The 144179-nt window shown below is 40.6% G+C and overlaps 4 protein-coding genes and 2 long non-coding RNA genes across 20 annotated transcripts; 3 read left to right on the top strand and 3 right to left on the bottom strand.

The window, feature by feature from the left end:
- Nucleotides 1–23000: 23000 nt before the first annotated feature.
- On the top strand, nt 23001–24062 carry LOC144993896 (uncharacterized). The gene is made up of 4 exons (XR_013657180.1): nt 23001–23140; nt 23273–23343; nt 23416–23905; nt 23973–24062. It is a non-coding gene; the product is annotated as an uncharacterized LOC144993896 (long non-coding RNA).
- Nucleotides 24063–29038: 4976 nt separating this feature from the next.
- Nucleotides 29039–32152, bottom strand: LOC101158110 (peptidase M20 domain-containing protein 2). 2 transcript variants are annotated; one of them, XM_078949798.1, is made up of 7 exons: nt 31705–32152; nt 31459–31607; nt 31217–31359; nt 30992–31146; nt 29588–29723; nt 29405–29512; nt 29039–29342 (listed from the first exon to the last, which is right to left on the bottom strand). In XM_078949798.1, exons 1-7 carry the CDS (start codon nt 32095–32097, stop codon nt 29185–29187), a joined length of 1242 nt encoding a protein of 413 aa, XP_078805924.1. In that variant the 5' UTR covers nt 32098–32152; the 3' UTR covers nt 29039–29184. The 2 variants fall into 2 exon arrangements, with proteins under 2 accessions (XP_078805924.1, XP_004071101.1); XM_004071053.5 differs by having other exon boundaries at nt 29039–29327; nt 31705–32148.
- A 1508-nt stretch (nt 32153–33660) lies between these two features.
- cfap206 (cilia and flagella associated protein 206) lies at nt 33661–44361 on the bottom strand. Its single transcript, XM_004071061.5, has 12 exons — nt 44161–44361; nt 44000–44083; nt 43835–43925; nt 42834–43022; nt 41185–41352; nt 39175–39389; nt 38609–38728; nt 36420–36618; nt 36188–36328; nt 34262–34455; nt 34027–34167; nt 33661–33928 (listed from the first exon to the last, which is right to left on the bottom strand). The coding sequence occupies exons 1-12, from the start codon at nt 44266–44268 to the stop codon at nt 33704–33706; spliced, it is 1875 nt and encodes a 624-aa protein (XP_004071109.1). The 5' UTR covers nt 44269–44361; the 3' UTR covers nt 33661–33703.
- A 6026-nt stretch (nt 44362–50387) lies between these two features.
- Nucleotides 50388–65976, top strand: tcea2 (transcription elongation factor A (SII), 2). Of its 5 annotated transcripts, XM_078950134.1 has the most exons (11): nt 50405–50609; nt 55414–55547; nt 55616–55678; nt 57357–57462; nt 57666–57765; nt 60698–60849; nt 61023–61080; nt 61781–61934; nt 64366–64512; nt 64597–64668; nt 65632–65976. In XM_078950134.1, exons 2-11 carry the CDS (start codon nt 55485–55487, stop codon nt 65638–65640), a joined length of 924 nt encoding a protein of 307 aa, XP_078806260.1. In that variant the 5' UTR covers nt 50405–50609; nt 55414–55484; the 3' UTR covers nt 65641–65976. The 5 variants fall into 5 exon arrangements, with proteins under 5 accessions (XP_078806259.1, XP_078806261.1, XP_078806263.1 ...); XM_078950133.1 differs by lacking the exon at nt 55414–55547 and having other exon boundaries at nt 50388–50609; XM_078950137.1 differs by lacking the exon at nt 55414–55547 and having other exon boundaries at nt 50399–50609; nt 57099–57462.
- A 13955-nt stretch (nt 65977–79931) lies between these two features.
- rgs19 (regulator of G protein signaling 19) lies at nt 79932–135236 on the bottom strand. 10 transcript variants are annotated; one of them, XM_078950140.1, is made up of 7 exons: nt 135105–135201; nt 121409–121516; nt 112075–112178; nt 95435–95604; nt 92682–92780; nt 91990–92224; nt 79932–83302 (listed from the first exon to the last, which is right to left on the bottom strand). In XM_078950140.1, exons 2-7 carry the CDS (start codon nt 121488–121490, stop codon nt 83114–83116), a joined length of 879 nt encoding a protein of 292 aa, XP_078806266.1. In that variant the 5' UTR covers nt 121491–121516; nt 135105–135201; the 3' UTR covers nt 79932–83113. The 10 variants fall into 10 exon arrangements, with proteins under 10 accessions (XP_078806266.1, XP_078806265.1, XP_078806264.1 ...); XM_078950139.1 differs by having other exon boundaries at nt 121409–121519; nt 134934–135161; XM_078950138.1 differs by having other exon boundaries at nt 134934–135160.
- Nucleotides 135237–135240: 4 nt separating this feature from the next.
- LOC105354467 (uncharacterized) lies at nt 135241–141425 on the top strand. The gene is made up of 3 exons (XR_909081.3): nt 135241–136582; nt 136843–140583; nt 141178–141425. It is a non-coding gene; the product is annotated as an uncharacterized LOC105354467 (long non-coding RNA).
- Nucleotides 141426–144179: the final 2754 nt, after the last annotated feature.

Below are 144179 nucleotides of genomic sequence, written 5' to 3'. Positions count from 1 at the left end.
AAGCAGCCTCTCGATTCCTTTCTTCTTGCTCACTCTTTTAATTGAAAAGATGCAGGCACATCGATCTGTCTTTATCCTTTGGATGCTCCTTTTAGGGATCGCCACAGCGAATCATCTGCCTCAGTGTGACTGTCTTCTGCGTCCTCCTCACTTAAAGCTACCACCTTCATGCCCTCCATACACATCCATATGCCTCCTCTTTGGTCATCCTCTTTCCTGGAAGCTCCAACATCAGCATCCATTTACCAGCATCATCTCTGTCCCTCCTGTCAATGTGTCCAAACCACCTCAATCAGCTCCCCAGCATCGTGTCCAACCATATCATCAAAGTAAATATGTTCAGCTTTATTCCTGTAGTGTCCACAACTCTATATGTGTCCCTTCTTCTTACAAATGGACACTAATTCACTTTTCCATTCTTCAGGCATTCTGTCATTCTTCAAGATCTTACTGCCACTTCTCCTAAATGGTTCCATACCCACACAGGTATGTTGTCAGGACCAGCTTTCCACTCTTCAGCCTCTTCAATGTCTTCCTCACTTCATCCTTACTGATCTTCCTGATCCCCAACAGACACCTCTTTTCTACTATTTTCCTCATTCATTCGCTGATCAAAGTTGTCCTTCCATCATTCCATTCCGCTAGTTGAATCACGAGTTTAACGTCCCCGTCCTTGATCACCATGACTTGGTACACGTTGGGCAGCTGTGGTGCAGCGGTGGAGTGAATGTATCTATTCATCGTTCATCCTTTCTGTGAAAAGAAAAGGTTTTGGCTGTCAGCAGGTAGGAAGTAGATTGAATTCTAGAGCAAAGGCAATACAAATACTCATAATGAAAAAGGAAAGCAAACTAGTACCAAGTAAATTTTCATCCTTGTTGGGACTTTTTCTATGGATGTTATCATAAAAAGTCAACAGCAAAATTTCAGGAGCCGGTTTTTACTTTAACCATGTCAAAATTCTAACAAACACCTATAAAGATCAAGGTGAACGCTCAATGAATCCGGTGATCCTCACTGGTAAAAATAAAATGGATTTGTGTTTAGCGTTTGTCTGAGTTTTATGTGTCAGACGTGAATCACTGAACTCATTTCCTAGTGTTTACTTCAACAGTTGTCAAGTAACAGCAGGGATGCAGAATCTAAAGCTGCAGAGCTGCAAAGTGCTCAGACTGAAACACAACCCCAGGACCACAGCAAAGCCACCAATTTAAAGCTTGATTACTATCCAGTCAACCACCATCCACTCAGCAAGCCCAAGCTTTGGGCTGCATTTGTTTAAGTGCCGTTGAGGAAAGAGAAAATTATTTAGTTGTAAAGTGACAATCACAACGTTAGTCATACTCATTTGTGGTTCACCGTTGTCATTTATTAAGGCGCAGCTGAGAATCTGATGATGAAATAAATAGAACGCTGCTCCATTGGGATTCCTTCATCTTCTTAAGATTAAAACAGCGCCATCTCTGTCACATGTAATTTAAATTCCAGTGTCAGTCACTGCCTGTTTTAAAGGCAGCTTAGGACAGCCTCTTCTCCCCAGATCTTCCCTGCATTTGCTTTGTTTGTATGAAGCAACCTTCTATTTTTTCTCTCCCTCAGCTTCACCAATGGTTTTGTAGATGTGATTTGACTGTCAGCTTCTGTAACTTTACCCACAAGTAACAGCATCAAAAATAAACAATGGAAATATTAGGTTTTAGCTTAGAATTGTGAGTTGGACCTGCCAGTGGTATGACGGAGTAGTAGGAGTAAAACAATAAATCTAAGAAACCTAAACTACATAATTACTGAACCTGTGGATAAAAAAAAACCCAAGTTAAGAGATCCAGCCCACCACTGGTTTCTTAGGTGTCACAAAAACACCCCAAGCCAGCATTTCAAGAGACTCAAAAAACCTGCAACTGAGTCTCAAACAGAGCTAAGGAGAAAGCTGTAGTTGTGGATCTCTAATCAAATCTTTTCTATCTTTAATTAGTATTTCTGTTGAAGAACATTCAAAAATTGGCCATCATTCTTGAATCCACTTTAAAATCCTCACCTAAGTGACATAAAAAAAGCTAAAAAGGGATTCATTTTGATTTACTGAATTAAATTATCCGCAAGACCAAATCAGGTTTGGGAGTTACATGTGTGCATCCTCTGGAACAGAAAAATAAATACAATTCCAGTTGTCATTCTGAATGCTTTGGCCAGAAATGACTCATGAATATCGTCTCTCGCTACACAACAGAGTCACAACTGTCCTTACGGGCTGTCTACGGGTGAAAAATGAAAACACAACTGTACGGGGCACAAAGGTGGCCCATGCAAAGTTTTGGTGAGCCTGTGGAGCAAAAAAGTTTGAAAGCATTTCTTTCTAGAGGCATGCGACAGGTCATTTAAGGGTTAGGGTGAAGTAGGTGAGACACATCATAAGTGCATGTAACTTGCATCATTCTCACGTATACTGCACGATGCACTTACCTCTAGCGTGACAATTGTATGTTTCAATTTTATGACGTCCCTTAACCCTTGTGCTATCTTAGATGACCCCACCCTTACTTTGACGTGTTCTCTCTACCATGACAAAGGTGGATAAAGGTGGAAAGATTTCATGTAATCCATGGACACCAGTGAAGATCACAAATCATTGAAGAAAAAAGGTTCAGAGTACTGTCTAGTGGGTCTAGATGACCCAACTCCCAACATTACAGTGACAAGGACAGCTAAAGGGTTACAGAAAGAACTTATTTTGTCTTGGTGGCAGTAAATTTTACTTTGTTTTGACGAGCAACTGATTGTGGGACAACCCTATACCAGTAGGTTACTGTCAATGTCTGTTCATTGGCAGATCAACTTGGTTGAGGGTTTTGTAGTTCAGTTGTCTTAGTACTTCATCGATTACTTTGAAGGTCCAGGGAGAAGTGGTGTCCTTTTCAGTTACTGAGGTCATGGACTCAGTATAAAAAAAAGGTCTAAAACTTTCTGTTAGAAAGAATGAAACTGCTGCAAGAAATCTAAAAAAGCTATTGTCCTGTGTGGAACAGAAAGTAACGCAAGAACAACTGAACAACAGATATACTAAATATAAGAAGAGCCATTGCAGGGCTGCCATGACTGTTCAGATTCCTGTAGATGAACTTGAGGAGGAAATTAGGGCATTGGTAGTTTTTCTCCAATTTATACCCATTATTTTGACGCAAAGTGATGGATTGTCAGTTCCATTTTGTTTTTGTTTAAATTTCCAAACTAGAACAAAAGATTATGTAACCAAAAATATCACCCAAAACTGAACTTGTATGTTCAGCCAATAAATGAATAAAAAAAAATAAAATAAAATTAAAAAAAAGGTCAGCAAACAACGAGGGGTAACGGATGTGACAGATTCTTTCAACTAAAAATGTCAGAAACGTTTTTCAGCACTGACTCCAAACGTTCTGGATGCTCACTCCGGCAATTCGTTGAAGCAACACAATTTGGTTCCTTCAGCAAAGCTGCTAATTTAAAACCTAAGTGCTGCTTTACCACTTTCCAGAGGCTGCAGCTGTTTTGAGTGCGGTTGAGGAGGAAAAAAAATATGATTTAAAGGTGAGATAGGATAATGATGATGTACATTCTAGTAATTTCTGCAGCAAAAAAACATCCTAATTTAAATCAGGCCAGACAATCTGTGATTAAAGCATGGCACAGGAGGCCAACAAGCTAAAAGCAATTGTAATTACAGACACTTGCTGGCAGCGTTTTGACACTGGTATCTGCTTTTCTGCTGTTTGCTGAGAACATCCAGCTCAACCCATTGTCAGTTGTGCCTTTGTTGTATCTCCATGATTGCCTCTACACACATTTTCACAAGGACAACAACTAAATATGTTTCAGGGAAAGTATGCACAAGACTCAGGATCTTAAATCAGATCTGCTGAGATTTAACCCTTGTGCTATCTTAGATGACCCCACCCTTACTTTGATGTGTTCTCCCTACCATGACAAAGGTGGAAAGAGGTGGAAAGATTTCATGTAATCCATGGACATCAGTGAAGATGACAAATCATTGAAGAAAAAAGGTTCAGCGCACTGTCTAGTGGGTCTAGATGACCCAACTCCCAATGGTAAAGTCAGAATCAGAATTGCTTTGTTGATCCCACACATGGGAAATGTGTTCATTACCATAGCAACTGACAGCAGAAAAAAACAATAAAAATAATATTTAAAATAAAACAAGAACAAAAAAATGTAGCATAAATGCAAACAACAAGGTGTTACAATTTAAAAAGCTATTTACAGAAAAGTGCAGGTAAAAAGATGTACAACAAAAATGTGCAACAAAAGAAAAATATGTGCAAAGGTTAGCAAGCCTAGTGCCTAGGATAGCACAAGGGTCAGTCTGAAGCAGGGCCAGGCAGTCATTTATTTATCACATCAACCTTTTGCTTTCTTTTCTCGCTCCTGAAGCGACTCAGCTCAACAGGTTCTTTTAATCTTGGACAAATAGTTGTGGTTGGTTAGATATTAGGGGTCCGAGGATTCATTTGAACAACTATTTGGTTCATATCATAATTACTGGTTGCCGATCCGATTCCTAGTCGATTTTGGTTCATTTTGAACAAACCGATTCACTGGACAAAAATGGATTCAGGACGACTTTAGCCAAAACTTCAACCAGTGGGACTCAGAGAGCAAAACATGGTGCTGAACAGAGCAGGTGAAGTTTTCCAGATTCCTTGGATTTCTTGAAGATAATAAAGTGTAAATGAAATATGTGTCCAAACAAACAAGTAAACAAAAATAAACGTCAAATCCATTAACATTTTAGTTTCATCCTCAGCAACCCCACTGGGTGAATAGTCGCCTTTTACCAAGGCCAGGACGTGTCAACACATAAAGACAGAGCGCATTTTAACAGTCATGTTTACAGCAAGTTAGATTATTTGCAAATTGCACTTTAGGTAAATGATGAGAGTAACACCAGTTTGAATTTAAAATTGAATCTAAACGTTGAAAGTTGTACTAAGATTGGAAAATGTAATGAGTGGATGCAGATTAAAGGCAAAGCAGAAAATCCTGAACAAGAGTGGGAGATACCTTTTCAGGGAAACTCCTGATGCACCTCTACTCACATTTGCAAAGGTAAAAAAAAAAAAAAATGACTCTATTAATGGACACAAACATGTGCAATCCTTCACTGATGGTTATTCACCTGAAAGATTTGTTTATTTTCTGAAGATGAAAAGTGATCCACTGCAGGAACCACAGACATTTCCAACAGTTGGTCCTCTTTTTGGAAAAGTGTTTATGAAGTGATTTTCAAGTTTATTTTAAAAAAAAATGACAGATCAGCATTAAAACGATACTGCAGAGACTGGTTAGTGTGTACTATTTGATATCAGTATGACTATTGATACCAACATACCTGTGGCAATTCGCTGTCAGTCGTCATGGTGCAGAACAGATGCTGACAGGAAAAAAAAAAAGGTCAGACTCATCAAAAAAAAAGCAGAATTTTGGACCTTTACTTATGCACTTAAACATGACAGGAGAAACATTGATTCCAAATTTTGCTGGTTATGATACATTTGTTGGTTATTGTCTATTTTTTCTTTTCAATCTGATGCAGAAGAGGTTCAGAAATAAAATAATAAAAATTAGGCAGATGTGGAAACACAAATAGATGAGGAAAAACTAGAGAATAGAGAAAAGAGAGAGCTGACAGAGTCTCACAGTAAAATGGCAAGAGAAGAAGAGAGCAAAGAGGCTATAGTAAAAGCTGTGAACTGTTTTGTTTCTAGAAGCAAAAGAATTAGCTGCAAAACGGTCCTCTAGTGAAATTTTAAAGGACTGAGTGAAAGAGCTGCAGGACTGAGTCCTCAGCGGTGCGGTTTGAAAAGGCAGAGTCTTCCATCTGTGCTGGGACGCAGCAGGCAGACAGCAGGAATGCAAACGATCCCATTTTACTTGGCAGATATGCTTTGCTTTGTGTTTAATTGCGGAGCAGTGTGTCGTGGATTAAATCAGCTACGTTGGTGTATCCCACAGTTTTCCAATGTGTGGTGGGTCGCCATAAAAAATTAGGTTTTACCCCATTTGCTACTAATTATGTGTTCTTTGATTCCCCAAAGGTCATTTTACAAAGAAAACACTCCGAGGTTACTTTGATTTCTTGGTTCCTGGCACTCCTTGGTTTCTTTTCATTTCAATAAAATTAGTTTTCTGAGACTTGAAATGAATATGTCATGTCAGGACTGTATTAGCAATTTTCTTGTCTGACTGATTTAAAGCCTTTTTGTTGCTGCTTAGTAATTCAAATAATTTTATCCTCTAAACCGCCTGTAAATACAAGATTATTTGACAGCTGACTTGTTATTTAAGCTTTATTTTTTTTCTCAAAAATCTATTAAGTTAGCAGCTGTCATGTGTAACGTTCTTTGGTTTTGCTGAGTTGAAGATTGTGTGTTTAGATTTGAATCTTGCCATGCCACCAGGTTTTGTTTTTATGGGCACTTTGACTTTACGCTTGAAAACTCTTTAAAAATAGAATGAAAAAAAAAAGAATTCTTAGAGAGGTTTTGTTTTTGGGTTTATTTTCGTTATTTTACATTTTATGTTTAATTACAGTTTGTATTCCATACTTTCATCAATTCTAGTAGCTTTAGCCTTCTGTTGCCATTGACTGTTCAGAATTGCTGGTACCTCTATACGTCCAAACCCGTTTGGACCTAGCATCACTTTCACAGTGAGTTTGAAATTTCCATTGAACAGTGGATTAAGAACAGAGACAGGTTCCGAATTAGCCATCATAAGAAAATTGTGGCAAAATCCCGGATATGTCGAAGTCATCTGTGACCTGCTTTGTAAATGTGCTGGGCACATGTGAAAGTATCTAATCACTGTTGGAGCTGGCCCGGCTCGTGTGCGCCCGTGAGAACCCGCTCATTTTCGCGGATTGGGAGGGGCTGGTGCTCCGAGATCAGAGAGGAATACTCAGAAATTCCTGAACAGATCCACATACCACTTTAGGGTTGTTTTTCATGAGGAATTAACATTATAATACACTAAAAACCTTTTTTTTTAAAAAGAAGAGGATTTGCATGATATGGGCCCTATTAAACATAGATGCAACTGATTTTCCTTGCACAGCATTTAATGTTTAATGTTGCACAGAGGAGATTTATTGACAATGCTCCACAGCCAATCACAACGCAGAACAGGATTTTAAAAAAAATGAGAAAGCATGCAAAACATGCACTAACAAAAAAATCACTAAGACTGCAAAAGGTTATCGTGATATAGAGAGAAACCGCTATATTGCCAAAAATTACTGTTCCAACAAGGAAATATTCTACCAAATAAAAATGTCTTTACTCTTTGTGCAATGTTTTGTTATTATTGACAAAATAAACAAAATAAAAGGTATGTTCGCTTAGCAACTTTTACAAAAACTAAAGAATAATCAACTGAAAAGGGAAAATACAGAGATTTGTAAGAGATGTAAAGACAGCATGTCAGCTAAGGGTTAAATGTAAAAAAAAAGGCTAAATGTAAAAAAAAAGGCATGTGTGTGAAAAGAGTGCAGGTATATTTATGCACACCAACATATAGTTTGAGTTTGACAGTTAGAAAGACAGTAAAGAGGTTGAGTAAGGGAGAGTAGAAAGGGAAACAAAGAATACAAGGTCAAACTCAGCAAATCCTCTTCAGTCAGCCGCAGAAGTTGGGAAAGAATTCTGTGGTCGCCACAACTATTCCGAAAATGTTTGATGGAGAGAGGGAATCTGTATGAGTGTGTGTGAGAGATAAGAGACAGAACAGCAGGAAGAAACCCTCTTGTTGGGGCCTTCATGTTTTATTAACACAGTTCCAAAGCAGACATCAAAAATAAAAGAAGCAATTTTGCTTAGTATTAAATTAGATTCCATGTTACGAGGAGCAACAAGTCAGCCTGTAATGTCTGTTACTTAAGAGTTTTAGCCTCAAGTTACATGTCAGCATATGGAAAGTGCTAATGACCTCAAAAGGATTCACCGTCTCAATGGAGCCCTGCAGGTGTGTTTACTTATTTTCCAAATGAGGGGACATCACAGGACTTCAGATGCCACAAATCCCACCTAACATGGAGGGCATTTGATCCAAACATGCAGTATCACAACCTGACAGATAAACTGATCTATAGTGACTCGAATCAAAAAGGTACCACAAGTAAAACTGGGAGAAGATGATAATCTGTGAACGTGTTGGAAAAACTAAAGTCATGATTCTGATATTAAAAAGTGAGACACCTACAAAACTCACTGATAAATACTTTCACTAAGAAAAGGATCATGAACACATCTAAAAAACAGACAGGTCAAAGGTCAATTTTCTGGTAAAAATCCAGACCAAAGTCAAGACTGGATATTTAAATACATTCTACATAAGTTTGTATATTGGATGTCAGTTTGTAGTCATGATGTGTTGCATAACAGCACAACGCTGCTTGTCTTCAGGTCAGAAAATATAGAAAAATTGAATTGAAAAAATCTATTGATTTATGTTGACTGGACAAACTCTTCACTGCTGTAAAGTGTTACTAATTGCATAAACGGTTGAGGAGTTACGGTAGTTGAAAGAGTGTAAACATTGGAGCTAAAGACTCGGTGTTAAAGGGTTCAAATCTGAACTGTTTATTATTAGTCATACTGTGAACTATATTTTAAGCAGCTTTTAAAAGTCTCATGACTAGAATTTATAGAAGTTGTCAGAAAAATGTGTGAAAAAAAGTCACAAAAAATAGAATTTTCCTAGACATACTTTGATTTTTCTCCTTTTAAATAAAGTTCAATAGGAGCTAAAAATTGAATAAATGTACTTTTTTTTAACCTATTTCTCCAGTTTGAGCTCAGTTGGAGCCATATGTACAGGGAAAGCTGTTGGCTCTTTGTTCATGATATCGACGGGTGTTGCCACCTCTAGATGCTGATCGTCTCATCAGAATCAGAATCAGCTTTATGGGCCAAGTACAGTCAGTGTACACAGCAGGAATTTGGCTTCGGTGTCTTGTGCGCTCATGCAAACCAGCAAGGTATAAAAACGTGTAAAGGGGTATGACCAAAAAAAGATAAAAAATGAAAAAAAGTAATATAAGAAAGCTATAGGTATAAGTAAATATAACTAAATAAAAAAGCAACAGCAGTTCCAAACAGTTCTCCTGTTTGTGTTCCCTGCTCTGTGAGTGGTCAGGGGCCTGTTGCACAAACGTAGGATAAGGGATTAAGCCAGGATATCTTGGTGATCCTGGCTCAATTGATCCCCAATCCGGTTGCACTAAAGCTGGATAGGGGGCAGGATGATATGTTATGGTATAAATTGCCATGGAGATTTATTCTGTGGAGATAGCCTGCTCCAGACCAGGCTAAATTCCAGGATCTATTTAATCTCATCCCTAATGTCAGTCAGCAGTCGCCACAAATGGAAACCAATAGTTATTTCACTGCTCACTATACATTGTTATCACATATAACTAGACCCACTGTCATTATTTAAACGTTTGTGATCATAAATTTCAATCGTTTTGGATAAATAATGAGTTTTAGATGATGTTGCTATCATTAGATAATTTACAGTTTCCCATAGACTATAAGGCTTTATATAAAATGATAGAATATTAGGGCCACAGAGGGGAAAAAAAGACAAGTTATAATATTTTAACCAGTTGTTTTAAAGGAGGACAGTTGTTAAAATGACAGATGTGGGGCATTTCGTGAAATTGTACCTCAGTATGGTTTCATAAACGAAGACATGCTGATGTGCCAGAATATGAAGTATCACATTTTCATAACTATCAAAACTGTAAAAAGAATATGTTGCTTTTCTGCAGAAAGAACCAGTCTCATAAATATATAACTTTATCCTTTTTCCTCAGTGGGGCCCTAGTACTCTGTCATACAAAATAATACACATTCCATTAAAATATGAAAACACAATGTGTAACATTATGTTCCTTTATTGAATAAGGATAAAACAATGCAGGTAAACTACACTCAAAAAACGTTCACTTTGAATGAACATAAAAAAATTATGGAAATGATTTCCACATGATTAGATAGCGTTACTTGAACAAAAATGAATCATATTGGTCCTACTTAATGTACTTAGGTTCAAACTAATACATTTAAGTTGATTCAATCTAAATACTGCAGTTGGACCCAACTTTAAAATAATATTGTTGCTCACTCTCAAAAGATAAAAGTTGATTGAACTTAATTGAATCACTTCAATTGGTCACACCTCATTAAATTAAGTTTATTCAACTTAAATTTGTATGACTACCTAACACAATTTATGTTGATATAACTTAATTTTTTGCTTTAATTTTATTTATACATCTGACATTGATATAGTTTTCCAAAGTTTCAACCAATGGGTCTTTTAATTTTCACATCAAAGACATGAAATGCGCAGTAATGTTCCACATCACAAGACAGGAGCTTAAATAATGCAAATTCTGTTTTAAGTTATGAACAGTTTACCACACAAGGGGTTTGGTCATCATCCTCTCCCACACTCTAACTCATGGTGCAGAAAAGAAATAAAACATATCAGTTTAAATCACTAGTTAAAACAGAGTAAAACAGCTAGACAATAAAACCCATGGACAAAAACTCACACTTAGACCCCAATCTGCCCAGATAGACAAAGAAAATGGAATCCCACAATTCCTTGCGATTACTAATGTATCCAATTCAACGGTATCATGTTGGATCAACATGATTGAAATTAGTAACTTTTAAATGGATTATTTTTATGTACGATCGACATGATTCATTCACGTAAGATTTACAAACATAACATTTTCTGGTTGAAATGACAAGTAACATTTTCATAAAATTAATTGGCTGGTAATTTAATTTAAAAAAATCTTGAGTGTGCTTTATCACTGTGGCGGTGTTGCCTTTCTTCTTAATTATATCTTTTACCTCCTCGTATGCCTCCATGAGGATTTGTGCGTCCGACGGGGAAAGGTACGCGGCTCTAGTTGCCATGGTAAATCAGTTTATCTGTGATCTGTGGAGGGGTCTGTTTGAGTGAGCCGTGAGCGCACACCTATCCAGGATTGGTTACACCTGGCTTGATGAATCCGTGTCTGCTCATCCTGGCTTGGTCTTTGTGCAACCAATTAAGCCTGGACGCACATGTTTTGGATTCATTGAGCTCAGCTCAGTCATTTATCCCGGATGTCTTAATTCTACTTTTGTGCAACAGGCCCCAGGAGTTCATCAGAGTGACGGCTTGGGGGAAGAAGCTGACTTTGTGACGCACATTGTCCTAAAACGCCGCCCTGCTGGGAGGAGGCTGAAAAGGTACCGTAGTGTCCAGGATGAGAGGGGTCTTTAATGATTCTGCCAGCAGGCTTCCTTACCCTGAACCGGTACAGAGTCCGAACAGAGGGAAGGCTGGAACCAATAATCCTCTCAGCAGATCTGATGATCCGCTGTCCCTGTCGTGTCTAGTTGTCGATCCAAACCAAATCGTGACTGGTCTCTTTTGATTTTCAGGGTGACCGTGGTGCAGCGGTAGGGCGGTCGACCCATGATCGTAAGGTTGCAGGTTTGGTTCCCACCTTGCACGACCATGTGTCGAAGTGTCCTTGGGCAAAACACTGAACCCCACCTTGCCTCTGGTGGGAGGTTGGCGCCAGTGTTTGGCAGCAGAGCCACCGCCAGTGTGTGAATGGGTGTGTACATGGGTGAATGGGACTGTGACTGTAAAGTGATTTGGGCCTTCAAAAGATGTTTATCGTGCCTCTCTATTTTGTATCTGTTTTATGTGGGTTAAAGGGGTGAGAATTTGTTTTGCAGTTCTTTTTTAAAATGTGAAGGATTCTGTCATTTATTTTGCTGTATTTTAAGCTTGGAACAATAGTTTAAGTTTAATTGAATGCCAGTTCCATCCATCCATCCATTTTCTGAACCCACTGAGTCCATTTCGGGCGTCACGTGGCGCCAGCCTCTTTAAAGGTGGAGTACACTCTGAACAGATCGCCAGTCTGTTGCAGGGCCTCCCGATCACACACACACTCACATCCACACACAGGGGCAATTTGGAGACACTAATCAACCATTCATTTTCAAATATGACAGAAACAGTGCAATATTAATGCCACACATTGTGTCTGCAGGAAAAAAAACATACACATGGACAGATTACCTCTGGGAGGCTCCGTAGGCTTCTTTACACCACAAAGGAAATTGCATGTCAGACACAATGACTGAAACGTATTCTGCCTATTTCAACAGGGTTTAGAAAACTTGGTGACCTTGGAAGACAAGTTAGTCAAAACGTTTGAAAAACATTGACTTTTTACCATGGCACCGAATTAGCAAACGCTCCCTTTTGCAACCAGCCTCTACTGGTCATTTGAGGAATTGCAAAACATTGTACTTCCGGGTTTGCTTCAAATTCCGAAATTGAAAGCGGGTACTTGTGTGGGGGCTACACTCCCCTGTTAGTGTTGGATTGACAGAGTGAGTCTGTGTGTGGCCACAAACAACAAATACACACCAAGCCATGCCACATTCACTGCATCCCACCATTGTCCCGCTGCACTTAACTGATAAAAAAGGTAAACACATGTGGACACACGTGTAGAACGTGCTGGACTCATTTAAACATACAGCTGATAGGAATCTGTGTGTGAGTGTGAGTGTGTGCGTGTGTGAGTGGGACGGGGGGCAGTTTCTGGGAATTGTGCTGCTTCCACAGTGGGGAGATGCTAAAAGCAGTGGGAGGGTGGAGTGTGTGTGTGTGTCGTTTTGTGTGTGTGCTCATTGTTTTCCCTTACTAAATGGATAAAGATTAGAGGGCCTTTTCAACACTCAATAGAGCACACACACAGACACACACACACACAGATTTTTATCAGTCCGACCCATTTCTAATGTCTCAATAAAGCACAGTCAGCAATGAAACCAAACATAGAGACAATATTGTTGGAAACTAAAAAGATCTTGTTCCCTCCATTAAATCTGTTTTGATCTTCAAAAAGTCATTTTGCATTATTACTTTTTTTACTGCAACACACAGCTATGTACACGTTGTGCATGAACGCGTGTTTTTGAACTAGCCCATGATGTTTGTCGCTATCTGCAAAGGCTACCCGATCAGTCCCTGCAGGAGCAGATTTTAGGTCACCTCCTCTGAAGCATTTCATGCTTTAGAGTGTGTCTGCAGATGTTAATAACAATAATAACCTCTTAAAATGTTTATATTATGACAATGTTTAATTATGGATTGGATTTATATGGGCTTTTCCAGACACTCAAAGCGCGTCCAATGTGTTCATTTTTCATTCACTCTTCATTCATACTTGGTGATGGTAGAGGCGTGGCTGACAGTCCGCACCCACGGTTCTTCTGACCGTCACCGGGATCCTTCATGCACATTCATGCCAGTAGTGGGAATCGAACCAGTGTTTAGTTTGCAGTATGTAAACATTTAATTTAATGTTGACAAAAAAACAAAAGAAATCACACACAATCCTGCAAAGGACAGGGGGACTACCAATGTTTTTTTTCTTATTCTTCTTTCATCTAATCCCCCCACTTTAGCTCGTGCTGGTTTGCGGCGCCTTCCGTCCGTGAAACCAGGGTTTGAATCCGGACTGCTCCCTGTTCCCTTCTCTACCTCCGTGCCGGTCCCAAGCCCGGTTGCTTTGAGAGGGTTGCGTCAGGAAGGGTATCCAGCGTAAAACATTGCCAAGTTTACCATGCGACTAGTTCGCTGTGGCGACCCCTGATAGGAAAAGCCGAAAGAGAAACAACAACAACAACATATATATACATATGTATATATATATATTGAGAGGGTTGTGTCAGGAAGGCCATCTGGCATAAAACATTGCCAAGTTAACCATGCGACTCATCCTCAAAAGAGAGGTTGTTTCACTGTGGCGAACCCTGATGGGAAAAGCTGAAAGAGAAAGAAGATTTCGTTTACTCCCCAGTTTACGAAGATATATTGACACTTTATTAACTCTGTTAACGCAAACACATTCTGAAAAGCAGCTGCAGCAGCCTGGACACTCACTCACCTCTCTTTTCCTGTTACCAACATATTGAAAATAAAAACGATCAGAGAGAATGACTCCAAGCCGTGTGGCTGTCCTTCTAAATTACAAGGTTTGCAACCTTGGAACAACAAACGGACAAAAAAATATATGAACTATGGGAGCAAATTTAAATCAAACTGCTTAACTGTTGCAATGTTGATAATGCACAAGAAGGAAGTGATGTAATATTTGTGCATCTGTGGATGGATTAGGTAGCCATGACAGATCAGGTAGTGACAGACAAACAGGGAGGGGCTTCTTCTACTTTTTCTACTGTTCACTAGCACATGTCCTCCACCTACAGTTGGAAGAGGCTTGATAATAATAAGAAGAACAATAAAGGATACGATTTATCTGCCCTTTTTTCCAGTCGCTCAAAGTTCTTACAATGTGTCCTTGGTTGTGGTAACTACTGATGTAGCCACAGCTGCCTTGGGGTGAACTGACAAAGGCATGGCTGCCGATGTGTGCCAATGGCCCCTCTGACCATCACCGGGACATTCATACACCAGTGGCGCCACGCTGGAAGCAGGGAGGTTGAAGTGCACAACAAGGACACAGCAACGGTTGACTGGGGGGAGCGGGGATCGAACCCCCGACCCTTTGATCACTGGCTTTTTCTTTCACATTTTTGCCAGGCACAAACCACAATTCAGTGATCAATTTTGAAACGGTTGGCTCTTGTGTGAATTGAAAGGATCGCCATCCAAACGTCAGTCCCAAATCAGAGTCCCTAATTAGTCAAAATTAGATGTGGTTAAACTGGCTACAAGCATTCAATGGCCGCGTGTTTTGTACATAGAACCTGAAAACGGTTGCAGAAACGTCTGTAGTGACGCATTAACACAAGAGCTTTGAACACACAACCTCAAAAAAGTGCATGTATGTAGGTTTCCATAGACCTTTTATTGGATGTGGACGCTTGAGTGGAGTGAATGTGGCTTAATGAAAACATCACAATGACAGAAAGATCATGAATTCATGTTAACACACTGACATGTTAACACATTTTACAGCAAAGACTTACTTTAAGAAGATTTAAGTGTCAACTTCAGTACAAAGCCTTGCATACAGCCTCCTTTTCTATGATCAATGTAAAACCAAAAATCAATCAGTCACAGTAAGATAGAAGTTTACCAAATATTCTTGTTTCCCGATCAGAAAAGAGGTTGAATTAGATCTATCGTCAAATCCTTTTATAAAGAGGTTGAGGTTGAAACTCCTGATAAACGTTGTTCTGGTGTCCAAACTGTCTGGATTCAAGAGGTCAGCAGAGAAACAACAAAGTGATCATGTAATAGAAACTTGCATGATTACTTATTGAAGCTTAACTGTAAGACACATCTTGAGAACCTTTTGGATTCTAACTTGTTTCAGTGAGAAGCACAAAACTATAAATGCAAGTCAAAGAAACTCAACAAGAGTTAAATTGCAAAGTTGTAAATCCATTGTCAGGTATTATTCTAGATTTCTGCAGTATAACTGACTCATTCTATAAAGTTATCACCATGTCATCATGTTCAACATCCCTTCAACCATGTTTGTTGGGCATTTTTGTGCCTCTTAATGCCAAAACTCAAACGTACCAACACCTGTCAAGTTTCCAAACAAAGTTGAATTTTTTGACGGCTGTAACACCCGGATATGCTTTTTTGGAGTTAAATAAATCCAGATCTGTGAACCTCTGCTATTATTGACATTTGAGTTGTGGTTTGTATCACCTTTTTAACCATAACACCAAAGAGTTGGCATTGAAGCATGCCAGAACTGATTTTTACAACTATCTCAAATGGATTCCTGTCATCTGAAAAATAGCACATGGCAACCATTTAGTGGTTTAAGCCCCAACCCAACCCCTTAATGCTGAGGGTCAAGCAGGGAGGAATTGGGTCCCATTTATAGTCTTTGGTGTGACCAGGCCTGGATTTGCACTCATGACCTTCCACTCTCAGGGCGAATGCTTGACCACAATGCCACTGAGCTGGTCATACTTGTGTTAAAAGGTTTAATTTTCCATCTTGTTTACGACATCCACAGTTTAAAAAGTGTATGAAAATCTTTGGACGAAATATTTAATAGAAGTTTTATTTAACTTTATATATTATTAAATTTGGTGATGTCAAAAAGCAGCAGACAGCATGCATGGTCATAGCCGCATAAAGTCGCTCTAACATCTTGTACTGAGTATGACGGGTCTCATTTACTCCGTGTGACTTGTGTTTCGCTACTTTACTGCATTTCATATTAGTGCCATCTCATCATTTACAGCTTTGTTTCCATTTGTGTTATTTTAATGTATATATATTTAAATAACTTTTTCTTTAATGTTCCACCTTTTTAAAACATGTGCATTGTCCACAACACAAATGCAGAAGTTAAAATTTGGAAATGAAAATAAATCAAAAAACAAAATCAATGTTATTGAAACAAAGTCACACACAAAAAAAAGAAAGAGAGCGTGGAAGACGGACAGATGCTCTGAAGTCCCCTCGGGTCTTTTTGAGAGGAAGTTGGGTGGATGTGGAGGGACAGGAGGACAGGAAGTAGGAGCAGGGAGCGACGCCTTTCTCGGTTTCACACCACTGAAATACGGCTGCTATTCTTCTGTCCCTAATCCCAGAGGAGCAACTTTAACACAAACACACATGCGCACACAAACACAAGCACACTCTGAAAAAGAAAAAAAATGTTCAAAAAAGAAGAAGAAGGGGTGCAACAAGTAAAAAAAACTCATTTTTTCAAAGGAACAATAAACTTACAGGGTGAATATACATTTAATTTATAGAATATATATATTTTTATTTTAATATAAAACTGTTTTTCTTTAATTCAACAGTTTTATTGAAACAAAAAGTCAAACATGACTCAAAACACAAAACCTGTGCCAGACAGGAAGGGGAATGACGTTGATTCGAAGGACATGAAGTATTGTTTATTTCTTGTCCCTGTAGTTTAAACCTCAGCCTGGAGGCAGAAAGAACACCGAGATTATCTTTAGATTAGATGAACTCGCTGACATCTTTAGGGAAGACGACAATAATCCAGAAGATTTAAAGACAAGAATGTCTTTTTCAGGATTGAATTTAAGAACACGACGTGGCGTGTGATGTGAAGGTACGGGAGTGGAATTGAAAATGCTTTCCCACCCCCACATCATAGCTCAAAACCACAGAACTGACACACACCTTCTGAGCAGACTCCAGTCCTGCTGCGACACACATGTCCGTGCAAACACAACAAAGGATATTCAGAAGATTTGAAGTCGCAGTTTGTTCTCACACAACAGAGTTTGCAAAATCTGCTCTTCCCTTTGGCTCATTCTCTGAGGGACGCGCAGTCACAGCTGTGTTCAGGAGCATATTTGCTTTTTAACTTTCTGTTCAGTCCCCATGTCAAGCAGGAAAGCACTGGGTCCAATTCTGAAGCTCAAATGGGTTCAAACCTACAACCTCCTGGTGTCTGAGCAGACGCTCAACCATTCAGCCACAGAGACCAGACTGGTTATAATGAACGAACTTCAGACCTAACTGAACTAAACTACCACACGAAAATGAGAAAGGATGCACCTTAAAGACCAAATCCGATGATAATTGTGTTTTGTTGTTTTTAACAAGTTCTTGTGGCATTTTTCTGGAGATGGAGGACATAAATGAACGACCTTGGGAGAATTTCAGGCAGGCAGTTCAGCAGTACGTTTACCCGTTTACTCCTCCATGGGGCGGTTCGCCCAATTACCTCACCTGTTCCGCGTCCTACTTAAGAACCAGGTGTGCGGCCCCTGCGAGCGCTGCGTTTGTCGCCCCACCCTCCTCCCCGGCTTCCACCTGTGAGCTCTGTTATCTGAACGGAGACTTATGCCAAACTAAAAGAAAAATATGGAAATAAATCTTTCTCTACTACATGAGTTGTCTGACTGAAAGACAATTATGGCCCGCAGCAGCAGTCACTGACTGCAATGACCATATTGTTTTCACAGTTGGAAAGATTTCTGCGCCTTTGAGCAACAATTTGACCCCCGCCACATACTTGAAAAATCACCAAAATGTGCACACACCTAGGATAAATTGCAGTTTGGGGGGGTGGGGGAGACATATTTCCTCTTCCAAAGGGGGAAACAAGAGAAAAAGTGTGAGAACCACTGTCGTAAGCAATGTGTTTCACTTAGTGAGTTGATGATGCTGATCGCTATGCTAGCACTTTTAGCCACATTAGCATGACTAGCATAGTTATCATAATTAGCATCTTCAGCAATGTGCTTTTCTGAGTCAGTTGATGGTGCTGAATGCAATACTAGCACTTTTAGCAACATTGGCACAACTAGCATAGTTACCATGATTAGCATATGTAGCTTTGACTAGCCTGATCAAAGATGTGCGGTGAGGGCGGCAGTGCTCAACAAAAGTGTGCAGCAATGGAGGAGGTGGTGCGAACAGGCGGACAGCGGGCAGCGCCTCCGAACCATACAACTTGCGGCTTTAATTAAGCTTAAAATTGCATTTTTCTTTTTTGCTTTATTTAAACTGTTAAGAAACAGGAGCTGATCAATACTGCTCAAAATATGTTTGGAGTGGGTCTTTAATGAAATAAATAGGGCATATTGTAGGAAACGTAGAGGAAATACATTTTCAACCAATCAATCAACTGCAGTTACATCTGTTGGTTCATAGAAGTTATACTTCAGTATTACTTCAGTAATAGTGACAGATCCTGAGTACTTGGCACTCTTGATAGGTTCAATGGGAGTGTTCTGAACTATTGTCAGAACTGAAGAATGATTTAGCTGTTGATAGGACTGCTGTATACCAGGATTAGGTGGATCCATGTGTAGCCAAAAAAGTATTTAATGAAAGACTGGATATTTTGATCAATTCTGTGTCCAAATCATGTGTTTCCCATAGTATTGTAAAGCCCTATTTCCTCAGAAGAAACATGAGAATAATAAAAATGTGTAATTATTTTTTTGTATTAAAGACACGTCAGTAGTAGGTCATGTAACTGAGTTACCTGTGACTGATTTAATAAAGGGGACCAAAGTAAGGGGGGCTGTCAAGACGGGGAAACTTCAGGGAATCTACCAGGGACCTGAAGAGAGAGAAAAAAATTGATTAATTTTTGTTTGGACTGGCCTGGACAATCAACTTATGGGTGAGAGGATTCTTTTCTTACGTTTGGATTTCGTTTCGTTGTGGATGCCTACTTGTCGGGAGTGGGAGTGGCTGTGAGCTCGGAAAGAAAGACGCAACATCACGAACATTAACCGGACATCTAAAGAAAACGAATCGCTTTTGAGAGACTGAGGATTAATAACAATAAATAACAATTTGGTTTTTTTCTGTTGCCTTGGTTTTCTTGTGTTACATAAAAAGAAAATGAATTACAAAAAGTCGAATCTGTTGTGTGAATACCAATTTAAAGAATCTAAGTACCCTAAAAAAACGTAATGAGTACTAAAATAAATAGATGATCTTTACAAGTGGCTTGCTGTTTGTGTGAAGAAGACATTTAGAGATGCCTTCACCAAGGCGAAGACGCTCTTGACTAGAGAGGTCATAGAAATTCACATGACCCACGAAGCTAAGTTGGACCTGTTAAAAAAAGACGTGTATGGATTTATTTGTTTACAAGTGAAGGATTTAGAACTAGTTGCTGTGTCAATTAACTGAGATTTCTTAAACTGTGGGGTTTTTTTCTGCTCCTGATCAATCCCGATTTAAATTAAAAAAAATACTCAGATACACAGTTTTATTCATAAAGTCCTCAATCACGAGAAAAAGGCTACAAGAACATGTTAAAAACCCCAAATAACACGATTTTCATTGAAATGGGTCTTTAGCATGACAGTTCACGATTGTCCAAACTATCATGTTTCATGATGTTGATTTGTGTTTCCCTTTTTTCTTTAAATGGTCACTTCAAATGGTTAAGTGGCCAACTAAATAAAACAATGAAAATGTTCTGTGATGCTTCCAACAAGCACAAAAAAGATAATTAAGTTTAAAACATGCCATTAATTTATCCATATGTTCAAGGAAAAAACTCAAAGCTACACCTGTTAGGTCAAAGCTTGCTTGGACTTCTCACAGCGTTCAGCATCACGCTTGAAGTTTCGCAGGTTGGAGCTCATATACTCCAGCCAGGTGTCACCCTGGCCTTGTAAAGTCAGATAAGTGTTTCCTCTTCCTTTTTCAGTCTCTTTCATCTTTTAAACACCCGGCTGTTGGTGCTGCACTTCCCTGAAACAATGACACGATTGTGTTTATCTGCACCAACCATTTTGAATGAATTCATTTATCAGAGGGACATATTGTTAATTGTAAACACATTTCCCTCCCTACTCAAGCCAGTGATGAATTTGCTTTGCTCATGCAACATTTCAACTTTCCAGGGGAAAAACACAGATCTACTTTGTCTACATCTGCTTTTATTTTATTAGAAAGATTCATTTAAATGCACACGGTTTAGTTGTGAAATTACAACCACATACTACAACAGTGTGAAGCAATCTCCATTTCCAAATTAGGACTAATATTAAACTTTGTGTGCTGACATATAGCTTTGAATCCCATCAGAAAACACTTGGAGCGCTGACATGCAAGCGTTCTTGTTGTTTTTGTTTGGGTCCAAACCTTTTCTGCCCATGAGATTCAGCTGGTTTTCTGGCAGTTTCTGCAGACTTACTACAGATGCCCTGCATTACTTTGCCATATTTTGCACTCCATGAAAAGTCTTTGACCTTGGCATCAAAACTAGATGACACATTTACATTTTCTTGTTGTCGAAGAACATGTATAAGAGAATTTTTGATTGAATTTTCATTCATCTTCTGCCATTTTATCCCTTTTGGGGTCACGGGGCTGCTGGAGCCTATCCCGGCCACTTGTGGGGGAAGGCAGGGGGCACCCTGGACAGTTTGCCAGTCTGTCGCAGGGCTGCAATCACACACCTATTTACACTCACACCTAGGGACAATTTAGTGTCACCAATTAACCTATGAAGCATGTTTTTGGACAGTGGGAGGAAGCCGGAGACCCCGGAGAAAACCCACGAATGTACCGGGAGAACATGCAAACTCCACACAGAAAGGTCCCCCATTGTTGTTCTTATTCAGGTCCCCCAAGCGGGACTTGAACCAGGGGCCTTCTTCCTGTGAGGCAAGAGCGCTAACCACTGCGGCACCGTGCAGCCTTGATTGAATAATAATTCATGAAATGTACGGATCACTTTTACTTTAAAGAATTCCTTGTGTTTCAATTAAAAAAAATAAAAAATTCAAAATGATTTACAATGTTTGAGTGCTAACATAAATTTCTTCAGATCTAATTCACCTTTAAAGTCCCTCTCCAAACCTCTTTCGATCTGTTGTAAACACTTTCCCAGTTGTCTTTTAATTATTATTATTACAGCGTTTTTGGCCTGAATCAAAAAAATGGTTTTCTAGGACATAGTTACTGCAAAGTATTAGTAGTTTGATAGAAATTCATCTCTGAGTTGAAGGCAGGATTGTTGGCGTGACGTAAGCCCACCCCCACTTCCTGTCACCCATCTGTTTACACACTCTCCCGCTAGCTAACAGCCCCTCACAAACCCAAGCTAACATTACCAGTGCAACAGAAATAGTGAGTAATATCGAAGCCATCCAGCCTACATCTTTGAGCCAGATCCCAGCTCTAACAAGGAAAATGCTTGTTCATCTATTTCTCTATAAGTGTACAGTATCAAGAATCAGGAGCAGGGAGCTTGTGGCCTGCCGGTTGTAGTTTGTATGTAACAACTACATTTTTTTTCAAACTGCATTTTCTTAATCTGATCCTGATCCGAAATGATTTGAATACAAAAGTACAGAAAAATACAACTTTCAGCTTAAATTTTCTTTAAATATGTCCTGATTGATCTCTAATTATATCACTACACTTGGCCCAAAAAGTGACTCATGATTTTTCTACAGAAAAATATATTTGTGACTTTCAATAGTTGATCTCATTTACTATGATGATTATGGAAATAGTGTTGTGTCTAATCATATTCATGATTTTTTCTAAGGAACAACAAAATCTGCACATATTTTTGTTTCACATCAGTATATGCTATGAAGATTTCTGAAAGAGTGTTATGTCTATTTTTCTAATAGAGTGTTATTTTTAATCACAGTCATGATTTTTCTACTAAAAAATTAATCTGCACATTTTTTTGATTATTAATCTGCACGTGCTGTTTTTCTACAATACAGTTTTGTCACATAATTTCTCATAATTATTCAGTATTTCATCTTTGTTCGCTTCCTTTCACTCCCTTACGCAATCTTTGATTTAATATCAAATTATCCTAAGCTTGGTTCGTCTTTGTATGAATGTAAAACTGACGATTGTATTGTTTTGTGCATTATTCTTGCTTTGATTACTTGAAATAAACCTTTTCAAATCAAATGATCTCAAATCTAATCAAAATCCTCCATCTTAAATAAATGTTAAAAGAACATGTTAAAAACACCAATAGCGTTAATTTTCATCAGAGTGGGCAGTTAACAATTTCTTTACTTTATTTTTTAGTTTAACAAAATTTGGTGAGAACAAACTGTTATTTCTTCCATTAGCAGATTCTGCTGATAGATGAGTTGTAAAGGGATTTATCTTTAATATAATTTGCTTGGTGTGTAATGAAACATAAAAGAGTTTTAAATTACATTTTTCTTTTTTTTGCGTCAAAGACGTTTGTTGTAGTATCATCAGTTTTTGGTCACACAGAAAGCTGAGGACAGAGTGAATGGCTCCTGTGATTCATCCCAGTTGTTATATTAGTGGTAGTTTAGAGGTTTGAGAAAAACTGGGTCAAAAAGCAACACATGCTAACCATGAGAACTCCCTGTTGGACTATTGTCACCAGTGATCCTGATGTCAGCTGTTGCCACTGCACAATCAGTCCCAATCAGTTCCCTCAGCAAAGAAGCATAAAAGCAGCTCTAGCAGCATGGTGGGGCTGTTTGAAGGAATGTGCGTTTGTGCAAACCTTAAAAAAAAAACAACAAAAAAAAAAACAACAGGTTACAAAAAATAAAATAAGAAAAATACAAACATTAATCAAAATGAAGTAAGTGACATTGTTTTTCCTGAAGTCCTGCAGAAAGATCTTGCATAACATCTACAGTGTTTGGAAAGGTTTATTTGTGTGATGCAGGTGATTTGTGTCGACTTCTAATGTACTAATGTTTGTGTTCTGAAGTATTTGTAGAAGGTTATGGATTTCTTTTCTACTCTTTGGAAGCGTCAACTGCTTTCCGCTCCTTCAAGGAGGTAAGGTGACCAACATTACCAAATCTGAAACAAAACTGAACTAATCTGTTATTTTCTTCTTATTCTTCTCAGGACTTGCAAGCTTTGGAGATGACTCCATGTTACCATATTTGGCATTATCTTCCCAACAAGATGCACATAAACAGTCAACAGGACAATCCCTTCAAACTGGCCCTTACGGCAGTGATCCTGCACAATACTACAGTGGTGCATCAAACACTGATGGGGAGGAAGGCTACTCCAACTACGGGGTACATCAGACCGGTGCTCAGGACAGTCCGTATGGTAATCCAGGTGATGGTGATTCTTACCAGTTTGAGAGCTGGAGCTCTTCATCTGGTACCGGTGATGAAGAAGAGCCTGACTTCCCATCAGTAACGGATGAGGATCAAATCTATGCCTTCAAGTCTCGCTCACGCTACAACCAAAAGCGGCTGCTCTTCAGCCAGTTCAGTTACACCCCAACAGAGCTGCTTCAGCCCCAGGATCCGGTGTTCCCATACACGGAAAGGTCTCATCAAAAGAAGCGCCCGGTCCAACGGGGACTCTGAGGAATTTACCGGTGAGCTTCTTTTTACTCTGTGTTCACTCCTCTGCTGAAAATTTAACTTCTCACTTTTATCTTGCAGGTCTAAATTCATCAACTGAATCATAAATTAGTTGAATTTTCAATCTATAATCCAAGCAATGGTGAATAAAACTTAGCTTGGACAACTTTATCTTTATACCCTTCTTTTAACCAATAATTTTCTCAGGGCTGAGCCATGCAGGAGCTCAAATGGTCTAAAAACCAAACAGACATTGAATGTAGAAAATATAAACAAGGTAGACATTAAAACTGGCTCATTTGAAAAATTGGACTTCTTTGAGTAATAAAAATCCTTTTGTAATTTTGCATGTTGAGGTTTACCCACAGATTTGTTTATCAGCTGAAACATGCATCATTTTGACATGCAATGCAGTTTTTGTGTGGAACATGGGATCTATCAATTGTTTCACAGGTTCAAATTGGATAAATCTTCTGTAAAACATGGACGTGACTCAACAGATGTAACTTCAGGAAAATGGTCACTGAAAGGAAACGGACCATTACCACTCAAACCCAAAGCCCACCTGGTGAAAATCCCAAGCTCTGCTGGGTGAAAGCTTTTATTTTGTTGATTTGAAGGAGGCCTTTGAACGTTTTGGCTATACCTATTGTGGATAAGCATACGGGAAGTTTTTGTACTGGATTGAACAAATGAAGCCCTGAATCCAGGAAGTATCCTCTCTTCTTGATGTATAGACTCATTCGAAGTCACCTCTGACGCCAGGAAATGCCCACTTTCCTCCATCTGAAGCCTTCATTCTGACCTTTGCTTGGCACTGGGAAGTGTCCTTCTTATTCATACCAGATCTATGAAGTTCCTGCTAGTAATGACCCCCAAGTCGGGAAGTGTCCCCTTTACTGGATAGATGGTGCTATTCTTGTTTCCTTATGAAGGGGAGCCAAGTATTGTGTGGGTTTTGCTCATTCTTCTGTGCTGTTCCACAAAAGCTTGGTCATTACCCAACTTATGCGATAACTGGAACTGGAAAAGCTCAAGAAAAAACTGATGCTGGAACCAGCAATTAAGGAACTGTCAGTTAATCTTTTTTCTAACAAAATTTTGTGTTTTGATTTAAAATCTTGTAGAATAAACTACACAGAAAAAAAAATTGTAATCCCTAAAATTATTTACTAGGGCTGTGGCTGTACCGGTGTTTTACAATGTATAACCATGTATATAGACTATAATTATTTCAGAGCTAAACACATGAATGAAAACGTCTCAAAGATATAATTTTAAAGTTGGTAATCTGGGGGGGCACAAATGACTACTGATAAAGAAATTGTTAAAATCTTGGTTTCAAATTGAATTTTCCTCATTTTATTTTTTTAAAAACAATGAGGAATGATGAAACAAATGTGTACCAAAACCTGTTAAATTTACACATGAAAAAGAACTCTAAGCCCATAAAAAATGCTTTGAACTACATTATGATTTGGGCTGAATTTCACCAGCAAGCAGCACTGGCTGTGGCTTGGAACTGATTTGATGCTAGCACATGCAGATGCTTCATTGCACAGCAAAAAAATGAAATGCAGTAGACTATTCAGTTTTTGAAATGCGTGCAGCCATTGCAAACTTTTTTTCTTTGCCACATGGACCCAGAGGGAGGATTAAGTTTAGGATAACCGGTTACACGCACAACGCGATTCGTGCAGCAGAAGTAGCCATTTTAATCCATTAGTCAATGGTAGACGCCAATTTTGGGGCACGATTTAAGCGACAGGTGTGGCATGAAGGTCTGACAGCGGTGGGATTTGAGCAGTATGGCGCGATCTGGGTGGCATGCAGCTGCAGGCCAGAGTTAAAAAATCAGAACAATCAGGGACTCAACTTTCGGCATGTGACGTTTTGATGAGTGACAGCTGTTAGAATCCGCTTCTACTATGATGGATGGATCCAATAAATCTCCTGAACTTCCATTCTCCAAATCTGCTGTTTCCCCTTTGAGGCGTTGGGGTTTCTGGAGCCTGTCCTTCTGTTTGACATTCTGCCGCAGGGTTCATGGAGCTGAAGCGATGGCGATCTCTTTGTCGGCTCCCGGGAGGCGAGCTGGCAGCCAGACAGACTCGCTGTGGGATGGGAAGCCAGCCCGCTCGAGCCTCCTGAACTTTAATAACTTTAATAATAATTTTCTTATTTTCATCGAGGCAATCATAAAACAAGGTCCCCTGATTTTATTCTTGTTTTTACTTTTAACCTTTCTGGTTAATGCGAGACAGCAAGACTTCAAACTCGGTCAGAAAGAGGACACAAATGTAGACAACACATTTCACGCGTGACAGCTAATGGGATTTCAACTATAATTCAATTTTAAATATTTGCGGCCAACAACAAAATCCAGCCTTGGACGCAGTTAAAATGTGTGGCCAATGCAGCAATGTGCCATCTTCTCTTCTCCCGCACCTGAGTTTGAAGGAAAAATACTCAGAAATGCAAAAAGGAAATGATTTCTTATTACATTCGTTCTCTCTACAAGAAAAATGCCATACAGACATGTTAAAAACTCAAAAAACTTGATTTTCATTGGATAGGGTCTTTAAATAACTTATTTGTATATTGGTGCAGTAACAAAGAAGTCAATTAGGAAATGTCGCCTTAATAGTTTGTGCAGAGAGAATTAGACCAACAAGCAAAAGAATTAGGCAACAATGAGGAGCTGTATTGTTACAAATTGATCTACATGAAGGTGAATTACCATGAAAAATAAATATATATATTTGAAAAGAAAAGAAAAACTTGGCACTTTAACAAAGACATAAGCAATGAAGAAAATTAATCCAGTATGAATCTAGTAATATATGCTAGATATAGATTAAAGCAGTGAGAAATATTGTTTTAAAAAGACTAGTCTTTTCACTGCTATGTCATTGCTGGATAATTGAATTACAGTTGAAGTTTAAGCAACACTGACATCTACAGGAAAGACTAGCTAAAAAAATTACGTTAGGAATGAATACATGCCTATAATTTAACATTTTTGAGTTGGGTCATCTAGACCCACTAGACAGTGCTCTGAACCTTTTATCTTCAATGATTTGTGATCTTCACTGGTGTCCATGGATTACATGAAATCCTCTTCACCTTTATCCACCTTTGTCATGGTAGGGAGAACACGTCAATGTAAGGATGGGGTCATCTAAGATAGCACAAGGGTTACGATCTGAGAGCAAAGTGTTTTTGGAAAAGTAAAGAACTATGAGCTCCTAGAGGGTTTTTTTTTTTTTTTTTTTTCGTTTAAAGCTAAGAACAACTCTATAGTTGCAGAGGTCTGGAGACCAAATTAATGCCAGCCATTGTACTTATTTTGTCACTGAATGAATCCATAAAACAACAATCTCAATTTTATCTGCATTCAGTAAAGAAAAATTAGAAGTCAATCAAGTCTTTAATTCTTTAATACATGCTTGAAGTCTGATAAGTAAAGAGACATTTTTGGTATAGCTGAGTATCATCTGCATAACCAGAAAAATGCAGGCCGTATATTAGTGCCTCTTGGGACTATCCAAAGATTGGACTGAGCACAGAGCCCTGTAGGACACCACGGCTGACTGCTGGGTGGGAAAGACTCATAATGGATCTTAACTTCCGGTTCCAGGTTACAGCACGGACGGGTGTGGCTCCCGGCAGCTATACAACTATCTTCAAGTGACTTTCAAGTTGAGCAACGAGATAACCGCTTTGTCATTCTGGAGAAAAGACTGGACGATGTGGAACAACAAGCAAGGATGAATAATGTCATTCTCACTGGAGTACCGATCAAACCTCGGCTAAAGCTAAATGCAGCTGGAGTTGGCATTGCTAATGCTATTAGCGCTAGCATTGCTAGCAGTTCTTCTGAAACAGGGAGCGATGGAGAGTCTTTGGAACACCAAGTGGAATCATTTTTCACATCTAAAGGGATTTCCCTGGATCTAAATACCATCGAGACCTGCCACCCGCTCCCCAGGAGAAAGGAGACGGATAAACCAGCGATCCTCATCAGGTTTGTGAACCAACAACATTAGCTAGCTCTGATGAATCAAAGGAGGAATCTGAAGGGATCTGCTGTTTATCTGAACGACCATCTGACCAGAAGGAATGCTGAAATCGCCAAACATGCCAGGCTTCTCAGGAAGCGTAAGCAGATTGAGAACACTTGGGTTAAAGGCTGCAGGATTTACATCAAACCACTCTGTCTAGCGGACGGTCCAAGGTTCTGGTTGTTAACACCATGAAGGACTTTGAGAAGTGTTTGATCCCGGATGTCTGAAGCAACAAATACAGTAATAAATCAAAGAGTCAAATATAATTTCAAGAAATAAGGAACCTGGGATCAGCACTTTCTCTAAAGGTCTGAAGTGACCCTGAGTTTCAGCAGAGTTCTGACCTGCAGACAACTTGACCTCAACTTTCAGCGCTGCTGATAACAGCTGCAGAAGGATGTGGATCTTTATCTAATGTCTGCAGACATGACAACAAAGAGAGCTATAAACTCTGTTTAAACCCAGAAGAACGGCTGTTAATCAGCAGAAGGAAAAACAACCTTGGTCATTGGATAACATCAACCACCAGACCTTCATAAGGAGATCCAGAACCAGCATTCATCGCCAGTTCATTGCCCCTGATGGTGCTTAACCTGGGCTCATGTCTAGTTCAGCCCAAGTGTTTATGTTCCAAGTCTAACCTTGTTATTGCCTCGCCTTCAGGAGATTCTAACCACTAAAATGCTTAACCCTTGTGCTATCCTTGGCACTTTAACATTGGAAGTGGGGTCATCTAGACCCACTAGACAGTGCGCTGAACCTTTTTTCTTCAATGAATTGTGATTTTCACTGCTGTCTATGGAATAAATGAAATCCTCTTCACCTTTATCCACCTTTGTCATGGTAGGGAGAACACGTCAATGTAAGGGTGGGGTCATCTGGATCCCATAAGATAGCACAAGGGATATATTTAATTTGAACAATTTTTTTACTGATATTTCAAGATTGTTTTTCTTATCAAAATAATAAGACAGTATAAATGAGCCACACACCTGAAGTGAGAATCAGAGCGAACAGCATTTCCAATTATTTCTCCATATTTTTTGAGCATTGTTATTACATAAAAGAAATGAACACTGGTAACCTTTTCACAGTGGTGGGTTTATTTAAGTTATTACTTTTTTTTCATTTTGTCATTATGAAAGCAGTTTCTTAACAATGATCCCATCTGGAGCTTTCCCACCTGTATCAGCAATTCCCCAATGGTTTCTCCCTTCCCCCCTCTTCTATCTCTGTTCCTCCCTTCTTCTAGTCTCCATGAACTCCTGCTTCACCTTCTGCAGCAACTCTGGATCTAGCAGCAAATCCAGAGCTGTCATGGCTAGAGCCTTCGCCACCCGCAGCGCAAAGAACTGAGCTCTCTCATCGCCTGCAACAGAACAGCCTTCAAATGAGTCAAATCTAATCCCAGGTTGTCAGATTCAACAGCTCAAGTGAACTTCATACCTGCAGCAGCTGTATACTCAGCTGTGTGGTTTAGGGCATCAGAGCCAATGTAGAAGTATGGATGGATGCCAGGAACAGCAAATGTCACATTCCCAAAGTCTGTGGAGCCTGAAAATTAAAGATGCAGTGTCAGACAGTGGACTTCAACGTCTACCGTGAGAATGTGCAGATGTTGCTGCAGACCAGATTCATTCTTGAGAACATCTTCATCAGTGGTGAAGGTCATCCCCAGAGCTGTGCCGTTCCTCTCATAGAGCTCCTCCAGAGCAGAGTTCCGTAGGATGTTGTCATATTGGTTTCTGGTAAATTCAATTTCGACCTTTAAGAAAAGTTTCCAACCAGTCATTGTTTTCCTTTATCTTATTGTCCTGCATTGACTCTTTTACACCGAAGCGCTTTAGCTCCAGTGTTTACTTGCTTTCCACTTTCAGAGCTCTTCAACTTTTTATGCAATTAACACGATTCCGAAGTGGAAAAAGTGGTTTTGTGCTGAGATGCGACACTTTACATTAGTGAAGTGCTCACACAATCAACGTAAATCAGGTGGCATTGCGGCATCATGCAGCTCTCTACATTAGGAACGTGTTCCATATCAGTGCAAAGCCGATATGAAAAGTCGCTTTGCTCCACATCGGAATCAGTTGTCGATCATGTAAGTGTGCAAAGAGTTACCGTGTGGCAAAGACCGTGTGGTAGTTAGGTGTTGCCAGAGACTCCTCCAGAGTTAAAGGGTTTAATCAGCTCAGTGGCCTAGTGGTTAAGACTTCCTTCTGGGGATCATGTGTTGACTCAGAGGCTCATTCATGACATTTCAGCATCAACTGTTGGATTAGGGGGTCGGCAGAAAGTAGCACCTGTGCACACGGTTCCCACTGGGCAGCGGGAATGAAGTTTGAAACAGTCCATGGGTGTGGTCTCACACACATGTGAGACCATTTAGAAACGACTCCATGTGCTGCTGCTGCTGCTGCTGCTGCTGCTGCTGCTGCTGCTGCTGCTGCTGCTGCTGCTGCTGCTGCAGCAAAGATGACATGGGGTCTACTCACCCACTCTGGAGGAACTGAATAACATCAATTGTCACAACTATAGCACACAGTACAACAGCAGACAGGGAGCTTTTTCAGGATTGAAAGAGGGAAAACGCTTAAGTCACATAAGAAATTACTGTTTGGTTGCGGGCTTTTTTGGTGAAATGGTAATCCAACACTGATTGGACAGCATTGAGCTCCTGCACCTTACCAACCATCCAGAGAGACTAGAATGATGTGTCTGGGCATTAAAACCCGTCATGTCAGACAAAAGTCTTGATCTAAATGTGCAAAAATTACACCCGCTGCATCATATTATCCACTAATATTCTTTCCTCTAAGTTTGTAAGAGATAGAAATGGCTTTTTACCAAAAATATAGGATTCCATGAAGATCCTCCTAATGTAAACAAAGATGGAAGAAACAGACAATCACAATCCAGGCAAATGTAGAAGATTGTTTTGGTTCACTTTGCATTTTCAAGGGTCTTAATGGAAATTTTTAATTCCCATGTTTTTCACCAGATTTTCTAAAGCTTTGGATTTGATTCTTCTCTCACCTCACAGCCCGTTGCCATGGCCGCTGAACGAAAACAGCTCTCGGCTTTGGCCTTCAGGATGGGAAGTTCAGTCCTTGACGGGGTTCTCAGATAATACTCCAGCTCAGTAAAGTCAGGGATAATGTTGGGCTTCACTCCTCCGTTCTTTATGATGCCTGAGGAGCGCAGCAGGAGAGAATCAGAGCTGCCACAGAGCAGAGAGCCACACGGGATGAAGCTCCTCACCGTGGACTCTCCAGTCGGGTTTCATCTGCTGTCGGAAAGCAGACAGGTTGTTGTAGCAAAGCACAGCCGCATCCAGAGCGTTGATGCCCCTCCAGGGGTAGGCTGAGGCATGAGCTGCCTTCCCGTGATACTTCACTGTAACACTAAAACATTAAAGATGTCCAATGCTTCATCACTGTACAACAATGCCCTATCAGTGAATGAGATTCACAAGCGACATCTTTACGCTGAAAAAAGCTTACTCCTGCTCGGACACACAGGGAAGGTATGTGGCATCCTCCTTTGATGGATGAGCCATGAACACCACATCCAAACCCTCAAACGCTCCTTCCCTCAACATGTCGACCTTCCCTCCACCATCCTCCTCCGCTGGAGTCCCCAGCACTGTCACCTGTGGTGAAGGAACCAGTCCTGTCAAAGTCTCTCACCGCAGTCGTCCTGTCCGTTCACTCCTCTGCCGCCAGAGTAGTACTTTCAGGTAACATTACCTTCACCTGGACGGGGAGTTTGTGTTCATCTTCCAGCGTGGCTTTGAGGCCGATAGCTGCAGCAGCTCCAACCTCGGCTATCAAGTTGTGTCCGCAAGCGTGGCCAATCCCAGGCAGGGCGTCATACTCACACAGGAAACCCAGGCTGACCTCGTGACCCTGAGCCACGCCCGCAGAGTGCCAACAGGCCCTGAACGCTGTGTCCAGTTTGAAGTGGCTGTCGACCCGCCAGCCTTCCTCCTGATGGAAAAAGGCCACCAGTCTGTCGTGAGACTTGACCTCCTGGTAGGCCAGCTCAGGACAGCTCCAGATGTCCTGACTGAGGCTGTGGAGCTTTGTTTTGTTGTCATCTATGCACGAGCTGACTTTGTGTTTCAGCTGCACCTTTGACATGTTCTGCAAACATTAATATTAATACTCTGACCAGGACTCTCCACACTGACACGGCAGCTGTCTCAGGTTACAGTTGCTCCACCCTCACAGTACGCAAGGGGAGTTTTAAAATAGCCGTCTGACCGCACTCTTCCACTCTGCGGTTTGGACAGTCTGTCACCAAACAAAAAAGGTTTATACCTGATGGTTAATTCTGTCTTTGCAGCTGTTCAAAGATTATTAGAAAAGTTATCATTTTCAATTTTATTAACTACGATAAATCTACAACAATCTATGAGTTCACATAGAAATGATTTAATTACAATTCTTAGGAAGTGTTTTAAATAAAACAGACATCACAGAAAAGCAGTAAAGTAAATGTATTAAAATTATTCATTAACCCAATTCTTGTTGATCAAGGATGTTGGGAGTTGATCTAAATTAGGGTTTTTAACCCTTGTGCTATCCTAGGCACTTTAACGTTGGGAGTTGGGTCATCTAGACCCACTAGGCAGTGCTCTGAACATTTTTTCTTCAATGATTTGTGATCTTCACTGGTGTCCATGGATTACATGAAATCTTTCCACCTTTATCCACCTTTGTCATGGTAGGGAGAACATGTCAATGTAAGGGTGGGGTCATCTAAGATAGCACAAGGGTTAAGGACAGATATAAAAGGTAAGACCAAAGTCACCATACGACTGAAAAAAAGAAAAAAAAACAATTCTGTAAAGTCTTTTGGCCACTAGTTTATTCAGTTTACAACTCATAAAGGTCAACTTTTTTTTCTGCTTTGAGGATTTTGTTCATGCACTTCATAGGGTTATATATTTTTAAAACTTTTAATTTTCATGTTAGAATCAAAGAAGATACTGTTTATATATTTATTTTACACAAAATTAGTCATTCTCTCTCTCGTCTGTGCTTAAAATGTCATTTGGAGAGGAACATATTTTCACTGTTTTTGGGAATGTAGGAACATTTCTAGGTCTGAACACTCAAATTCAGCGATTTTAACCTCAGAAACTGTGGAAAACATGTTGAGTTGACTGAAAATGTATATTTAACACAGATCAGTGGAAAATAATATTTACTAAATTTACCTTTTCCTATTTTGTCACGATTATGACAGGTGAGGCTGTGCCTCACTTGCCTCACCTGACCGCACGTCACTGTACTATTATTTTAAAGAGCTCTACAGAAACATCTGTAATAATCACGCCTCCGTGTCGGGGTTCATGTGATCATTCAGTCTCTTCCAGTTCGGTCACCATCTGCTGCAGGAGCTGCGTTTGAAAGACGGTTGCTTTCAGCGATCTTCCAGCTCTTTTTGTCATTCTCTTGATGGAAATAAAACAACTTTTGTCAAGTTCAGAAGGAGAACAATCAGATTCTCCCCCATGTTGGTTTTTGACTGTTAGTGGAAAAATAAGAAACCTATGAACATATTTATCTTTTTAAAAAAATGATATATAAGTTTTACCCCATCCCAAACTATGCAAAAAAAAAAATAAAAAAACGCAACTTATACTCCCGAAAATACATTTTATATATATTTTAAAAAAGCACTAGATAAAAAGCAACTTAGGTACAGTGAATTTTATTCAGGTAAATGCTGCTGCAGGTCTCACTCTTCATAAGGAGGTTTCGACAGGTTCACTTTGACCAGCTGAGCCTCTCTTTGTCCAGTCAGACCTGCCAGGTAGACGTGAGGCATGGCGGCGCTGCTGCCACTGTCTTTCTTGCTTTGGCACGCGGCGTCCTTCTGCAGCCAGGTCTGAGTGACGTTTTCCCGCCTCATGTGGCTCTTGTCCGTCTGACACGAGTGTGTCGCTTTTGTTCGCAGATTCACCTGCAGGTCCAGATCAGGAAAAGGTTTGTCCGCTTGAAAAACAGCTAGTCATAATAGGAAAGCAGCAAAATCCAGGCAGAATCTGTTTGTAAACTTACCAGTTTGAGAGCTTTTCGCCGAAGCTCCCATTCATTCCACTCGTACGACTTATCAATGTTGGTCTCTGTTGGGTGGGTGTCTGTCTGTGTCCCACTGTCACATTTAAAGGTCTTTGTCAACAGAACCTCCTCTCGTTTCACCTATAAAGCACAGATAAAAATCTGTTTTCCTCCAGGCTAACACATCAACAGTATTCTGTGTTGTTGTGGAACTGCTGTTGGAGCAGCTGCCAACCTCAGAGAATGGACTGATCCAGGAGAGCTGCTGATGGAGGTTGAGGAGGTGAACGAGCTCCGGAGAGCGTTTGGCTTTTTCCACCACCTCTGCAGCAAAAGCATCTGGACTGGAGGCAAAGTTCAGGGCGGCTTCTTTGGAGCTGAAAGCGTAGAGCTTTCCCTCATGCTTCAGGACTCCAATGTGTGGATTTCCTAAAAGAGAGAGCGCATCTCTAAATCCTGCAAACTATACAGACCACTAAACAGAAGCTACTCCTTATTGCATTTTTACACCATCTGCATAAGAAGTTGGTTTAGATTAAAAATCTTTACTTATCACAACACATTTGTGCTAAAAAACAAAGGAAAACTTGAAAAAAAAGAGACAATTACAGAAGTTTTCATTAATTTCAATCCCTTGAAGGCTAACAGCATATTGCTGATTGAAGATATAAACTCAAATGAAATCAGCGAGTTGCATTGTATGGTACGGGGGCGCTATCAACCCCGGCCCTCGTGGCCCCCTCCTGAGGCGCCCTCATTGGCTGAAAGCCCTGACTCTTCCCCTCTGCCCCTGCCACCCTGATCAGAGCTGCACATGACAAATGGCAGCTTTTCTGTTGGTTTTATCTCCATGGCGACCATTTTATTTTTTATTTTTTTGGTCACCTGGGGGTGACGAACACATCTAGGAACATTTTAGAAGAATCGGCAGAAGTACATTTTTGGATTTACTTTTGTTTTTTGTTGCTAACCAAGCCCACATATAGTCACTGTTTTGTTCAGCTTCATCCAGCATTCATGTATAAAATGTTCACAACTTTTTGTTAAAATATGCGAAGAACAGGTGAAGACCACATTTGCAAGCACACCACGCTAAGGCCGTTTAAAATCGACACATTTTAAAGCAGTGACTTTTACCAAGTAGCTTCCCAATGATGCTTGAGGAGTAAGGAGGGGATGGATCGGAATTCCTAGGAGGAGTTTAATGTTATAGCTGGTACGAAAGGTGGTTCTTCTTTTCTTCTTTTTTGAATTTTCAAGATGGCAGCCTGTTTCCGAGGTCAAAGGTCAACAAATGTTGGTTGTGGGTGTAGACTTAACCTGGCGGCGTGTTCGTGAAGTTTTGTGAAGATCGCTTGAACGAAAGTTTTCTTTTCCCATATTGTGGAAAAATTTAAATATCGATAACTTTGACCCTTTCCCACAAGATGGGCGCCAAGCCGTAAGTCCTGTGGCCATCCCATAATAATTTTAAACCTTTCTTTGGATATCCAAACATGCATTTTTTGGTCTATTTAGTGGATTTTGATTGTTTTTTCTTTTCAGCCCTATAAGATGTGTTGACATCATTTTGTTTTGAGGGGGTCATTCAAAATCCCCAAAATTCATTTTTACCGGGTACTAGGTTGAAATGTTGAGTAAGTTTTTGAGTATGTGGCACAGGCAAAATGTCTTCCTTGAGGGTACTGTAAGAGAAAAAAAAGGATTGCAAAAACAATGTGGTTGTTGCAGTGCAGGACTGCTGTGGGACATGATAACTAACAGTTTCTGGATCATCCCTCTGACATAATTCTCATACGGTTGTGTCATGAGTGCCTGCAGGCCACGTTTGGAGGAGGTTTCACACAAATGTTTAGAAAGTGGGTCATGTAGACTACTTACTGTTCACATAATTGTATTATAATGAGACACAATCCTATGGGAGACACATTTGGCTTTCCTGAAGGTACCAAAATGACCACTCCAATAACTGATCGGTAAAATCAGTGCAACCTGCAGCTTCATGAGATGCTTTCAGGTGATGAAGTTGTCTTTAGTTCTCTCCTTTATGCTGCCTGATAAAACTCAAAACTCCTGCATGAGTTCCGGTGTAAGGGTTCTTTTATTCACCTGCTGCACTTTGACGGAAGATAATAACAGAAAAGCTGTGTTTCATGGGTACCTGGAAGCAGAAGGCCATCACTGTTCACCAGTGTGTAACCACAGAAACCGTTATATTGAAGTGGCAGTTCACTGCAGTTGGAGGCGGCTTCAGGCATGAGCCATTCCTTTGACTCTGCTTGGGCTGGATCAATCTGCTCACCTGGAAGGCAAGAAAGAAGAACAGGATCATCTAAGAAACGTCAGGCTGTAGCTTGAGACTCTAAGCTGCATGTGAAGCATGTCAGACATACCGGAGGACTCTGCCAGCCTCTGCTCATCGCTCTTCACCTCTGCTGCCTCCTGCTGGCCGTCCAGTTCCGCTTCAGAGAAAACCTCCGCCTGTGAGGCCACGAATGGATGGAGGTTCACTGTGATCTTGTGAAGGAAGTTCAGGAGCTCTGCCTCATCCAGAAGGCGAGACCACGTTGATGACAGGGCCTTGAATGAAGACTGAAGAACGTGGAGCACGTGAAAGAAAGGCTTTTTATCAAAGACAAAAAGTTTCTCTAGGTGACAAAGATTTCGTCTTTGAGTCCTTCTGATCGTCCTGCCAGCACCACATTTATTTTATTTATTTAGCTAATTATTTGATGTGTTTTTTCGCACGCTGTTTTTTACTGTGTAAAAATGTTGTTACTGTCATGTCTTATATCTGTTCTTACTGGAGAGCTGTTTTAACCATTGGGGATAATTAAAGTTATCTATCTATCTGCATCAACATGATGTGTCTCGTTAAGAATCAAAGGGGCGGAGTCTAAGGATTCCAAAGTTTTACTTTTTGTTTTTCTTAAGCTACGTTTATAAGCTCGGCGACATGCGTTCAACCGGCCATTTCCAAAGAAAACTCTATTTGCCTCCATGTTCAAACTTCTCCATTCACTCATATTCAGGCTCTATGTAAAAAAAAAATAAAAAAAAATAAAAAAAATCGCTCAATTGGTCAAACTTTGACCAATCAGGGACTCGGATTTGGTTGTGACGTATGGATGACGTCCCCTTTAGTTCACAGTAATACCAATCATTTAAAGATTGATTATGGAGGAGAAATTAATTATTGTGGTTGTTGCTGTGAAAGATAAAGTGTGGGGGAAGAGTCACCAGATTTGCAACGCTTCAAAATTTCGCACCAAGCCTCTTCCAGTTGTTGGTGGCAGACATGCGCTAGTAAACATTAGCAAAAGAAAAAGTAAAAACCCCTCCCTGCTCACTCAATGTGAACACCATGGACTAAATGCATGTTCAAGAGGGTAGACCATGCTGCAAACAAAATGGCTCCTGACATCATCGGTAGGAGGCAGAAATTGTATACCTAACCCTGTCCCTAACCCTAATCCAAAAGTGTTCAGAATTGTTAAAAAACATTTATTAAAGGCTAAAATGTGAAAAACCGTAACTGTAAGTGCTGCGTAACGTTGTTTCTTTTTTTGCAATATGGCAGACACTTCTGGCTCTGGTCAAGGACTTTCAGTACTGGTGGCGGCCGTGGTGCAGCGGTAGGGCGGTCGACCCATGATCGTAAAATTGCAGGTTCGATTCCTGCCTTGCACGCCCATGAGTCGAAGTGTCCTTGGGCAAGACACTGAACCCCACCTTGCCTCTGGTGGTAGGCGGGCGCCTGTGTTTGGCAGCGGAGCCACCATCAATGCGTATATAAGTATATACGTATATAAGTATACGCCATTTACCATTTACATTAGTATCTGCAGCCAGGTCCTCTTGGTTCAAGAAAGCGCATCAAATGCCCGGTGTGTACATGACTTCCTAGTTTCATTTTCATCTACCGCTCCTCAAACAAAGCTTTCTGCATGTAGCTCTATTTCTAGACCAGCAAATATCCCACAACTGGCGGGTAAGGTGAGAGACTACCACGCAGGAAAGCATGGTTTGATTCATGAACAATGGTACTGTCACACATACTGGGGGAATTACCATCAATGTTGAGCTATTAACATCACCTTTGGACAAGACCCCTTAAAACCCTTGTTCTATCTTAGATGACCCCACCCTTACATTGACGTGTTTTCCCTACCAGGACAAAGGTGGATAAAGGTGGAAAGATTTCATGTAATCCATGGACACCAGTGAAGATCACAAATCATTGAAGAAAAAAGGTTCAGTGCACTGTCTAGTGGGTCTAGATGACCCAACTCCCAATGTTAAAATGCCTAGGATAGCACAAGGGTTACTCAACAGTAGCGTTAAGCATGAATGTGCATGAATGATCCCGGTGATGGTCACACACCTCCACCATCACCAAGTATGAATGAAGAGTGAATGAATAATGGACACACTGTAAGCGCGTTGAGCATCTGGAAAAGCGCAGAATCCAATCCAATCCATCATTATTTTAATGTTTTAAGAATATAGTTCGTCCCTATAAGGGGACGAACCAAAAGAAAAATTCTAATCAAATAGTAGAACAGAAAATGGAAACACTCACGATGACTCTGGCAGCTGGTGGAGCTCCTGAGGGCTTCAGAGTTTCCCCCAGGATCTTCAGCTGGGATGAGAGATCAGCCTGAAGAAGTTCAACCACTTTTTCACACGCGCACGCATCGGTCTGAAGGTGAAGCACATGTCACACAAATCATGGCTGGAAGATAAGCCAGCTTCATCACTTCAGAAGAGGTTGTCTTCCTCTTGAACAGCCTGTACTCCTTACTACTTTCTCTTCTTCAAAGTTCCTCTTTGGCAAGTTCTTTCCCAGAGAAGAAAATAACCTAAAGAAACTAAATTCAAATACGTGAATACGTTCACCTTTTTCTACTGTTTCCTTCCATTTAAAGCTGACGTGTACCCAAAGAAAGAGGGATAAAACACCAACTAATGCTATCTAGGTTTACACAGTTTATTCTTTTGGTCTTTAAGATTTGAGAGGCGACCTGGACTTGAACGTGACTCATGTGGACCTCAGCCAGTACAAAAATAAACACGATCTTTCAGTGCACTAAAAGTTGAATCACTGATCTATTGGCTAGTGTTTGTCATTTCTGTCGGATACTTTACCAGTAAGATTTTGAGAAAGCCTTCATGAGTCCTGACGTTGTAGAGAGCCTGTTTGAGCAGGATGACGGCATGATTGCTGAGTCTGCTCTGACTGTTGCACTGTGTTTGTTTCTCCAGGACAGCCGTGAATTTCCAAGCTAAAGTCTGGGTCTCGCTCAGCTCCTTCCTGATGGTTTCTCTGGCGGATGAGAGGGCGTCTTTCAGGACAGTGGGAACTAAGGAAAGAATGGCAGAATACTGTATTGATGATCATGACCTGAAGTACAGCCCTGTGTTTTCAAGAGGCAAGAGAGTAAAAGGAAAGTTTGGTTTAAAGTCCCACTCTGGTCATCTTTTGATCTATTTTTAAAGCGTTTCCAGTTGTCTACTAGTTATGCTATTACTAGTTATTATTAGACAAAATCCCGAAACCTGTGTTGTTTACTAGGACATAGTTTCTGCAGAGCAGCAGGAGTTCTTTAGAAATTCACCTGAGTTGTGGGTGGGACAGTTGGCAACCCCACCACCCCTTCACTTCTTGTCACCCATAAGTGAGAGCTCTCCATTTACACTTTCTCCCACTAGCTTAAAGCCCCTCACAACCCCAACCAAACATTAGGGGTACAACAAAAATGGTGAGCAATATTGGAGCTATCTAGACGTACAGTTTGAATCCAGTTTCCAGCTCAGACGAGGAAAACAAAGACGTTCATGGATCTACTTCTCTGCAAGTGATGCATGAGAATGGAGCAGAGCAGGGAGCCTGTGCCACGCCCATATCAACTGTATTTTGTACTAGTATTTTCTACGGTATATTCCGTATATACCGGTATAAACTGGTATATATATATATATGTTTTTCAAAGTGTTACAGCAGGAGATGAGGGGAAGCACCCAGGCGCAGAGAGGAGGAGGAGGAGGCAGAAGGTTTCAGGGAAACCGGGGCTTTAATAACAAAAGAGTCCAAAAACAAAACTAAGCCACTGCACCAGGCAGGCAGGCGGCAGGCAGAAAACTCGAAATATTAGACAAACTGGAGTCAGGGGAAGATTAACCTATGGATCAGCACAGGAGGAAGGGAAAGACAGGACTTATATACATACAGACAAACGAGACACAGGTGAAAACAATGAGGGCAGATGGGGACCAAAAGTAAAACTCGAAAATACGACACAACACAGGAAACCCTACAAAATAAAACAGGAAGTGAACAAACAAAAAGAAACAAAAGACATCTGGAAAACAAACATTAAGAAACTAAAACCATGACACAAAGGGTATTTTTGTATTTGCGCCTGATTCACCACGGTTTAAAAAAAGAAATACTCAGAAATGCAATTTTAATCTTAACTTTCTTTATATATGGCCTCCAACATCAGAAGAATTGTACAAAAACATGTTAAAAACACAAAAACTCAAGTTTCATTGAAGTGGCTCTTTAAAGATCATCAAACCTCCATTTGTTTACACTGTAAAAACACGAATAATTTTTAACTAGTTCCAGTTTTAATATCTTATCACACTTGGTAAAAGGGTTAATAATAAGGCTTCACAATATGTTTTGATCACAATAAATCTTATATATTATGTCGAGTCTTTTAATCTTGAAAACATATATTTTAAGTATAATATCTCCAGTGTTTTATTACTTTTTTTTACTTTTATTTGTGAGAGCCCTTGTTACAAGAAACAGACTTACTTAAATTGGGAAAACTAGAAATTTTGCTTTAACTCATAATTTACATATTATTGATTAGATAATTGAATCTTAAAATGTATATTTCTAGACATACTTTATGATGATTATGGTCAAGACGTAAGGACAGTTTTACTGTGATAAAAAAATATATTTTTTTGCTGCTTTTGAGACCCAAATGCGTTTGAATTTTTCAGAGGATAGTTCCGGTCTGAACGGGTGTTGTAGATATAAAAATGAACTGAAATCCAAACTTACAAATTTAAGGAGAAAAAGGTCAGTAGTGATCTAAGTAGACTTGATTCAAATAAGTAAGAGAATGAAAGACACTGTACTGAGTTCTCGGACGTCAAACTCCCCCTCTCTGTTCTGGTTGCCTTTGTTGAAGAGCCGAATCCCTGTGGAGATGGTGGCGAGTTTGCGGAGCTGCTCTTCCTTCTTTTTCTTCGGCAGCATCATGAAGGACCTCAGCTCAGACTGAGGAAAAATCCTCTGAAGGGCAGCTGGGACAAAAAAAGATTGGACAATTCATGAAGAAGAGAATACATGTCATCAAATGAACAATGCCTCTGCTCCAAAACTTTGTAAGCAAAGTGCAGATCTAATATTTTCTGATGTTAAGATGAAAGTTAAATAGACATCATCATGATTATTGCTTAGGTTTTTATTTTTATTTTTCTTTGAATGAAGAGTTAGGAAACTTTTTTTGCTTTAAGGCTATGTCTAAATTTACACCCTAACCCTTAACTATTAAAAAAATGATATAGTGCGGCACTATGTAGAACTCTGAATTTTAAAAGCAATCGTGCCCCCTGCTCACTACTTTGTTTTTTTCTTACGCCGGATATGACGTCATTGATTTAACAAAGTTAAAATCTAATTAATATGAGCGTTTTACAAGATAAAAACATTGATGGTTAATTTTAAAAATACATTAAAACACATTTTTTTGGCAAAAAATGTTCCGACGCAATGCATTATGGTCTATATTCGCCGATCTAGTGAGCATCGATGCTCACTGGTTTTTCCCAGAGACTTCTGGGAAGTTTCTAGGGCACTCGATTTTGGAAATGTAGATTCGGACAGCACTAGAAAATGGTAAACGCTCTATATAGTGCGTAGGGAGGGAATTCGGACACAACCTCGGACATCAAAATGTTACCATTTTTGGTCACAAATACTGCAGGAAGTTCTTTGTTGGCTGTTTTTCATCTTCAGCTATGTCCATACCAGACATTTGACGTCCGTTCTCAAAATGAGCTAAACGCGGGTTCTTGAACTTCTTGAACGTTCAAACTGGATGCGCAGAGAGGGGCTTCTTCTACTTTTCCTACTGTTTTCTAGCGCATGTCCGCCAGCAACAGTCTTTGTCTTTGTTGTGAACTAACAGGGACACCTTCCATATGTCACTTCCACATCTGAGTCTCTAATTGGGAAACATTTAACCTGGTTTAACTTTCAAAGTATGTTCATTGGTCACACATTTTGTATGCAGATACAAGAAAACGGGCGTAGAAACGTGCGCAAACATGAGTGCTCTGAGAGTGAAAAGCCAAATCGTGCATTCACAGACAATTCCATTGGAAGCGGCCACCCAAGGGCGATGTGAATGTAGCTTTACGGGGTTGTTACAGCAGATGTAAACTCAGATCTTTACTGCGATGCATTTCAGTGTTTCAAGTGTTTCATGCTGTGCTTAGCTTTCTGTCTCATGTTTGTGCTTTTCTTTGGCGTGATAGAGCGGAACAAAGTACATTTTAGACAATAAGTTCCAATTAATACATGAATTTCTGTTCTAAAAAAAGCAAAGAATCCAGAGTACATCAAAATTATTCAAATTCAGCGTCATGAAAAACAGTTTTTACCAAAGAGAGCAAGTTCAAGTAGTGTGTAAAGTTGGTCCAGAGGCCAAAGTGAAGGCATTCATGCAGTTCATGCAAAAGAAGTGCTGCAGTTCTGAGTGGATCGTAGGACAGAGTCAGACCTTCAGCTTCCTGTTTGCTGTCTGCGTCTGTGGGGGAACCCATGGAAGATTGCAGCAAGATGTACGTCAGAATTCTGCTGTACACAGCTTCAGACGCTCGGCCGGTTTCCAGCCTGCTGTCTGTGATCTGCCGACTCAGCAGGCTCAGCCGAGAATCCAGGCCGACATGGATTTCTTTGAGAAACTCACCTGCAAAGATCAAATCATTTAGTTACAAAGAGAAACTCTCTACAGGTCACTGCAGAGCTGAAAGACATGTGGGCTTTAGAATTCATGAAAAGTAGACGCTAACTTTTACAATTTGCTGCTTCATATTCATCAATGGCAGCTTATAAATGGTCAAAAGCTTGATAAAACCTGATGCAATCCTGTTACCAGTTTTTGCAGGTTGCAGGGTTAGAAACCTTTACTAATAGTAGCGTTCTCTCAGGAGTAGAAGCTATAGTTTTGCAGTAGAGGACAAAGTTAAGTAAATAAGGTTGTAAAACACTCTCCATGGATGATACATTTGATTTAAAGTATTTTGCATATCATAACAAACGTTTAAACAGTCACAATAGGCCCCAATGAAACAAATAATACAAAAAAGATTCTTATCAAAAATAATTGTAACTGTTTTGCTTGAGATTGAATCTAGACATTAGGAAGGGGTGGGACAAGGAAAAATGGCATTTTGGGGGGAACTCCAGACTTATTTGGTATTTTACGTCTTATTTTGTCATATAGTTTTTTTACAGATTTGGTCTAAAGAAAAGTACATTTGGCTATTTATATTTATATTTATGTTTTTATTTTGTATGTGGATCATTTGAATTATGATGGTGGGGCGTAAAATATCATCCAAATCTGGAATGACCATTTTAGAGGCTGAAAAAAAAGAAAATAAATAAATACTGAGTAATCATCAACCGCAAAATGAAACCTGCGGTATCAATAAGCACATTACTTTTTTAAATTTTAATTTGGAGAAACATAAAAGGAAACGTCGGAAGTATACTGACGCTGAGAGGTGTAATTCATGAGGAAATACAGCTGCATGTTGATGCTGTCACGTGACGGGCTGAACGGTGCCAGCAGTTTCTCCAGACACAGCTGCAACAAGAGAAAGGGCGCCTTACACTTTCAAGAAGCTCCACCCTCACAAACAAACAAACAAAAATAGGAACCTCTTTAAGTTTCTCCATCTCTGGTTCAGTGAGTTTTCTGTCAACATCAAAGCCGTTTGTTGGGTCCAGCATGACAGCTTTCACCTAAAGACATGAAAAACAAACAGGTAAAGATGTGATCCAGGAGACGGCAGTCTGCCGGGTTTTCCGGGTTTACTGACCATAAACGCCACCAAAGTCTCTGTCAGCACGTGCCGCCGCCTCGTGCACTCCTGCACGAGCTCACCGACTATATTCTGGATCACTCTCTCTGAGTCAAACTGAGACATTTTTTGTTTTTTGTTTCCTAACAATGAGTCCACAAGGAAAACGAGCTGCTGCTGTTGATAGTCCGTTGCCAAGGTAACGGTGTATAAATGCAGCACAAGGTCGCCCTCTAGCGATTACTCGTTCAATTACATGGAAGGTGATGCTGTTCTTCACAGAAAATAATGAAATTGTGTTGTGTAATTGCGTTTGTGAATTACTGATATTCCTGCTTTCTCTTCTCTCTCACTGTGTAACTCACTAATATTTTCTGCTTTATATCAGGTTTTAGGAATTCTGCTTTCTTCATGTTCTTTTACTGCTAACATTGATGTACACTTACCAATCTGAGGTTTTAAGTAGACTATGATTCATTTCAGATTTTCAATTGTTTTTTTTAAAAAAATTCTTTGTAGGACATATTTCCTAAACTCAAATAAAGGAGTATTATCATGAGGTATTTGACAATTGATATTGTCATTAATAAATGTGAAACAAGGTAAAGTTTTGTCATATTAACTTTATGTGCTAATATAAAAATGAAATTTAGAAAGCATTCAATTTTCACCAGAAAATTTGCCTAGAATTAAAAAAAAAACACTCATACATTTTTGTTTATTACAGAACATCTAAGTCCCAAGACATTTCCAAGTCAGGTTTGACTTTCTGCTTTCTGAAACGCTGAAAATGCAGACTAAAAAACAGAGATGATTTTCTTTGCTAAAGTCAAAACATCGGTGACGTCTAATGGGGGTAATAATTAATGACCAATAGAATGGAACATGTCTGAAGCTTTTTTTAGAGTCTGGATAAGATCCAGGGTTTTGTCAGGAAGGTAATCCGGGCTAAAAAAAAAACAAAAAAATTGCTGAATCGTCTGTGCGAATCAGTGACAGCTGATTCATTGTGGGGACCTGTGGTGGACCGAGCAGTAGAAGGCAAGGACAGCAAACAATTTAATCAAAAATATTTAAATTTATTCTTCAAAATTTGTAAATGGGCAGAAATGGGCCCTTAAAAGAGGTCAAAGCAACAAAGTTAACTCAAGTTTTTAAATGTAACAGAGGACAACTGAACAGACAAAGCAACATAATTAAACTGACCTCCCTCATTGCAAACACAAGGGAACATATATAGTGGCTGATCAAACCAACTAGACACACAAGGGGGAACTTAAAAAGACTAAGACAAAATACAGAGAACAAACTAAACTAATGTCCATCCTATAGTAAATTAACATACACAATGAATGAGACTAAGGACCATCAAAATGGAAACTAAAGTAAAGAAACAAAAAGAGTTCCTTGTCCACTGGGTGATGGTTCAGTCCAATTAGCTGCCTGCTGAATATAAGGCCTCTGCTGACTGGCATGCATTCTTGTGTCAGGCCTGACTTGATTGTTCCAGCAGCAGATGGCAGCAGCAGCAGCAATGGTTCCCTTTAGCACTGGTGACTCAAAGCATAACATCAAATTAATAAAGCAAATTATAATAAAGTAAACTGAAACATGTTGATAAACTTTATGATCAAATGTGTGTTATTTTTGAAAAAGAAATCTAAAAGTATATGCAAACAAATAAAGTGAACAGATATATGTAGGGTGTGGTGCAGGAGGTTACTGCCCTGATGGTGTGGCAGCGTAGGCAGCCACCACAGGACCTCTGAAGGGAAATGCAGAAAGGTGAACAAAACATCTCAAATAAAAAATAAAAAAAAGCTAAGAATGCTAAGAATTTATCTCAAATATCTCATCATGGTTGGAATCCAATGATGGTTGTCATAATTTATCAAAAGTATTTCGTAACTTTCTCAAGTTTGAAAGGAAATATGTATCAATCACACAATCCCAGATTATGTCCTGGCTTGACTTGTCAGAGCTCAGGATGTTGAGGAATGGTTTATCCAGTGGGAAACTGTTTGCATGTTGGTTTTGTACACATATGTAATCGTGGAAATCCTTTTCACTTTTGTACATTTTGTTGTTGTCCAGGGGTCTGCAACCTTTTACACTTAAAGAGCCATTTGGGTCGATTTCTTACTGACAACAATCCAGTAGGAGCCACATGGATTGACTTTAGCCTTTGTCTGTCCAACATGAGCCCTGAGGCATCAAAAAGAAAAGGATTGTTTGGTCCGGATAGCAGTTACATCAGATCTGCCATCGGCTTCACATCAGACCGGATCTGAGAAACCAGTTTTTAACTTTGAGAAAATGAGCCTCTGCTGTTGGAAAACAGCACATTTTAGACGTTTGTTTGGCAAAGACTGATTAATGAAACATCACAACTTTCCACACTTTGCAGCTCTTAAATTGTGACCTCATCAAATTGGATTGTACATTACCTGGGAGAGGATTAGAATGGAATAGAATAGAACAGAATAGAATAGAATAGAATAGAAAGCCTATTGTCATTGTACACAGTGTAATGACATTCAGAAACTGTTACCTTTCAAGTGGACAAGTAATGCAGACAAATGAATAGAATTAAAAAAAAGAAAAACATTTGAAAGAATCATGTGGCTCACATTGCAACATTAGAGTTCAACATCGTGACAGCTTTGGCAAAGAAACTGTCCCTGAGTCTGTCTGTTCTGGCTGCTATGGACCTGTAAAAATGCTCACATTAAGTCAAAATAATGAGCAGCTAGATCTTTTTTTTTTAACTTCCCCATTCTAAACAACCAAATCAAATGTAATTTCACTTTCTATTTGTTGGTTTGTACTTAGTAGTTTATTTTTGTCAGTATTACCAAGATAAGGGCTGCACAGTGGCACGGTGGTTAACAGTCTCACCTCACAGCGAGAAAGCCCTGGTATGAATCCCACACTTCCTCAGGAGTTGTCATGTTCTCCTTCCGTATGCGTGGGCTTTGTCCAGACACACCGACACAACATCCTCCCAACATCCAAAAAAGTGCTTCGGTGAGAAAAAGACCAAGGAGACCCTCTTGGATCCACAGGAGGTGAGAGCACACCGCCCTGTCAGCACTAATAACAATACCATAGAAACTGTCACATCATTTAAATACCTGGGTGTACATGTGGACAGTCTGCTGAACTGGAACGCTCACACTGACTCTCACTGTGCCCGTCTGGCCCAAAGGATGACCTTTCTACGACGTCTGAGGCTCTTAGGTATCAGTAGCAAAATAATGTGGACCTTTGACTCATCTGTGCTTAAAAGTATTGTAGGTCTGTGGGCCTGGTTTGGCTGACTGTCTGTTCAAAACAAAAACAGGATTGGTGACATGGTGAAAACAGCTATGAAGGTCACAGGTACAGGTGAAATTCCAGCTTTACAGCAAATTTATGAGTGTTCTGTGGCACTTCCAGCTCATAAAATCATCAGTGATCCATCTCATCTTCTGTTTTCTGACTTTGAATTATGACCATCCGGACGACGTGTCAGAGCAGCCAAATGTAAGACCAACAGATAGAAGAAGTCGTTTGTTTCATCAGCCGTAAGACTGCTGAACAAACGGTGACCGGTCTAGAGTAAGTGTCTCTGGTTTTTCTTTCTGTGGGTGTTGTCTTATTGTGTATGTTTATCCTGTTGTGTTCTTTATGTTGTAGCTGTGGGCTCCTCAGCCCAAGACAAATTTCCTTCACGGGACAATAAAGTATTTATTGAATGATTTTTAGGTCAATTGCCCTCAGGGGTGCATGTGAGTGTGTATATGTGGGTGTGTGGCCAAAGTTTGACCTTCAATCGGCAAAACAGTGGAAAACATTTATGGCAAGTGGGCGACAGTGGCTCAGGTGGCTGAGCGGGTCGTCCAAATAATCGAAGGGTTGGCAGTTCGATTCCCTGCTCCCACCAGCCAAATGTCGTTGTGTCCTTGGGCAAGACACTTCACCCTCCTTGCCTCCAGTGTGGCCCCACTGGTGTGTGAATGTGTATGAATGTCCTGGTGATGGTCAGAGGGGTCGCAGGCGCGAAATGGCAGCCACGCCTCTGTCAGTCTGCCCCAGGGCAGTTGTGGCTACAACAGTAGCTTACCGTCACCAAGTATGAATGAGGAGTGAATGAATAATGGACACAATGTAAGCGCTTTGAGCGTCTGGAAAAGCGCAGATAAATATAATCCATTATTAAACTACATCAGCAAAAACAGTATAAAGGGCATGACAGCCATCAAAAGAGGACATTACATTTGAAAAGACTCATGTCATGGAACACTAGATGCACATAGAAAACGCTTGGTGTTTCCTACCAAAAGGCCTGTGAAAAGCAGCGTGTTTGAATGGACTCCAACACCAAACTCCTGGATAACACACTTGCTTTTGGCCCCAACATTAACCACCTGTAATGTCCTACATTAACATGAATGCTTTGGGCTTCGTTCGTGTAAAACCATTTTTGACTACTCTCTTGTTGCACAATGGTGTGTCTCTTTTCACGCCTGTTCTAGTAGAGAGAAGAAGAAGAAAAAAGTCATTTTACACACATTTAGTACCAAGATGTTTGCCTGTTAAAACGTTCATGGGGAACTTTGTTTTTGATAACTACTACACTGTTTTTTATGTCATTTTTTTCAATGCTAACTTTGATCCCTTTTGCTTGTCATAAAAATGACTGAGGTGAAATAACCACAGTAAAATAAACCCAGAAGAATCAGTTTTGAGCATGAAAAAAACTCGCCTTTCCCAGTTCCAAGAGAGGTCATCCTTTTGAAGAACATTTCTTTAGACTTTTACCTTCCCTGTTTTCTACATGAATGCTACAGTTTATGTTCTGATGCCAGGGCTTAATAAATTCAGGTTAGATTCACCGGTGCTCCCAATGTGATCCTTCTGAGGACTGGTGTCAAGTTGATGCTACATCGCCTGTCTGTCCTGAGAGAGGATCCCTCCTTCATCCCAGAGGTTTCCTCTTTTGTTTTTTTCTCCTGGAGTCAGTTTTTTTAAGAGTTTATATTCCTTACACAGAAGGAAGGTTTAACGACAGGGATGCCCAGTTTAGCCTAGCCTGTTCAGTTTAGTTTAGCAATCAGCTACTGATTTTATGTTTTGTACAATTAGTGAAGTCCGTTGAGACAACTGTGTTGTAATATTGGGCTGTTTAAATAAAACTGAGTTGAATTGATGCATGCCTGCATGAGCCTCTCCCTAGAGGTCAATTGTAAAAAAACTGTAAAAAACAATCTGGACATTCCTCCTGTTTCAAATAGGAAGTACCCGCTGGCTCCAGGAGCCAAAATCCCTGACTTCTATATAGAAATAAATAGTTAATACTCATTCTATTGGACTGAATAACCAGTCTTGTTCTGATGCATTTGTCTTAACATCTTCTTGCTCATCCTAATTTCTTCTTTCCATTACCATTTTCTTTATCAAGTAAGTTATTCAAGTTATAAACTGACCAATCAGATGCCTCAGTAAAAGCATTTGGTGTCCCCACCTTGAACATTTGATTGACAGATTCTCCTGAGCCACTTTCAGTGGAAGGGGTGTGGACTTCGAACAAGCTCATTCCTGATTGGTGACAGTAGCTGCCATAGAAACGTTGACTCGGTCCAAATGTGGTCGACTGGCTCCAAATGGCAGCGACCGCATCGTGGAAAAATGGCGCGATGAAGTGGCTTCAATTCACTGGAGCCAGAGGTCTGGCATTTTCTATGGGTACGTCACACCCACCCAGTCCAGTTTTCTATATATGGTAGGTGACTCCAACGCAGCTCAGCCCATTACATGAAAAACAACACTTGATTGATATTGCCACTAGAGGGCGCACTTCTGACAAAAACACATTTCACTTTGTAAAAATCTGTAAACGTTTTTAAATTAACAATGAGGAATTCAATTGTTTGTTATTTAAACTGGATACAGAATAGTTAAATCGGATTGGGACTGTTGATTAAATCACCCAATTAAATTTCTATTAAAGGGCAATTTGGGAAAGAACAGGCCCAATAGGATAAACCTGACCTTGCATTTTATTGAACTAAAATGTAGTATGGTATATTTCTTTAAAAGAAAAAAATAGAACGGTTCATATTTTTACTATTTGCATTCGATGTGTAGCGCTTTTACACAAAGAGACAGTAGGTTCATTTTGTATTGTAACGAAAGGGAAACAGAGCGTTCAAATTTACAGCGGCTCCTTTAAAAACGAACTCCATCTCCCATCATGCCACAGGGTAACACCATGACAAGCGGGGGGGAGGCAGCGGCTCGGGGAGAAGAGGGAAGGCTGCGTAATGTGAAGGACAGAAAAACGGAGTGAGAGCCCGTTTGTGTTGCATAAATGGAGATATTTTCCGGCGCGGAGTCCCAGAACTGACCGGACCGCGATGGCAAAGAACCAGGAAGTGGAGCGCATCGCCAAAAAGCTGGACAAAATGGTCCAGAAGGAGAACACGGTGAGAGTACACGAGTGGCTGCATCCGTGGGAAAAGAAAGAACAGAGGCCAGCGTCAGGTGATGAGCTTCATTTTGGACGCTGAAATGGAGAACATTCTGGAAACAGACAGAGTGGTGTTTACAGGCCTGTCCGTCTGTGGGGGAAGAAAGAATTCTGGGCTTTTCTTCTGGTCGATTCGCTTGTTGGTTCCTCCTGACTGACTCACAGCAGCTGCGTTTCCAACACGCACACCTGGAATCTGTTATCCTAACTTTGTCTTTTAGAAACATGCTGTTGGAGGTGAACTCACGTTTTTTCCTTACCAATTCCAACAACCTTCCTTATTAAAATAGGTTTAACCAGTCATTTCATAATTTTACACGCCCCTAAGAAAAAGAAACCCCCGTCCTTTCAGTCAAACTGAAGGGAAAAGCTTTTTTCTGGATAATCTTCTCATTTTTTAACCTGTAACTAATTCTCATTTCTATGTGAAATTGAGACAGATGTTGAAGGGTTAGGTGATTTTTGAAGCCACTAAAATGTATTGGAAAAACAGAGATGAACCAATGTCTCTGAGGAAATATATTGAAGTAAAGCATGTTATTAAAGGTGTTTTCGTTTCATTTGGACATACCTCAATGTTAAAGTCAAAGGTAGTAAATGCAAAGGAGGTCTGTTTAGACTAAAGCTATGGGCACGACGGGCATTTGAAAACGCGCTGATGGTGTTCACACTGGGAGAGCAGGGAGGGGCTCTTCCTCCTTTACGTTTTCGACTGGGTGGTCGTCACCTACAGCTGGAAGAGGCAAACGCGAAATGTCCAAGCAAATTTTGTCAATCTTTCTTGTCTTGCTCTAGATCAGTTTATTCAGAAACGATTAGCTGTTCCGTGAATTAGAAGGTGCGTCATCCGTTCGTCACTACCATGTCTAAGTTTCTGATTGGTCAAAGTTCAACCTGGTTTAACTTTGAGCGCACGTACAATGACTGTGCATAGCTACACATGAATGCAAGCGTTTTGAACGCAGAACCCCGAAATGTGCTTATGCAGTCGTGGCCAGAGGTTTCGAGAATGACAAATATTGGAAACTGGAAAAGTTGCTGCTTAAGTTTTTTGTAATAACAATTTGCATACACTCCAGAATGTTATGAAGAGTTATCAAATGAATCCATAGTCCTTCTTTGCCATGAAAATTAACTTGATCCCCCCAAAAAAACTTTCCACTGCGTTTCATTGCTGTGATTAAAGGACCTGCTGAGAATATTTCAGTCATCGTCTTGTTAACTCGGGTAAGAATGTCGACGAGCACGAGACTGGAGATAATTCTGTCAGGCTGATTGGGTTAGAATGGCAGACTTGACATGTTAAAAAGGAGGGTGATGCTTGAAATCATTGTTCTTCCATTGGTAACCACGGTGACCTGCAAAGAAACGCGTGCACCCATCATTAAGTTGCATAAAAATAGCTTAACAGTCAAGGATAAGATAAAACCTAAATCAACAATTCATAGAATCATCAATAACGTCAAGGAAAGGGGCTTAATTCCAAGAAAGTCCAGCAAGCACAAATATATTGAAAAAAGGCTTTTTATCTGATTTAAATTGTGAATTTTATAATAAAAATTAGATCAATTTGGTATTTTAGAAACCCATCCATAGAGGTCTAGTTTTATGGGAAAGTCCCAACAGCTCCCATTGCCATTGAGTTAACAGAACAAGAGCAAACACTGGACAGTCTGTTGTAGCAGCTTACAAAGATTCTTTATTAAACTGACGGTAAAGTGTTTGGTTCTCCTTCAGTGTTGTGTTGGAGAACAAATGAAAGTTGATTATTGATGAGAACTATTCAACGGTGAGACATATTTGGAGAATAATTGAAGGTTGTGTACAAAGTCTGAAGGTAAGTATGTGAATTTACTGTGTGCCGGATTAAAATAAATCAACTGTTTTGGACCTTTTAGGTGAAATATGAGTTCAGTTAGAGCTATAGCCTCATGCATCCGTACTGAGGTTGACCTGTACGAGTGCTTCGAGTTTTGGGGTTGTCTGGGCCTATAAAGGGTTGTGGATAGGAGGAGCTGCATCTTAAAGGGAGCACAGGTGTGTCTTGCAGTTATTTCAAAGCTCATTGAAAATAGAAAATGTCATGCATGTGTTAAAGTCCCGCTCCAATTATCTTTTGATCAGGGGCCTTTTAATTATGATTATGCTGTTTTTAGGCAAAAACAAACCTGTGTCCTTTCCTGGACATAGTTTCTGCAGAGCAGCAGTTCATTAGAAATTAGCCTCTTTGTGTTGTGGGCACAGAGTAAGCCTTCATTTCCCATCAGCTCTTTCTCTTCCGCTAGCTAAAAACCCCTCACAACTCCAGGCTAACTATAGACGTGCAAAACAAATGGCAAGTGATATTGGAAGCATCCAATTGAACAGTTTAGAGCCAGATAACAGCCGAGATGAGGAAAACAAAGACATGCATGGATCTATTGCGGAATGGAGCAGAGCGGGGTGCTTGTGACCTGTCAACTGTAGCACCTGTGTCACTGCTACAAATTTTGTTCAAAAGCATTCTTTCCGTCTACTCCTGCCTTTTTGGGAAAAACACACTCCAACTGCCACTGAAGTCCATCAACCTAGGCTACAGACAGGAGAAGACGAGGCTTGTGTTTGAGCTGAGAGACTCAACCGACCCTGTTGTACGAAACACCAAGGCACCTGTCCGAACCGGACGCAAATGGAAGGCGGAAGAGGCTGTCGACCAGGCCATCAGCAAGCTTAAGCACAACAAAGTCGTGGGAAAGACGCGGTCAGGCAGAGCTGGATTAGGTTGGGGAACAGCCCCCAAGTTCTGGTCCAAAGCCACAAGAAGTGAGAGGAAAGAGCTGGTGATTGAAGAGGTGACCAGGAGCGAGGAAAACAGTACAAGATCAAAGCACTCAGCCAGCCACAAGGGCGTTAGACAACATGGGAAGGCGTGTATGGAAGATGCCTCTAGCAAGGCTGAGCTTCCTCATCAGGGCCACCTATGACACCCTACCCAGCCCCAGCAATCTGAGCCTATGTTTTGGCTCAGAGGAAAACTGCCATCTCTGTAAGACTTCAAACCCTACGTTACAACACATCCTGTCCGGTTGCAAAGCAGCTCTGGCCCAGGGTAGGTACAGATGGCGGCATGACCAGGTCTTGAGGAAACTGGCAGAGGTCCTGGAAGTACGGAGGATGGAGGCAGCTAAAGATCTTTGATTCACTTTGTTGGAGAAGGGGCTGGAGCACAAAACACCAACCAGAGAGGCACACCATCACTGCTAACACCAGGATGTGACTAGGACTTAAGGGTCGACCTCGACCTTCAGCTCAAGTTCCCACCAGAGATAACTACCACCTCTCTGCGACCAGACATCATCCTGTGGTCTTCTGCAGTCAAAGCAGTAATCCTGGAAGAGCTCACAATCCCTTGGGAGGGAGGAATGGATGCTGCATACGAAAGGAAGAAGGACAAATAATAAATGATTACCGAGATGCTGGGTGGTCAACCATCATCTGCCTGGTGGAGGTTGGCTGCAGGGGCTTTGTTGGAACATCCACCCAGCTCCTGCTTAGGAAGATAGGAGTGACTGGGTTGAAATTGAAGAAGGCAGCCAAGGACTTGGCGGAAGAGGCGGAAAAAGCCAGTTTCTGGCTATGGTTGAGGAGAAAGGACAGTTCCTGGGGAAAAGATGGGTCCTAAGGGCAGCTGCGGGGGGCGGCAGGGAGACGTCTCTGCCGTTGCTCCACCACCGTGAGATGTTCTGGGATTAATGGAGCGAAACATCAATGAAGGGTGGCTTCCGGCATATGACCCTGCAGCTGTCCTACTGGCATCGTCGGAGGTGCGTCAGGCGGAAACGCCATGCAGGTATCTTTTACCTGTGCTTACACCTATTCAAAATGATTTGAATAAAGAAATACTCAGAAAAGCAGTTTCAATCTTAGGGTGTAGTCAGACTAGAAAAATCATTTGGTCTTCACCAAGTCTGCTAAATTTGGTCCGGATCAAGTCCTGAACCTTACCTTTGACCTGTATTCAGATTGCTGTCAGGCAGACTTTCCTGTTTTGAACCAAAGTTTGAAAGCAAAACTGTCACTAAAGATCTCTTCAGTCATTGGCCAAAATTTACGAGGGCAAAGCAACTAGAGACAGAAATCATGGAAGTCCTACACTATGCAATCTTTGTTGGGATAGTTCACTTATTCAAACTTTGTATTTTGCTGACCGCTTTTAAAAGACTGTATCAACATCAAGTACAACACTTTTTATTGCTACTTTGGTCGGCTATGAAGGTTGGCTGCTAAATGTTTATGATGGATAGATTTTGGGAAAAACTGTGAGAGAAGTAATTTGGATTTCGTTAAGTTTTTTTAATTAGCCTGCATTCATCCAACCACATTTCAATGAGTTGCTGTGTCTCATCGTTGTGGTGTTGTAGTATTGTTTTTAATAGAATTGTTAAGTAACTACAAGGTAGCTTTTAGGATGACATCACAGCAGCGCGTGCCGCGAGAGCTCTCAGTAATAGGTGACAGGAAGGGGGGTGGGGTTGCTCCGTGACAACAGTCCCGCCCATGACTCTGAGACAAATTTTAAATGAACTCTTGTTGCTCTGCAGAAACTGTCCTTGAAAACGACACAGGTTTTTTGATTTTGTCTGAAAACGGCTAAATCATAGTTTAAGTACGACTAGGAACACTTACAATAGATCAAAAGATGATTGGAGGGGGACTTTAAAATCTTTGTCCTCTTACAGCCTTTAATAAAACATTTTGTTGAACATTTTGCATCTTTTTAGAAAAACACAACTTAAGGCTCCTTGTGCTGCAAAATCACAAAATATACGTTTAATATTTTGGAGGGACTGGAATGTGCAGAATGAAACTGCAGCGACCAGACTCTTCCACCAATGATGCAAACTGCCACACTGATGTGAGATCACACAAGTCACAAAGGTGTTGTGTTTGAGTCTACTGTTAAATGTATTGTTCTGTTTTTAGGAAGGTGCTCTTGATTTACTGAAGGAACTGCAGAACATCAAAATGTCCCTCGAGACACTGCAGGTGAGTGAGAAAGGTGCTGTCTTGCTGCTCCTACATGTCTGCAGTGAGAGTGGGACAGGCTCACATTATGTCCACACACATCTACATCCAATCAAGTTCTTTTGGTCAGTACTGATGTAACGTCTTGTTTCATGACCAACATTCATTCACCAGATCCTACTGTTCAATCATTGATGTTCCTTTCAGTTTTGTGCCAAAGTTCTGTTTCGTGACTTCCTGTCACAGTTAAGGTGTTCGGTGTTTGTCAGGATCTTGGGGCTTTTTGGCCTTCACGGCTTGCCATACCTGCTCACCCCCTAACACCACTGATTGATTATTTGGTGCAGCTGGCTCCTGGAGTATTTAAGATCCATTCCTTCACCTACACTCTGCCAGTCCGTTGTGTTCTCCACCGTCGAGCAAGCCGTATCAAGTTGACGTTTCTGCTCTGTTTTTGGATGTCGAGTCAAGTCTGCCCCTTGTTGGTGTGTTGCCTCAGTTTAGATTCTGGTTTGGATTTCACCAGCATGACCCTGGACTGGGGTTTTTACGGATTCTCTGGTGATCTGAATTCCCCACGTTGATGTCTCCAGTGTGCTTCTCTACACAAGAGGCTGTTTCCTGGAGACTCCTTTGTGCAGTATCATCGTTCCTCCTTGGGTTGTCCGATACCTCCCCCTATTGACAGTATTTGCATGTGCTGTTTCACTGTGCAAGTGAAGTGCAAGGCAGTTCTTTAGTTTCTATTCCCCATCTCTCCTCATATGAGACTAAAATATAACTGAGTTCTACTGTTTGTTTTTTAGTTTTTTTATTAAGACTAAGTTTTTTTTTTTGTTTGTTTTAACTTGTCCTGTCCAACAGCTGGGCAGACAGATGAGAGCTGAGGGCCTCTTGTGTTGGACATATTTTACTTTAACAATAGGGGTTATTAATCTTACAAACCAGAGGTATGTCTGAATAAACCCCTTTTGTAATTGAGGCCAAACTTTATTAATTTCAATCATGTTTGAAAATCTTTGGTGTTGGGCTGGACGGAAAAGGAAAGAGGGGAAGAAGAGAGAGGGATGTTAGAGACGGGGGGGGGGGGGTAGGAGGGTGATAATAGGAGGGGGGGATAAGACCATGAAGCAGCATAAAGCAACAAGTTTACTGGTTTATCATTACGTTAAGATTCAAATGTAGTTCAAAAAGGGCGGGGCCCGTCCACACACACACTCAAATGTTATCAACACACCTGCTAGCTGCAAAAATGTCCACCTGTCAACATGTACACAAAACAGATAGTGTTCACACACGCATACTTATGCCTTAACACCAACTAGTGTGAAATATTTCAGTCATTCAATCATGCAAACTATTAGTGCAAAGGTGAGCTAACACCTGTGCTCAGGTGAGTGTTTATGTTCTTCTAAAATGGATGGTGGAATGTATAAAGAAGGAAGGAGAGCGCCCAGCCATCCCCAGACCAGGACCCCCGCCGCAGCAGCAGCGGCAGCCGGAACCCCCCAACGCCACACGGCAGCAGGCAGGGGACAACCGCCCCCCGGGCGACCAAATCCGCCACCCAGGCCAGGACCAGCAGGACCGCAGTGAGGCCCCCAGAGCCAGAGAGCAGGGAGGCACGGGGGGAAAGAGAGCGCCGCCCCAGCCCTAAGACTAAGTTTTTGATTGTTTTTTTTTTGCTCCTGGCTTGTAGTCGACCAGAGTTGGGATGTCGGTGAACGCAGTGAGGAAGCAGAGCTCTGATGAAGAGGTGCAGACTCTGGCCAAATCTCTGATCAAATCCTGGAAAAGACTGCTGGGTAGGTGTGTGTGTTTATGTGCGTTCATCTGTCCTTTTTTAGATTAGACTGAATTTGTGAAGATCTGAGAAAAAAGCTCATGTTGAGGTTGCAGGGGACACTTCTTCAGGTCTAAAGGCAGATATGGACAGAAAAGCCATGAAAGAAACGCTGCATTGTCTGTTTGTCATGTCTGTGTGGGTGGTTTGTGTCGTATGTCATAGATGGTTCAGAAGGGAAATCGGAGAAGAAGGAGAAGAAGAAGGAGGGCTCTCCTTTAAGGTCATCGTCAACCTCGAGCGACTCTGGCAGCAGTGGGAAAAGGTCTGTGAAGATACAACACAATGTTAAAAAAAAGAAATATATTTTGACAAACACAAACCTCTGAGGGATATACCATATTTTCACGACTATAGGGCGCACCGGGTTACAGGGTGCGTTCTCAGTTATAGGTAATTTTTGGGTATTTGACACATGCAAAAGGCGCACCGGGTGTTTAGGCGTGGGCACGTTAACACAGCATACCGGTAAAACATGCACTCTAGTGTTGAACTATTCCCGCGATGACGTTTCTGACCGCGGGGGAGATCCTCTCAGGGTCTATAGCGGATCTTCCTTCGGGGGTTCACTTCCCCGTTTGGACCCTCAAAGCCTCCAGAGCGGGTTCATAATAGAACCAGTCTCTGTTTTTTTTTTTTTTTTTTTTTGAAGGAAGACCTTTTTTAGTTACTGTTCTGAGTAACACAAACTGAATGCGCGCTCACACCCTCACTTTGCTGAATGCCTGCCCCCCCCTTTTGCAAACACTGGAGCGCGGCACGCGGGAACTAAGCACACACACATTTCAGCAAGCAACCATATACACTCATTGTGGAAGAAAAGCAGCGGGAGAAAAACTGAGTTGGTTCTTATGCCGTCTTCTACTGCTCCTATGCCATAGTCCCACAACTACACATTAGGCGCACCGCCTCATAGGGCGCTCCTTACAGTTTGGAGAAAATTTAAGACTTTTAAGTGCGCCTTATAGCCATGAAAATATGGTGCTTAGTGTTCCGAGGACCTCAGAAGATCCATATATGGACTTTTTTACCTAAAACTTTGAATCCAAAAGAAAAATAACCCAAGAACACCTTAATATGCATTAAACATTCACTGAACGAGTCATCTATGATGTCCACTACAGGATTCTACATTGCATAAATAAAGAGTGAAGTGGGACAGGACGGCACCTCAGCAAAGTTCCAAACATTTAGGAAAAAAATGGGTGGGAGAAAACATTTTGCTACTCTATTGGGTCTTCCCGTTAATTAAACCACCGGCCAAAAAAAAAAATTGTATTTGCAACAAAATATCAACAAAGTGTCTCATCATGACGCTCTGATACACTGACTGCTTTTCTCTGCTTCAGAATTCATTGGACTTGAGTTAATTACATGAACAGTTGAAGAGCTTCGGGAGTCGAAAGACTGTAAATGCTGGAGCCACAGCTCCGATGTTTTAAAGGGTAAAATTGTGAGATTTTTTTTTTTCACATATCACAATTTTTTAAGCCGTATCTGAATTCATACCCTACCCCTACGGCGTCTCCCCACCCCTGCATTTAGCCCTCCAAACAGAGAAATATAGAAAAATAGTGTCCTCAAATTCTTCGTCACTCTCACTCTATGACATCGACAATAGTCACCGGCCATCCTTGTTGGCGAGTAGCAGCCAGCACTGGGAAAATGCATAACACCAGTTTTCACTTGAAAAAGCCATGCTTAAACAAAAAGTGATTACGGTACTTAAAGGTGAAGGTCTGTGTATAAGAGCACACCCACATGAATGAAATCCATTTCTCCTCTGCGGTACAGCGCGACGCGTTACACCCTCACAGCGGAGGGTGTAACGTTGTCTCTCCGCTGTCCTTAAAATATATCACCTTGGGTTTAAATGAATCAACATTTGTGTGTTAGTTTGTGGGTGGGATGTTTAACCCTTTAATTCTTCAACCACTTCCTTAATTAATATAAATCACTTAACTAACATAAAGTGTTGCATATTGGTGAAAAGTTGCTTTCAGAAATAGAATAAAGTTAATTGCGTGAACAGTTGAGTGATAAATCAGGAGCAGAAGGAAAAATACTATTAGCTAAAGAACTTGTTTGTGATGTAGAAAATGCACTGAGTGGGCCTCAAGCTCCCTGCTCAGCTCAATCCTGAGAAGCTTCTGATCTACTGGGATTTTCACCCACAACCATCTCTAGGGTTTACAGAGAATGCTCCGGAAAAGAAAAAATGCCCATTGAGCGGCAGTTTGGGGGCAGAAATACCTTGTTGATCCCAGAGGTCAGAGGAGAATGACTAGACTGGTTCCAACTGAGGTCTGCAGAAGGCAGATGGACTACAGCAGCTGAAGACTACACAAGGTGCCACTTCTGTCAGCTAAGAACAGGAAAACTGAGGCTACAATTCACACAGACTCACCAAAACTGGACAATAGAAGATGGAAAGACGCTGATGAGTCTCCATTTCTGCTGCAACATTCAGATGGTAGGGTCAGAATTTGGCGTCAACAACATGAAAACAGGAATCCATCCCGCCTTGTATCAACGGTTCAAGCTGGTTGTGGTTGTGTAATAGTGTGGTGGATATATTCTAGTCACACTTTGGGTCTCTTAGTACTACTAATTGGGCATGATTACAACGCCATAGCCTACCTGAGTATTGCTGCTGACCAGAAACTAACCACAGTGTACCATCTTCTGATGTCTACTTCTAGCAGGATAAGCCACTATGTCATAAAGCTGGAATCATCTCAGACTGGTTTCTTGAACATGATAATGAGTTCACTGGACTCAAATGACCTCCACAGTCACCAGATCTCAACCCAACAGAGAACCTTTGGGATGTGGTGGAACGAGAGATTGGCATCATGGATGTGCAGCCGACAAATCTGCTGCAACTGTGTGATGCTGTTATGTCAATATGGACCAAACACCAAGGATGAATATAGTTGTGAAGACAAAAGGAGATCCAAGCTGGTACCAGCAAGTTGTACTTAATAAAGTGGCCAATGTGTGTAGATCACATGTTGATCGGAGTGGGTCTTTAAATAAGTCTGAGCTGCTGGACTTTTCAAAAGAGCTTTACTGTGCACAACCACCAAGACTTGCCTTTTATGCACTAGTGTATCAGTTTGTTTTTACTTCCTTCAACTTGTGAAACTCCAGAGCTCTAGTTTCTCATTGCGAAAATGTTTGTTTTACCATTGTAGCGCGAAATCTGGAGACACTCCCACAACGCCGAACACTCCCTCTACCCCTACCCTGCCCCCGCTGATCACCTCCTTTCCCCCCGCTCCTGTCACCAGTGACAGTGTGAGGAACAAGTGTCGAGAGCTGCTGGTGGCTGCTTTGCAGACTGACGGTGAGAAGACTTCTTGGACAAGGTTGCTGTGTATTTGTATGGAGAACGTCTACCTGCACCCTCCACCTCCACCACAGCTGCACGTCTTCTGGTTCTGCTGTGATCAACATCTAGGCTTGTGAAGTTTCCGTTTTAAACCGCTCTTGCCATTTATTATTATTTTTTTTCTCCAGATGACTACAAGACCATCGGAGTGGACTGTGATCACCTCGCCGCACAGATTGAGCATCATATCCTTCCAGCTAGAGGAGCTGTGTGTTAGTTTCCATTTACATTACTTTCTAATTAACCACAAACCTTTTCAGTATAACAAAGTCTTTAATGTTTGTGCTGAACGTGTGTCTCTTCTCTGTGAGGTCTTTGGCCTGGTCTAGCCTGCGGTGCAGCTCCCTTGCGTTGCATGGGGAATCCATCCCATGACCACCAGTTAGTTCACATTGTCCTTGTTGTGTCTTGCGTAGTTCCTTCAAAACTCTTTTCTTGTCCATGGTGAAAATGGGTGCTGATATCATATGCGGTAATAATGTGGACATCACCTTAAATATGAAATAAAATGTTACAATTTTTTTTTTTGAAAGTACAACTGAGGTTTTCCTGTTTCTCTGGCTCTTTGGCGTTGGCTAGATGCGCCAAGGGACAGGAAATAGAACTCCTGCGTAAAGCTTGGGTTGCATTGCGGAGAGACAGACGTCAGACAGACGTGACAGAGGTGACGTAAACATTACAATTGATTATTGTATGAGCTATTTTTTTGTGCCAACGCGATGCAATGGAGACAGATCTAGACGGACCAGTGGAAATCGGTCTGTAAGCTGGAGAACACTCCCGAATCACGCATGGTCTGGTCTTGTTTGCTTGATGTGTGTTTAGCAGAGTCCATAACTTGTGTGTTCTCTGGCATGTTTTTGGTTCTTGACTGTTGGCGCTTACAGATCTTCCAGGAGTTCAAATCCACAGATATGAAATATAAAGCTCGTCTCCGAAGCCGCATCTCCAACCTGAAAGATCAGAAGAATCCGGACCTGCGGCGGAACGTCCTGTGTGGAAACATCTCAGCTCAGCGCATCGCCTGCATGACTGCTGAGGTCTGTTTGTCCGTTTTTTTGTTGAAGCTTTGTAAATGTTCCTATGTTTAACATAATTTAAGTAGTTAATTTTAATATTCAAGTATATTTCTCTACATTTATAGTTTAACTTTTTTGTTGATGCTAATCTTGTTTTCAAAAGTTGCAATCATTTTTCACCCTTAGCAAAAAGTAGTCTATTTAAGTGGACTAGAAGTAAACCTGGTCTAAGCTAATTCTACATTTACACCAGGCAGGTGATGCGTGGTCTAGAACACACGCTTAGTGTGTTCTAGACCACGCATTTAGTCCATAGTTCACACTGGACTGTTTCTACCCAATACTAGCCCATGTCCTCCACCTACAGTTGACAGAGGTTTGGTTAATAGGAAAAGGCGTGTACTGGTATAGAGCTTTACTACCTTTAAAGTCAGTGTTTAATGGCCGCACTTTTTGTACATAGAGCCCAAGTATTGGCTTTAAAAACTACGTGTCCGTGAGAATTTTGAACGCAGAAGCTCTAAATGTGCGTTTACATAGACTTTTCATTGAAAAAGTGATCATTCGAACGTTGCCAAAGGAACCTGGCTTAAAAGTGAGGCAGTATACTTAAAGGTTACTTTATATACTGTTGTAAACCTGAAATGTTTCAATGTAGCCTAAAGAAGTATTCAGTTGGTATACTTCCTACACTTCCTGTACTTCTACTGAAGTAGACTTAATAATTTACACTTCAAGTGGACTACTTCTTGCTAAGGGTAACCAGTGCGTTGAGATTGCTGTGAAATACTGATCCAGATGTTGTTGTGTTTCATGGAAAGTGATTCATAGGTAAAACAGGAAGGGATGCACCAAAGCAGACGCAAACTTTTGGTGCCTTGATTAACTGCAGAGACTCAGGCCTGCTTCATACATCAGATACCTTTGGGAAATATCAGGTTTATGCAGATGGACTGAAGGGAGGGATAAGGAAAACTGACAAACACAAGTTCCAGAAGAAGGGCAGGTACAAAACCAAAGCAGTTCAAACTTTGACACAAACTTGCATACAAAACATGAGAACAGAGCAGCCAAACGCTTCCATACTGCTGAGGCATCCAGCCAGAACGGAGGGAGGAGTTCCTCTGAGGAGCTCAACTAGAATCCAACACGTTTTGTGTGAAGCTCAAAAAATTCAACTAATAATGAGCAAGCATTTGAGATGGAAGCTTAAACAAGCTGAAGATGCTTTTAAAGAGGATTTGTTGGTTTAAAAGTTACTTCTTCTTGATAAAATGTAGATTTTGACTTCTACATTTCATTCCCTTATCTTTATGTTGCTCATTGAAGGATGACAGTTTGACAGCCTCAAACCAAAATGAAAACTGTTGGACCGAAGCTGAAGCTGAATCTGTTCTGTATTTCTTCTCCTGCTTTCTGTTGTAAATTTCAGGTCGGAGTTTATTCACTTAGAAGACTGAATATTTACATATTTTTCATCACAATGATCTAAGATCAGAGGCTTAGGGAGCCGGTTTAGCTCATGCTGGTTTGCGGCGCCTTCCGTCCGTGAAACCAGAGTTCGACTCCAGGCTGCTCCCTATTCCCTTCTCTACTTCTGTGCCGGTCCCAAGCCCGGTTGCTTTGAGAAGGTTGCGTCAGGAAGGGCATCCGGCATAAAACATTGCCAAGTTTACCATGCGACTTGTTCGCTGTGGCGACCCCTGATGGGCAAAAGCCGAAAGAGAAACAACAACAGATCTCAGATCAGAGGCTTACTGTTACAAATGCAATTTTGGACATTTTTTGTCCATCTTGTTTCTGTTCAAGATTTTTTTTTTTTTTTATGATGGGTATAAATGGCATAATCATAATGAAAAAACACTCGGAATGCTTTTAAAATTGATCAAAAGATGATTGGAGTGGGACTTTCAAGATTGAGACTGTAATATTATAGGAGATCACTGACTTTTGGTGTTTGACTTAAACTTTTCACTTGTTGTGTTTTGGTGGAGCTGACAGGAATCAGGAATGATTCTGAGTCTGAATGCAGCCTTTATCTTTTATCTGATAATTAGGAATTCCATCAGATTAACTACTGAGACTTGATATCCTGTTGTGACCTTTATTAACAGTGGAACATGGTGGGGGTAGTGTGATGGTTTAAGACCTGGATGAAAGTTCCTGCAGACATGAGAGACTGAAGTTTGCCAAGACGGTTTAGGAGGACGATCGTCTATGAGCAGACATGGTGGTGATGTGCCTGCGCTATCATCATGCAAAACAAATGTATTCCTTCTAAAACTAAAAGAATACACCTAAAAGAGAACCTGTGACAGGATTTGGTTTTTGAGTTCAGTTTGTTCAGGAGCGATCCAGTTTTTAGAACCCATCAGTTAAAAACATTTCAAACACAACAAAGTACACAGGTTTGCTGTCCAGCGTTTGAGGTTTTTTGCGTCTTTGAGTCCAGGAGATGGCGAGCGCAGAGCTGAAGCAGATCAGAGAAGCGCTGACCAAAGAATCCATCAGAGAGCATCAGCTGTCCAAGGTGGGAGGGACGGAGACGGACATGTTCATCTGCAGCAAGTGTCACGGGAAGAACTGCACGTACACGCAGGTACGCGCCCTCCAAACCCCCGGACGCGGCGCCGCGTGGAGTCACGGCGGCGTGTGGTAACTCTGTCCTGCCTTTGTGTGTCAGGTGCAGACCCGCAGCGCCGACGAGCCCATGACCACGTTCGTTTTGTGTAACGGCTGCGGCAACCGATGGAAGGTGAGGATGGATGTGCCTGCAGGGATGCAGGACATTTATTTTACTAACATTTGTCAGTGATGCAGACACTCACAACAAACTTCCTTATCCTACACTCAGCTTTCATTTTGAAAACCTAAAAACCCAGAAAGCTGCTGCTTCTTCTTTTTTTTATGCAGCGAACTCCAGTCTTTTTTACTTTCTGGCTGATTACGGTACATGTGCAGCAGGTTTGATCCGGACCGCGGTCCGTTTCCTCCCACAGTCCTGAGTGCAGACCTGTCATCAACCATCTGTACGTCTGCACGGCCCTTTGAACCCCCAAGGGGGTACAGGACCTGGTTCCTGTGATTTAGTGGTAAAAAGAAGGAGGTTTGGAAAATACAGGCTGAGTTCATGTGCATTAGCAGAGCACATTGATGCTTATTTATCCACATGAAGCAAAGATGATGAAGTGAATAAATATTTTGTTTGTTTTCGAGAGCATCATTTATTTATGTGAACTCTGTACTTGAGCTCTGTCCATCCAGCTTTTCACCTGCGATTAGCTTTTTATCTTTATTATTTTCTCTTCTCAACAATCCATCCCCAGTTTTTTCTCACTCCAAATTGTCTTTCTGCTGCTCAATTACTGCTTTTGGCAACATTTTTTAATATTTGCAGTTTGTAATCTACAGAATATAGGTTTGTTTTTGGGCCATTTATGTAGGAGTAGAAGATACTGATACACAAGCTTACAGGGCTCTTTAGCAGCTGTCGGGGGGGGGGGGGGGGGACCCATTTAAGCCCATTTCCTTTAGGAAATTCACATACAAGTTGCTCTATAGGCTAAACTAAGCCAAAAAATAAAAAAAACATGACATAAACTCAAGAAAATACAGAAGATGACAAAATCTGATTCTCACATAACTCCAGCAAACTGTATGAATTGCTGAAGCTTGAACTCCACTAAACTGTAACAAACTTTCCATGTTTTCTGTCCAGTTCTGTTAAAGAAGAAGACCATGTGGAGGATTTCCCTTCGGAGTCAAGCTCACAGAAATAATTCAAAAGTAATAATTTTCATTTGAAACTTTTTTTTTTATTTTGTCTGGTTTTTTTATATTTATAATGCTAACAAATGTAAAGTATTTGTAAGGAAATATGCAAGTGGATGTTGTTTATCGGTTGAATTGATTTTGTACAGGACACTTAGACTTTGTTTGTGACAGCAGATTCAAAGTGTAGCCACGCATTCATGGCAGTAGCGCCTCATGGAGACGATGGATGTGCCTTTCTTTGCTATGATGGGCTGACACATGCTGTAATAAAGTTCCTCCTGAAATGAAAGCCGATTCGTCAGGTGTTTCCGTGTGAATGGAAAATGTTGAATATTTGAAAGGCCGTTGACTTTTCAATGGCACAAACCTTGTAGTCATGTGACCTGTTCTGTCAAGATATTTTGGGCCCATTTGATGCCTTTCAGTTCTGCTGTTGTGGACTGGATGTGATGAAATCCACCTCGCACTTTTCAAAACAGAGGTGGGATAAAAACACCTGTAAGAAGCTGAAACTCGCCCAGGAAGACGATGCCAGAGCTGATTTAACATCACTCACGTGTCAGTCATTTACCATCGTAAAATGGTAAATGCAGGATTCATTTATAACACCAGCTTTGAGGCCCAGGACTAGGATTTAATAGTGACATGTATGTAGCATCCTCTTCAAAACACAGAAGTACAAAGAAATGAACAACCGATTTATGCTCACATAGATAAAGGAGCAGGGTTTGCAACGCTTTGACGTGTCGCATCAAGTTTCATCGCACTGTAGGTGGCAGACGAGCGCTAGTAAACAGTAAAAACAACAGAAGAAGAATAATGCTGCTCCCTGCCGCTCCGTGAGTGTCCGCTTTGAACACCACCGGCTGAACGCACGCGTTGACCACTTCTTCTGTACGAGCAAAGCACATAATGAAATCACGTCGAGAACAGAAGCCACGCCTTAATATATCCCACGTGGCTTTCCATAGATCCTCACCTGGGGGGTATTCTAGGAAGCATGTTTAAACTAGCCTGACTTTAAGCCTGAAATCCGCCAGAACTTGCTTACTCGGGTTATGTCGATTCCAAAAGACCGGATATGAGTTAGCTTAATTACGCTCGACTGGGTTAATGGGCGTGCATGTCAAGTACATAAAGACATTCTCCATAGATCGCTGATTTCCGGAGTCACCATGGAAACGCGTGGTGAAGAAAAAAAGAGAGCGCTACACTTCAGTGAGACGAAGTCGGAGATTTAAATGACGGCGTATGAAGATTATATTTCCATCAAGAAAGTAACACGGCTGCATCATCAAAAGAGAGTTTGTGATCTTATTTTCACTGTGACGCATGTTTATATAACTTATCCAACTTAAATTAATAAATTCAATTGGTAACAAGTAATTGAGTTAAATTTATTCGGGAGCCGGTTTAGCTCGTGCTGGTTTGCGGCGCCTTCCACCCATGAAACCAGGGTTCAAATCCGGGCTGCTCCCTGTTCCCTTCTCTACTTCTGTGCCAGTCCCAAGCCCGGTTGCTTTGAGAAGGTTGCGTCAGGAAGGGCATCCGGCATAAAACATTGCCAAGTTTACCATGCGACTTGTTCACTGTGGCGACCCCTGATGGGAAAAGCCGAAAGAGAAAGAAGAATTGAGTTAAATTTATTCAACCTAATTCATTACGTCTATCCAACTCAATGATTTTTTTACAACTCAAATTTACATACTTAACTAAATGTCATATTACTCCAATTCAATTAAATTTTTTTCCATCTTAATTTATTGTAATTCTTGAACTCTCATATGTCTAAGTTTGAGGCTGCAGAAAACGGATTTGCAACATGAAAAATTATGACATTTACTTTTACTCTGACTTTAACATTACACTCTTGATCAGTAGTGGTGCTATATAAACTCATCATCCTCTCCCTCCCTCTCATGGTGCAGAAAGAATTAAATATAACTGGACAAAATAACTCGGCAAAACACATTAAAACAGCTAAACAATTAAACCCAAATCCCTCCAGACAGGCAAAGGGAATGGTATCCCACAATCCCTAGCGGTGCCAATCTAACACCAGCACCAAAGTTACAACTACTTAACCCTTGTGCTATCCTAGGCACTTTACTAGGCACTAGACAATGCTCTGAACCTTTTTTCTTCAATGATTTGTGATCTTTACTGGTGTCCATGGATTACATGAAATCTTTCCACCTTTATCCACCTTTGTCATGGTAGGGAGAACATGTCAATGTAAGGCTGGGGTCACCTAAGATAGCACAAGGGTTAATTGAATTAATTTGAATGAAAGTAAAATAACTGTCTTATAACTGTGTTATTTTTAGGTTGACTGAAATCAAAATAATTATTTATCTTAACTGGAGCAAATAACTGTTAGATCAACTGGGAGATCAACGTTATTTCCGGGTGAGCTATTCCCAGTGCTAGTCGTGTGTGACTGCTGTCCTCTTGTTTGGCATTAGCCTTACTACTATTGCTTACTCTAAGGGTTCACATCTAGTACCTTTTATTAGCGAATTTGCCCCTGTTAAACCGCTTGCTGTTGACTTTCTCATTTTGCTAAATAGACCACTTCTCTTTACCTAAACACCGCTAGCCTTAGCTTAGAACCTAGCATGGCCACCACTCCTTCCACCTCTCCTCCTCTCTCCTGCCCCATGTGCCATATGTTTAGTGATGATCCTGCCTCCTTTAGTGAAGATAGCGGTAGGTGTGTTAAGTGTAGTCTTGTGTTAGACTTGGAGGCCAGGCTGGAGCAGTTAGAAGCTCGGCTCCGCACAGTGGAAGCTAAGCCGGCTAGCCAGGTCGTTACTCGTAGCGCGGGCCGCGCTACCAGGGCTAACTTAGTTAGCACCCCAGCGCCCTCCCAACAGCCGGGAGACAGTCAGGGGTTTGCACCGGTTGGGAGGAAACATAGTGCTAAACGCAAAAACTCAGGGCACCCGAGACTCCACGTTAGTAATAGGTTCTCCCCCCTTAGCGACACACCTGCTGAACTCTCAACTCTGGTTATAGGCTCTTCTGAAGTTAGAAACGTGGAGCTCCCAGCGGCTAGTCAGGTGTTATCCGGGGGCCAGAGTTGGTGACATCGAAGGGGACCTTAGGATGTTAGCTCAGAGTAAGTCCAGGTTCCGTCGAGTCGTGATTCACTCAGGCGGTAATGATGCCCGACGGAGACAATCAGAGGTGGTTAAGTTAAACGTAGCTTCGGTGTGTAAACTGGCTAAGACGATGTCCGACACTGTAATTTTCTCTGGTCCTCTGCCGAACTTAGTCAGTGATGAAATGTACAGCCGCTTTTCATCATTTAACCGCTGGCTTTCTAGATGGTGCCCAGAAAACGGCGTTGGTTTTGTGGATAATTGGAGCGCGTTTTGGGGGAAGCCCGGTCTCATGCGGAGAGATGGCGTCCATCCCACCCGGGACGGTGCCGCTCTTCTTTCTAGAAACATTTCTGCTAGCCTTAGTCTGTTAACCTGACAATCCAGAGACGAGACCCGGGCGCAGAGCAGCAGTGTAAAACGCTCCTCTGAGCCTCCCTTAGGGTTAGTGCCGGTGCAAAACCCATGCAGGGAAAGTCAAGCAGGTCCTAGCTTTAGCTTATGTGCTGAAAGACAAATGAAAGGAGCGCGTCATAGAAACCTCAAAGTGACAGACAGCAGTTCTCACAAGCAGAATTATGATGTCATTAAATGCGGTTTATTAAACATTCGATCCATTTCCTCCAAGTCCCTCTTAGTCAACGAGTTAATTACTGATAACAATCTTAGTCTTTTAGCCTTAACAGAAACTTGGCTCCATCAGGATGACTATGTTAGATTGAATGAAGCCCCCCCCACTTATGCTAACTATCAGAAATCCAGGATTTCAGGGAAAGGAGGTGGTTTGGCAGTAATATCACAGTCTAGCTTACTTCTCAGCCCTAAAATTAAAGACAATATGATGCTTTCAAATGACTTATAAACATGTTTAAGTCACCCAAACAGGAAAACTCGAAAACCTGTTTTACTCATAATTATTTATCGCCCCCCCGGCCCATATTCAGAATTTTTAACTGAGTTTTCCGACTTCCTATCGACTATTGTCTTAGATTCTGATCAAATTATAATATTAGGGGATTTTAATATTCATGTTGATGACCCCAGTGACTGCCTAGGAAAGGCTTTTGCAGCTTTATTAGATGATGCTGGTTTCACCCAAAGTGTGAATGAACCCACTCACTGTCATAAGCACACCCTGGACCTTGTTCTAACCCATGGTATAGAGATCAGCCAGCTGAGTGTCCTTCCTCTTAACCCCATCATTTCTGATCACTTTCTGATTACCTTCCAGTTTACACTGGAACATCTTTCTGCCCCAGTGAATAAGAAACAGCTTAGAAGAACCTTAACTGACCGTTCTGTGTCTGAGTTTAAACACACAGTTCAGCCAGTACTTAGTGATATTCTGAGAAAATACTCTGAGACCAGCTCCCATAGTATCAGTCCTAGTATAAATGACCACTTTGTTAATGATGCCTTACAAGCCCTCAGGAGTACACTCGATGTTGTTGCCCCCTTGAAACCTAAGTTCGTTAGACAAAACCGAGTAGCACCGTGGTTTAACGCTGAAACTCGTTCTCTTAAACAAGAAACCCGTAAGTTGGAAAGAGAATGGCGCCGCTCCGGTTCAGAGCAGTCTCTGGATACCTGGAAACATAGCCTATTAAATTATAAAAAAGCTCTGCGTAGAGCTAGAAGCCAGTACTATTCAACCTTAATATCAGAGAATGGAAACAAACCAAGATTTCTTTTTAGCACTATTGCTAAATTAACTCGCAGTCAGAGCTCAGTAGAACCACATGTTCCTGTTTCTCTCAGCTCTGATGATTTTCTTACATTTTTCGATAGTAAAATCTCAAATATTAGACATAAGTTAAATCAAGTTATTCCTACTATCAGCCCAGAGCAGGCTGAAGCGGTAGAAATGGAGGCATCCATAGAAACCTCTGTAACATTAGACTGCTTCACTGCTGTGGATCAAGCGGAAATAACATCAATTATTACATCCTCCAAATCCTCAACGTGTCTGTTAGACCCAATTCCCTCTAGACTTTTTAAAGAAACTTTTCCCCTAATTAATGATCCCATATTAACAATGATAAATACCTCTCTGGAAACGGGTTACGTGCCACAGTCTTTTAAATATGCAGTTGTTAAACCTCTTCTGAAAAAGCCCAGTTTGGATCCTAGCATCTTGGCCAACTATAGACCGATATCAAACCTGTCCTTTATTTCTAAAATCCTAGAAAGAGTTGTAGTTAAGCAGCTTTACTGCCACCTACAGGACAACAGCCACACCACAGTACGGAAACTGCACTAGTTAGAGTCTCTAATGACTTGTTATTGGCCTCAGAAAAGGGACTACTTTCTATTCTGGTCCTGTTGGACCTCAGTGGGTGGCCGTGGTGCAGCGGAAGGGCGGTCGACCCATGATCGTAAGGTTGCAGGTTCGATTCCCGCCTTGCACGCCCATGAGTCGAAGTGTCCTTGGGCAAGACACTGAACCCCACCTTGCCTCTGGTGGTGGGCGGGCGCCTGTGTTTGGCAGCGGAGCCGCCACCAGTGTCTGAATGTGTGAGTAAATGTGTGTGTGAATGGGTCTGTGACTGTAAAGCGCTTTGTCCTTGTAGGAAGAAAGGCGCTATATAAGTATACGCCATTTACCATTTACCAGTACAGACTTTGACACTATTGACCACAGTATTTTACTCCATAGACTAGAGCAGGACATAGGGATCAGAGGATCTGCCCTCCAGTGGTTTAAATCCTATCTGTCCGATAGGTATCAGTTCGTTAATGTAAATGGCCATTCCTCTCAGTGCACTCGAGTCAACTATGGAGTCCCACAGGGCTCAGTCTTGGGACCGATCCTGTTTACGCTTTATATATTACCCCTAGGAAACATAATCAGGAAACACAGCATTAATTTACATTGTTATGCCGACGATACGCAGTTGTATTTATCCATGAAACCTGTCCAGAATGACAATATAGAGAAACTGAGTGCCTGCATCAGAGACATCAAGACCTGGATGACAATTAATTACCTCCTCTGGAACCCAGAAAAAACTGAGGTCATTATACTTGGTCCTAAAAACCTCAGAGATGCTCTGTCTGGTCAGATAGTCTCCCTGGATGGCATAAGTATAGCCCCCAATTCCACAGTTAGAAACCTTGGGGTTTTATGTGACCAGGATTGATCATTTAAGGCTCAGATATCTCAGGCGTGTAGATCTGCCTTTTTTCACCTGCGGAATATTGCTTTGATCAGAAATATACTTTCTAAGAGTGATGCTGAAAAACTCATCCATGCATTTGTTACGTCGAGGCTGGATTACTGTAACTCCTTGTTAGCAGCGTGTCCTAAGAGTTCCTTAAGAAGTCTCCAGCTTGTTCAGAACGCAGCAGCTAGATTGTTAGCTGGAACTAGCAGAAGAGATCACATCACTCCTGTGTTAGTTTCGCTCCATTGGCTCCCAGTTGATTCTAGACTCAAGTTCAAGATCCTCCTGTTAACCTATAAGGCCTTATATGGAATGGCCCCGTCCTATATTAAGGACCTCATAGTCCCTTACCATCCAATAAGAACACTTCGCTCGCAAAATACAGGACTGCTTGTGGTTCCTAGAATTAGTAAAAGTACGATTGGAGGTAGAGCGTTTAGCCACCAAGCCCCTGTTTTATGCAATAAACTCCCACCTCATGTAAGAGAGGCCGACTCAGTTTCTACATTCAAAGTTAGACTGAAAACATTCCTCTTTGGACAGGCTTATTGTCAGACTAGTTAGTGTTCAGAGATTATTTAACTTAATGTTAATTTGTTTAAACTTAATAATAACTATTTGTTTTAAAAGGCTGCTAGAAGTTGAAGCTGGGGTAACTATGGTGCACTGGGGTTCTGTCCTCTTTTATCTTGTACTTCTACCCTTCCTCTCCTCTATTCTTGATCATAATTTATCATTTAGTTCTCCATGCCTCTGTTTGGTGCAGTGCGATTCATGTATTGTCCCTCTATTCCTCTCCCCTCCTGGGGAGTGGGAGTGCTTCCAGACTCCAGTTGGCTCATCCGTGCTCCTGTTCCTGACCGTTTACCTCGCCTTTGCTCCTGCTCCTACACCTGGCTGTGGATCCTGCCTCTGGCTCATCTCTGGCTCGTCTCTGCTCTGTACCTGACCGAGTACCTCGTCTCTGCTCCTGCTCCTACACCTGGCTGTGGTTCCTGTCTCCGGCTTGACTCGCGTCTTTGATTGACCCCCCAACCACGGCTGGATGAAGCTCATCTGCTGGACTTTATATATGTAGTTGTAGCGTTAGATAAGTTAATTCTTCTCTATGAGTTCTGGTAAATCGCCTGTCCGTCCTGGGGGAGGATCCCTCCTTCATGTGGGCACCCCTGAGGTTTCTTCTTTTTTTCCGGAATCCGTTTTTTTTGGGAGTTTTTCCTTACCGCGAAGGGGGGTCTAAGGGCAGGGATGCCAGTATAGCTTAGTCAGTTTGTTAGTTCATTTTAGTATTTTTCTATTGAACTCTTTGTATTCGTGATCCTTTTGATTTCATGTTTTACTTCGAAGCCCATCGAGACGACTGTTGTTGTGATTTTGGGCAATACTAATAAAATTGAATTGAATTGAATAAAATCAAAGTAAAAAAGTTTATTTTTCCAACGTCCATATGTGGTCTTATCACCCTCTCACGGTGGAAAAAGTATTATCTGAGCTTCTTCATCCACTAAATCATCTTCAAATGGACACGCCATGCTGCTTCACCTCTCTGAAAACAAACTAACCTTCAACTAAACCTGCTCCAGACCAGGTTATGTTCAGAGCATGAGTTGCCATGGCAACTTGACATACCCTGAAACATACTGTACCTCCATTTTCGGAACCGAAAGCTGAGGTTATCCACTTCCTTAGCTTCAAACTTACCGTGGTAACCAGCATAACCTCCTTTCTGGAATACCCCTCTGGAGCCTGGGTCAGACCAGCCGGGGGGCGGGGAAAGATGTCTGACTTGAAGGCGAATGCTGCGCTGCAGCGAGACTGAACGACAACAAAAAGTTGGGATTGCTGTCGACGGCTGTAGTTCTTCAAGAAAAGCAAGTAGTTTCCCACAATGCATTTAGTTTTTGTGGTAGCCGAGTCACTCATATGGTTAATGTAGGAAACAAAACACTTGAATAGGAATCTTCTTTTAACGTTAAATGAGCCTGTTTGCTAATGCACATCCAAATAAAGTTTTCAACTCAATAATTGAATAAATGGCACAGCTGTGCCTTTTAACCCCTTGTGCTATCTTAGATGACCCCACCCTTACATTGGCGTGTTCTTCCTACCATGACAAAGGTGGATAAAGGTGGAAAGATTTCATGTAATCCATGGACACCAGTGAAGATCACAAATCATTGAAGAAAAAAGGTTCAGAGCACTGTCTAGTGGGTCTAGATGACCCAACGTTAAAGTGCCTAGGATAGCACAAGGGTTAAGAGTAAAGTGGGTGGGGCAGTCCATTACATCCAAAAATTAAATGAATGAAAGAAAAATAAATAGACAGTGTGGTTCAGATAAAACAAAAAAAACAGAGCAAAAGCATAAGTTCAACTCACCAAAGGAAGTGCTGCTTTCACAGATGAAGATCCTCCACAGGATGCTTAAAAAAAAAAGACATGATTTCCCAAGCAGGCCTCTCTAACATTTATACTTTACCAACACTTATACACACATAAATTATTCTTAAAAACTGCCTCTTCAGAGAACAACAACAAACCAACATGGCCTCCTCCTTCCCTTGCATTATTGGTTTCAACCACTTTTAGCCAATAGGTAGGAAGACGAGACTTTTTGCCACCATTGCTCACTCACGGAGCCCAGGAGGGAGGGGGGAGGGGGGGCTCCTGAATTATGTGACAAAGCACATGTGTGGATCACAAAAAAACCATGATTGGACTGTGCAAAGTACATGCAAACTTCCTGCAGAGTGGGCACTAAAATTGTAACACATAATCGAGTTGAAATCGCCGTGTTGGGCATAGACAGCATTCTTCCATCTGGGTCACGGAAGCGTCCGCCATTCGGATGCAGCCTGCGCTGCAGGAGTGAAGCTCCCCGTACTGGGAGAGTCGCTGAATGACCTCACAAACCCAAACATTAAATGGGATTTTCAAGGTCTTTGTAGAGCTCCATAAAATAAACAAATCTGACCTCTGTCATGCAATTTTTGAATGAGATATACACAGACACCGTGACCGATCAGGCTAAACACATTCGTCAGTAGCTCCTCCCACACGCGTCTGGGGCACAAAGCTTGTGAAAAAAGTGAGCAGACTATCAAAGACGGGGTCAGTTTGGGTCTCATAACCAGCTGCAGATGTTACAGGAGTTTCTCTTTACTGTAGCTTTAACCCTTGTGCTATCTTGTGGGGTCCAGATGACCCCAACCTTACATTGACGTGTTCTCCCTACCATGACAAAGGTGGAGAGGATTTCCTGTAATCCATGGACACCAGTGAAGATCACAAATCATTGAAGAAAAAAGGTTCAGAGCACTGTCTAGTGGGTCTAGATGACCCAACTCCCAACGTTGGGAGTTGGGTCATCTGGACCCCACTAGGGTTCAGGGGACAAATATGCTTCTTGGTCCTTATCTATGATGCAGGCAGCTGTGAGCTGAGGTGTCCTATAGAGGGCGCCAGCTGCCAGTATGTACAAAGATCATCTCTCTGGCTCAAAGCAGTAAAAAGTATTTTACCAATGTGAACAGGTTTTATAATTACTTAAACTACATAATGTGACGTATTTATGGATGAAGCTCAATCAGAAGACAGGATCTGGAACTAAAGGCCTTAAAGTTGAGTAGACGTGTGCTGATGGCCTCCTGCTTTCGTCTCCTGGGGAGCCAGACGCCTGAGCTGAGGCTGTGTGAACATCAGCTTCAGGAGAGGAGCAACAGCCAGAAAAGAAACAATGAAAATCAGTTGTTTTCATTATATAGGAGAATAAAACAGTTGGAGCTCCAGCTCCAGCTTTGACATGAACCAATACGTTCCAAACATGTCACAAGGAACATTACAATACCGGGGGGGGGGGGGGGGGGGGGCAGTTCACTGCAGATTAGCAAGATTGGGAATTTAAGCATCCGTTACTGATCAGCAGTACATGGGTGGTGTCAACAAACACTGAGGAGGAAAAGTACACTGAAGAATCTTTTTTTTTTTTTTTAGCCAAGAAAGAGTGGAAATAGAAAGAAAAAGATGAAAAAAACCTGAAAATGCAAACAGAAATGAAAGTTTTAACTGAAAAAAACAGTCAGGATTTTTAATTTTTTTTTATTAAACTGCCGGGATGACAAACGGTGTGAGAGAAAAACAGAGAAAGCTCCTACAATGTTTGTTGTAGAAACAGAGCTGAGGAGTCTTCTTCCTCACATGAGGAGGCGGAGGAGAGGGGGTGGTGAAAGGGGTCTGTCGTATACCACACTCAGCCGGTGAGGCGTCTTCTTCCTGGATGGAAAGCAGACTGAAGTCATGCTGTGCTGCCAGGCCACAGGCACAGTGACGGTATTTGAGAACATGGACGCCAGCGTGAGATTTTCCAACCTCGCTCTCAATGCCTGTGAGGGTTTCCTTAGACCAGGGGTCGGGAACCTATGGCTCGCGAGCCATATATGGCTCTTTTGATGGTCACATGTGGCTCGCAGACAAATCTTTAATTATACTTTTTTATTTTTTATTAGACCAGTCCTTCTCGGGCGCGATGTGATGCCAGAGGCGTGGTGCTTGGAGAGAAAAATCTGCGCCAGCATTATCAGTTTACTATTATCTACTATTTCACAGAGTTTGTACCAACCGTAAACCTGTGAATTGACGTGCCTAAAACTGCGCGCTCCCGTCTCTGAGAAAGAGCGCGCAGTTTTAGGCACGGGATGTGTGAGGAAGAAAGCAGAGGGTGGGGGTGAGGGGGTTGTGGGCACTGGCAGCAGGTGAATCGCGCAGGGATTGTAAAAACGTAAAACCCGCTGCCCGTCACTCACTGCAGCGTGTGAGTGTGTGTTTGGCTCCACGTCTGCATGTGATCAGTCTGTCTCACATCTACAGAACATTCAGACCTACGATGACGTTTAAAGTCTCAACGCCTGCATGAAGCAGAAACTCACCACGAATCAACCAGACTAGACCATCAGCAAAACTACCACGAGAAATACTCATCATTTATCAGCAACAGCATAACAATGTTATTAAAAAGAATCCACAGACTTATTGTACTTTAAAAATGTTGAAATTACAACAAATGCACACATTCACTTGTATATTTAGTTTTAAACATATTGTCCCGGACTGAGTTGGATGGCTGTTGGGACGACTTTTAAGTTCTGGAGTTCATTGAACGCATCAAGCAGAGATCTGATTGGCCCTCAGTTCTGTCGCTCAGCCTGTTGTTAGGGAGTTTGGACCAATGGGGTTCAGCTATGGGCCGAATAAGGGAAATGGGAGGACTGGAGCGGGAGGGGGGGAATATAATATTGGGAGAAGCGCTCTCTCTCGTCTCGGCGGGAGAGATTCATGAGTTGCTGAATTAATCATACGGCGTTTGTTGTGGTCTGCAGTAACCAGAATAAAGAACCTTAAAAGAGGTTAAGTCTCCGTGCCTCAGTGTGGGAAAGGGACACTACATTAATGTACGGCTTTTTTGAAATTACATTTCAAAATATGTGGCGTTTATGGCTCTCTTGGCCAAAAAGGTTCCCGACCCCTGCCTTAGACTGTTGGCAGTAAAAAAAAGGAGCGTTAGCTGCAGCGGGTCCACTCTGTTCACTTCAAACACAGATGGAAAGACATGTCTGGATGACACGGCTCTTCTAAAGCTGACCGGTGATGTGTCTAGCGTGTCTGTGGCGGGGCTCTTTGTAATTTACACACCTGCAAACATGTTTGTGTGCATGTAAACACTGAGATACAGTGAGGTCAATAAGTATTTGATCACCCTGTGATTTAGCAAGTTCTCCCACTTAGAAAACATGGAGGGGTCTAAAACTTTCATCATAGGTGCATTTCCACAGTGAGAGACAGAATCTGAAGAAACATTCAGAAATCATGTTGTACAATTTTTGTAAACAATTATTTGCATATTACTGTGACAAATAAGTATTTGATCACTTGATTATCAGATAGATTTCTGACCAGCGAAGACCTGCTGTTCTGCTTTTAAATAGTCCAACTCCACTCTGCTCATGATTGTAAATGAGTGGCACCTGTTTGAGGGCGTTTGCTTGCATAAAGGCACCTGTGCCCCCCCCCCCCCCCCCCACAACCAGTCAGCATAAAGGCACCTGTGCCCCCCCCCCACAATCAGTCAGAAGTTTAACTACCAACATGGGCAAAATCAAAGAGCTGTCAAAAGACACAAGAGACAAAATTGTAGACCTTCACAAAGCTGGAAGTGGCTACGGGGCAATTGCCAAGCAGCTTGGTGAGAAAAGAACAACTGTTGGAGCAATTGTCAGAAAATGGAAGAGGCTAATGATGACTGTCAATGTCCCTCGGACTGGGGCCCCTCGCAAGATCTCACCTCGTGGGGTATCGATGATGCTAAGGAAGGTGAAGAATCAGCCCAGGACTACATAGGAGGAGTTGGTCAATGACCTGAAGAGAGCTGGGACCACCGTTTCCAAGGTCACTATAAGTAATACATTAAAACTTCATGGTTTAAAATCATGTATCGCACGGAAGGTTCCCCTGCTGAAGTCAGCCCATGTCAAGGCCCGTCTGAAGTTTGCCAATGACCATCTTGATGATCCAGAGGAATCATGAGAGAAAGTCTTGTGGTCAGATGAGACCAAAATAGAACTTTTTGGTCTTAACTCCATTCGGCGTGTTTGGAGGAGGAAGGAGGAGGAGCATCATCCCAAGAACACCATACCTACAGTGAAGCACGGGGGTGGAAGCATCATGCTCTGGGAGTGTTTTTCTGCACAGGGGACAGGACGACTGCACTGTATTAAGGAGAGGATGAACGGGGCTCTGTATTGTGAGATATTGGGCAAAAACCTCCTGACCTCTGTCAGAGCGTTGAAGATGGGTCAAGGATTTCAGCGTGACAATGACCCCAAGCACACAGCCAGAAAACCAAGGAGTGGCTCCCTAAGAAGCATATCAAGGTTCTGGAGTGGCCTAGCCAGTCTCCAGACCAAAATCCAATAGAGAATCTGTGGAGGGAGCTAAAACTCCATGTTGCTCAGCGACAGCCCTGAACCCTGACAGATCTTGAGAAGATCTGTATGGAGGAGTGGGCCAAAATCCCTGCTGCAGTGTGTAGAAACCTAGTGAAGAACTACAGGAACCGTTTGACCTCTGTAATTGTTAACAAAGGCTTCTGTACCAAATATTAAAGTTGTTTAACTCAAGTGATCAAATACTTATTTGTCATAATAATATACAAATAAATTGTTTTAAAAAAAATCGTACAACGTGATTTCTAAATGTTTCTTCAGATTCTGTCTCTCACTGTGGAAATGCATCTATGATGACAATTTTAGACCCCTACATGTTTTCTAAGTGGGAGAACTTGCTAAATCACAGGGTGATCAAATACTTGTTGACCTCACCGTATGTCTAGTAATAAAAATCTTCCATGAATATTCCTGCAGCAAAGGATTTGCGAGACAGTCATTCTTTTCTTATTAGAAAATGCACAGAACGTATGTCAATTCTTTGTATTTTTTGGTCCATTTGAATTCACACTGTAACAAACCACATCAGGGTTCACTTGCAAGCAAACCGGGACTCTGTTTTAAAGTCCCAGTCTGATTATATTTTTTTATTTAAAGTGTTTTTTAATCAAAATACTAATAAAAAAAATCTGTGTTGGAGTGGTGGAACCTTCCGGTTTGGTCCCCTTCACGCAACATATGGATGGATATTTGGGCTCTTAGATCAAATAAATATAAAAACCTCCCAATTCATGAATTTTTGTAAAACTGACCTTGTGTGGGTGTCCGCTGGTTATTTGTGTCGGAATATTGTCCTGGTTTTTGAAGACGATACTTCACAGAGAAGTTCTTGATTTCTTCGTCTCATCTCCACCAGCTTCATCAGACGTTTTCTCTTCTTCTTTTTGAATTTATGGACCACATTTTAGCATCAACAGATCGAGTTCATGCTTAAGAGTAAACTGACCCAACACTGAACAGACAACGCTGCTTCCCAATGCATGGTCAAGGGTTTTTGTTTATATATGTACAGTTAAAATCACAGTTTCAACAAAATATAAAATAAATAACATTAACAATACTAAGATAAATGCATTCTGAGTGACAAGTCCAGTAAAGAATTAGGCATCTTTTTTTTTCTGTTAATTTAAACTACAGACATTTGTTCTCGCCAAACAACATTTCCCATGAAGCACTGGGTGGAATCCTCCCAATTCACATATTCATTATGTTTTAGAAAATATTTGTCAAGTCGTGTTTCATTGGTTCCTATTTTTTTTGTTTTTGCATCTGGAAATTCCTCCCACCTCCTTCAGCGAATAGACCAACCACAGATCAGCCATGGGGATCCCTGCAGCCAATCAGGAGGAGGCGTCCACGGGAGCATCTGACAGTGTCAAGGACAAAAGGTGAGAGGTCACAGAGGCAGAGGTCAGCAGCAGCAGGGCCCAGGTACGCCACCCTGGAGTGTGTGTGTGTGTGTGTGGGTGTTGGTGTTACTGTACTCTCAGAGGCAGACTCAAGGCTGTCAGTCTTGCAGAAAACTGATCAGTTTTTTGTTTTGTTTTACAATTGCAATGCATTTTTAATCTTTATAAAAGAACAAATTAAACTTTTATTCTCAGTTGTAAACAAACAAAAATAAATTACATATATGTTTGAGAGAAGTACATGCTCTGCAAAAACCAAATCTTAAGAAAGTAAAAAGACTCATTTTTCACGAAAAATTGTCAATAGAAAAATAATATTAGTTTGAGAAAACACGTCTTAGTTACTAGAATTTTGTTTTAAAAAATAAGAATTGCTGGACGGACCTTTTTTTCATCTCTGGCAGATTTTTTTTCACATTTATAGATTTTTTTTTTCAAATTTGAAAAGTTTTTTTCCATATTTGTTTAATATTTTCTATCCCCCTTTCAGGGTGATGGGGTTGCTGGGGCCTGTCCTGTTGGGTCAGGTCCTCTGAACTCATGGAACAAAAATGTTCATCAAGCAAAGCTAACCCAAATGAAACCCGATGAGGATAACATTTAAAAAAAAAAACCTGCCCGTCTGTTTGGGAACCACTGAGTTCTGTGTGGAGTGTTAGAGGTCTGCTCCTGTCGCTCTGCAGGCTCACACAGACGCAGCGTAAAGTGAGACGTCTCAGCTGCAGGACCACTCTGACTAATGACTTGTTTCTTTTCAGGCCGAGGCGCTTCGCCGTCGTTTTGCCTGAGTGTCGGATGACAGCAGGACTGGAGCTACATTCACACCGCCCTCAACAACATGCGTTCAAGCCCCCACCTTTGTTGAAAAGTCTATGTAGGTGCTATAGCAAGTTTCTATGATTGTTTTTGGGCTTTACACACAAAATGCACAGCCGTTGAACGCGCGTTGGCAGTTAAACCAGGTAGAACTTTGACCAATCAGGGACTTGGATTTGGTAGTGACGTATGGATGACGTCCGCTATAATTCATGGAAGTGCCAACAATTTGGAAATTGATCATAAAAAGGAAATTGTCTTTGATATATCAGAAAAGAACTGGATCGAGGTTTACACCGCTTTGACATTTTGCACCAAGCCTCTTCCGACTGTAGGTGGTGCACACGCGCTAATAAACTGTAGAAGAAGAAGAAGCCCCTCCCTGCTCTGGGGTGAACACATTGGGCCAAACCGACGGTCTAGAACACGCTTGGTGTGAACATAGCTTCTCATCAAAGCGTCAGTAACAGAAGTCAAGAGGACACCCAAAGATGAGCACACTGGAGACATTTCCTTCAAGTGGGGCTCATGAATTCAAAGGTGTTTGAGTGAGGTCTCAACCAAACTGTTGGCTTCATTTAAACCCTCATCTGTCCCTGTTCCAATGCTCAGTTTGAATGTCAGCGTGGAGCAAGCCTCTGCGGTGCGATTGGCCGATTGCCGTTACTGTGCCTGATGGGTCGTAAGCGTCATCACCTGTTACGGGAATCCCTGATCGCCTGGCGCCCTTCCAGAGCGCGCTCTGTGAGTACAGTCACACACGTGTGCTTGAAGTGTGTGCATGTCGGTGCGTTTCTGGACTCCAGTGTTTTATTGCAGCATCTGTGATGTTGGCTGGAACTCAGTATAGTCGCAGCAGAAACTCCCTCCTCCTGACGAAAAAAAAAAAAAAAAAAAGAAGAAAAAAAAGGGGGGGGGGGGGTCCAGGGACGAGAGCGATCAGGAGAATCCAAAGAAACAAAAGGAACATGTTCCTTAGTGAGAAATCTGTTAGAAAATAGACATCAGGTCTTTGCGTAAATCAGTAGTTTGAAGGAAGCGGCAGCCTTCCTATGTCCGTTTGATGACAACAGAAGTGAAAGGAGCAAACGGGAGGCGGCAGGGGAGCAAGAAGGGCAGCGAGGGCCGGTGGAGGCGGGCGGAGGGAGCAGCCGGGGCTCCAGCTGAGACAGAAACAGGGAGAGACTCGTCGATTGCCGTCTTTCCTTGACCGTCCTGAAGAAAGCGCAACCGCAGGGTGAACAGAAAACCAGCATTTTTCAGATGCACTAAAAGTTTATGGCACAGATGAAACTCTCTCCTGGTGAGACGCAGCAGATTCTGTCGCTCATCTCCCAAACGTACGAAAAAGAGAAAAAAGAAATCCCAAATTGTTTGTTTTTTTTGCCTCCGTCAGTAAAGACTGTGGTAGAAAATTGAAAAGAAAAGCAGGAAACAGGAAAAAAAACCGAAGGGAGAACATGGATTAGACAGAAAAAGAACACGGCGTGATACATTCTACATAAAAACCCTTTAAAGTTTGAATACAAAAATAAACTCCTGTTTGGTGTGGGACGTGCTGCTCTGACGAGGATCGCAGTTTTGTGTTGTTGTGTTGTTTTTTTGGGGCGGAATCCTGCAAACTCAGTCAGTTTGGTTCAGAATTTTCTGGCGGTGTAAACCCGCTCCGCTGATCCGAGTTCTGCTTGGGATGTGTTATAGCAGGCGTTTTAAGACAGATGGATAAAAAGAAAAACCGGGGTGTCAGGTTAAAAGAGGCAAAAGAAAGAAAAAAAGGAGGGAAAACTTGAAAAAGAGCAAAGCAAAGCCGTGGCAGTCGGAGATATTCTGGTTCTGAAGAAAATCCGAATGTGGTAGAAAAAGGCTGCAGGTGTTTGAGAGGAGAGATGAAAGGCTGTGACAGCAGTCCTGCGGGACGGTGGAGGGAGGAGTGGCACTAAGACTCCGAGGAGGTGCGGGAGCCACCGTGAATGAGCGCCTTGTAGATGTTGGAGGAGAGGAACCGCGGGTAAGAATCCCTGTGCATGAGCGTGTAGATCTGCAGCTGGGCGTCCTCGAACGTGTGAGGCGTGGGGTCCTGCATCTTCCTGTTGATGACCTCCCGCACCCGGGCGTCCAGGCTCACCTGTGGAGAAACGCGTTTGTCAGGAGGACGGGGGCAAAAGCTGGACCTTTTGACCTCCACACATTCATTTGAAACCATTTGTTAGGAGGATTTCATATATTTCAATGTGAATTGATAAACTCCACTGATCTGATCTTATTTTATGTCTTTTCTTGCATTTGTGTTAGAAAATAAAAGCACTTTGAAATATACTCCTCTTCTGCTCTTTCTTTTTTTTTAAATCTTTTTTTGAAAAAAAAATCCAGTTAGGTTCTTGAAATGACACCAGTTGGCATGAATACATTAGAGGAAAAGTACGGTTAACCTCAATCATAACTTCAAGTTGCAGTTCTGAAGTTGCAAAAGTAGATTTAAGCCCCCATAAAGGATTACAAGTCCAGATATGTGGACATCATCTTTTATTTATTTCGTTTATTTTTTTATAAATATATATAAACCCTGCTGCTTTTACTAATAAATGTTTAATTACATTATCTTTTAAATTCAAAACACAATTAAATCCTTAGAACAAAAACACTAATAACACAATATTTTAATATATTCAGAAAGGATTCTGAAAATGATTTTGCATCAAAAAAAGTCACTTCCATTCAACTGTAGTGGGAAATTTCAAAGCAGCAATGATACAACCGAAAAATGGAATTGTACTTAAAAAAAACAAAAAAAACAGCCAGCATCCTCTTGTAACCCCTTGTGCTCTCCTAGGCACTTTAAGATTGGGAGTGGGGTCATCTAGACCCACTAGACAGAGGAAGGAAAAAATGAAACTAAGACTGAGACTAGAGGAACTTTTAGTCAGTGTCTCCATACAAAATATCACAGTTCAAGAGGAGAATGATCAGATTCCCCTGCATGTTGATTTTGGACTCTACCACAGGCTAAAGCTGACTTTTTCATTGACTCCACACAAATTCTTCGCCAATGTTCAGAAAGTTTGACTTTGGAAATGTTGTGCGTTAGAATTTTTGCTGCACCGTATTGCAGCATCAGCCCAAAATGTGCTGCCGCTAGACCACCGCACTGTGCCTGATGCTCAAAAGGCGCCACAGGACCTCTGACTGTGTCTGTACATGGGCCTGACATTAAAACTGGATGCCCCTGATGCACAGATCATGTTGGGTGTGATCGTAGCTTTAGTCTCACTGGAACCTTCTGGATGTGCATGAGGGCTTAAGCGCACCCCATGACATATTTAGAAATGGTTTTTATAATCAGATTTCCATTTTGGCAAAACACAGACTATGGACTTCTTGGATGTCAACAAAATCCAACATCATGTAGTGAGATTGTTGGAATCAGAACAGTTCACAGATCCGACAGAGGGAGATCAGGTTCTTCTCACACTTCTCCCACTCTTTCAGGTTCCCTGAATGCCTCTCCATCGCAGAAGGTTCCTGATCAAGAGAAGGTTCTGGTCTTGTGGATCACATTCTGCCTGCTTCTGCTTAGGAACTTTAGTTCCTCCCAGAGTTCTTTCCCTCTGGGAGAAGAGGCAGGACAGCTCCACACAAATCTGGGTTTCTGACTCCAGCTGATGACAGGAGGAACCAAAACCAGACGCTCCTCATCCTCAACAGGGAATTGGTCCAAAGCCTGATCTTCCAGAGTCTCGGAGGGAACGGTGGCATTAGAGAAGAGATCCAGGCTCGGACTAAAATAGGATGTAGCCACCTCCAGTTCTCCATCAGGGCTGGCAAGAGACAAAGGGAAGCCTTCTCTTCTCTAAAGGTCAGCGTGCAGGTACGTGGCAGATTGAAGGTAAGCTGGTTCTACCACATCTAAAGCAGCCGTGCCAAGTTGGCTACGGCTCAGCAATAACTGAAAATTCCTCTGGAAGCCCAGAGTTTTCCATACATGTCACACTGGGAATGTTCTGGATTACTGTTGTAGTTCCAGTAGAAGCTTGTGAAGACATTGGTCAGCTGTAACACACAACAACGCCTCCTTCCAGTCGTGTGAGTGATATAATCGCTCATGCAGGGATATTTACAATCAATCATTTCAAACTGTATTTGTAGAGCGTTTTTCAACATTTAATTCATTCCTAATGTGCTAACTGTTTTCCTTCATGTTGTTTCTTTCTTGTTTCCAGAAAGTGAGACTTAAAAATAAAAATGGTCCCAATCAAAATAAAGCATCAAATGCATAAACGTGTGTCCTAAAAGGCAACATCAAACAAAACATTAACCACATATATGCTGCAAATGATGAAGAATGTCGTTTTGACTGTCATGGCCCAAAGTAGATGTATTCTCTGACTGATCCACTAGAGGGAACAAACTATTAGCTCTTCCACTAATCTCCAATTCTTCCTCAGTCCAGCTCCCACTCTAACTGGAGCTCCACGCTGGAGTGACTCATCTTTGGAAGTTTTTCTTTTGTCCTGGAGGATTTTGGCAGCATCTGCTTACAGTTTTATTTGATTTTTTTTTTTTTTTTTGGTGTTTAAAGATGTTACAGTCTGGATGTTCAGCAAATATTTGGTCCGGTTTTTAATACAACTTTTCGTATAAATCAGAAACAACAACCTGTTTTTTTATGCCTGACATTTATGCAAATGTGTTTGGGTGGATGAATGTCCTTCCTCTTCACAGAGAATCAGAATGTCATGACAACGATGTCTTTTGTAAAACTTTTATACGCTGTAAGCTAGTTGACTCGTCTTGGTTCTACACCTTTCCAAGCTCTCCTCAAAATCAGCACAGAGGAGAATAGTTTGCCTCTTTAGGAGCTGGGAACTAGAAATAAGGAAATTATCATTGAATTGAGTCCAAATCTATTTGCTCCGACCTCTTGACAATAGAAAAATATGACTCAAAAACTCAAATTGCTTGATTCAAGAAAAGCTTTATTCTATTTTATTCACATTTTCAAGAGCGGATCTTGTATTTATTTTCTGAAGGTGATGACATCTCATCACCTGTCATTTTTGGATCCATTTTAAGGATGTTATAACAAGTTAGACTGGCATTCATTGCCAATATTTTAGAAACAAACAAAAATGAGATTGATGTTTTAAGAATGCGTGCTAGATTTAGATTTTATGAGGATTTAATAAGATGGGTGAACTTGTACTAAGATCCTAATCTTATTTAGTTCTAAAATGAATCATTTCCACTTAGGCCTGCACAATAAATCGAAAATTTCTGGTTATCGCGACATCAAGCTGTACAACATGCATATCGCAAAAGAGGGCAGAAATTGCAATAAATGGTTACCTTATATGCTCTAAAACAATCTTATGGCCGTTTGGAGTATTTAACAAATCAAATATATCCTTTTATGCGTTTGACCAATCGGATGGAGCCCCTCACGTTGTTGGCTGTGAAACTGTTGCAGTGAAATGGTAATGATGTTTTTGGTCGTTTTGCCATTTGTTCTTAAACCGCAAGTTACATCGTCAGATTTGTCATCGCAATATTGATCACTAATATCGTGAGTTTTCCTCATTTTGTGCAGCCTTTTTTCCACTTATAACACTAGCTTTTGTCACTGTAATTAAAATGAACCACAATTCAGTACATAAAACTCAAAAATGCAAACCATTTACGTAGAACTAGCAAAGAATATGTATCCATTCCTGTTTTTAGACTCATTGTTATTGCAGTGTGGAGGCTGATCTTCCTATTGGATCACAAATGAGCTGCCATCCTTCATGGGAATCCCGCTTCCCCAGATTCTGCCCCCCCATGGCAACGCTCACCTTTTGGGTTTTCTTTCCTTCAAATCACCTTTTTCTTTGCAATAGAGGGAAAGGAAGGAAAGGGATGCGGCGAAGTGAGCGAAGGTTTTTCGCACAGACAAACTAATTATTCTGTGTTATCCTGCAAACTCAACATATAAATCTGCCACAGCTGGCTCCTGGATTATGGGCTGACATTTTGTTCTCACTCTGATGTTCTGTCATTAATCAGTTAGCACAGAGGCATGAACACACACACACACACACACACACACAAACTAACACACACGGAGTGGATCGGTAGGCCCTGCAGCCTCGGCACTAGCAGATATTTATAGAAAGACCAGCTTTCTCTCATGTTTTCCCACTGATCTTATTCAGGAAAGACGGCTACACTCTCTCACACACATGTACACACATGTACACACATGCACACACCATGTCAGATCAAGGGCAAACGTGCAAACAGTTTCGGTGCCAAACACAAACGTCTGGGTATCTCTGGGTTTCCATGTGTGTCCATAAAAAGCCTCTCACGCCTGAAGATGATGAGACCAGCAGTTTATAGCTTTGTGTAAACACACTGTACACACACCCAGTGGCACACATGTGGACAAATATACATACAAGCATGCCGGCATCTCATCACGCCTGAAAACAGACTCTTCTGCTTCTGGCACTGCAAAGCAGTGGCTTGTTTGGAGCAGAGGAGACCCATCGTTGTCTAACGGTATGACTTGCAACCATCACACGGTTAATCAGCAGGACTTATATGTCACAAGGTTTGGGTCTGTGGGGGACACTGAGCATGTCCGTAATGACTGACCAATCAGGGACTTTGAAGATGCAACGCAGAAATAAAGTTGGATAAAGTTGAGGAGGAGCTGCTGTGTCTGTGAATGCAGGTCAGTGCAGAGCCAAGAACCGGACTGTAGCACAAACAGCGGCGTTCAGTGGGTATAAAAACTGTCTGCTACTGTATCTGTGGTCTGACCCATTTCATCTCATCAGTAAATGAGAATATTTCTCAAGCACTGCCTCTGGATTCTGGTTTGTCAAATAAATATTAGTTCACACATGTTTGTTGGCTTTTTCCAATCGTTAAAAACTAGTTTTCTAAGATTATTTTCAAAGCTAAGGATATATACTGTGTGTATTTGTCAGTCACTTAAATAGATAAGAGTCTGTTGTTTTCATCTATGGTACAAAGACAGATTCTAAAAACAAAAATCCAGTAAAGAACACCGTAGGATTTTTAAAGTTTTTTGTGGTAATAGTGCAGAAAATTTGGATTTAGTTTCAACAAACAATCAAGAATTCTGTTACTTCTTCTTGAGGAAGCTCTTCTATCCTCCACTTGGTTTGTTGAATCCATGTCACCTGTTTGAACTGGTAATCTGTATAGACCGTCAGACTGAAACTTCTCCACCATGACTAAGACCAAAGAGCTGTCAAAGTACACCAGGAACAAGACTGTTCACCCGAACAAGACTGCGACGAACCGACCTATAATAAACAAGCAGCTTGATGAGAACAGATCAACTGTTAGAACAATTATTAGAAAATGGAAGAACCACAACATCACTGACAAGAACATCATACCAACTGGGAAGCATGGGGGTGGAAACATCATGCTTTAGGATTAGGATACTGATTTTTAGGCAGGATTCTGGAGGTTCTGGAGGGTTCTAGTCTTCTAGCCAGTCTTTTCACTCCAATCCAACAGAGGATCTGTGGAGGGAGTTTCCAGCAACAGCCTCAAAACACCACTAAAGAAGATCTGCATGGAAGAAATGGTCCCAAATACCTGCGCTGAACATCTACAGGAAACAGTTGACCTATGGCATCAGGGTTACATTACAAAGGAAGGAAGGAAGACTCCAGCTCCTTCCTCAAAGCCAGATAAAACTGTTCCTTTTTCAGTACTGGCTGCAAACAATCACAATACAATGTGACAACAAATGGTTTTCATGTGACAGAGTAGGTCATCCATTCATTGTCAATCCCCACCTATTTCCTGTGCAGGGTTACAGGATTGCATGATTTTATCCCAGAAGCAGGTGCACCCTGACCGTTCACCCGTCCATCGTTCGTCACAGAGAGACAGTCGGTCCCAAACAACCACACCAACGGGCAATTCAGAGCCACTACTCACCCTATGAAGCATGTTTTTGGACTGTGGCAGGAAGCCAGAGCCAAAACCCACCCATGCCGAATGAGAACACGCAAACTCCACACAGAAATAACACAGGTGGGATTTGAACCGGGGCCTTAACCACCACACCACTGCGCAACCCACAAAAAGGATCCTTCCATGGAATCTGAATTCAAGAACAAGTGAAAAAAAGACTAAGGTTCTTCTTAACCAGGGGCCTCATTTATAAACGTTGCGTACGCACAAAAGAAGGCGTACGCCACTCTCTACGCTATAGTTGATATTTATAAAAAGCAAACTTGACGGGAAAATGTGCGGTCCTTCACGCAAGCTCTGACCCAGGCGTACGCACAAAAATCAAACGAAAATTACAACAGAAATTCAAATGAACACTTATTTGCAGAAAGAAAAGTGAAATATGTTCTGCAATATTGGCATGTTGTGCGATTCATCCTCATAAATAATATAGTTAACAGAACAAAATAATGTACAAAACTGATATTCCCGTCAATGTGTCCGTCTGGCGGAGCAGATATAGGTGTGGGCGTGCGGACGGACGGACAGACGTACTAATTGTCCACTGGGGAAAGTTGTTTTCATACTAAAACATTTCTTCATAAGGTACAGAATTATGGTATTCATGCATATGCCTTTAGTTTGTTTTATTTTTGATAAAACAATGTATGGCGCATGTCTCAACCATTCACAAAGCAACAAGAAATTACATTTGCGCGGAACAATTTCCCATTTCCACGTGGATTATTACCGACATCTGTAGCTTGTCAGATGTAATTAAATGGAGGGAAATAAAATGCCCCATCACAATGCGTAATGACGCACAATGGCTGATCTTGCGCTCTTAGAAGATGTGGCAAATGGAAGAATTCGGAGTGAACGCATCTTTAGACAGCAAGAAGACTTGTTGGCAAACGAGGACGAGTGGCTTATGAGTCGGTTCCGACTTCCTCGAGCCGTCCTGTTGGACCTCTGCGGGCTTTTGGGCCCGGCGTTACAGAGGAGCACTCGGAGGAACCACGCGAGTCACCCGGTGCATCTGGCGCTCTGGTGCCCCCCCTACACAAAGTTTTATAAATGAGGCCCCAGGTCATTATAAGTCAGCTCTTTACCATGCAGCAGGTTTGTGCACATGTTGGTCCGCCATCAAATCTCACCGGCGGGTTAGAATTGGTTTCTGCTTTCTGAACAAACTATGAAGTTGAAATTGATGAGGTTGGTGTTGGTTTCTCTTTGACATTTGGTAAACCCGGTTAAACAAAAACAATGTGTTTCTCAAAATGAAATCCTGGACCAGTTCCAACCTGTTCTGAGATTACATGTAGATTTGTACATTTTTTACTTTTTTCCAGACCAAAAAGGAAGTTTCAGATTGAGGGGACACATGTTTTCAGGACCTCTGACGCATACTGTCCACAGCTTCATCAGGGGCCCAACCAATCACTTCCTTAGAGACCCACTTCAATAAAAATGGTGTTTTTTGAGTTTTTCATATGTTCTTGTAGCGTTTTTTTTCATGAAGGAGGACATAAAGAAAATTAGATTAGAATTCTTTACCAAGTACTCCTTTTACTTTAAATATTTTAAATCAGGAGCAGATCGAAAAAGACTTTAGTGGTAATGTCCAAACAACAATCTTCATGCCACAGGCTCCCCGCTCCGCTCATTCTGATGCATCCAGTTGCAGACAAATAGATAAATCTATGTACGGCTTTATTTTCCTTGTTTCAAAGTGAAAATCTTAACCTCAGAAAAGCGGAAGACATCTGTCCATTAATACACTTTGGGTTAGGAGGAGGGATAAAGCAGACAGGGAGCAGTGTGCACGTGCACATGGAGCTACATGCACGCTGCGAAAGTGAACCATGTGATTGTAAGGAGAATGAGATCCTCCCCAGCCAGACCAGGAGAGAGGGTGAGACCCCCGGACCAGGAGTCCCCCTCACGACGGGACCCAAGCAGTCCGGAGAGGGGGGCGGGCGCCCACCCACCCAGCCAGTTGCAGAGGAAACCCCCCTGTAGGGGCCCCCCCGGCACCAGACGGGATAGGCGAGCCCGGCGTCAGGACCCCCAGGCCACAGGACAGGCGCGATCCACCATACCAGGTGGACACCGAGACGCGGGCCAAGGACGAAGCCAGGACCCAGAGGGCCCAGGAGCAGCCCACCACCCAGCCGGAGCCTCGTCTCTGCAGGCCAGCCCAAGCGCCCGACCCAAGCAGCCCAAAGATCACGACGCAACCACAGCTCCACCCCTATCTCCCCACCCAACACGTTCCTCAACCCCTCAGAGGCGAAATTCTAATGAACTGCTGTTCTGCAGGAACTATGTCCTAGAAAACAGCACAGGCTTTTGAATTAGGGCTGAAAAAAGTATAATCATAATTAAAAGACCTCTGGTGGATAACTAAATAAAATGGTTTTCTTGTATTTTTTTACCTGCTTTTGTCCGTCTCTCGCCGCTCAAATGAATTTCCCGCTGAAATCGTTTTTTCCATCACTTTAATTTCTCTTTGGTTGACAAAGCTGTTGTTGCAATACACAAATCCAACTAAATTACATATTAGTGTCCATTTATTTACTTAAAACATGAGTATTAATTTGTGGGTTAATTTTGTATTTAATATAAAAAAAAATCTATCTTAAAACTGCAAAACTAGAAATATCTATTTAACTTTATATGTAAGTAATCCTCACAGCTAAACATTTCTTTCTTCTGTATATAATGACCTTAAAGTCAATTTGATTGAATATGGAGTTAGTTTTTCTAATCTTCAGTTTCAGTTTTGCTCTAAATTCCGAGTGTGTCGCCCCCTCATCGTCCCGGCAGTTTTACCTCTTTTGGTGAAAGTATTGAAATGTAGTCCTCATAGATGGAACAGGCTTTTTCCTCAATGGCGCTCTTATTGGCTTCTTGCTTGAGGTCTTCGCAGGCCAGCCAGAACAGCATGTTCTCCTCGCTGTACTCCGTTCGCAGGAACTCTCGGAAAACGTTTCGACCCGCCGGGTTCCTCATCAGCTTGTCGAATGACTGAGACCACAATCGGATCTCCTCCACTGAGGGTTTGGTGCTGTCGGGAGACAAACGGAGACTTTTCTTAATCCACACAGAAGGTGTCTTTAGAAAGTTCAAGCAGATTCCACCCTGACCTCATGGTAAAGATAGTATGAGGGGAAACGTTTGTCTCTGTTTTCCATCAGTTTTTAGGAAAAGGGCTGTCTTTAAATCAGTTTTGCTGAGTCAAGTGTCAACAGTTTCTTTTACAAAAGCAGCAGCGGGAATCAGTCTGAGGACAAAAAGCTGTTGTGGTTCCCACAAATCTGAAATCAGGCCAAACGTGTTGAAATGTGCACGCTGCAGCGAGGAATCAATGTCAGAACAGGCTCAGCTACAATCTGACCACCGCTCCTCTGCAGAGAGGGCGGGGCCGCGGGGGTCAGCAGCAGGCCGAATGTTCCCCCAGTGGCACACACTTGCATGAAATGAAAAAAGCATTTGGGAGTGGGAGCACAGCATGGCACACTCACCAAGCTTCACAGTTTATGGGTTCCATCTTGTTATCCTGCGATATTTTCTTCCACCTCCTCCTCCGTTTCCGCCGCTCCTCTTCATTCCTGACGGTGAGACTGACATGATAAAAACGGCTTTCAGAAAATAAAAAAGATACACACACGCACAGGTGTGCGCACGTGTAACCCTATTGACGTTAATGCAAGTGTGACGCACTAATGCATTAGGATTGATGGAACCAATTCACCGAAAAAAAAAAAAAAAAGTGGGCATTAAGTGTTCTACATTTAAATATTTTTTAAAGACCTTAATCACTAAATAAAGTTGAACATAACTGTATTTTACAGACTTGTAATGATGATTCAGGTTGAACTATTCATAAAACACAAGAATTTAAATGCAAGGCACAACTATTTCTATGACACATGTATTAATTTTCTATCTATTGTGAGGCACATTACTGCATTTAGTTACTGGGTTAACTTTGTAATTTCAATTGTTTTAGAACAATTACGTTTAGAAATAGTTTAAAACCAATAATTTAGGAAATTGAAATGATGACGTTTAGATTAAGCTTTACCTTAAAGTACATAAAAAAGTGCAATTTAAATAAAATGTAGTGTTTTTATTTAAGTCTCTGTTTTTCTAAATGTCTTACTGTGTAAACGATGGAAACTGATGTAAAGTGAGTTATTTTCCATTCAGCCAATTCTGGACTACGAGGAATTCTATTTTGAAAGTCTAACATTTTGAACATTGCATATTTGTTATCGCAACGATCATCAGAAAAGAGCCAGCTGCTGTTTAGCAGGTGAAGTACAGTGACAGAACACAAAGAGAGACAACATGATTTACACACATTAATATTTACTGTGTGAGTTTATACTGAAGCTTTATCTCCTAGAAGAAGCGAAGTGGGCAGAAGTAGAGCAAACCTAACTAACAACAATCAAAGCATTGTCCACTGAGAAGCAGCGTCACCATCCAGATGTGTGCTCCTATTTCCTGCCAAAACACTGTGAATACACAACACATGGTTGTGTTGTTTATCGCAGGACTTACGTCCTAAAAATAACCTGCAATAGGTGAAGTAGGATTACAGATGTTTGAAGGTTGTAAAAGCCCTTACTATGCACTTTTCTCTGACAAACATGAATATTTTTTACACTTCTCTGTTTTTATTTAGTCCAAATTAAAAATTAAGTCCCGTATCATAGAACAAAAACCAAGGATTTGCATGGGATCCAAGGCATACCGTCATTTTTAAACTACGAAAAATGCATAATAAAGACGAAGAAGAAGAAAAATCACATATAAGTCACACTGGAGTATAAGTCGCACTTTTGGGAGAAATGTATTTAACAAAATATGTGAACAACATTAGGAGTTTCATCTTGAAAGGCAAATCATTATAACGTAATAGATAACAATAGACCCTGCGACAGACTGGCGACCTGTTCAGGTTGTCCCCTGCCTAGGACCACAAGTGACCGGGATAGAGTCCTGCAGCCCCGTGACCCCGAAAGGGAATAAATGGAAGAAGATGAATGGATGAATGACAATATTAGACTGAATATATTCATGCTTCACTACTGTGACATGATAACGCTTATTTAGCTGCATGAAACATAGTAAATTATGAGCAAATACTTAGATAACCATAGAATAAAGAAGATGCTAACACTTCAAATCATTAAATCCATTGAATTCTTCATCCTCTGAAAGCCCGGTATAAGACTGGGCCGTGCTTCTTTTTCTGGGTTTCTGTCAGTATTAAATAGTGATGCAGTCACCTACAGTTCCCTCTAAATAAGAGTTTACACGTGACTTTTACTCTAACAAAAATGGTATGCGAGTCCGGTAAACTGAGCACATTCTGTACAGTAGACATGGCATCAAGGAGTTGGACAAGGTCAACAGCCAATTACGGAGCAGAACACAGTTTGGTGTGTAAAAAATACCCCAAAAACACGCAAAATTGCAAAGGTGAACCGCGGTGTAGCAGGGGGCCGCTGTAAAACATATTATTCATCTAGTTGTCTTGTTTCGTCTAAAGTGCTTTTCCGGTCAGAGTAGCAAAAATATTTTTTGAAGGGAGTACTTCACTGGTTTGCAATGACTTGTGACTGGCTTCAAAACTCAACATTGTAAGAAAGTATAAAAATGAGAGTCACATTTCATACTGAATAAACATGCCTGGACTCTCTTTAATTTGTCTCCAATGAGTCTCATCTTGGATGCAGAAGTCACCAACCCATTGGATCTCTCAAACTTTTAGTGTTTTCTGAATTACTAATTAGAAGATAGTTGAAGGAGGTTTTGGAGTATCGCACGATGACTCTGTCGCTATTTTAATGGAGCTGTTTGTAATTAGTTAAGAGCTACACCACTAAGTGAGACAAGTCTTTTAAGCTCTGGGATAATAATGGAAAAAAATCAATAGGAGAAAAACACTGTAGAGTAAAAAGAAGAAACAACAGTTGATTAAAAAAATCTGGGTAAATTTAAAACATTTTAGACAAATGTTTAATGAAGCAAAAACAAACTTTATGGAAAACATGAGACCTCTTACATCTGGAAAGCTAACAAAGAGCAAGAACATCAGAGAAACAGTCAAACATGGTGGTGGTAGTATGATAGTTTGGTAGCATTGGTAAAGCCTTAGGGCTCCTTAAACCACGTGCGGTTATAAATTCAGCACTCTAGTGGAGTGTGTTTCTCCATCCCTGCTGGTTTGCCTGCACTGTGAAAAAAAGAATGGGTTTCTCACCATGAACAGCTGCAACAGCAGCACCAGCAAAAGCAGCAGGCATTGGGCCGTTGGGAATTCTGGGTCGTTACGCCCCGCCCGCCTCCGGTCCCGCTCAGAGCTGAGGTCTCGCTGCGACCTCCCCCCATGGCCAGCTCGCCTCCCCGCTCTGCCGGGATTGGACCTGTGTACTGTGGGAGACAGGAACAAGCTTTTCAGGACCTGCGTTTCAAATCCGCTTCAACTCGTACTTTTAAGAACAATCAGTAAGACTTTGAGCAGAAAAGTTTGATCATGCAAGCCCATGACTGTGAAAAACAGAAAGCACTGCAGTTTGCAATGTGTTGAAACTTCATATTAGCTTCAGCAATATAAGCAAGTAGGCATTTGAATAACTTTACAAAGTGTTTCAGGTACTTCCTGTTTTTGAGACAACATGTCTTTCAGTTGTATGTTTCTGTTACCTGACTGTCAGAAAACAGCAAAGAGCCCGTAAAAATCTCAAAAACTTAAAACGTTCTTAAATACTGACCTGGTTTAAACTGAAAACTTTATTTGTCTTTAGTCCTTTTTGCGCAAAGACAGAGTGAAAATCTCTGGAGACTTTGAAATGCTGAAAGCCAAAAGCATCATCCGTGACTTTAATCGCCAGCAAGTCTCATTTCCTGTTCACTTCCAAACTCTTCCTGTAAAGAAGGAAATTGACTTTTACAGGCAAGCTTGTTCCTAATATATCTTGTTTGTAACAGTTTAGGCTAAAATGAATACAATTTTATGAAAACTGTTATAAATCAGAGCTCATTTAACTTTTTTGCGAATTTTTCCCATTTCTTGGACAAAGGAGGATTTTGTTACGGCTTTTTTGTGTAGCTTTTAGAAGTGGTGAGTGTGATCACATTGTGCAGTCTGCATGCCTTTTCAGTTCTATCAGTACATACGGGCTTGTTGGCAAATATCTGATAAGTCTTTACTTTCAGTTTCAGGTAGTTAACGCTGAGTGATTCATTCAGAGGCCGACTAAGAGAAACGCACTAATCTTTTGTGATTCTCCCATCCATCCATCCATCCATCCATCCATCCATCCATCCATCCATCCATCCATCCACTTTTCTTATCCTGTTCGTGGGACATTCCAAGTCCAGTCAGCAGCTATAATCTCTCCAGTGTGTCAAAGGGCCCTTCCTGCTGTGTAACATTCCCCAAACACCTCAGCAGAAAGGAGTTCAGATAGCCTTCTTGCCAGATTCCCAAACCAGCCTGACTCTTGTGGTTGTAATGGAGCAATGTCTTGACTTTAAGCTCGTCCTGGATGACTGAGCTTTGTTCCTTATGTAGAAGGAAGCTCATTTCTTTCACATGAACCTTTGGAGACCTCTTACCTCATTTCAATGGGCCATAAAAAGGGAGTCTCTACCCCAAATTTTCCTGAAATGTGTGTTTATACAAATGCCTAAGGCAGTGGCCTCCAGCCCTGTTCCTTGTGAGCTGCTGCTTCGCTTATTTTCCAGCTATTACTAATTACTGGTCATCTGGATGAGGTGTGTTCAGTCAATCAGAAGCTCAGTCCAGCTAATCAGCAATTACTGGAGCGAGGTTAGCTACACAACAAGCAGGGCAGTAGCTCATAAGAAACATGGTTGGAGATGCCTGGTCTAAGATATAAAAAAAATAAATAAGTAAATAAACAACTTTTTTGAGCTGAATAAAAATCCCTCAGGACTAGAGCTACGTTCTCACGGGGCTTGTGGAATGCGTGTTTAAGGCATTTAGCAGCTTCTTGAATGCACGTTTACTATATGGTGTTCACACTGGGAACGCAGAGAGGGGTTCTTTTTCTTTTTTTTTCTATTTACTAGCTCATGTCTGCCACCTACAGTTGGAAAAGGCTTGGTGCTAAATGTTGAAGCGGTGCAAATCTCGCAAATCTCGCTCCAGGCTTTCCCTTTCACAGGGCTCTCGTATAATTCCGAATTATAATTTAAGGAAATGTCATCTAAATGTCACTACCAAGTCTGAGTCTCCAATTGGTCAAAGTTCCGCCTGATTTAACTTTCAACGCCTGTTCAGTGGCCATACGTTTTGTACGTAGAGCCTGAAAATGGCTGTAGAAACTTGTGTGGTGATCCAAAAATGCAAGAGTTTTGGAAGTGGAAGCCTGAAACAGACGCATACGAGCGTTTACATGGACTTCTCATTGTAAAGTGGTCATTTGAACGCACGTTGACGAGGTCGGTGTGAACGCAGCTTAAGACAACTTTAAGTTTGGAAGCAGTTTAAATAGTTACCTAACCTAGAAAACCTTTTGTCTTCGGTTCATTAACGTTTTAGGTTTTATAGAGTACAGAGCAGGTAACAGTGAGAAGAAGTTTTATACTTGAGTTAAGAGAACATCTTAACCCCTATGCTATCTTATGGGGTCCAGATGACCCCACCCTTACATTGACATGTTCTCCCTACCATGACAAAGGTGGATAAAGGTGGAAAGATTTCATGTAATCCATGGACACCAGTGAAGATCACAAATCATTGAAGAAAAAAGGTTCAGCGCACTGTCTAGTGGGTCTAGATGACCCCACTCCCAATGTTAAAGTGCCTAGGATAGCACAAGGGTTACAGGAAACAGCAGCAAGGAGCCCAGTAGCTAAAAACTGCCTTCATGTGATTGTGTTTGTTTATAAGTTGAAATTCCATTGTTTGTACTGCTGTTAGTATCAAAAGAGGTACAAAGTCTTAATCAATGGTGGAGAGCATAGTCAAATTTGATTTGAACAAGAACACATGAAGTTTTGAATCAAAACGGACCTCCTGCTCTAGAGTCATTACTGCAGCGCTGCCAGACAGCCCTTTACATAATGATCAGGAAAAACTGTCTCCTGCTAAATATAATCATTTCACTGATGGCGAGCAGAGGAAGCGCAGAGACTGGAGAAGAAAGAGAGTCTTGTTTTGATATGAGGAGGCACAAGTACATTTAGGTGGCTGGAGGGCATTATTTCTAGTGCAACCTGCTTTGAGACCTGAAACAACACGGAAAGAAACAGTTTTTAAGTAGGCCAAACGGATTAATGCCAAATCCAATTTAATCAACCCTTCCAAGTCTGCTTTTTAGTTCAAAAAGGAGAAAGCTAACATTGAACTAACGTAACATTAAAGATAAGCATAAGAGTGAAAGGAAATGCGGTTGAGATCAACTGTCAAAGAAAGGATGAAGGCCTAAAACGAGGAAGACAGAAATAGGGTGATCACAAACTGAGATAGAAAGGAAGAAAAAACAGGAGGGGGGGGGGGGGGGCACCACGTGGAATAAAGGAAGTGAAAGAGTGGCTATGGAGACAAAGCAGGCAATGTGACGGATCATGTGATTGAGCTCAGATCACACATACAAACACCCAAAGACACGGATGCATCCCAACACATGTTTCAGTCCTAGTCCAGGGATCACTACATGGCTTTGCTCAAACCAAACATTAACAGCAGGAAGGCTTTCGCTTTCCATTCTTTTCATAGGTGTTTCAGACATCAATTATCCCCTCAACAACAATTATCAATCTCAATTTCGGATACATGGACCATTCAGTCAAACACAGACTAACAACATCCCATAACCAGGGTTTCGTCAGATAGTAAAGATGCTCATTTTAAACCCAAAATGTGCATTAAATAATATTCTCCCAGAATATGATGGTACAGGAGGGAAGTCATTAAAAACTCCCGGGTGCACAAATCCAACTAAACATAACTGTCATGACGCAGAAATGAGAAATTAAAGTAAAGATAGAGTCTGAAGAAGAACCCAATCTACTTCTGGGAGGTAGACGGCAGACAGACATTGCAGCGGTGCCCTTTGGCCAATCAGCTGAAGCGAAGTCACATGACCCCAACGCCCTGTTATATCAGGTTGGATTTATTTACCGCGAAACCCTGATGTAGTTTATGGGCAAACACATTAAACCAAACCCGTTTTTTAGTTTTAAATCTAAAATATTAACAAACCCCAACAGCTTTTAAAGCCAGACAAATCAACGTCAGTGGTAAACTGGAGGTAGGAGGGCATAGCAACCCTATCTTTCTTATAAACACAAGATATTTACAATAAAACAAATTTCAGCACCTACTATAAAATACATATTACAATTATTTCAAATGTTGTGGTAAAAAAGGCACTTCAGATAGAGAAAAAAAAAACACACTTTCAAATTTAGGGATTTCTTTTCCTTTACATTTTCCTATAAAAGATGAATTTTAGCGATACATTTAAAAAAAATATTTAAAAGTTTTCTGGAAAGCACTAGAGCACATGTGTCAAACTCAAGGCCCGCGGGCCGAATATGACCCGCCATGTCATTTTATGTGGCCTGCGAGAGGATAACAGTTTTTCATTTCTTGAAATAAAAAAATAAATAATTTGGTGTGTTTTTATTCATATCTAGGGGGAATCAGACGGATTGGGCAACTATACATTAGGACTTAAACACTGTCCATATAATCTAACCTGACAGAATCAAATTTCAAATGATTTATGCTAAAGTAACAACAAACATATGTTTTCAATGCAACTGTAATGGTCACTTTAAAAAGTTATAATAAAGAAATATTAAGTAATTGAACATTAAGGAGTAGTTACATTTATCTTTCATTACATTTAGTTACATGTATAAGTGATATCTGGCCCTTTGAGGACAGACACTATGCTGATGTGGCCCTCTGTGAAAATGAGTTTGACACCCCTGCACTAGAGTAATGGTGGCTTCACACAGATTACGATTTGCGTGGCGGGGGATGGCGTGGTAGAGAGCGATGTGGCAAAAATGATGCCAAACAGGATGTACCTTCTAGAGAGGCAAGATCTGAGCTTGGGTGATTATTTACTTCTATTTATTTTATACTTATTTGGTAACGGCATGTTGATGAAGTAATTTGCGAGTGAAATCCAAAACCAACATGTAAAAAAAGTTCATTGTTAACGGCCCAGAGCTTAATGATGATGTTTCATAGTCGTATAAAATGGTCCTCTCCTTTTATTCATTTTCTTTTAGCTTAGGCAGACAAATGCAAGTCAGCAAGTCATCAAAGTGGAGCACAGTGAGACAGAAGGATCACTGAAACGGGCCATCATTCACTGGAGTAGATGCTAAAACTCCCTGTACTACAAGCGTCTCTGAATGACCTTATGAACTCAAACACAGCATGTGCTTGTCAGCGCCTTTGTAGAGCTTTCCAAAATGCGGCTCTTCTCTCAATATCAGTCATGTCTTGCTGGCGGCAGATTTTGTGTTAATTAACACAATTTTGGACACCCAAATTAGAGCAAATTTGCTGAGGTGCCAAACAGAGCACTTCGTTTTTGGTCTGAACACAGATTACAGAGAGAATTATGCATTTAAGTCATGACAGAACTTAGAACATCAGAGCTTATCCTATGCTGTTTGTAGATGTACTAAACAGGACATTTACTTTCAAAAGAGAAAAAGATGAAGAATTTGTTAAACTTGTGATGATAAAAAAAAGTTTTTATTTTTTTATTTTTAGTTTGAGATAAAAGTAATTGTAAGTGCAAAAAAAAAAAAGTAGAAAAACTAAAACATTCACTTCTAATCACTATGAATGCATACAGTAGAGGAAATAAGTATGTGATCCCTTGCTGATTTTGTACATTTTCCCACTTAAAATGAAAGCGACAAGTTAGTCAAAAAACTGTCAGACAGCTGGTTCCAAATGCAGCAGGTTTATTAGCTCAGCTAATAGTCTTCAAAGCTAAATCAGAATCAGGCAGGCTGGGGTCAACAATGAGCATGGGAGCATCAGAGAAGAAACAGGATTTATCAGACCAAGGCGAGATTCGCAGCAAGCGGCACGCAAACGGAGTCAGACAAAACAAGGTCAGGAAACATCAGATCAGATCAGATCAGATCAGATCAGATCAGATCCAGAAATAACGCTTAGTAAAGCAGGAAGAGAGGCAAAAACAATACTTCACACTGAGTGTACCTCAGTGCAGTGCTTAAGTGTACTGTGAGTGATTTGCAAATGAGAGTCAGGTGTGTGGCATTCAGAAACTGTGCGCTGGGCTTGCTGGGAGATGAAGTACATTCAGAAATCTGGAGATGGTTCCCGCTGGTGACCAGAGGGGGAGCCAGAGCTCTGACTTCTAACACAGTCATCCCAACGGCAGGTCCTTTTGAACAGTTAGAGCTGGAAGATTGCAACTAATATCAAGAAATTGACTGAAAAGAACATGTATACATTTATTTGCATTTCATTCAGGGTCATAAGTATTTGAACCCTCTTGCCAGACTTCCTTTATGACAAAATCCTTATTAGAAGCACAGAGGTCAGACGTTTCTTGTAGTTGATGATCAGGATTCTGTACATATCAGGAGGAGTTTTTGTCTCAAGTCAGGGTGAATTACAGACGGACAACAAAACAGCAAAAACTAACAAGGATCATAAATAAAAATGAGGAAGACAATTTAAGAAAGAGAAGAGTAAAACATTTGAATGACTTGCAGAGAAACATAATGCAGTCATAACCACGTTATTGCCCATTATTTTCCTTAATGAAGAGCAAACAAAAATATAAAGTGGATTTCTTGATATTCTTTGTGATTTTCTATCCATCACTGTTCAAATGAACCCACCATTAAGATGGCAGATTGTTCTTTTCTTTTTAAGTGGATAAATTTACAAAATCAGCAAGAGATCAAATACTTATTTCCTCCATGAGACATTGTGAATGTTGTACAGACTCAGAAGTTAAACTGACGCTCAAATGTCTGGCGTGTCTTTGTCCTGGCCCTTGAAGCAACACCTCAAGAATGTCTGGGGAAACAAGAAAGGGGACCACAGCACCGCAAAAGAACAAGGGACAACAGCAAAAAAGATCCAGAACACAGTTTATTGACAATCAGGCAGTGATATGTCCTAAAGAATAGTAAAACACTTGACAACAAAAGTATAGAGACCACCAGCAGGGAGTGGGACCCTGGCTGAAATATACAAAAGCAGGAGAGCAACTGACCAAGCCCAACAGATTGTCAGAGTTAGCACCTTCCACTATCTGCCACATAGAAACTATTCAAAAAAAAAAGAAAACGGCAAACAAAGACTATCATTTGCAGAGTAAACTTGAACCTAAACTTAGAAAAAGACTTCAAGGAGAAGTATTATTATTTAGGCTATTTGCTTAAATAAATGTCATGTTAGGTGTACGTCTTGCTCATGGGCACATCTGCTGTCAGAGATGACAAGGGGAACACCAACTACCATTGTAGCAGTCTGTGAGACCAACCTCTTCCTCAGCTTTTTATTGTTTAGTAAATGTTTGTTTCCTGTTGAATGGAATTTGCTATTCATCACTTGAATATGTAGACCTTTGTGTACACAAATACAAACAGAACAAAGTCTCCATGAAGTTCATGCTCCGTAAGTTTGGGTTCTAAACTGGACGGATGCCTTTTTGACAAAGTGCTTGTAATTCAGCAACGGTAGTTGTACTTTGGGAAGCAGCAAAGTTCTACAAGGAACACCGTTTTAGTACATTCAAGCAACCATTAAGCAACAAGAGAAAAAAAGGAATGATATGAGTAATGAGCCCCTGCAAAGCTTTGGTTCTTCAGCACACATGACTAAAGAAAATGCAACTCGTGAGGGCAGAAAGCACAAGCATGGGGGCAGATATTTATTGGTAATTTATGAAGTATGTATATACATATAGTATAGTTTCACATAAGAAGAGGCACAGAGAATAAAAATCATAGAAAGCCGATATACACATAGAGTTTGAGGCTATTCTCATGTCAGAGACATCAGTATTAGATGTGATCCCTTTGTAATATTTAAATCTATCTCTTATAGGTGGTGAAAAGGCAGTTCAGCTAACATTAGCCTTCAGCTGTCAGCTTTGTTTGTGTTGCGTGTCTGCCAGCTACAGGCTGATGACCTGCAAGAGAACAATGCCTGCACTCCAGAAAGCAGGCAAATGCAGCGACACTAGGTAAATTGAAAACATGTGTATGAAAACAGCAAGCTAGGACAACATTGCGGAAACAAAACTGAGTGAAAGAGCCTACCGAGTGAAAAAAAAAGGCTGTTAAACACAAAGAATGATTCAAAAGGCCTAGAAGGATTTGGGCTTCACAAAGTGCTAGTTGCCTCTATAAACCTAGGACTACTGCTTCAAAGGAAGTTTACCCCCCCCCCCCCCCCCCAAACAAAGCTTTTTTTTTATTACTTGATTTTAAATATGAAAGGATATTTCCTTCGTGACCTTTCACGCCTGGAAGGATTTCAAAAATGTCTACTTCCTAGACAATGTTCCATGGATGTTGGAGGCCAATTTTAAAGTCAGGAGGAACACAATGAATTTAGTGACCAGTTCACTTCTGTATGCGTTATGTGTGCAAACAGACTAAAAATAAATGTAGTCTCAGTCAATTTATCTGGAGAATTTAGGTGTAAAAATGATACCAAGAAAAGATACACTATATTACCAAAAGTATTCGCTCAATTACCTCGACCCACAAATAAACTGCAGTGTCCACAAGGCTGAGGAGTGTTTCTAGGAATTTCTGACCATTCTTTCAAAAGCGCATTGGTGAGCTCACACACTTATGTTGTGGAGAAGGCCTGGCTCTCAGTCTCAACTCTAATTTATCCCAAAGGTGATCTATGTGGTTCAGGTCAGGACTCTGTGAAAGCCAGTCAAGTTTATCCACACCAGACTCTGTCATCCATGCATTTATGGACCTTGCTTTTTGCTCTGGTGCACAGTCATTTTCGAAAAGGAAGAGGTCCGCTCCAAACTGTTCCCACAAGGTTGGGAGCTTGAAATTGTCCAAAATGTTTTGGTATCCTGAAGCATTCAGAGTTCCTTTCACTGGAACTAAGGAGCCATGCCCAAGTACTTAAAAAAAAAAACCACACCAATTCCTCCACCACCAAATGTCACACTCGGCATAATGTCCAAAATGTACCGTTCTCCTGCCAACCTCCAAACTCAGGCTACCACTTGGTGGCTGAGTTTCTGTTTTTCTCAAACTCTTCCATTTTGTTATGATAGGGAGGTTAGGAGAGAGTAAATGTCACCACTGGATTTGTTGTAAAGGTGGCATCCTATGACAGATCCACACTGGAATTCACTGAGTTCATAGAGAGCCGCCCATTCTTTCACAAATGTTTGTAAAAACAGTCTGAGTGTTTGATTTTTTACACCTGTGGCCAGACCAAGTGATAAGGACACCTGATTCTGATCATTTAGATGGGTGAGCCAATACTTTTGGTAATATAGTGCATCAGCAAGAACCCATAAAAATCTGCACACCACACATTATGTGTCACTAAAGGTCAACTTGTTAGTTTTACTTCATTTCTGACAGACTTGAAAATGTAGCTTAAATTGCAAAACAGCAAAAATTGAGTAAGAACCATAAAACACTTTATCAGTTTACAACTTTCCTCTCTTTAACCTGCAGCACTGAGCTTAAATGCAAATGTTTTCTTTAATTGTCTGTGGGAGAGGCCGAGTCACTGGCTGTAGCATCGACAACTTCCTAGAAAGAGAATAACAAACATATGCTTCAAATCAGAAACTAAGCAATTTTACAATAAAAACTGAGTTGGTTTAAAACCGTCTTAATATGGAGCCAAAATTAAGTCAATACAAGAGATATGTAAGGGATTTTTTTCAAAAACAAATGACTACGGTTAAGTGCTCAAAAAAGAAAAAACAGAGGAACAATTCTTTATGTAGAAAGTTTGCAACTCATAACCAGATAGCTGTTTGCAGCATATGTGTTCTTCCATAAATAAAAAATATGCACAAGTGTTCATAAGAACGTCACACAGTCCCTTTGTGTGATGCTTTAGTATTACAGATGCTAATTTTGGAACGTGTTGATCTGGGAAGGTATGCGGAGTAATTGAAGGATTCACAAGTGACAGCATTAGGGAGAGTTGACATTAATCTTGGGCTAAATGAGCACATCTCTTTTTGTAAAAGTCCAGTCAAGGGAAGACCTAATCATACCCTTCAATCTCTATGCACCACAGGAAGTAGAAGAAGTTCATTTTTATCATTGAGTGTTGGTTAGTTGATAGCATTTTTGCAAATACTTTCAGAGAAAGAGCAAAAAACATCAACCAGTCTAAAGATTTTAAATTGTTTGCATAAGGACAACAACTTCACACTACAAAAAAGTCTGTTTTTCAGAGTAAAAATCCATTGTGACAGTAATAACCCACCCAAAAAAAGAAAACTAGTTTCTTAAAGAGGAAGTGTTGTGCCACAAGAACCGAACAGTTAAATGTTACACCTCAAATGTAGAGTCATGCCTTACGAAGGCAGCGTTAGTGTCTGAGTCATTTTTTCTCATCCTGGAAAAACCTAACAGCACATTAGCAAACCTGACTGCTATTGATGCTGATGCAAATTCATCAGGTCCCTCAAAATAACACCCAGTGCCATTTCCCAGGAGCTCCAGCATTTTGAGCAGAATAATGCCAGAGGTCATTCAGCACAACATGAATAGAAAGACCCAACTGGGGGTGAGAGTGAGTGCTTGCTTGGGCTGCCTCCAGGTGAGTATCCAGGTGAAGCAGTTTTACATTCAACAGGTATTTACAGATACCTGAAAACAGTTTGTAGCACTTGATATCAAAGTTTTATCAAACTGTTTAAGCACTAACCCGACACTATCAAGTGAAACACAACTTGCTTGCTTTCTGTGCTTGTTTATTTGTGTAATTGTGTAAGAGCCTTTAGAAAGAGTTTAAACTATAAAAACATTAATGAGTTGTAATAATTAGTAAAAATCTCTTTAAATCAGTTTCATAAAGATGTATCATGTGTAGGGTATCAGTATCTGCATTGGTACAAAATGTTTTATGAAGATGCCCAGCCCTAGTCAACTTGATGTGCTAAGTTAACTGATGTAACCAATTTGTGTGAACTCTTAGATGGTGTTGCATCATCACAATGCTTTTGAAAGCAACGGACGGATGTAAGAAAAAGAAGAAAGAAAATAGAAAAAGAACAGATTTGTGTTCTGGTGAAACCCCAACAGTTACATTGGCCAAAAGGATGTCATCATACCCCCACTCTTACAGTGTGGTCAAACATAATGGTAAAAATGTCAACTTAGGAACATGTTATTTCCTCTTGACATGTGTTAGCTCTACAAATTTTAACTCTATCTAAAATACTTCTTTTGCAAAAAATGTTTTCTATGTTTTTAATGTTGCACAAAAGCACAAGTGCCTAAAGCGGAATGAAGTTTCAACTTAAAGTGGAGGGACGCTCCAACTTTGAACATGAGTGCTGTCAGAGCTTATGACAGACATAGAATCTGTGGGAATAAGTAATAAAAAAAAATACAAAAATCTGGAAAAATAATGAAGACAAAAAAATAACCTCAGTCACACCCAAACCGTGGTTTACCTGAGCTGTCTGAGAAAGTGATATAGCATTTCTCTTTCCTGTTCTTTCCTCTTCAACTTCAACTATATGTTGTAGCAGCACAGTATCACGTTTCTGCCTCGTTGTAATGTGTGACAACAGAGAAAGAGGGCAAGCCTGCACAAGATGTGTGAAAATCACAACTTGGAAGGGACAAGTAAACCTGGAATCACTGACGAAACGTCTCCACTTGAAATTTAAGAAAGACAGAAAAATGTTAAGAGAACGACTGAGGAGGAAAGAAAATCTAAACCAAATAGTTCCTCTTTTACCTTTTACTGCGTTTGCGACAGAAAATATTGAATAGGACCTGAGAGACGGTGCTACTCTGCTTTAGCTGGATGACATTAAAATGACTTAGAAATTACACTAACAAACGAGAAGCAGTTCACTTCCTTCTCATCTCAACTTCATCTTGTTTTAGCCTTTATTTATCCTCGGAAGGTTGACAGAGCACACATGCCGCATTCCCACAACGCCTTCTACACACATATACAGGCTCACACCCCCACAAACACACAGAGGATCACGGTGTAGTTACCCTTATAAAGACATCGCACCAACTTCCCTTCCTTCTTTATGCCTGACCAGTCAGTCTCCAACTGATACTTCAGATACTTTTTAATTGGTTCATTAAGGTTAGACTTTAATGACTAAAAAATATAATAAAAATCTTATTGGTAACAAAACAAACACTAAGTGCTACTAAAACATTCCAGGAATGTCTTCATAAAAAGCATGTCTGTCTCAAACGCTAAGTGTTGCAAGTATCAGTTTAGTTTAAAAACTTTTTTTTTTTTAACTTTCTACCAATGAGGTTAATCTTAATAGAAACTGTCCAGTTTCAAGGCGACTAAAAATGAAAGTACATCATTGTTGTTTTTCCACAGTTTAATGTTGTTGATTATATCGCTTAGTTTGGTAACAAAAACCTGCAGCCACTTGGTTTGCTTCTCCACTTCGTTAGGGTTACATGGTTTTGTCAAATTCATAGCCATTGCAATTTTATTTTATGCAGCACGGCGTCAGCAAAATCCGCTATGTTGAAGTGCATAGAAAGCACCAATAGTATCATGGAGAACATCATATGACTACAATGTTTTTAAACTTGCAGTTTCTGTTTTTTCCTATTTAACTGGTTCGTTCATCTCTAATAACACCTAGAAGATTCAGAAAAGCAAGACTGAAGCCTGTAATGGTGCAGCCATATTGATTGGCGTTTCTTCTATCCAACCGAACAACATTTTGCTGATTCTCTGTCTACCAGTCAAAAGCACACGCCAAGTACGCACACATACAATTGAATACAATCACAACAGTAGTTTTGGCTTTGACTGATATTAAAAAGCTCTTTACTTTCAAAAGTTGAAATGGAGATAAACTTTAATCAATGTGTACCAATAACTCTCAACTACCTGTAACTTCCAATCCTGTTTGCAGCATGTAGAAAAACAAATGTGACTACACTAACTCACACCCTTGTTAGTAACATGTAAAGGAAACACAGTCTAACACCGCTACATGTTAGCCGCGTTAGCGTATTTACATTAACACCCAATCTTGTTCGCAACTTGCACAAAAAAAACAGACTGATATTTTGACAGAGCACTGTGTTCCTCTGAAAACTGCTTTGACATTGGTAAACACAACCAGAATGAATCCACCTAAAAGGCACTTCAGATTATAGGGCACAATGTTGTTTTCTGGAAAAAATGAGGGCTTCATGGTGCAGAAAATACAGTAAGGAATCAAGTACAGTAGTTCAGCGCGCACTCATAATAAAGGATTCCACAGAATAGGAAATAAGAGCCATCCACCTTAAAGAGTTTAATTAAAGCTGCTGAACTTTGTACTTAACAAAAATTTTAATAGGCAAAAAGTCAATGTTGATTCCTGCTTTATGATGAAAGTAAAAAGTGAAAGATAACAACTAAGCTAAAGGAAAAGTCCAAGGGCATCCTCCTTTTGTTTTTTATTTTGTTTGATAGCAGCTTAGCATCAAAGCCTGAGGACTTTTTTGAGTGGAAAATCAAAATTAATAATGAAATAAACAAAAGCAGCTATTAGCTTCAGATCATGACAAAATGATTATGTAGAAAAGCAACCTGGCAGCAAAAATAAATGGTAAAAGGCTTAAACTTATAGCACTTTTCTACCTTGCCTTAACACCCAAACTTTACAGTTAGCGTTCCGTTCACCAATGGAGCAATGTGGGGTTCAGTGTCCTCCCCCAAGGATACCTCAACACATGGGAAGGCAAGGCGTGACCCTAACCTATGACCATCCAATCAAAGGTCAACAGCTCTACCTCTGCACATCAGTCGTGGCTCTGTCAGAGTAAATGGAGCTTCAAAACAACACAATTGCATTTGTCAAATTCCCAGACTGAGCTAGAGTGTTGACAGGAAACTGGCAGCTTCCTCTTACAACTTTACCTCAGCAGCAACAACAAGCTATCTGTTTTTATTGAACTCATGAACTAAGACAGACATTTTGTGCATCATTATCCCTGTGAAGGGTAGTTTGTGATTTTATTTTTTTTAAATTGGGACAAATTAAAATAAAAACATTAAAAAAAAAGTAATTTTCCAATAAATGTGTCTACTAACGGGCAATTTCATTTTAGGTAACAATGGAAATGGAAGACAACAAACTGGTGTTTAGCATAAAATAGTATCTGTCTATAGCTGCATTCTGAATTAAATCCACATCCCCAGCTGTATTAGTTTGCTCTGAGTATCTTAGTGCTTTGACAGCACAGATGTGGCTCACATACAAAGCCAAAAAAGAAAAAAAACAATATCAAATTTACGTTTTGAGGAGGAAACTGTTGGGCTTTTTAAAACTCACATCCATCAATGCACGTTCCGGCAGCTACACACTTATCATAGATGCAGATGTGGCTGACAGCAGGATTTTTAGTAATTAAAGGCATTTAATGGAATTAATCTGACAGATTAGTGTTTTCTGACCACTGCCTGATCCCCCACAGCCCTCTGTAAGGAAGGGGGGGCAGGTCACAGTGACAGAACAAAAAAGATGAAATGAAATACATCAATCATTTCTATAAATAATTGACCAATTTTGTTGAATATTTGCACCCTTAAAATTGAGAAAATGATAAATGATAACGTTACATCAGCGTTCCACTGTGCAGAAAGAACAGAAACCCATGTGATATCTGACCTTCAAGAGCAAAGCAAAGGTCAAAGGTCATATCAACACAATTAAACACAGACTAGACAAGCAACTGTTCAATAGAATTTACATTTAAAGTTGTCTACAGGCATCATACAAAAGGCAAAAAGCACCAAACCAAGTTTAATTCATTGCAGTCGTTATAATCCAATTCAGTCCAAATCATTGACTGAATAAGAGAACTGGACTGAGTGCCCCCTCCCCCATCATTTGAAGGACATGCTCCTGAGCCCGCTTTCAGTGTAAGAGGTGTGCTCTACTGCCATGCTCAATTCTGACTAGAGACATTGGTTGCCATTGAAATGTGGACTCAGACAGACTAGGACCAATCACTGCTTACTGACGATTTCTGGTTCGGACATGTACCATAAAAAATGCCAACTGAATTGACTTAATTTCTTTGGAACTGGAAGCAAGTCATTTTCTATGGGTGACGTCACACTCACTCTGTCTAGTTCTCTTATAAAGTCAATGGTCACGATAGTTTCAATAAGACCAAGTTGTCTCAGGCCTTAATCAATGCACCCGTACGGGGGTTTGGATTGTCCAGGCCCGTAGAGTGTTGTAGAGAGGAGGAGCTGTATCTTAAGAGGAGCACAGGTGTGTTTTGCAGTTCTCTTGTGTCTCATGCGGCCAACTTGAGGGATACCCTAAAAATGAAACTAACGATTGTTGAGTGTGTGGTAAGTGTATCGCAAAATATTTTTTTTAGGATATTACATTTGGGTAAGGCTGTCGCATTCTGCCCTTTACAGCACTCCAGTCGTTAGTAAGGTGCGTGCACTCTTTCCTTACTGACTGTGTAAGTTTCACTTGAATAGTACTAACGGGCCCCTTGCACAGTACGCAGGGTTCAGATGGGTTGGAAAAATAAAAAATTCATATCAAGTGCATGCATCTCACCTACTTCACCCGTACGTGTTAAGTGTTCACAATGACCTGTCACTCGCAGCATGTCAGTAGAAAACAAAATGAATACATCTTGCCTTACAAGCTCAATTGGTCTACTGTCCTAATATTTAGTGCAGGCCAGCCTGGATCCACCTGTAAGGGTGGTTGTGACTAAGGCATCAATTGGTGGTCTATATCAGTGACAGACTGTGTGAAAGGTTTTCACTGTTATCTCTGTACTGAGCAAGCACAAGGCCACAGTGGAAAGGAAACCTCCCTAAAAATGGAAGGTTAGGAAGAAACATCCCATAGAAGCAGACTCAATAAGTGCAATCATCTGCCATGATGGGTTGTGGTCTGATATGAAAGAGACAGAGTACTGGATCGTTTTTAAATCTGATTTAACTTTCAACATTATTGGAAAGGTTTCTGCAGCCCCGTGCCCCCAATCTGTCACTGTGGTGTGTGTAAAAGGACAGTAGGGATATTCCGGAGCACTTCTGTACCATTTCTGTCCCTCCTGAAGAGGCAGAATAGGAGCCACACCGGGATTAGACAGTTGATGTGAACGAAGGAGTTTGATGTTCTGACAGTTTTAGTTAATTACTTTTAAATACACTTCTCGTTTTTACATTACCTATAGACTATAATTCGTGTAATTCAAATGTTCATAACAAAACCTCTGCAGAACAATTTTTAACACAACAGACATTTGTGAAGACAGACCAGATGAACAGAAGCTCTTTTCTCGAAAAAAAAGTCAGAAAATACAAAATTACTTTTGGCGTGATGGTAAATCTGTGAAGCATTCACTACATTTACATTCAGAGTGGGTTTAAGGCAGTCATGCAGCATAAAAGCCATAGATACTGACTGTGCAACGAAAGTTGATCAAACATTTAGAGAATGCACAGCTGTGTCAGCGGGTGGGCGACTTTCACCCCCTGCTTTATGACTTTTTTTCTTCTAACATTAGATGTAATCACTCTGGTGCAGGCTGTGGTTTAGCCTCTTCTGCCTTTTCTGTATTCTTTGCCATTTGTCACTGAGCACTGGCAGACCAACAGTTAGGCACAAAGAAACGTTTAATTAGATGAACGGTCATTCACTTATTTTCTACCGTTTTATTCTCTTTCGGGATCACGGGGCTGCTGGAGCCTATCCCGGCCACTTGTGGGCGAAGGCAGGGGACACCCTGGACTGTTCGCCAGTCTGTCGCAGGGCCTGAACAGAAATTATGACAAGAAAAGATGATGATGTAGTTCTGAAAAGCACAACCCAAAGATCACCTGTTCTGTTCTTGTCATTTCAAACGTCTGGTCATTTTTTTTCACGTTTTACCTTTTTGTTACCATTGAAAATAACTAACTTTTAACTGTATAAAATAGGCCTGTACAATACGCCGCAAATTTATCGTTATCGCGAAATCAAGCTGTGCAATATGCATACCGCAAAAGACGGCAAAATTCGCAATAAATGATTAACTTAAATGTGCTAAAACAAACTCATGGCAGCTTGAAATATTGAACGAATGAAATAAATCCCTTTATGCATTTAACCAATCAGAAGAACCTGTTTACGTTTTTGATCAATCAGATGAGCCCTTTTATGTTTGATGTTTGCCTCCTACGTCAACAAGGGTAATTTGGAGTATAATTTTTAAACTGTTGCAGTGAAATGGAAATTATGTTTTTTTTTTTTTTGCTATTTGTTTATATACCGCAATTTATATCGTTATCGCAATATTAACTACCAATATCGCAGATCGCGAGTTTTCCTCATATCGTGCAGCCCTAGTATAAAATAATATCAACATATCTTGATGTTAAAAAGCTATCCAAGACAATTAATTAACCATTACTCCCAAAACGAAAACGCTACTTGATCTTTGTACTGCACACATAATGTTTTTCTCTTGCTATCAGGAGGTCTGAATTAGTGCACTCATCCTCCATGACTGATTGGCCTCAGGGGTCACTGTAAGATTCCTCAAACCTGACTAAGTATGCATGGACCTGAAGAGTTTACAGCTGTCCTTTGAGCACCATGCAGACATATCTCATGTATCAGATTTTCTCCATGTTGAAAGTCGCTACTGTTGAATGAACCCATTTAGCTTCCCTGGTATTTAAGTAGAGTTAGGTCTTCCTGCCCTGCTCTCTATCAGAAATCAGTTTTCCAGATTTAAATATCAAAAAGTGGCTGATACTTTGTTTGCAGTAGATTTGTTGCATTGGATAACTATTGGTGCACTATTTCTGGTCAATCAATCCTCATTTTTTCTTTCTAAAACAGGGCTGCAAACACTTACCATCTGAAAGATTACGGTACTCTGACATCCAAAAAGTCGTGAACATGGGTTTAAACAATATATTTGAACACAAATGTTAAATAACAGATTTTTAAAACATTTCTGAGCCATGTAAGCTTAAATGCTGTCAGATGATTAACAAAAAAAAAATATATATATATATATATATATATATATATATATATATATATATATATATATATATATATATATATATATATATATATATATATATATATATATATATATATTTTTTTTTTTTTTTTTTTTAAATTAATAAAAGAAGAAAAGGACAGGGCTGCGGAGCAAGACATAGAAGCAAAAAATATCTGTTTTGTTTTTTTTAAACATTTCTGCTTCCCCCTTTAGGGCTCACCTCAGTGAATCAGCTCTCACTGATTTGCAGAGTGGTTTGGGGAGTTTTTAGGCCGAATGCCCGTCCTGACACAATCCTGTATTTTAAATGCACAGGGAGATCCAAATATGCAGCAGTGCCAACGGTCTTGCCCAAGGACCCACAGTGGGTTTTAGCTCATTGTACGCACTGGGAAGTAAATAAAGAAATAAAGAATGTATGAAAAACTTAGAAAGGGTCCCTGTGGGACCCCTCTGTATGGAGTTTGCATGTTCTCTCCATGCATGCATGGGTTTTCTCTGGGGACTCCGGCTTTATAGTTACTCTAAATTGCCCCTATCTGTGAATGTGAATGGGGGCATGATTCCAGTTGGCCCATCCGTGCTCCTGTACCTGGCCGTGTACCTCATCTCTGCTCCTGCTCCTACACCTGGCTGTGGATCCTGTTTCCGGCTGGACTCGCGCCCCTGACTGTCCCCCCAACTCCATCTGGATGAAGCTCGTCTGCTGGACTTTAAATATGTAGTTGTAGACTTAGATAAGTTAATTCTTCTCTAAGAGTTCTGGTAATCGCCTGTCCGTCCTGGGGGAGGATCCCTCCTTCATGTGGACATCCCTGAGGTTTCTTCGTTTTTTCCGGAATCAGTTTTTTTTTTAGGAGTTTTTCCTTACCGCGAAGGGGGGTCTGAGGGCAGGGATGGCAGTTTAGCTTAGTCTGTTTGTTAGTTCAATTTAGTATTTTCCTATTGAAATCTATGTATTCATGATCCTTTTGAGTTCAAGTTTCACTTTTTCAATTACCGATACGAAGCCCATCGAGACGACTGTTGTTGTGATTTTGGGCTTTACAAATAAAATTGAATTGAATTGAATGATTGGTGGCCCTGCGACAGAGTAGCAACCTGTCCAGGATGTCCCCTGCCTTCATCCCTACTGCACCGCAGCCCCGTGACCCCAAAAGGGAGAAAACGGGTTTAGAAGATGAATGAATACATGTGAAAGTTTTCACAATAATATATTTATAATAAAAAATGTTTTCCCTTTTTTTCAATACCAAACTAGGGTCAGATGTGTTGTTCCAGCCTCACGTTATATAATTTTCATCTTAATATGGTGTGATTGAAAACATTAATAATAATCACCTTTAATATCTCAATCAGAAAAACCAAACACAGAGATGTCAGCAAAAAAGGACAACAGGTTTGCTTTGTTGCTTACAAAGGAGAAAACACTGGTAAAGGTTTTTTTCTGGGAGCCTGACTTCAGGCGGAGTTCAAAGTTTGTTATCAGGAAGGCTCGCACTACTGCATTTGATATAATCATCCACTCTATTGCATCATAGTTTTAGGATAAATAGAGCGGATTTCCTATATGCTGCACCTTTCTACAGTGTGGTGATTGCTGCTGACAGGGTGTTAACAGTGGTTATGTCCGCTATAAACCGGCTGAATCAGTCTTATGATAGGAAAGGAAGAAAGAAAGACTTTCTCTTTGAAGACAGACAAACCAAGCATAACCGTGCAGTGTGTCTTTAAATGTACTAATGTGAAGTTTTTCAAACATGTTTTCCTAAAGACAGTGTTCCAAAACTTGCTTCCCAACTTATTTGAATTGAGATCAGTTCCTTATTGGGGGAACAAACTTTGTCAGCTTTACAAGTAAAAGTCAGTTTGACATTTTTTTTCATTGGTCGTTTAACGGAAATTTGTTTCTGGTCAAATTGCAGTCATCTCTAATAAGTTGTTGGATTTTTGACACCTATTAAGATTATGACTGAATTTTACTTACAAAATACTTTATAAAAACAGCCTTTAATTCACAATTTGATTTAATTTTCTGGGCTCTAAAATAATTTTCCCATTTCCAGCAAAAGCACTTCGCTACATTACCAGATCTGAGTTCTTCCAATCAGAGGTCGACCTCTCTACCACAGCCAAAAAAGAAGAGTCTTTAAAAGGAAAGTGTGTGATTATATTTAAAGAAAAAAATCGATTTGATAAAATTCATTGTTGTGTTTAACTCAGTTGTACTTATGAGTCAGTAATGCGTAGTGCAAGTTGTGTACGGTCTGTTACACAGCAGCTCAACACCACTTCAGAAGCCCGAAAAGGAAGCATCCAGGGTGCAGAGTAAAAGTCAGAAGAGGAGGAGAAAGTTGAAAGCGTTTCTTCTATTGACCATCTGGAGGACTGTCAGATCTCTGGCAAAATGAGACTGACACGACTGGAGTGCTGACAGATGCAGGAACAATCTGTCCAAATGTAAGCTTTACTTAGACTACAAGCACTACAATGACAAGGAGCTAACCCCAGTGTGTGCTGTATGGGTAGATGCACAGGTGATGCATGAAACAAAAAATATATATATTTATAGATATATAAAGAAGAGGGGATCGCTGTGCTTGAATGCAACAGAGATGTGCTGTCACTTTTTGACACAATGCGGTAGAAAGGAGGCTTTTGCTTGTTGGAAAGCTGCCTGCAAGTTCTGGGTTTGTGTCAGGGAGTTTAGAAGTGAAGGCTGACAAACATTGTCACTTACTGTTTCCCTTTGGATTCTTTAGACCTTCTTCAGAATGTTTGAGAAATGAATCTTTTTAAGGCTTTGTGGAATCAATACGCTCACTCCTACTGTTTGTCTCTCTTTATTTCAGCACAAAGTTCACATTTTACTGGAAGTTTTAGCAGCTACTGTGTTTTTTCACTTTGATTCGACTTTGTTTGCATTTTCTTTCTGTTACTCTTGTTTTTGGTCGCTATTCCTAGCTTTTTTCCCCAACAAATTTGGGTCAATCATTTAACTTAAAATCCTAATTCTGGATTTTTGCATTCATCACCCCACGTTAACAGGGAACGCAATTTTTGTGATAAACCACAGTCTCTGCTTTGATGCGCATCAAATTTTTGGCTCAACACGTCCAAAAATGTGTTCATAAACCTGCTGCATCCACTGCATGTGAAAGAAGCTACCATCAAAAGTCCCTAGGCTCAAAGTTATGTTGTGGATAACATTGATGATGATGATGGGAGATCTGCTTCTTTTATTTTGAAGAGCTCTACAAAAGCATAGGTAATGACGTCTCTGTGCTTTGGTTTATGAGATCATTCAGAGATTCTCCCAGTACGGTGAGGTTACCATCTACTGCAGGAGCTGCGTCTGAATGATGGCCGCTTTCAGTGGTACGTCCGTCTCTCTGTGGTTTGAAGACTTCCTGTCCCACAATAGTCCGAGTAGTGTGAAAATAAACATACTATTAAAATGAAAGGATATTTCTAGTGTTTTGTCTCAATAAAATAAGAATAACAAAAAGTTCAGAAGGAGCACAAATAGCACCCCTTAGCTACCGTTCTAGGTTAGTGTTTAGTGGCTGTTGACATCCAGCCACTGTTTACAACATCAACATGTCACTGGCAAAGCTGAGATCCCGATTGGTTGATGCGTTACAAATTCTTTGCCTAAGTTCAGATGTTTAAACTCTTGAAACATTACCAAATTTTCACCACCCAAAACATGCTGCTGCTAGAGAACGGCTCAGAACACGCCGTAGGACCTCAGATCGTCTCTGTAAATGGACTTACCATCGAAACTGACGCGTTCAGTGTAAACGCAACTTTAGATGTACTTCCTCGTCTTTGATTTTACAAAAGTCAACTAAAAAGCTTAATTTTTTAAGAAACTATTTCACTCTTTTTATTTTTTTTTAATCCTTGAAATTCAGACCCACACTAAGTGTACAGCTTAGCTCTATGTACTTGGAAATAGTTTTTTTTTTTAACAATTATTGTACAGATAGTATATAGAAACACTTCTTCCTACAAAAAAAACCTTTATGTATCCTTACTTTGTACTGGCTTTGCAATGGTTTACAGAAGCAAGCTGATGACACTTCTGCTTTAACACAGACGTCCAATCAACCCAAATACTGACGGATGCTTCAAGACCCGTTTTTTGTTGCTGGTAATGATAAGCTTCCAACACGAGGAGTTAAATATAGCTTTTTTTTATGGTTGCTATCAGATTCCACTCTGCCCTTCTGATCTTTATGCCTTTCCAGGCTGTCTTCTGGGTTTCTTTCAATGAGTCAAACTCCAGAAAAAGAGGAAAAGTTTAGAAGTTATGGAACATTTCCAGCCTTTGGCCCTGACATGTTAGACCCTGCTTAAGCTTTTTTAATGCCCAATTAAACATGCACATACCCACCCACACCCCAAAGTTCATCAACAGTGCAGCTCTCTTCTACGTCTTCTTGATCTGTCCCTCCTCACTTACTAATCTCCTGGAAATGTCACACACAGCCCTTTCCTTTTACACCAAAACAATTTCCCTTACAACGGTCACATACGAAAACAAACACACTGATAGACACGATAAATCCAGTCAAACCGCACCCCGAGGTGACAGAGTAAAGGCTTTTTCCCTGAGATGTCGACAAACCATATCAGCCTCCAAATTCATCCCCTCTCCTTATAAGGACACGCATTTCTAAACACAAGCTCGGGCTGGCTAAATACACAATAAGGAGCCACTTCTCACTCATTGTGCACGCACTGCCATGCATGCACAGTTCAACTTGCATGCAGATCAACTCCTCATCCATCTGCCGGCACAAACATATGCACACTTCCAGAAGTACAAGCGGTGCTTCTAAAACATGCTGACAAAAACCAGAAGGACGCCGAAATCTCACTTTGACACTCAGAAAGCCGGTTTTGTCTTAAAAATGAACATAAGACTTGTTTTCCTGTAAGACTTAGTGCATTTGTGCAAAACTGAATTAACGCTGAAAAGCAAATCCAACACTGCATGTTAAACAACAAATAAACAACTAGGGTTGATGGCTTTAAAAATTTCAACCCTATTTAGACATTTTGCAAACTGAAAAGCAACTGGAGCAGGATTTGTAGCGCTTTGACATTTCGAACCAAGCCCCTTCAACTGTAGGCGGCGGACGTCCGCCACCTCCATGCCCACTAACCAAAACCGGAAAAACCAAAAATGATGTTTTAAATTTATATCAGTGCCATTTAACACCATTTAGGAAATCTGTTAAAAAGTGGAAGCTATGAATAAATTTATTTGAGAGACTAAGAAACTTCGAGTTTGATAATATTCTCTGCATTTCACACTTTGCTATTTTTTTAACCCAATACAACAATAAATATTAAGTCTGCAATTTATCTGTTCAGTCAGACTTTCATATCACAGAATAACCCCACAAAACAACAGAAGCATGTTTAATAACTGACACACACAACATCCATTCAACAGCAAAGCTCACCAGAGACACTTTAAACTCAGGTCCGTCTTTGAGATCCTTCTTCTCTCTGTCTAAAAACCAGTGGTTCCATCAGTCAACATGCCTGCACTCTGATAAAGAAGAAGAGACGAGAGGCAGTCCAAAGCAACAGGAGAAAAAATGGAGAGAGGAGCTGTGAGGCAGGAAACAGTCGACTGCATTGTGACACACGGTGCTTCTTGGTTTCTTCATGAAACTTGATGATTCAGACACACAAACGCTTCCATGCACACATATGCATGCACCAACTCAGCCTCACCAGGCAACACTGCATGGGTCCCTTAGAGCCATGATGCCATGAAGACAAGAAGATGGTTGGAGAACCAGCATTTACATTCCTTGTCCACTGCAGAACCAACTCCAGTTCAGACTTGTCAAGCCTCCATCTTTCAGTTCTCTACATCATTTCTCTACAGATATTTCCTTGTTTCCTGTGAGCGATCAACCGTCTGCAAAACATCAGGAAAGTGGTGTTGATGTTAAAGTTCTTTTTTGTGATTTTTTTTAAATGAATGTAAAGTTTCATAAAAGAGAAAGGATCTTGCCTACAGTTATATTTTTATCGGAATATGGAAGTGATTTGCAGTTTTTCAGCAACAACTTTTTTGGGGGGAAACCTTTCCTGTTTCATTGAGTCAACATGACATGTGAACACAGCGGTTCAATGGAGAAGCCTGGTGAAGGAAAACCTTCTTGAGGAGTGACGTATTAGCTTTATTTGGTTTTTTTTTAAGTTATTTTTCATTTAAATATGAACATTTCTTCCAGTACCAAAAAGCCTTGGAGGCAAAGTCTTGCAGCAACAAATATCATTACCAACCACAGCTATTAACAATTCACAGAAAACAATGTCCATTTGCTGCTATCAGGAAAGAGGGAATAGGCTCATTAGAGTAGTTGATTATTTATTATCAAGTTTTCCACCTTTTAGGGGTCGTCACTGCAAATCAGGTGGTTTGGCAGAGATTTTTAAGCCGGATGCCCCTCCTGACACAGCGCTGTATTTTAGCCCAACCCAGCGCAGACTTAGGCCCCCCCCTTGTGGCTCCAAGGTTAGGCAGTAGCGTGAAGGGTCTTGCCCAAAAACCCACACTGGATGACGCTCTGACACAGCCCCCACACAGCACACCGAGCCATCCAGCAGCTTTTACAAATTTGATGAGAGAATTGCATTCGGTGTGAATACAGCTTCAGTTGGTACATCTCAGGCAATTGTAGAGATTATTTGTTCAACATTCACTAAACCAAGCAAGTATGACATTAGCACATCATCTCAAAGGCTTTTCACAACTGAAAACCATTAAGGAGAAAATGAAGTTGCTATGAAGCTCATTGAGACAACTATTGCTGTAATACTGGGCTATATAAACACAACTGAATTGAATTGAAATCGCAGGATTACCCTCCAGCCCACTAGATGGTGGTAAAACGCCAATCGTTAAGTTAGCTGTCACGTAAAACATGGAGTTCATTGAACTCGAACAAGAACCTCATGTAAAGAAATGACTCAAAAACTAAAGCTGAGTTTAAAAAAAAACATGGCGCTTATCTGTTACTCCACAGCCCCTGTGAGATTATGCAGACATGTTTGAGGTGTCTCCATCAGCCTCCAGTTCACAAGCAATACCTGACTGTGACAACGGTGGAGAGAAAGTCATTGAGGAAGTTTGAATGGTATTTCAACGATATCCAACAAAAAGAACAACTCTGACATGGCATTAACATTTTGTGTAAACTATATTGACATAAAAATGTTCAATGAAGATTATCCTGTTTGTTGTTGTTGTTTACTTAGGCCATACAGTTTAGTAGAAATTATGAATGGAATTTAGAGGATTGCGATTTGTCCTCTGGAGCAACTTATATGTGATTTCTTTTTAAATAATATTGGCTCATATTTGTATGCGGGACAGCAAATCATTCAACTGGGTTATAAAAACACAGAAGTACAACTGAAAACAGATGCTGGCTCCTTACCAGGAAAAAAATGAATCGTATGAGTTGCATCTGGTGTGAACAAGGCGTTACGCTTTTTCTGGATTTGTTCACTCTGCGCTTTTATCCCAAAAGTACAGCTTAGACTCCAGTGCAACTAATAGTCTAGAAACTAAAATAATTGTGTCAGATCAGTTTTAGAAATAAAACACAAACTGGTGCTTAAATGCAGAATCCATTGCTTGACAAGAACAAATTCAATTATAAATTAATGGCATTTCATATTGACAATCAATTGAATTTTTTTCTTACAGTGAAAAGAAAGCTTTTTATGTAGTTAAAAAAACCACCTATGACTTTAAAGTTAGTAATGAAGTAATGAAATATGTGGCAAGAAACTAAACGTCTCTGTCCTCAGCTGCTTAAGACACAGGCAAATGTTAGGAGGACATGGTATAGAATTTAACTAATCTGTTTACGGAGACACAAAGAAAAGCATGGAAAAAAGGTAAGCAATAAAAAGACAAGAAGAAGAAGAAGAAGAACAGTTTGTTTACCAGTACATCCGCCATGTGGCGAGGGTGGGTAGTCTGTTAGCGTGCGAGTCGTCAGCGATGTTAGCAGGCCGGACACATGCATGTCATCCCCCTTTCTGCCTCAGACCTCTGCTTAATAAATATCCATCCACACACGCGTGCACATACACGCATAAAAAGGGCATGTGTGTGTGCAAACACAAATGGACACAAATTGCCAAGCAGAAGGACGCACAATGCAAATGAATCAGCAAAAGATATCGGTGCAGCATGAGTGTGGGGGAAAAAAAAATCCCACAAAGGCATCCAGTCATGGACCAAAAGCAATATCATACAAAGAAAGTAAACACAGCAACATGTAGCAACCACAAAATGCATCAAAACACCAATGACATGGACAAGAACATGGGTGATCAGGAGGAACAACACACACACCAACACAACCACACACACCAACACAACCACACACAAAAGGAGAGAAACAGAAGAGTCATAGTAAGAGTGCAGCAATAAAAAACAGTTTACAGAATACAAAGACAAATAATTCATTGTCATTTTCATAGTGCTGTTGAAAAGACACAAATACCAATTTATTTAAATTTGAAAAAAAACTTTGAGCTAATAACTAAAATATCCTAAACAAAGGTTTTGAGACATGACATTTGTGTGGTCCCTCAAGTGTTATGTTCAAAAAATAACCTCCTATAGCTGAAATGACTAAAGTAGGTTTATAGATGTTTTAAAGCTGTACATTTCCTCACTACACACTTTATCCAATTTTTTCAGACAGAAATGAACACTTTTAACACTTTCCGCTTTTTTTGAAACTGTAGAAAAATAAGTCCAGTCCTATAGAATAGAAACAAAGATCTGCTCGCAATCAAAGATTTGATGTAAATGTGGCAAACTGAACACATTCTGTACAGGAGACATGGTACAGAGGAGAATGATTGACATGATCATCATCCAATCACGATGCAGAACACTGTAATAATAATTATACTAATTTAAAACAAAAGCATGCAAAATTACACTGAGCAAATTCAGTGAAACAGCAAGACCACAAAAGGTGAACCGCAATACAGCGATGGACCCCAGTACATTTATACAATATACAGTAATCAGTGCCATTGAGACATTTTGTGTTATTTTGTGTGGTAACCAAATCTCTCACCTCCAGAGAAGCAATTCAGTAACGAAAATCCACAATGGCATCAGACCAGATGTCATTTTCACACCAAGTAGCAACATGTTTGAACAACGTTGTGGAGGGGAAGTTACGCCTTAAACAAACCAGCTGGCTTTCTTTTCTGTAGGTTGTCATTGAGCTTGGTTTATACAGCAGTTGGTCTGCACACACAAGCATTTGATTTGCTCTGTATAGACACTGACTGATGCTAAATGATGGTATTGGTTCACGTCCTCTTAGCTACCAACCTGCTAACGGTAATTTAGTGGACACAACGCCCCAACATCTGAAGCTCTTTTTGACATTTTGTTTTGTTTGAGCCATTTAAAGTCATTTAAAGACGTCTTGATTTTCAAAATTGTTTGTTACAAATGCATGCAAAGTGACACTTAACTCATGCTAACATTAAAGTAAATTCAGCTTACAAACTAAACAATTGGTGCAAGGAGTATCTGTGATACCTCACTTGCATACAGTATCTTTATGCATTGTGTCTGTGTAGGCATCCAGTTTGTGATTTTAATGTCTGCTTTTCCCAAGTACTAATTGAATGGCATCAGCTGCTTGGCCACCTTATAATCACTGTAGTCCTTAACATTGTAAAACCAGAATCCTAACCCTAACCCTAACCAGAATTGGGATTACTACAATAGGATAATAACACAGAGTGTTAACATATATATATTTAGATAATCCAAATAATCAGTTAATTTTATGCAGAGGAGCCATCACTGATTTTACAATAAAAATGAAAACTTTGCATAAAGGCTCAACCATTGGTTATACAGCCATGATTTGGAATTCTTTGTAGATACGTTTCAGTGCAATAGTTAAAATCTCTACAGTTATAGCTTATTCATGTTCACATAAATATATGAATAATATACAGATTAAGGTATTCTATGCTAAACCTGCTTACTATGGCTGGCAACATTATTCCTTTTTGAAGTTGACCTTATGCATCAAAATAACTGATATAGAATAAAACAGAGAAGTATTCTGTTATCATGATATTTACAACAATTTAATTGTACCTTTACTTGTTGTGATTTTCCTAAAACATATCCATGACAGCAGCAATGATTCGGGAATGAATCTGGATAAAACACTGCTACACAAGCTTAATAGGCAAGAAAGACAAGAAAGAAAATCTTTTCATGCAACTTAAAAAACAATGAAAAGTACTTGGTTTTAAAACATTCCTTTTTTATATATATAAATCTATTTTGTAAACCACGAGACTCACTTGAAATCCTTTAATTGTCTCAATTTTGTAATGGTAAACATAATAATCCAGTGTGTCTTATTATTACTTCTGGTTGATCTGACTGATTTTCTATGACACACGGCGCTCAAAAATCTGTCAAAACATTGGAGCACGACTTTGGTAAGCTACAATATTGCTTGATGGATTGTTGAAGCATTGTGGGTGTTGTAGTCCGGAACCTGGCAGTCATACATTTTGTGGTTCAACATAATAAACTGAAAAAGGGAGTGTGTTTTTTGAATGTTATGTGTTAAAACTGAACAACGCTGAGAGTTATTGGGAATATTATTTAGTTATTACGAAGGTATTGTAAAAGTTTGGCTTATCTGTTGCATTGCGCTCTTTGCAAAGACTGCTTAATGCATATAAAAGAAACATAGCTAGGAAACTTCCCATGAACCTTTTCTGACCACTCATGTGCCTCTTGGGCCCTCTAGGCATTCTGAGCGGTGTAGTCATGGTTTTACCTGACGCTGCTTATAGTCAGAAACATATGGTAGGTCAAGTATTCTTGTATGTTTATTCATTTTTTGCACATGTTGGATATGTGCATGTTGGTGTTAAACTTAATTGTTGTACAAACTCACAATTTCTGACCTAATGAGGCTTTATGGTGGGAAATGAAACATCAGTAATTGTCACTGCGTTTTTCTGTGTCTCTTATTTTCTAAAGTGGTTTTATCCTCTAAAGGATTGACCTCTGGAGATCTCTCTTTTCCTTTTGAGGCCCTATTGAGATTAGCTAACTAGAATGTGGCATTGAAACCATGGGACTGAAGTTAGAGGCAATGTTGTTGTTCATCATGCCAATTACTTTCAATAAGTAGGGTTAATAAACAAGCTGTCACACTCAAGCACATAAGCAAAGATTTACCGTTGCAGTAAAAAATATCTATTTAGACATAATCAGATCAGAAACGATACTCAGTTTACTTGAAATCTTGAAGAGCTGAGACATTTTAAGGCAACAACATGATAGTTGTATTCTCCATAAGCTATAAATCTTGGAATCTTGTAACTTTTCGGCCACAAAAGCAAGTCTTCTACTCTACATAGGAAAGTAGAAGACTTGGCCAAGACTTGGCCAACCGTAGCCAAGTTTTCCATAAATAATTTGACTTAGCTGATGAATAGGCTGCTTATGGACATTGAATTGACTTGAATGAGAGGTGGCCAATGTCGATTCCACAGGCATCCAAATGTGCAGATTGTGTAAGATTTCCTGGAAGACTTTCTTTTAGTAATTACACATGACATCAGAATAACTTATTTTGGACAACTAAAGTGAATCTTGGGATTTTAATTTACTGGAGAATGACTAATCTCATCTGTTGTACACTAAGTGACACACTTAACTAGAGTTGAAGCTTCGAAGTTCATTAAACAGAACCAGAAACTGAGGTTTGGGAGATGTTTCGGTTCTTAGACATCAAAGGCCTCAAAGTTAGCTTTTGTTTTAAATCGCACCATAAATGGAGGGTTGCTAGTTTTGACTGGACCTGTTCAGAAGAACCACAATACATTTCATATTTATGACCCACAAATGAAAAAGCAGCAATCACACAAGAGCATGTCAAAGTAAAAACAGACTGGTAGGGAGAAGAGGACACAAAGGGGAAAAATGACAAACATGGCAAAAAAGAGATAGAGGAAGAGAAGACGAGTGGATGAAGAATGGACTTCGCAAAGAGGAAGTAGGCAACAGACACAATGAAGAAAGATGCAGGAGGAGGAAGTGTGGACTAGCTAGTAAGAGGAAGAAAGACGGAAAAAAAAAGGTACTTCTTTTATCTTAACCTACACATTTTTGTTTTAAATAATAAACTGCAGACATGTTTTTTACTGAAATAAATAAACATGTTCAAATAATTAAGATGATTTGATGGGATTTCAGTGGTTTTTAACTGGACAATTGCTTCATTGGGAAATTCAATTTTACATCAACAAAAATCACAATGACACACAAAAATGAATCAAACTTCCCCTTTAAGAGTCTTTTTTTCCAAGCAGCGTATATAACTTTAAACAGCTACCAAAAAGGACCTCAAAAGAAGAGGATTTAAGGGGAAAAAAGCAGTTGGCTGCTGACATTTGAGAGCCAGAAATGTGACACGGTCACACAGCAAACCGAAAACCCAGAGGAAACGCCAAGAGCAGCACCTCTAACACTTCCACTTTCTTACACAGCTTTTTCTGTCATGTACAACACCGTTTGCTTCATCTAATCATATTTCCTGTCAAGTGTGAAACTCATCCACATTCTATGGACAGATCAACTGTAACAGCACGTTTTCTGTTCAGATTTGCCGTATCTTACCCCATCGTCATGTTCATTTCTCTTTTTCTTTCCCTCTTCCTCTTAAAAAGCCCAAACTAGAGGTGACACCTTATATGGCTGTAAATAGAGGGCTGCGCAGTGGTTAGCGCTCTTGGCTCACAGCGAGAAGGCCCCTGGTTCAAGTCCCGGCTGGGGGACCTGCAACAGAACATCAATGGGGGACCTTTCTGAGTGGAGTTTGCATGTTCTCCCTGTGCATGCGTGGGTTTTCTCTGGGGACTCCGGCTTCCTCCCACCGTCCAAAAACATGCTTCATAGGTAATTGGTCAATCTAAATTGTCCATAGGTGTGAATGTGTGATTTGGGGTCCTGGGACAGACTGGTGACCTGTCCAGGATGTCCCTGCCTTCGCCCACAAGTGGCCGGGACCGGCTCCAGGAGCCCCGTGACCCCAAAAGGGACAAAACGGGTTTAGAAGATGAATGAATGGATGATGAATGAATAGAAAGGACTCCTATGGATCCCAGAAGAAACATTATAGTTCATGCTAAGCCTGTGTTATACTACTGTTACAGTGTCATGTCAGCTGAAACCATATTAAGTACAGCAAGGCCACCATAAACTCCAAAGCCACAAACATACAGTGGAAAAAGGAAAGCCATCTATATTTGTTTTTATGAAAACTCTGCTTGTGTTGTGTCACAGAGTCGATGCATTTTGCAAGCAGCTGTTTCTTTGTCAAAACAAGAGCAGAGTGAAGGCTGCAAAAAAGATAGATAGCAAAACAATATTTCACTAAATAGCAATTTTTGATTTCTGAATTCTAAATTAGACAAAACGCAACGAAAAACTTTATAACCAAGTTAACACAAAAGACCATCCAAGGTCTGCCATAAGTCTTTATCCAAGCGTTGATTTACCTTTTCAAAAAAAGATCTGTCTGGCATCGTAGGTTTTTGTAAACTTTCAGATACTTTTTCTTGTCGCTATGTTGCACATCAGGTAAGGTTTGAGATTTCCGCAGCTCGAATATTATTGTCAACGGTAAACAAGAATGGATTTTGTCAATGAAATGACAATTGATAATCCATGTAGACAGGATTAGATGATTGGCAATTTTTGACCGTTTGAAAACACAAACACAAATGTGATTGAATACATCTTGAGATTTACATGTAATACGGTGACACGTGATTAAACTACATCACAGTTTGGAACACCCAGCAAAATAATTCCATCCATCAAGTGTTTAAGATTGTAATATTAAAATAATAATCAAAAATGGACTTCAGCAGTTTCTGATATGTGGAAGACGAGAACATAAAACCAAAACCTTTGGCTTTTTTCTTACATTTAACATGCTGGTTTTTTGTTTTGTTTTAAGATGTGTCACAGGAGAAAACACAGACTGCTCCTCGGTTAGATTACAAAAGCGATTGTAGAAGCGCTAAGGTAAAAAAAAAAAGTAAAAGAATCGCTCATTCTTAGTTTCAGTTTCTGTGTCTGAAGATTCCAGTTTTAAACATGGCTTCATAACTGACCCTCAACTTTAAAGTCATCCGGAAAAGTTTTGGTCCACAATGACTCCTTGGTATGGAACACATGAAATGGTTTGCATCTACTTCACGCTCTCAAAATTATACAAATGGAAGTATTACCACACAAAAAACATACAAAGTAGGCCTGCACAATAAATCGCAAATTTATCGTTATCATTAAATCAAGCTATGTCGTACCCATATCGCGAAAGACAGTGAAAATTGCGATGAATGTGCTAAAACAATCTTATGGCAGCTTGAAGTTTTTAATGAATCAAATAAATGCCTTTATGCATTTGACCAATTGGTTGGACTTCTTTACATGAACAGGTCACCAGTCTGCTGCAGGGCCGTACATTACTACTTCTCCCATTTACTGTAGATAGATGGAAGATAGATAAATACTTTTTTGAGCTAGACGGAAATTGAATGATTGCATTAAACTCATGATGATGGACTACAAGAATTTTCCAATGACTGGATTACAATATCTAATATCTGATCAAATCTCATAACTCCCAGTTATCCCATTTTTGTGGGCATGTACACAGGCTTTGTGTGTGAAACCAATTGTTTTTTTTTTTAAATGTGTTCATACTTCCAGAATAATTTAAGGCAGGTTTTTGATGGAATCTAGGAATCAACCATTTCAACCACCGTAGAAATGTACCTTTTATTAAGATGAATTGAATGGAAATACATTGGTCTGCTTAGTATGCTTAACTTCTGCCTCTGAAGCTAAACTTCATAATAAACATTCAGACAACGCCTGTGTTTACATGAAGGAGTACAGGTAAAAGGGCATTGCCATGCGTAAAAACTGATGCGAGGGACATCAGATCCATTCATGTGAAACAGAAAGTCTCCCTGTCCTCATTAGTAAAGATCTAGAAATGACAACACCTTTTGTTTGATTTCATTCCAGAGTTACTCTAGCAAAAGTGTAACAGTTTTTTATTAAGACAAACATTAAAAAGTTTGAATTTGGACCAAAATGTTTATTACTGGTATTTTTTTCCATGAATCTGTCATGTTTATAAACTTGCAACTTTTAAGGTATCTTTTTTTTGATTAGGAATTTCATAAATCCTCTCTTAATGCATACTGTATTTTCCGGACTATAAGCTGCTACTTTTGTCACGAACCTTTGACCCTGCGGCTTATTCGATGATGCGGCTAATCTATGCTTTTATTTAACGGCCGCCAGGAGCGCCCCGGCAGTCTCAGACTGCCTGTAGAGCTCTATGTCCAGCAACAAGCGCGATTGCTTTGACACACACTCAAGCAGCCAAACAGCATGGACCTCACTTCAGCTCTTAGACACTTAAGTCATGGTGCAATAAAAGAAATACCCACGTTCAGCCGCATCCCACAATCCTTTGGTGCCATTACACGCAACGTGCACGTGACCGCTGCTACAATATGACGCAGCTTTCAAGTTAAAAGCAATCGTTAAAAGCAGTGTAAAAAAAATCCACCATCACCAACGGGTTTGGAAAAGCCGGTCTGTTGCGTGCGCCAGAAGTTTCCTTCCACAACAGTGAAGGAAACTTTTGGCGCACGCGCTCTTATAAGTAATATAAGTATTAACTTCTGTGCCGCGCGCTCTTATAAGTCACTGCTGCTCTCTTTTACTGGTATGTTTTTTTAACCAGCCCTGTTATTTCCACATTGCTGCCGTGTTACTGCCGGAAGGAGGGGAGAGCTGGTCTTGCGTTCCGCTGCAGCTCCCTGCTCTTTCTTAAACACGCACGCGGTTTCAGAAAATATACATCCTCAATCTACAACGCAGTGTGGCGAACCGGGGGTGAGCCCCGCCTTAAACCCCTAAGACTCATGGGAAGTGGGGAATCTGAATGTGAAGTTCCACACCATAACTGAGGAAGCTGGTAGGCAGATGTGGCTGTGTTCAAATAAATAGGCTAAACTACTGGTTACTCTTCCCACTGAGAGACTACTGTGGTCTTTTAGTATTCAGGCAAAGGTAATCAATCAGTGACGCATCAGTTGAATCACCACAACCTGCGGCTTGTATACAGATGCGGCTTGTGCATGAAAAAAGTGGTTAATCCTCATTAAATTGGGAGTGTGCAGCTTGTAATCAGGTGCTCTCAATAGCCCGGAAATTACGGTAATTAATTGATAAAAACCCTATATTCTTCAATTAAAGGTGTTTCTTTTGCACCGTTTATATATCACTAAAAGTATTAGACGGTCGTAGTTTGATTTAATCAAAATGGAGCGTTTGGGTCAACGTTTCTATTTTATTTGATGTTTTTTTTAACATAAACTTTTTCTGGACAGCACTGGTTTTTGTTTTTCTCATTCTGGTTTAATAGTCAGCATGTTAAGGGGATTGGTAGAATTATATGTGCATAATTGTAAACCACAGATGCACTAAGGAAGAGTCCCGCATGCATCAGCAGCTGGCTGTCCCCATCCATCACTGGGTTTTCTCCGCAGTGTTCACTGTAAATAGAAAGAATCCAAAAGTACAGCTCAACTTCTCAACACTGAGCGAGTGAGTGAGCAACCTGAGCTGCAAACACAGATTATCCAGGAAAACATGGAGGCATCTGCAGCACTAAAGACCGGACTAAGCATGGTTTTTGAAAGCCCAACAGGCTGCTCAGCAGTCCACAGCCTGTAGAAGCTTTAACTATCATTCTGATTGATGGGGACTTACTAAAAAAGAAGATAACCAGGATTAAGTTGTCAACTGTTTGCTCCTATTTGAAAATTCTGCTGTCAAAACTTTTATTTTGATGCCGCTGAAAGTAGGTTTAAAGACCCTCCAAAAAAAATCCTGTTTTTGGTGTTTTTTAACATGTTCTTGCAGCATTTTCTCATGATGGAGGACGTAAAGAAAATTAAGCTTAAAATTGCATTTCTTAGTATTTCTCTATTTTAACTGTTGCGAATCAGGATTGGACAAAAAAATGCTGTTGGAAAAAGCTTGTGGTCGTTACGTTCAATCAGCAGGCCACAAGCTTCCTCCTCTGCTCCATTCTGATGTTTCCATTTGAAGACAAACAGTACATCTTTGTTTTTACTCGTCTGAACTGAAATCTGGATCCTAACTGTGCGGCTGGACAGCTCCAAAATTGCTCACCATTTTTGTCGCACTGCTAATGTAAGGTTTGGGGATGTGAGGGGCTGTGAGTTAGCAGGAGAGAGTGTAAACAGAGGGATATATTTGAAATAACGGCCGGCAGGCTCACTCTGTGCCAACAGTCCTGCCCACAACTGAGAGGGGAAATTCTAATGAACTCCTGCTGCTATGCAAAAACTATGCTCTGGAAAAAGACAGTTTTAAATTATTTCTTATTTTCGCTAATAGCGCATTTATAAATAAAAGATCACTGGGAACACTTTTACAATATCAAAGATGATTGGAGTGAGTAGAAGTCATAAGCAAATGCAAGGGTTTCTGTGGTTCTTCAGACAAATACGTCTGAACTTCAACCAGGCCCTTCTGTTTGCGGTTTGGAAGTCCTCTTGGTCCCAAGAGGGCCTTCCTTGCATGTTTGTAATCATTTCTCTATGCACTGGTACCATTTGATCGACACGGACTTGGTACCATTTGATCGACACGGACTTCGTCCATCGTCTACTCTGTCTCTTCAAAACTAACTGCTGGGATGGACCACTGCGACCCTGAAACTGAGGAAACCCTAAAACTGGCTCACAGCATCTTATACCATGGTTCGGGTAAATACTCGATTCTGATTGGCTACTGGGTGTGCATTAAAAAGTGATAATGCACAGTGATGACCGCACGCCCCGAAAAGAAGTTCCGGTCACTTATCTCAAATCTTCTGTATCACTGCACCAGCTTCTGTAACCCTTGTGCTATCCTAGGCACTTTACCATTGGGAGTTGGGTCATCTAGACCCACTAGACAGTGCTCTGAACCTTTTTTCTTCAATGATTTGTGATCTTCACTGGTGTCCATGGATTACATGAAATCTTTCCACCTTTATCCACCTTTGTCATGGTAGAGAGAACATGTCAATGTAAGGGTGGGGTCATTTAAGATAGCACAAGGGTTAAAAAAACCTTCAGCTTCATCATCTGGACAAGCGGTGTATATATATATATATATATATATATATATATATATATATATATATATATATATATATATATATATATATATATATATATATATATATATATATATATATATATATATATATATATATATATATATATATATACACATATCTTGTTTGGATGATAAGATAAAAAAGATATAGAGGCTCAGATCTACCACACCAGACAAGACCCAAGGTGTAGGCTGTGCAAAGAGGCGCCTGAAACAATCCAACACATAACTGCAGGGTGTAAGATGCTGGCAGGGAAAGCATACATGGAGCGCCACAATCAAGTGGCTGGAATAATATACAGGAACATGTGTGCAAAATATGAACTGGAAACCCCATGGTAATGGCGAACCAACCAGACATTGTAGTGGTGGATAAAGAACAGAGGAAAGCTGTTGTGGTGGATGTGGCAGTGCCAAGGGATGCGAACATCAGGAAGAAGGAACATGAAAAACTGGAGAAATACCAGGGACTCGGAGAAGAACTGGAGAAAGCCTGGAAAGTGAAGGTGACAGTGGTGCCTGTGGTAATTGGAGCACTCGGGGCAGTAACCCCCAAGCTGGAGGAGTGGCTACAACAGATACCTGGAAAGACTTCAGACCTCTCAGTCCAGAAAAGCGCAGTGCTAGGAACAGCTAAGATACTGCGCAGGACCCTCAAGCTCCCAGGCCTCTGGTAGAGGACCCGAGCTTGGAGGAGAAACCACCCGCGGAGGGTGAGAGGGGCGTTTTTTTTTTCATATATATATATATATATATATATATATCACTTTGTATCGCTGAATCTTGATTGCAATCGGTGGTTACCATGACAAGGCGCCGCACCACAGAACAAATAGTCCGCTTTCGGTGAAAAAAGCTATCCAAATCGGAGAAATTAAAAACTGGTTAGTATTTATTTCTTTTGTAAGTGACCATGGTATAAAGCGGGTTAATGGCCTTCGAAGTATGAAATGCCCTCCGCTTCTTGTTGAAGGGTTCAGGCTTCCACGGCGTGCGCTAAAAAGTGATAAGGCATACTTCGTCAGCCATTAACAATTACTTATGGCACACAGCAAAAAAAAATAAAAATTGCTGACATTATTTTTTTGTCTAACAGCCCACAAAATTAAGTTTCACAACTCATTTCTGATGCATAACTCAAGTTGAACAAAAGTCTTTATGAGTGTGATTCAACTGTTGAGATGAGCTGAGGGGCAGAGTAGCGATTTCCCAAGCCAGAAGAGACTGTTCTACTGGCACTGGGCATGTATGAAAAATGAGCAGTGAGGAACTATAAACACTTGCACAACACTTCTTCAAAAAAACCACGGAATGGTCTGACAATTTTTTGGAGAGATATCGTTGAGAAGCTGCAAAAAAAAAAAAACGTCTGTCTTATATTTTGGTGTCATTGTCACACAATGCCCTGAGAGCTTGACAACTAGAAGGTCTGCAGTGAGCCTCATGTGAATTATGAGACGTCCTGGTTAATGTCTTGGTCGCATACGACAAACTCTTGCATGACAAGACTAGTCCTGCAGATTATCAACCAGCGCTACGTCTTCAGATTTAGGACTGCACTGCAGATGTTCTATCCATCTTCTTAGCAGAAAGGTAGGATGTCTGTAAAGACCTTCATTCAGTCAAAGCAATGGGAATAATAAACTATAAAATATAATCTGGTTCTGAAGTTTTACTTTGGAAAACTAGCCAATGCTTTCCACCAAATCTGACTCACTCTTGACGCATGTCAAGTCGCTCGGTCACGTGTGGAAAATACCTCTGCTACTTTCTTAAAGGGACTGCACCGACTGCTAAACTGAAACCTCCAAGCTAGAAAAGTTAAGGAAACAAATGCCTTTTTCACAGAAAAAGGGATTTTGACCTTTAAAAAAGCTGCATCATTCAACAGACAAATACAAATACTCCAAATATGGATTTATGGCAACAGTTGCTATCACACACCATAATGATAATGCATAATATTCAGCAACCGGCTGTCTAAAGTTTGGAGAAACGCTGCTAATAAAGTGGATCAAACGGTAGATTTGTTTATATGTATATTTTTTAAAATACCAGATTTGGTGACCAGCCTTTTTTTTGGGGGGGGGGGTTTACAACTTAAAAGTGTTTAGTTCTACTTTGACAGCTAGGAGTTGAGGGAAAATCTAAATCCCATTGTTCCTAAAATAAATGTAGCGTACAAAGAAAGTTTAAAGCAGCTGCAGATATTTTACAGAGGATGAAGCTAAACTTTACCCTCAAACGTTAAGGAAAACTGGAAGAAACCAAAAAAAGTGGAGGCCCACGTCCACCTAGTAAAATATATTGTCTGACGTTAAACCTGTGTGTGGGGCGCCGCTGCTGGAGCCTATCCTATCTAGAGTTGGGTGAAGGCGGGGTTCGCCCCGGACAGATCGCCAGTCAAACTTCAATAAAAAAAAAGCCCAAATGAACCAAACTATCGTCATTGGTTTGGTCTGTTTGCATTGCTGCTTCACTGGAGGCACTAAAGTGACAGACAACCCTGATCCTACACTAAGTTTTAAATGAGTTCAGCATCAGTGGAAAACCCAGGATCATGTTTAAAACTGGGCTGTTTATCTGACTCCACCCAAAAAAAGACTTTTTTCCTCCGTCCTTTCAGACAAATTCATTGTTTTGATTAAAAATGAAGCTGCCATCAATGCATGTTCAACAATCATCTTTAAAAATGTACCTAAAAACTTTGCTGTTCCCATAAATATAAGCAGCAGTTTTCTCTAAAACTAATTAACTAAGCATGGCTGCTCAGAAAAGACAGGATAAAGCTGCACATGGTGAGAAAACTTCCCCAGTTGTTCCTTTTTCCTCTTAACTTAAGCAGCTGAGTGTGGTAAGAGACAGACGGCGGCAAAGCCAAAGGCCGTCAGTGCCTCCTTCTTCACCAGCGAGCCTCGCCGCTTGTTTCCTGGCCGGCGTGAAGGAAGCAGGCGGTAGGTGAGGACGGGAAGCACGGAACGGATGGGGAAGGGAACGAGGAGAGGGAAGGAAAAGGGAGGGGGAAGCGAGGAGCGACCTTTCCCTCCGCGCCGCGGAGCGGAGAAAAGCCCCTCCGCTCCGCTGACGGGAGCCCCCGGCACGAAGCCGAAAGCAGCGAGCCCTCCCCTCCCCTCCCCGCCTGCCCTGCAGCCCGGCGGATACTCACAATCTTCGCATTAATGGGGTCCGGAGGGCGGTATCCGCTGCGCTTTCGGAGGCACATCCGTGTGGAGATTGTCGGTCCAATGCCGCTCCGCACCGGTGCGTTGTTTTGTTTTGTTTTTTCTTTCCCCCCCTCCCGATAAATATTTTAATATATGTTTTCGGAGTAGCCTACCTCCGCCGCTGTGTCGGAAGGAGTACTCCTCCTCCCCCTTCTGCTGATCTCCCCCCTGCTTGGGTTTTTCCCATAGAGAGTGTGGCAGAGAGACAGCTAAAAACGGCGGGGAGAGAGGAAGCGAGCTCGCTGCCCTCGCGGACACAGTCAGCAGGGCGCATGCGCGGAGCTCCACGTTCATTCATGCATATAGAGTTGTAACTTTTAACACACAACAATGTCAGACACAGGTTTTCATCATTAGCCTATTACAAACTGCAACTGATTTGAATTATGATTCATAGTAAAAATCCTAATTACATTCTTAATATTTTTAAACATTTACTCAAACCTAGCAACTTTAAAAATGTAGCTTATTATTAAGAAATACAGATGATTAATAACTAATTTCACGTTACAAACGACAATGACAAAAAGTTCAATATAAAATGGTGTTTGTTGCACTAGTTTCTCTTTTTTAAGATGTTCAAAGCTAATATATATTAAAATTAGAATTAAATCACTATTAATTACAACTTCAAATTATAATTCTTTTCTATTTGCCAGATGAAAGTGCAGTTTCAAAGTGTGATTGTATTTGAAATGGAACTATATGTCATATAGAACTTAAAGTAAAGGAGACAAGTAAAAATAATAATTTTTTTTTATAAAATCAATCAAGTTAAAGTCTATGTGGCTTCTTTAAAAATCATTTTAATTAAATTAAATTACTAGGATGGAAAAACATTTCCACTGATGTTAATGGGCACAACTATGACTCAGGAAAATAATAACCAAATAAAAATGAATGCAAAAAGAATAATTAAAACAGACATACATTTCTGACCTTTTTTAAATTGTTTTTTTATTATTTTATTTTAAATATTGTGTAGGTGAATCAATGAATATGCACAGAAGGGGGCGCCAAACACCAAGAAGAAAGAAATAAAGAACCGTGTGAGAGTATTTCTGGTTTATAAAGACATTGACGCAATTTCATCATTAGATTAAATATCAATCTACATTTAATTTTGTTGATAAATATCCCTTTTCACAATGCTAATTTGATTTGGTTGTACTCCTATAAAATATCGCACCCATGGAGGTAAGGACATTTTGAAACGCTACTAAAAATGTAATCTCTCAAATTAAACTGACTGAATAATTCTTCAGTATGTGTACAAGTCAAAGCCATCAGCAAAGTTCATTTTTCGATGAACTATGAAGTCCACTCATGTCTGCTGACAGACACTATCTTTAGATCACTGTGAACTTGTATTCATTGATCCTCCAACATCTTTGAGGGAGTTGCATTTCAATGATCCACAGCTCATCTTCTACTGCATACCCAGCTTAATCATCGGGGGTAATGCCTATTTTGATGCTCCTGCCTGACTGGCATGACAGACCAAGCTTTAGTCTCCGCCTCCAGCTGTTATCAGAGGTTAACCTTTGATCTGTCACAGGAGTCCTGGGGAGCTGCACAAATCCCTGCTGTTGTGAGTATGAAGTCTTGCTTATCAAATACGTTTGCCCTGTCTAAGCTATATTCATGGTTTGGTGGGGTAAAATTGAGCAACACATTGAATTATGAGACTTCCTAAACCAGACCACCTTCTAAGACCAAAACATGAACAACGACCAAAACATGGTCTAAAAAATCATCTACATACTGTTAAAATACAAACTGTATATTTCAGTTTGGAAAAATAGCTTTAGGCTTTGAAATAACTCTCCACCTGTTGGACTCTCTCTGTAGTGTGTCCAGCTGCCATTGGGGGGCACTAAAGCTGCATGTCACATTGAGGAAGACAACCTTGCGGGTAATATTTGTTTTGCAACCATAACTGACCCGTAGATGCAATCACGTTGCATTTGTTTCCTCTGGTCCCGACACCTGATTTCTCCTCGGCATATGACTGAGTGCAGCCATTTCTGTGATTATTGTTTGCCTTTCCCCACTAAGCTCTCCGCAGACCCGCAAAGATTTGCCTCAACACCTCGAATTTACTTTCACAGGACTAAAATCACAGCCTGAGTGAAGCTTCAACGAGCATATTAATTCCAGCGGGGGACTCTGGCTTTTAAATTGGATGGAACCGCTGAATATTCACACGTCGAGGCAATTTTCTTCCCCACCTCACAAAGTCTGGTGCATCAAAACAAAACATAAAATCTGGTGGCTTTAAAAATAACAGTAGTTAAGACGATATTTCCAAATGCATCCAAAAATTCAAAGAGCCAAATCAAGTCTAACTGAGCTGTTAAAAGGAGCAAAAATGCTATTTATGTAACCCTTGTGCTATCCCAGGCACTTTAACATTGGGAGTTGGGTCATCTAGACCCACTAGACAGTGCTCTGAACCTTTTTTCTTCATTGATTTGTGATCTTCACTGGTGTCCATAGAATATATGAAATCCTCTTCACCTTTATCATGGTAGGGAGATTAAACATGTTTTAGCAAAACTATATACAGAGTGACTCAACACTGATTCAAGAACTGAAAATTGTTCAAGAAAATCAAACGTAAAGAGAAAGAAAGCATTGATCAATATTAGCAATGACAATAGTGTGCTTTATCATCCAGAGAGCCTTATATCTGGATAAATTCTGGTTGTATTTACTGATGCTGAATAGATTTTCAAAGGTACACGACACTGTCAAAATGCAAATCTGTTTTTTCCAGAAAACAAGGTTGGGTGTTATTGTAAATATTCCAACGTGTCTAACATGTAGCGGTGTCGGACTGTGTATTTTTTACATGTTGCAAACAAGGCTGGGAGTCAGCGCAGTCACAGTAATGTTAGTTTTATCAGTATCTGTCTTTTTATTTATATGTTGCAAACAAGCTTGGGAGTTACAAGTGTTGTGAATACGCTAACACGGCTAATGCTTCTAATGTTGCATGCTGCAGACAAGCTCTAGAGTTACTGTGAACACAGTTACTAAAGTCTGACTGATTGATGGGGTTTTCTCTGACTCTTTTGTCTCACTTGTAAAAGTTCATCAAATAGACCATTCATTGACAGTGTGCCTTGTAATCCAGTGCGCCTTATAGAGCAGAAAATACCATCCTTGTCAACACAAACAACCTACTTCATTCATAAGCCTTTTTCCTCAAATATTTCCTTTTATTATCCTGAAATGATGGCAGGCCAAACATGTTTGAATTTTTATGAAAATATGATGAGGTACCAAAAACATTTTTGTTAGAAAGTAGAAGGGACTTTTGTCAAAATGATTCAAAACATGTTTTCTTCAAAGTAAAAATATCGAAGGTCAGATTCATTTATGATAGTTAGTTTACTGGATGGAGCTGCCTTTCTTACAGAATGAAGTTGGACTGAGAAGGAAGTGAAACTTTCCTCTCATCGTTGTAAACAGGAAGCACACCCCCACAAGACCTGTTTTTGTCACCACGTTTTGATACTAATCTAACACTGTTTCATGCTTTCAGTCTTCTGGTATTTTCTGTAAAGACATTATCATTTGTCCTCTATTTTACATTTTTTTCTCAGGCTAATGTGTGGGGAAGGTTTGGTTTTGATTAAAGACTGTTGTTAAATGAGCAACAAGCTGCTAAACACTACAAGAACTTGAAAGACTTGAAGACACTGATGCTGAAGGCATACGGGAAGTGTAAGAGCATTAAAGGGGATAGTGTGTTTTTATTAGCAATGACTAGCATACAAACAGTAAGACCACAGACTACCATTGTTCACCTGATTTAGAAGCTATGAGGGTGGAGACTATTTTACCTGGCCCAGAGAACAAACATCAGTGATCATCACTGCTGTTTACATGCTACCCCCAACCCCCACGCTAGCCTAACTTTGTGACGTGGGGAGAGCAAAGAACAAGAGATTTAGTCTCTCGAGCGTGTCCTGGATCTTCCCCAGGGCCCCAAGGGGACATGCTGGGAACACCTCCCCAGGGAGGCATCCAGTTCAGATTTCCAAGCCACCTCCACTGGCTCTTCTCAAGCAGAAGAGCAACGGCTCTACTCCGAGCTCTCTCTGGGTGACCGAGTTTCTCACCCTATCTCTAATGGAGCACCCAGCCACCCTATGGAGTAAGCTCGTTTTGGCCGCTCGTATTATGGACCTCATTCTCTCCAGGGCTCATGACTATCGGTGAGTATTGAAACAAAGATCGATCGGTATATGGAGAGCTTTACTTTTTGACTAAGTTCTCTTTTAACAACAACAGACCGGTACAGCGACCATAATTCACCTCTCAGTCTCCCTCTCCAATCTTCCCTCACCCGTGAACAAGATACTAAAACTCCTCTACCAGAGGCAGGAGCACTCCACCCACCCAGAGAGGGAAAACTACCGTTCTCCCGTAGTTTGCCCGAAAAAAGGGCATATACAGTCCTTGACTGTTTATGAGATTTGGACTGAGTGAGTGTGACGGGGTCCAATGAAATTCAATTAATTCACTTGGCATTTTTTTGCGATATGGATGTTGCCATGTTGGAACCAGACGATATCAGTATTCATACATAGTGATAGGTCTGAGTCGATCTGAGTCATCATTTCCATGGCAACCTCTCTGGCAAATCAGAAGTGATCTTAATGGCTGTTCACACCCGTACCACTTGAAAGCAGACTCTGGAGAATCTGTCAATCAAATGCTTCTAAAATTAAATGTGAGACCACATGCTTTTATTGAGGCATCTGATTGACCCGTCCTTAACTTGAATAACTTGTACAGAAAACATATTAAAACATTTAGGATAATCAAGAACATGTTAAACAAACGGTAGCAGAGAAAGAATGGTTATTCTGACAAATATAATGACTAAGTAACAGCTGCTTATTTCTTTATAAAAGTCTATGGGATTTTGGCTTCTTGGAACCAGCGGGTACTTATTTGGAACTTGATGGGGAAGGGATCACTCAGTCTAGTTGTCATAAACAGTCAAGGATCCCAGCATACAGCCAGCCCCCTAATACGATAAACTAACCACAAAACTGTTAAAGCCTGGCAAGACGATGTACAGGACAACTTCGCACCCTCGGAGTGGAGTATCCTGGAACAACAGGGTATGGAACAGTCACTGTGTTGACTCATATCAAATTCTGAACTGATGTAGCCAAAATAGCACATTCACAATATCAGAATAGCACATTCATGTCTATCCAAACCAGAAGCCATGGATGACCAGTGATGTCCATTCAATCCTGAAAGCTAGAGCTCTTATTCAGGTCTGGGAGACAAAGCCCACTATAACTGTATGTAGCCCCTGGCCATCAGACTAAGTGGGAACACCTGGCCCCGCCTTTATTTTGAAAGGGTAATTGTGTATATAAGCTCCAGGTCAGTGGGTGCACTTCCTGCTTGCTTCTTCCTACTTCCTGCTGGCTGCGTCCTGCTCTGAGCTCTCAGCTGTTGCTGCTGCTGTGGCCACACCAGGACGCCTAAAACACCTTCTTGAGACATATTTGGAAACCTCAAATTTTCCATTTCATTAAACCCAAAGAGACCTGCTCATCGGTGAGTTTTTGCGGTCGCGACACCGAAAACAGAAAAAAGCTTTATCATAGTCACAGAGCTAAGCTAATGCTGCCTCACCTTTGAGACTTTGTTTTATTTAATGGTTCTTGTTTGGTTGTTTTAATTTAGTCGCCTGAATTCAAGCCGAAGCATTTTTGTTAAGTTGCTTTCTTTCTTTTGTGTTAATTGAACATTTTGAACCGTTTTATTTACTTTTATTTCCATGATGCCAAAATGGCCACTGTCTTTGAATTAGATAATGTAATGAAAAACCATGTTGCGCAACATTTGAAATTTGAAAGTTTAATTTGTTGAAAATTATTTCTACTTTGATAATGGGATAAAATTAATTTGTAACTTCAGAGTACATTTTTGATTTAAAACTTTTATCCACTTACATTGAACCTTGATATGGAATTGTTTGACTTGTGTACACACTTTGAATTCTATTTGAAACAGCTATTTGATAAGAATATTGTTTCTCTTGTTTCTTGTTTCTACAATTATGATTTATCTGATCTATTTCAGTATACCCAGTGAAATGACTGTTTTTTTTTGTTCAATTCTTGATCTGTTTTTTCTGACCCTTTCTAGGTCAGGTTTTTGTTATATGCTTTGATCTACAACTTGATGGCGAGCTACCCAAATCTGAGATCCTGATACTTCCACCCTCAATAACAACTCCTCAGCTGCAGCAAACCTCAACTACATCCCAACCAATAGACTTTTGGAAACCACTCAATAGGACTCAGACCCATATCCCGGTTCCTTTTGTTGTTGTTTTTTTTGTATTGTTTGAATGTCTATTTTCTGTTAATACAATCGATTGCATTTTACTTTCATCGCTGTCTTGTTTTCATTTACATACCTTGGGCTCCCTGAGACGGATTCTGATTATTGCGCCTAGTCACATAATCTGAGAAGCGTTACATGTACAAGGGGAAACTTGGGGAGAAGTATCAAGGTGGCCAAAGCAAAGTGCACAAATAAAGTGGGGGACCCCTTTACCCAACAGAATCTCATGTCTGGCAAGGATTACAAGAGGTGACAGACTACACAAAGATTTTATTGGTGTGTTGCTCTAACATTAACACACCAATAACACCTCCTCTTTTCCTTATTTTGGGGTGGTACGGCCTCAAACACACTCTCTTTCTCTAAAGATTGCAAACACACATGTCACAGTCTAAGTACATCAGACTCCTTGTGAGTTCAGGCCAGTAAACCCAGGGAACATTGCAGGGCCAAGCAGAGTGTCCAATGGTGCAGTCTTCTTGTCCTCCTTGGGTGACAGTGGCTCCAGTTGTTGAGTAGGTAGGCCAATGGCTAAAGGTTCAGCGGTTAGATCCCTGCTCCCCCCAGCCAACTGGCGTTGTGTCCTTGGGCAAGACTCTTCACCATCCCTGCCTCCAGGGATGGTGATTGTTAGGATGGCCCAGCACCAACTCCACACCCTGAGAATCAGAAATAAAAGCTAGAGGAGAAGCTGCTGGTTTCTTGCATCCACCCGTTTTCTCAACCTACTGCAACCCTTTCAGGGGTCACAGGGTTGTCACAGCCTGTCCTGGTTGCTGTTGGGCAAAGGTGGGGTACACCCTGGATGGGTTGTCAAGACCTTAACACATGCACACTTACACATGTTAGAGCAGATTTTTTTCAACCTTTTTTGAGCCAAGGCACACTTTATCCTTGACAAAAATCCAACGACACACCAGCATCCAAAAATTGAAATAAGGAGAAACTCCTAGTCTGTATTGATGTACAGTCCCTCTACAATCTCACGTGCATTGTTGTGATAATTGTGGCAGAAAAAGCTGAAAGTTGCAGCTGTTTTTTCTAAAAGATGTAATAAATTAAATTAGTTTTCCATAATTTTCAACTAAATTATTCTTAATTTTACCCTGGTTGTTTTTACCTTCAGTTTATTAACATGCAATTTTATGTAACCTCACAAATCAAATATGTTCTTTCTAAATAGTGATTTATTTATTTTTTAAATTTATTTCAATGTTGTTGCAAAGGCAACTAATTTTCTGAACAATTATATGATCACAATATGTTTGATACAATTTACACAAAAAGACACATATGTATGTTTTCTGTAGCTACACAAGTGAAACATGTTGAAGTTTTATTAGTTTTTTTTTTCTTTTGTCTTAAAGATTTAGTTTTTGAAAACTTTAACAAAAATGTTTTATATTTTTTAATGATTAAATTGTTTCAATTTAGTTTAATTGTGTTTGTTGGCCACTTCACCTTAATCCTGTTTCATTAACGTTGTTATTACTTCTTAAATTTAACATATAAAATAATCCAGACTTTATTATAAACGTGTTTCAGTTAGAAAGATGACTTGGACCAAACTGTGGGATGTTTGGCTGTTAAACACAAACCTTGAAGGAGAACTAAACTGTTGACTTCTAATTTCATCAAGAAGAATAAAAACTGTGTTTGTTGTGGTTTCAAGACGTTTAACAGGGAAGACTCATTGTACGTTGAGACGCTGTCTTTTTGACCCTATGCATCATGGGAGATTCAGTGCGGAAACTTCCGCAGAAGGCAGACAGACACGCATCTCTGAGCTTTATTGTGTTGTTCACTTGTTCCACGGTCTGACACTGGATTCTGTGGAAAGCTAAACCGCTAAAAACGAGCTTTAGCTGTTACTTTTGTTGAAACAGAGAGACTTTACGAGCTAAATCAGAACAAGGAAGTGAAGACTTTAACCACTTCTGATTGGTCAGACTGATGACATGTGATTAATCCCAAGAATGACTGGTGGAGACAGTTAAAGGGGCGGGACTTTTCTAAAACCAGAGCTGAAGCTGCGGCTAAATCGCGGTACCGCCATTCTTATCAAAGTGTCTTTAATAGAATCAAATAAACAGAAAGAAAAAAGTATTTTACGATGTTTCATATTCTTAACTACTCAGTGTTTTATCAGGGCCTGTTTGGATGAGCTGATATCCTGGAGATGGGAAATGTTTTTAGATCAGTGAAAATGGGTAATTTTCCACGGCACACATGACCATCTCCCACGGCACACTAGTGTGCCGCGACACAATGGTTGAAAAACACTCCTTTAGAGCACATGTGTCCAACCCAAGTCCCGGGGGCCAAATGTGGCCCGCCATGTAATTTTATGTGACCCGTGAGAGCATAAAGGTTTTCAATTTCTTAAAATAAAAATTTGTTTTAGTTGATAACATATTACTTATCTTTGATGACAACAAATTGTTGTCATCAAACCATCAGTTGGATGCAAGACTGTGTGCAGCCTTTTTTTGTAAAATGTTACAAATGTGATACATGTTCTTTCTAGCTCAGTTTTATGTTATCTTTCTTTATTCACTTGGACAGTTTGATCCAATGATGATGGAGTTATGTGGGTTTTAATAAGTGGACAAAATTTAAAAGGATTTATGCTAGAGTAACAAGCCAAACATATTTTTTCTATGCAACTGTAATTGTCACTTTAAAAAGTTATAATGAATAAATAATGAATTATTTAACATTAAAGAGTAGTTACATTTATTTTTCATTACATTTAGTTATATCTGGCCCTTTGAAGACAGCCACTATGCTGATGTGGCCCT

Source organism: Oryzias latipes, chromosome 7 (assembly GCF_053564925.1).
Source record: "Oryzias latipes strain Hd-rR chromosome 7, Olatipes_Hd-rR_3.1".
Taxonomy (NCBI): domain Eukaryota; kingdom Metazoa; phylum Chordata; class Actinopteri; order Beloniformes; family Adrianichthyidae; genus Oryzias; species Oryzias latipes.
Note: the sequence above shows the minus strand (reverse complement) of the source record. Positions and strands in the feature narration are given on the sequence as shown.

Coding starts and splice junctions, on each gene's coding strand:
- LOC101158110 (XM_078949798.1), bottom strand. CDS start 32,097: ATGTCAAAGGTGCAGCTGAAACACAAAGTCAGCTCGTGCATAGATGAC. Junction 31,360..31,458: donor CCCTGTGTGTCCGAGCAGGA/GTAAGCTTTTTT, acceptor TTAATGTTTTAG/TGTTACAGTGAAGTATCACG. Junction 29,724..30,991: donor CCATGGCAACGGGCTGTGAG/GTGAGAGAAGAA, acceptor CTTTTCTTAAAG/GTCGAAATTGAATTTACCAG.
- cfap206 (XM_004071061.5), bottom strand. CDS start 44,268: ATGTCTCAGTTTGACTCAGAGAGAGTGATCCAGAATATAGTCGGTGAG. Junction 43,023..43,834: donor CATGAATTACACCTCTCAGC/GTCAGTATACTT, acceptor TGATCTTTGCAG/GTGAGTTTCTCAAAGAAATC. Junction 41,353..42,833: donor CAGCAAACAGGAAGCTGAAG/GTCTGACTCTGT, acceptor TTTTTGTCCCAG/CTGCCCTTCAGAGGATTTTT.
- rgs19 (XM_078950140.1), bottom strand. CDS start 121,490: ATGCATGTGTCCGGCCTGCTAACATCGCTGACGACTCGCACGCTAACA. Junction 112,179..121,408: donor GCCACATGGCGGATGTACTG/GTAAACAAACTG, acceptor ATTTCTGTTCAG/GCCCTGCGACAGACTGGCGA. Junction 83,303..91,989: donor CAATACTTTCACCAAAAGAG/GTAAAACTGCCG, acceptor GTTTCTCCACAG/GTGAGCCTGGACGCCCGGGT.
- tcea2 (XM_078950133.1), top strand. CDS start 50,541: ATGGCAAAGAACCAGGAAGTGGAGCGCATCGCCAAAAAGCTGGACAAA. Junction 55,679..57,356: donor TGTCCCTCGAGACACTGCAG/GTGAGTGAGAAA, acceptor CCTGGCTTGTAG/TCGACCAGAGTTGGGATGTC. Junction 57,766..60,697: donor TCTGGCAGCAGTGGGAAAAG/GTCTGTGAAGAT, acceptor TTACCATTGTAG/CGCGAAATCTGGAGACACTC.